General features: G+C 33.3%; 1 protein-coding gene across 1 annotated transcript; it reads right to left on the reverse strand.

Annotated features, from left to right (window-relative positions):
- Positions 1–36738: 36738 nt before the first annotated feature.
- LOC132746046 (DNA-binding protein RFX6-like) lies at positions 36739–99374 on the reverse strand. Its single transcript, XM_060735104.1, has 14 exons — positions 99351–99374; positions 91734–91838; positions 90452–90529; positions 78620–78733; positions 76010–76059; positions 69172–69272; positions 63624–63682; positions 50564–50708; positions 50229–50323; positions 42855–42972; positions 42517–42639; positions 42053–42151; positions 37595–38191; positions 36739–37437 (listed from the first exon to the last, which is right to left on the reverse strand). Exons 3-14 carry the CDS (start codon positions 90527–90529, stop codon positions 37289–37291), a joined length of 1728 nt encoding a protein of 575 aa, XP_060591087.1. The 5' UTR covers positions 91734–91838; positions 99351–99374; the 3' UTR covers positions 36739–37288.
- Positions 99375–101836: the final 2462 nt, after the last annotated feature.

Genomic DNA, 101836 nt, shown 5'->3' on the forward strand with positions numbered 1-101836 from the left:
CAAATCACATATTTTAAAATATAGTCTTTCTTATTATTTTTTAAAAAGGAAATAATCTCAAAATTTAGAAATAAACCTTTGGATTTTAAAGGTTTTAAGGAAAAAAACAAAGAGGGATTTGGTAAATAAATTTAAAAGTTTTTAAAATGTTTTTTTCCCCAACAGTAAGCTTTCGGGTTTTAATTTTTTTTGATACCATCAAAAACCCTCAGCTGAAAAATGTCTGTCGGTATTTATAAGACATGTTGGAGCATCTTCTAAACCCCAAATCGCTGGGAAAGGTTAAAAACTAACCCCTACACATAAGGTAGGAGGTCGGAAAAAATTTTTTAAAAGATTTTTGCAGGACCGTCCCTTTTCTACAAAACCGGGGATTAGCCAAATGTTTTTTTCTATTTAAAAAAAATTTTAGCCGGGGCCCTTTTATAAACTTTTTATTTTCGGCCCTTGAAGATGCCGAAAAAGAAACCCCTTTTAAAAGTTTTCATATCTCTCTGCAACACTCTGTAAATTGGTATGGGCAATGTTTGAAATGAAAACATAAAATAACCATCATTATCATCATCGTCATCGATCATCATTGAAAGAGTCATCATAATCTTTTTCAGAAAAAAACAGCAGCATATAAGCGGCAGCATTGTATTTATTAAACTGAATAATCGAAATCACAAGTGAGGTCGACCCCGAGTTTGACTGCAAAAAAATATGAAAAAGGACTTTATAGCCACGTAATTGTAGTAATTTCCACAAAGATAAATCTACTGATTAACCTTAACTAATCAAAAGCGGATATTTTAACCAAAAGCTCATTAACAAATGTTTGTTTTTTCAAATGAAGTCTTAAGACCGGTGACATAATAAACAAATATAACATGTTTAGATCAAGTTTAGTTCACAATGCATAAACACAGAACATGGTTTGGGAAATTTTTTTAAGACAAAATTAAAAAGAAATTTTTTTTGTTCATTAAAAGTTTCTTAACCTTTAAAAAAAGGAAAAGAAAATTGTGGTTTTTTTTGAATTTTTTTTCCCCTTTAACCCCCCCTTAAAATTAAAAATACACGCTAAAAAGTTGGTATTGGGGAGGGCGGAAACTTTTTACCCGCAATTAAATTTTACATGTTGCGTAAAAAATGTTGAAAAATTTAATTTTTAAAAATTTTTTTTTCCCTTAAAAAAATAAAATTTATTCACTTCACAATTCCCTTTATTCCACATAAATCGGGTTTTTTCATCAAACCCGGCAACGTGTATTAAGCTTTTGGTTTCTGAATATAAAATTTTCCCCCCCCAAAAGAAAAAACATTCGTTTTTTTCTATTTACCCCCGGGACAATTTTGTTTTTCAGTTTTTTCCAACTACAAAAACCCCGTACACCATCCCTGCTTTGACTCTTTTAAAACCCAAAGGGGAAAAAGGGAGTTTTTTTCAAATTTTTTTTTAAAAGCCGCTTTGAGTTGAAGGGTTTAAAAACCAAAAATTAAAATAGAGGGATAAATTTTAAATTTGGGAAATTTAAATGGGGGGTTTTTATTTTCAGCAAAATGCGTTTTTTGCTTGAAATTTTGTGGTAAATAATCAACATTTGTTTTGAAATGTTTTAACAAATACGCACATTTTAATTTACCAATTTAAAAAAAAGTTATTTAAATTTGCAGGCAAAAGCAAAAACTTTCTCTTAAAAAATAGAAATATTAGTTCACGAAATTGTTTGTTTGGGAAAAACATGAAATTATGATGAAGAAAAAAAAAATTTAAAAAAATTTTTTTTTTGGGTTTTATTCGTTTTTGCAGCCTTTTTTACTTTTTTTTGTTTTTGGTTTTTTAAAAGGGGGTAATATCGGGTGCCCTTTCCCAACGAAATATCGTGTGTCCCCTCGTCGCCTGAATGTCGCGTCTCGTCTGATTCTGCGAGGCCCGATATCATAATTATGGCATTACCGGATTCATTTAGGAACTCGTTGTAAGTGCTTTTTCAATGGCGGATCTGAAAGCAGCAATTCTCGGAAAATGGCGATATATTTTGATATACTTATATTCTATCGCGTGCGCACGTAATAAATTAGTAAGAAAATCATATATTTCCTTTATGTAACCGTAGATACTACCATGTTGTTGCTTAGAATATATCTTAAATCATTTATAAAACTTTAATCATCGGAAAGAAACATCGTCATTAATAACGATAAGAATGGACTTGCTGCATACGTGTTTGGGTTCTAGATACTGCACTGGTATAAACTTTTACTGTAACATGCAGAACAGGGATATTCTTTAAGTTAATATATGACACCAATGCAGAGGCAGGAAGTTTCTGATTGACCGGAATTGACATAAAAACGGTATAACAGAAAATCGGAAAACCCAGAACAATTTTTATATCCGCCTTACAATGTACTAAGCAGAAACAGTTTTCTTTTTAAGTAGATTTTTATGGAAGAATTTGAGACAAATGTGCTTCGAGTGTCCTTTCTATTGTGTGTCACACATCCGTCTCATTTCCAATTTGTCGCAAATATGAATGTTTACGAACACATCGGTCACACCTCGTGAGACAAATGTGTTCCGAGACAAATGTGCTCCTACAGAGCTGTATTGGAATATATGCTGTAACCATGCATAAAGCAAACGTTAGAATGCGTGTTAAAATATGTTGAAACAATTTCAACGAATTCAATCGTCATTTCGAAAATGACCATGATGGTTTTAGGCATAATATAATGTTTTAGGAGCAAGTTATAAATGTTATAAATATATCCTCTCGTGCGCACCACAGTTGAATTATACATTTGGTTTGCATCGTTAAGAAAATGACTTATGAAAATTTTCAAAAATCGTTTTTTTGAAATTAAAAATTTTTTTTTTTTGCTTTATTTTAAGTCACGGCGTAAAATAAATTAAAATTTTTTTTTAGTGGTATTAACTTATTTGTAAAGAAAAATGTTTAAATAAAATCATGGCGCGTAAAATTAAAATAAAAATAAGGGTATATGGTTTTAAACTTTGAAGAAAAAACATTTTGAACAACATTTAATGAAAACATTTGAATTTGTCACTACTTTTTGCATATTGACACACAGGTGGTCAGTGTCTATATCCGAAAATAAATGCTAACTATTTTGGATTTTTATAATTATTGATTTGAATACAAATTTACGAGTTTTGTTAAACATAAATATAAAATCATGAACTTTATTAATTTATAAACTTGAAAATTTATCTTCAACATGGCAAATAATTAAAGGACACATGTGCCCCGAGAACCTACCTTTTGTACAAAATTCCCTGAGTCAAATGCTATAACTATGACAACACTTATCACATTTACAAGTAAATCCCAAATGCACAACAACATATGCTGACCAACATTCTTGTAAGGTTACTTGACTCTGCTTCAAACATTTTTAGCTACTCAGCCACACAAGTGAAAATTTCAAATTTTGACATAGTACAGGACAAAAACTCTGGCATTATTATGCAAATACACATGAAAACGTCACGTGCACAACAATATATATGCTTACATACATTGATGTAAGAATTCATGATCCTAGCTCTATTTTTTTCAACAACATGCATGACCAGTTGAAAATTGCTGATTTTGACTAAGTAAAGGGCGGGAAATCGACAAGCGAAACCCAATATACACAACTTCATATGCTGACTAATACTCTGATCCTACATGCGACACAAGTATAAATTGCAAATTTGTACTAAGTGAAGAACATTTACTCTGGCATTACTGCGGGAATCGACAAGCTAAACCTCAGGTGAACAACTACATTCATGTAAGTTTCATGACCATGCCCCTAGTTCAAAAACTGTTAAAACAATTTGACACTTTCCGATTTGACTAAGTCAAGGGCAAAACCTCTGGCGTGACTGTCCGATTCGACAAGGTGCACAATAACATAATGCTGACCAACGTTCATGTAAAATGTCTTGACCCTAACTAAATTATTCATGGAACAGCACTTAAGATTCCGGGACGGACATACGCACTTAGGCAGGCACAGGCGCAGGCGCACGGACAAATAAAAAGTTTAAATCCCCTCTCAGAATATTTGCAAATATTTTCGACCAAGCTAGTCACAGATTATTGACACAGTAGTCATCTTACTGGTAAAATGATAGGTAATTCTGATTAACATTGATGGTGATGTATCATTTGTGATAATGATCCAGGTGCTCCTGCTGCTGTTGTTGTTGATGATGATGATTTCATATTAACGTTGATGAAGGTAGGTTAAAACGACGAAGATAATGTTAGTTTACTGTGTAAAATGTGTGTCATATACGGTCAATTTGCAGAAACGTATATGGCACATAAAAACAGCTGTGATTAATTCGGCCGAATATGCACCACACGTGTGACATATACGTTCCGTGACATATACGGTCCGACACAGCTATTCCGAGTGTTTCCGAATATCTCGTTCGCCATTTTGTTTATGTCTGATTTATCAAAATGGATATTAAGAAGTAACTTTAAAATATGTTAATCATCATTACTTAAGTTCTTATCAAATTGACAATGATAATAATATTTATTTACTGATATTCTACACCTTACTTTTACCGGAAGTGTAATCTAGAACAGTCTAAATTGTGTAGGCGCTTTAATATCATGTTGGTTTGTTTTCAAAAGGGTCCTGAAATCTTATAATAGCTCTGTAATACCGCACTTTGGGGTTCGACCCCAAAGTGCGTTACGTACTTTGGGGTCCGACCGCCAGAGTGCGTTACGCACTTTGGGGTTCAAAACAGGTACATATGCCTTTTTTAACATCAGACAAACTACCGCACTTTGGGGTCATAAAAATTAATTTTCATTATGTTTTAAATAATATATGTAGTCAAATCCAATGGTAAACAAAATTCAAGAATTTAATAGCTGAATTATAGTAGAATCAATAGGGATTTAAATGGTCTTGATTAGTAAGTGAAGAACTTTCATCAAAAGAAGAATTTGTATCAATTATGAAGCTCAAAATATATTTTTCTAACATTTTCCATTTATTTTAAAAGAAAGTACACCTTTCATTAACTCAATTGTTTTTAGCTTATTGCATTTATTCAAACATTTTATAGAAATATGATAAAGACAAATGTATAAATTGTGGGAAATCTTAGTATCGAAGTTTCAAAGTTTCAAAGTTTTATTCATATCAAACCAGAAGGTCAACGACCCATGTGGCAAAATGCACAGTACAAATTACAAATATGGCAATTTACATACTAGCATATAAGACCTGCATAAATAATATTAACGAACATATTTCCGTATCAGTGTACGTAACAGTAAACAAAACTTATTTAGCAAAAGGTATAGAGTTTTGCATATATAACAGTTTACATAATTACAAACATATAGAAATGAAAACTGGTGACAGATATGAATATAAACTGTCCAAAATACATAGATAACTAAGTGATATATGCAGTTTACCGAAAATAAAGCATATTACGATTTTAGTATTTCTGGTAACAATGATTCGCTGAATGAGTAAGATAATATATTATCTGAGAAGACCATATTTGTCAGCCTTGTCCGAAAAACGAAGGCAACAAGATTGACATATGGTAAAACAAATAGTTGCTTAGCAATATCGTGTATACACTAAAATAAAAGATATATTTACTAATTTCATTTTACAATTACTTAAGTTGCACAGTTGACAAAGTTTACTGCACCTTAATTACCTTAATAACGTTGAATGAAAATAGTGTTGTTCCTAACATTAAAAGCTTTTTCAATATAACATGCAAGACGTTTTATAATAGTATCATTATCAGAGTTCATAAGAGCAATAAATTTTATCATATTTGGGTGTCTCCAATAATATGGCGATATAAACTGCTTTCTTAGGTTAATATATCTATTACATCGTAAAACAAAGTGAAAGTCGTTCTCTAAAACATTACATTCAGAACATTTGCGATCATCATAAGGAATAGCCCTTGGCTGGTGCCATCTACCTGTTTCAACATATAATCTGTGTGATGACATACGTAATGGTAACAAAGATATACGAAACTTTCTAAAATTTAAAATATTTAAGTACGGTTGAAAGCAAAAATTGCTAATGTTTCTAAAAAAGATTGCTCTAGTGGAATTGTTTAGTCTATCATTCCATTTTTGAACAAACTGGTCTTTTATTCTTTGTTTGACATTTAACAAAAACAGATCAACATCACCAACTGTTTGAAATATCCATGCGTCTATGAAACCCAATTCACAAAGTAAGTTTTTAACTAACGAACACCAGTTTCTCCTATTAGGATAATAAAGAACATCATTATATAACATATTATATACTTTTTTAACATATTTGTGATCTGACATATACAAAATTTTTATCCAATATTTAATAATGTTATAAAGTCTTATGTTTTGTAACGACATGCGACCTAATTCTCCATAAACAAAATCATTTTGAGTTGATTTCTTTACACCCAATAAACGTTTACAAAATTGTGTGTGAACTCTCTCAATGGTAGCACCGGGGTGAAATCCCCAGACCTCAGAACAATAATTAAAATAATAATAGTAAGACATTTCAGTAAAAATGTGCCTGATAATATGTTGAAAGAGCCATTTATTTAGCTAAATGTGACATATAAGAAACTTGACTAGGTGTAGATGCGGCTTTAAGTAGAAGACCCTGCAGGCAGTACTAAAAACATCATAAACTATATAAGTAGTTGCACATTAAGAGCGGAGCTTCAGAAAAATGTAAAATTCTCACTGGGGGTATAGAGGGGATTGTGGGGTATCGATCCCCCCGAGGGTTAAACATAACATTTTAAAGGCTTATTGATTAGTCTACAGGTTATAGGTTTATACCCAGTGTAAGGTGGCTAATAATAGTATCTTTAATAGACACAGTGGGGTGTGGGGTGGATCACATCGTTCGTGACCCAAACAAACAAGATGGCGGATGCAGCCGAAAAGTAAGTTTTTCAGAGAAGAAAAGGAAAAACTTACTTTTCGACTTCATCCGCCATATTGTTTGTTTGAATAACGAACGGCGTTGACAGAGTTAAAGGAATATTGTAATGGGTGACTTAGCCTGGATGTTGTGGTTAATTATTTTCTGAACTTGTGAGATTTGGCAGGTTACATAATGACCTTTCAAGAATTGAGGTCTAATTAGTGTTCATTATTAGTGATGACAATTCCACCGGACGGTGCATGGCAATATAGATATATATTCCACATTCTCTGTGCTAGTAGGTCAGTACTGGTCCTTTAAGAAAAGAAAATGTCCTTAAACTTGGATCATGCAATGTAATTTATAAAGTCTCAAAAATGTCATATTCTAAATTGTTATTTTAATTTTTTGTAACTTGGGCATAGTTTGAAAAGGACAGTTCCTGTCTTATCTTGTCTAATGGAGGGATACCGGTCTCACTCTCCAGGTCTCGGGCAGAGTCAACCCGACTACAGACTTTTCATAGAGTAGATTGTTGCTTGCATTTGAATAAATTTGTGCACTAAATTTTATTGTTGGTGATTTGTGCCACATGAAAACCGACAAAGTACAAAAAATAACCGGCGCCAAAGAAAACATGAAAATACCACAAAGTGGTTCGTTTGTTGTATTTTCATGTTTTCGCCCGGTGTCTCCTGATGCAAAATACAACATGGCACAAATCAGCCTCCATAAAATTTCTTATCTAGAAAAATGTTAGTTTTTTATCTGTAAAAAGAATTACAAATTGTACATGTATTAGTACTGTAATATTCATTTTTAAATTGACCTGATATAAATAATGGCACAACCAATAAATGTCTAAGCCCTTTTTTTTAGTAAAAAAAAATATACAATATATAAATTGTTATTTTAATTAAGACTGAGTATGTAAGTTTTTCTTTTTCTTATTTGTATTAATTAAGAATTAATCTACCTGCTAATTAAAATATCTAAAAGTTACTGTCACGATTTAGAACTGTTCACTATTTAGGGGAGAAAATGTGTAAGCGGCCAGATAGCTCAATCGCTACACCCGCGGTACATTATTCTGTAGGTCACAGGTCCGAGTTCTGGTCAAGCTGTACGTTTTTCTCATCCGGTGACTGTATGTAACCCAGAGATTAATAGTAATTCCCTATGCTCTGTAAACATCAGAAATTCAAGGACAAATATCTATATAGTCGGGAAATATGTTATGGTGTAAAAAAGAGATAATATGTAGCCGGCCGGAAAGCTCACTTGGTCTTCTGACAGTCATGGGTTCAAGTCATTGTCGGGTAGTTTCAGTCTGCGTTAAAAGGTGGTTTTTCAACTGACACATGTTTAATTCATTTAACAGATTGTATTTAATTCGAAATGGACAAAGGCAGTATTGTATTCATGATACTTTAAGATCTACAAAAGGCATTTGATACAGTTGATCACACTATACTGCACATGAAGTTTCAAGCATTTGTTCTAACATGGTTCAAATCTTATCTCTGATAGACAGCAGCTGGTAGATGTTGCTGATACTCATTATACTACTGCTCCGAGTACCTATGGTGTCCCCAGGGGTTCATTTTTTAGTCCTTTTTTATGTCAAATGTATGTCAATGACATGTCTGCAACCCTAAGCATTAAGCTTTATGATATGCTGATGACTCAGGTATCCTTGTATCTGGTAAAATAAATCTGAAGAAATTCTCTCTTGACATGAGTCTTATAAGTGATTGGTTATTGACTTACAATTGCCTTTGTATCTTGACAAGAGTCTATACTTTGGGTTCAAGTTTCAACCTAAACAGGGTCCTAGCCTCCAGGTCACCTGTAAAGGTACTGATATAAAGTACACATCTTCTTTGCAAGTCTTGGTCAAATATATTTTGGCGTCGCTTTTGATGCTTTGCATCAATGCTTTTCTTGTATGGATATATATTAACGAATAATGAAAACGGAAGACATCTTGACAAAAGTTTCTGGCAAGAAAACAAAATCTAAACGCATTGACTAAATACTTTTTACGTATAACGCCTTTTTCTGTACGACTTTATAAGAACTTTTTAGTCTAAACGTCTAAAACAAGAGAAACAAATGAGAAACTTCTCGTAACAGGTAGCCGTTTAAAGCTTCCGTATGTATGAGCCTGTGTTAAAACTTTATCTTGTCATGATATTTTATTTCAAAAACACCCAAACTACAATGTGTGGGATAGTAGCTTTAAATCGAATTAAAATAAGTAGACATACACATTATGATCTGACTTATTGGAGGCCCTTTAACGCTTCCATAAGCGTCTAATTTTAATCGAACTAACACACCATGGAGGTCTTTAAACGTTTCCGTAGCCAACAGTTTACAGAAAATCCTTGACATATGTATAAAAGTATTCTTTTGCATTATTTAACTGAAAGTTAATTAATTTAAGAAGTAATACACACGATAGTTATTATCAATCACTTATCTTTTACTGAACTGTTATAGATAAAACAAAATTATAATTATGTTATTTAACTGGTAAGTGTTGTTAGTTTAAAAGCATTAAACTCGTCACTGTTTAATGCCCCGCTCCCACAGGCGCGGAGCTATTTGTATTTACTTTTTTTTTGTCCATGGACCCGTTTTTTATCAATTAATCCCTTCAATTTACAGCTAAAATATATTCGGATGCACGACTTCCTTTCGATTTCTATTACGTAAAGTCATATATTGCCCCCCCCCTTCGGTGATTCGCGGGAACAAAGCTATATTTAGATATGACCTTAACACAGGCGCGGAGATATTTGTGTTTACTATTTTTTTGTCCATGGACCCGGTTTTTATCAATTAATCCCTTCAATTTACAGCTAAAAATAAATTCGGATGCACAATTTCCTTTCGATTTCTATTATGGAAAGTCATATATTGGTCTCCTTTCGGTGATTCGCGGCATGTCATATTAATGAATGAGAACGGGAACAAAGCTATAATTAGATATGACCTTAACATTGAGATAGTCCGAAAATCTATTTATAGAAGTAGTTTAATTAACAGCATGTCATATTAATGAATGAGAACGGGAACAAAGCTATAATTAGATATGACCTTAACATTGAGAAAGTCCGAAAATCTATTTATAGAAGTAGTTTAATAAACCGCTATGGTAATTGAACGAACCGGAGACTTTTGCAGAATGAAATGCAAACATATTCAACCATAAATTGCACCCTTTATAACTTATCGAAAAAAATATAGTAAATCTAGCTCCCCTGATAATTTAAATCGACCGACCCTGGTGTCCCGAATGTTTGGTATTAGGAGTTGAATTTATTTTGTTTGAAGGCAATCGGTTTTATGGTGGTTTGAGTGGAATGTTGATTTGCCGAATACTGCGACATGTATTTTAACAACAGAAACTTTCGTCGAGGTGTTATGGGTTAAATGTAAACACACTGGTGGGTCAGACGAGGATTTTGAAGCAATTCAACAGAATAGTAGATTCATCTCCCAATAAATCAATTAACAATAGCTCTTTATTTATGACCTATGTCAAGTAGCTTTTATATCTTTGACTCGCATGAACATATTGTTAGTGAATTTCCTCATACCCTATGATACCTGTCTAAAATACAGGTAACAGTCTTCCATTGATAAATAATGTTTCAATATATCAACATGCCATGCACATTTATTCATGATTTTAAATGTACCATTATTTTTGTTAACGCATAAAACAAAAAATCCTGAATTTGGTCTTTTAGAAATTCATCACAAAATTTTTCATTTGAGTGTGTGTTCTTCTTTAAGTATTTATCTGAGTCCAAGGCATCAGAAGAAATCATTTTTCTTAATTTGATAGAAAAATGCCTGTTATATTACTATTAGTCTCTTTTGTTACTATTTTTATATGCTGTTTGTATATTTGTTACAATTATAATAAAAACATACTTTGTTCAATTTGACTACTGTGTTGTATGTTCCAAAGAAAATATATTTAATATTTTTATTTTTTAGCAAACCGACCAAAGTTCATGATAAACAATGTCTTTCGTCCGCCCATTCATCTATGATATACATGTAAAATCCAATATACATTAAAAAGTTTAAAAGAATATCTGGCCATCAGATGTCTACTAGTAAATCGTCACTTGCTGCATTTTTTGAATGGACGCCATTTGATGCTTGTCATCAATGCCTTTCCTGTTTAACATGATATACCATTTGGCGCGAAACATGTAACGAACATTTTGAAAAATAAAGTTGATTTGGTTTTTTTACATGTGGATTTTAATATTTCCTACAATGATTAGCTGTTGATATTTGTAGAAAGTGAAAAGCATTAATATTATAGGTGAAAAAGAAAATGTACATACTTTGATATTTTTTATTATCTAATATTATTGACTATAGTAGTGAAACAAACAGAACAATGTTGCACTATTGCCATGTCACATTACATTTACAAGTCTTGTAAGTCTTGTTTGTATTGGAATTACTTTCCTTACCAGGTAGGCATCAGTGAAAGCATTTTTTAAAAATTTAATATCTGGCCCCTCTGTCGTGGACAGTGCATACGATAAGTATTATTATGCAAATTCAAATGATTTACAAAACATCCGAGTCCTTAATCTAAATAGAAAATGACTTGTGCGTAAGGTATCTGTAATGAGCGCATTTTTTGCGCGGAACTTCTCAATTGCTGCAATGCAGCAACATTTGTACTTGTTATACTTTTTTAATAGTCACATATTTATTCTTCCTGAAAGGATTGTTTTCAATTATTTATTTATACAACTTTATTTATTTAAACAACTTGTTTATGATATTCTCAAATTTTATGAGAAAAGCGACGTGAAATAATGCAATAATGAATTGACGAAATCTTAATCTTTAATCATCGGAATGACACATAGTAAAAGGAATGTGTACAATTGACTTAGAGATTCTGAAGACATCAATCATGTTATAAATTGATGGAAATGGAAATTAGATTGCCTCGAATTGTTTTGTAAGAAGACTTTTATTTCTGGCAGAAGAGTTTACGACTCAATATCAACCGCATGTGAAATATAACTGGACTCTTCGTGAGTTGTTTATTTTGTGTGTATGATTGTGTGTTAAGTTTTGAAAAAAAGTTCTGTTCAACTTGCGATGGTAAAAGTGTTTCTATTGTTTTGTTGTAATTTTTTTATTTGAAATTTAGATTGTTGCAAATTATAAATTGGCAAGGTTCATTTAATGTGCGTTTGAATTTTGTGACACTATAGTAAATTGACGTTATTACAAATGTAACAGCAAACTGGCGAGGAATTGCATGTATGGCGTACTTGCATATATGAGGGCAACCTTGATAATATATCAAACTGGCGTTCATCGCAACCTCGATTACATAATAAACAGGCTTTAATGGAAACTTTGATTATATATCAAACTGGTGCTTATTGCAACTTAAATTGATTTATCAAAAAGGCAACTTTGCAACCTTGCTTATATGTCAAAATGGCGTTCATGCCAACCTTGACTGTATATCAAATTGGAATTCATGGCAACTTTGCTAGCATTTATCAAACAGGCGTTGAAGGCAACCTTGATTGCCATTCATGGCAATCTTGATTTTATATCAAACTGGCGTTCTTTGCAATCTTGTGGCGTTCTTGTCAAACTTGCTTATCTATCAAACTGCCATTCATATCTATCTTGCTTTTATATCAAACTGGCGTTATTGGCAATCTTGCTTTTATATCAAACTGGCATTCATGGTAATCTTGCTTTTATATCAATCTGCCATTCGTGGCAATCTTGCTTTTGTATCAAACTGGCGTTTTGGTAATGTTGCTTATGTACCAAACTGTCATTCATGGCAAGTTTGCTTTTATATCAAACTGCCATTCATGGCAATCTTGCTTTTATATCAAACTGTCATTTATGGCAATCTTGCTTTTATATAAAACTGACGTTCTTGGCAATCTTGCTTTCAAATCAAACTGTCATTCATGGCAATTTTGCTTTTATATCAAACTGTCATTCATGGCAATCTTGCTTTTATATCAAACTGTCATTTATGACAATCTTGCTTTTATATCAAACTGTCATTTATGACAATCTGGCTTTTATATCAAACTGTCATTTATGACAATCTTGCTTTTATATCAAACTGTCATTTATGACAATCTGGCTTTTATATCAAACTGTCATTTATGACAATCTTGCTTTTATATCAAACTGTCATTTATGACAATCTTGCTTTTATATCAAACTGTCATTTATGACAATCTTGCTTTTATATCAAACTGTCATTTATGACAATCTTGCTTTTATATCAAACTGTCATTTATGACAATCTTGCTTTTATATCAAACTGTCATTTATGACAATCTGGCTTTTATATCAAACTGTCATTATGGCAATCTTGCTTTTATATAAAACTGGCGTTCTTGGCAATCTTGCTTTCAAATCAAACTGTCATTCATGGCAATTTTGCTTTAATATCAAACTGTCATTCATCTCAATCTTGCTTATATATCCAACTGGCGTTCTTGGCAATCTTGCTTATGTTTTAAACTTGAAACGATTGCATCTATAATTATATTATATCAAACCGGCGTTTATGGCAACCTTGCTTATATATCAAACTGACGTTCATATTAACTTAATATCCAAATAACATCATTGTTTATAAATCAAATTTGAATCAACGACAATCTTATCTTTATATGCATGGATGTGAAACTGGCATTCATAGCAACCTTGCATATATGTCAAATATGTCAAACTAGTTGGCAATTGACGTAAATGGCAAAAATGAATATATAGCATATGTGCAAAAATGGTAAATTGGCGTGTATGGTAATACCGTATTGGCGGCATTCTTTCACTGATAAAAATCTGTATGGTTGACAAACAGGCTTGAATGACATACTGGAGTAATAGGTAAGTTTACATTCGTTAAAATTTGCATTGGTTACATGTAATCTTAAAAGAATACATTGTGATATTTTTGAGTAACTTAAAAATCTCAAATACATTTTATCTTCAAAGGAATATTTCTAATCATTTGCTACTTAATGTCTTAATGACAAGATAATTGATTCGATATCGATTTTGCAAATGGCTTATTATAGCTTAAAAATCTATTTATTGACATTATTATGTTAAACAACAATTTTCTTGGACATGTTTTATAAATGTTGTGTGACAACGAGTGTGAGAATCGTTTAGTTACACACTTTAATGGATACAAGTACGAGTACATGTATTAGCATTTCGAAAAATGCTTGGAATCGCCGTTGAGCCATGAATATAGAGATGATATTTCATTTCTTACCTAATACCTTATTTGTATGTGGTAAACACATAAAGCCAATAAAATACTTGATTAACTCTACCATTCCGTTCTGGTTACAATATTTTGACGTGCTAAGCTAGTAAGCTACTAGATTCTGAGATATTTATGTACTGGTTCAGAATCTGGAAGATATTGCCCATAGTGGTCCATAAGTAAATTATCACAATAACTAAACGCGTAGTACAATTAGTTGGACTACATGCGCTGCATAATTATCTACTTGCGTAATTACTTGCTACATATGTGAATGTTTTGATTCTCCGTCGACTGCTTTGCGAAGTTTTTTTTTGTTTGAAGCCTGCTATATTATAGGTATGATGCAATAATAGTATAAACTCGCCCGGAAGAAAGAACTTTTTTTTTCTTCTTTAAGTGCAAGATTTGTAAAGAAAACAAAATATACTCTGATTTAGACAACATTCCCTAATCAGAAATGGCATATAGCAAACAATATTGCAATTTGCTGTGTTTTTAAAGATTGGTACTGAGTTCGTACATTGATAATGGTATTTTTTTTGTACGAATATGAACGGCGATAATCAGAGGAATGAAATACAGATGAAATATAGGATTATAGTTACTTCAGAAACTGTATCTGTCAAGAAAAACAATCATGAATGACGGATGAAAATGTAATTTTGCCTTAAATAGTTTTGGTTCCCGTTTCCAAATGCTAACGTAATACACAGGTTAAGATCGGACCCAACATGAAAAAATAGTCCGGCACTTCCAAGCATCGTAGCGAATTTGTCGCAAAAATAATATGTTGATTCAAAATTTATTTTAGGGAGAAAATGTATAGGTATATAATAAATTCTTGTATTGAAATCCCTGTTGAGGAATCTTATTTACATGTACATTTAAAGGGGATTAATATTCTGTTATTCGTTTGTTTGTTTGTTTCATTTTACGCCTTTTCCTAGCTAGCCTTTTCCCAACAGTATTTCAGTCCTATAGGCGGGTAGTTTCCTAACCATCGTTCCTGGAGAGTTACACCAGTACTAGACTACCTTCCTCCTTGCTAAACTACCAAAGCATCTCCAGGGGATCGAACCCACGCCAGAGAGGTAACTGGATTAGAAGTCATCGACTCTAACCTCTCGACCACGGAGGCGGTTTCTGTTATATACTATACAGGATGTCAAATAGTGCAACTGGAATGGAGAATTTTTCATTCTTTACCATATGTTGAAAGGCTTATCTTAAATAAGAGGATATTATTATAAACAGATTATAAATTAACCACCTAGTATATCATACACTAGTTAATAGAAAAACTTAAGATCGTATTAATGAGTAACATCTGTTGTTAAGCATGAAGAACAACAACAAAATTGACCGGCTGTTTTAGCAAATCAACAGCATGGTTGAATTAAATCCACTATTTATTATCACATATAAGAGTAAATTGTGACACTTAAAAGAAACGTGCTTAAACAAATTAGTTTAATAAGTGATGTTAATTTTTTTAATGAGGCACTTAAAGCTGTATCTAATGTATTGTAACTAGGCCCATTAAGCCCCCCCCCCCCCTGCCAAAAAAAATATATATTATAAGTCTTTCTATTTATATTGTCCGACTTCATTTTCATGTCTACTTTGGATAAAAAATATGAATTTGAATAAAAGAATGAATAATGAAGTATGTATGCGTTCGCTATTACAGTTTAAAATCCTTCACCATAGATGGGTGTATTCTTAAAAACAACACACAAATATATACATAAAGTGCGTTAAACAAGTACATATGCATTTTTGAACATCAGACAAGCGACCGCACTTTGGGGTCATAAAAATTCAATCAATAAAACGAATTCTCATGATGTTTCAAATAATATATTGCAGTCAAAGCCAATGATAAACAAAAATCAAGGTATTGAATAGAGGCAAAACATGTGTCCTGAATTATAATAGAATCATTAGGGATTATAAATGAGTGAAGAACTTTCATCAAATAAAGAATTTGTATCAATTAATAAGCTCAAAATATATTTTTTCTCACATTTTCCATTTATTTCAAAAGAATGTACACCTTTTATTAACTCCATTATTTTTAGCTAATTGCATCATTTTCCCGTTGTTTTTTTTTATTTATACATTTTATGGAAAAATAAGTGTCTAAGTATAGACAAAGGTATAAATTCTGGGAAATCTTAATAAGACATTTCAGTAAAAATTGTGCCTGATTATATGTTGAAATGGCCATTTATTCAGCTTATCTAAATGTGACATTTAAGAAACTTGACTAGGTGTAGATCCGGCCTTAAGTAGTAGTCCGTACAGGCAGTTTTTACACAAAAATATCATAAACTATTTAAGTAGTCACACATTCATAATCAAAGGGCTGCAAGCTCTGTAGTATTTTCTGATCTTTGGAACTAAATCGTCATGTATATCTGTATGTATTTTCCTGTATAAGTTTATTTTTATATACTATATCTCATCTTGCAGGGCACCGAGATGCAGCGACTGCGTTTACTATAACAGTTTGAGTTTGATATATACGGAATTTTGCATGACCAGAGTTGCATCAAAAATCATTTATGTTATTTTTTTATGACAGTCACACTTTATCCTTTCATATCGTGGCTTAAAAAAGACACTTAAAAATAGTTGTTTCGACTGGGATTTGAACCCCAGACCTCTCGCACCTTGGACGAGCACGGTACTCCTGCACCACGGGGAAGTTATACAAAGAAAACTGAATAAGCTCAAATACTTCTACAGAATTTTATTAATTTCGAGACATTTTGTTCGCGATAAACCTGTTGTTTAACACTGATGTAAATAATTTAGCAAAAATATTCTCGCCAAAACAGTCTGGCATGTATATATTCCACTACTCGACAGTCAGATTTATCTGAAGTATTCGGTAATCGACATCGCTAAAATAGCATTTTCATTGATTAAAATGGTATTCGTCCGCGTAATATGTGATTGTGCATTTATTGACAAATCTATAAGCCAACACTACTTTAAAACTTTGAATGCGTTGTGATTTGTTGGATACTTGTAGCAAAAAAAAAAATATTTCTTATATATTTTAAGCTGTTTTGAGAATTACTTGTTGTTAGGTTTGTCGTGAAGCGCTGTGCCAGAGATTGAATGTCAGCATTGTATTTCCTGATCTGCTTTTATTTGTATTTCTTAAGCTTTTTAAAAACAATTTTCAAAGTAACCAAAAAGTTACTCATTGGCCAATTATCTGAACCATCTTTTGCATCTGTTGCTTTTTGGCAATGGGTACAGTTATAGTGAATTGGTATTTTATATGGAAGTCAAATACTACATTGTTTACATTTTGCTACTTTTATGACAATTTTTTTCACATTTATCGCTACTTTATTCAGGTAACAAGTATCTTAAATTTCTCTGATACTATTATTTAAACATTTGAATGTTCATTTCTAAAGAAGTATGTAAGATTTCCCATTAAAAAGCCTCTGGCGAACGGTTGTTACGGAGCTTACAAAAAACTTAAGTTTGTTGATAAACTTAATAATGTATTTGTAAAAATCACTATTTATAGTCTGATCTAGAAACTGGATATTTCACCAGAACATTGCAATAGAGTATTTTATAGTTTTTTAGGAAAAATATTAACTGCATTTTATTTAATCCCCATCATATTTAAAATGGGGCTGAATATGGCACAATAAGTTTTCAAGTAAATGACTGACAGAACATGATATTTTTCGCAGCATCTTTTAATTTTAGGATACATTAACAATTTATATACTAGAGTACTTTGATATATGGACACAATTTTAGATATTTCAAGTGATAAAATTAATGAAACTTTTATCACTTAAGCATCAAACTACCATCTTGAACTCCCACATCATATATTTCGAGATCGCAGATCGAAAATAAGTCAGAACTCAGTATTTAAGCAGAACTCAGTTGAAACCTTCAGAACTTTTGAACCCAAAGTGCGTTGATATGTAGCATAATTACGCACTTTGGGGTCAATTTCTCGATTTTGACCCCAAAGTGCGTTGGACCCCAAAGTGCGGTGCGAAGTGTAACGCATTTTGGGGTCGGACCCCAAAGTGCGTTTGACCCCAAAGTGCGGTGTTACAAAGCACAAACACGAATCGAAGCGCGATTTTTTACAGACAGACAGGAAAAGCGAAATTCCGTCAAAACATGAAGCGAGGCACGATATTCTACCGTGAAATCTCGTGTACAGGATACTGCGACAATGCGAGATCTCCTGTTACAAAATCGTGCCTCGCTTCGAGCTTGTCGGAATGTCAAGACCCGATATTCCATAATTTGGCATTACCCGGATTCTTTTAGGAACTCATGGACATTGTAAGTGCTTTTTCAATTGCGGATCTGAAAGCAGCAATTCTCGGAAAATGGCGATATTTTTTTTACATATTTCTGATGAAAACAAAATACATGTATGTGTGATATAATGGTCACAAAATGGCGATATATTTTTTTAAAATTCTGTTATAACTAGTAACGGATACAGAAATACACATTTAGTGACTTCTATTATTTCGTTTCATTCTAGAGTAATTTCAGTAGCTTCATCGTTCAACAGTGAATAAAAAAACATTCATCCATTCCATGAAAAGCGTTTTTTGCGTTAAAATTCAGTATGTTACTATTAAGACTCCTGTGTTGACATCAAAGTCTAAATAGAATATCCTATTGTTGCGCATGTCATTAAAGTTCCACGAATTAATGACTTTTGAAACAACAATTCACATCGCGTGGAAAGTTATTATAAAATCTCAAAAATCCCTTATTCGTCTCAGTTAATCATTGCAAAACAGAGATTTACACATATTTACTATTTTGTCTTAAATCAGTTATAAAAACTCCATGATTTTCGTTTTGTATTGGTGTAACTGGTCCAATTATTAAACCGATAAAATTTCGACTGCTTCGCACATTTTGATCATTCAAGATAACTACCTGTAGAAAAATTGATTGCTAAAACATAATAATTGTACATTTCTAGCACAAAAAATACATTGTTTTTCTAATTTTTCAATAAACAACATGAAAGTAAAAGCGGTAATATAAGTAAGATATTATGCTCAAACTGACCAATAAGTAAAATATTGATTTCCCTTCGGCGCTGCATGAAATTCAATAATTTACATATACGTAATAATTAGTTAAATTTAACTGTTAACAAATTACACATATAGTAGCTTACTTATATTGTATTTAATGATAATTGTTTATGCTGAATTCATTTTAACAAATACTACTAAAGTATGGATTGTCACTTCTCTATAAAAGCTACAACAATCGTACAGTTCATGTATTATTCAATAACTATTTGTTACTAGTCTGTGAAAAGGTCATATATTTCAATTACAGTATTCCCATTGCGCATATAACATAGAAAGTTTCAGATTAACGCATTTTATAGAATTTTTCAATAAGTGTTTATAAACTAGTATACGCGATACAGAAATACACATTTAGCTGACATTCATATCTGATTTGTTTCATTCTATGTACGTAATGTTTCAGTTAGTTCATCTTTCAAATACATGTAATAAAGAAAATTAATTCATCCATTCAATGAAAAGCGGTTATATTTGATTAAATATTCTAGTATGTTTTACTATTTCAGACTCCTGTGGTATGACATCAAATCAAAAATAAGAAATTATCATTTTGTTGCGCATCATCTAAAATTCACACTAATTAATGATTATTTGAACACAACAATTCACATCCGTGAAAGTTATTTTATAAAATCTCAAAAATCCTCCTTATTCGTCTCAGTTAATCATTCAAAATAACAGAGATTTATCACATATTTTACTCAATTTGGTAAACAGTAGGGTAAATATCTCCGATGTATTTTTGTTTTTGTTTGTTTGTTAACTGGTCATTTATTAAAACACGAAAATTTCATGCTTCGGACATTTGATCATTCAAGAAGCTACCTAGTAAGAAAAATGATTGCTAAACATTATAATTGTACATTTCTAGCACAAAAATACATTGTTTCTAATTTTTCAATAAATAACATGAAAGTAAAAGCGGTAATATAAGTAAGATATTATGCTCAAACTGACCAATAAGTAAAATATTGATTTCCCTTCGGCGCTGCATGAAATTCAATAATTTACATATACGTAATAATTAGTTAAATTTAACTGTTAACAAATTACATATAGTAGCTTACTTATATTGTATTTAATGATAATTGTTTATGCTGAATCCATTTTAACAAATTACTACTAAAGTATGGATTGTCACTTCTCTATAAAAGCAACAACAATCGTACAGTTCATGTATTATTCAATAACTATTTGTTACTAGTCTGTGAAAAGGTCATATATTTCAATTACAGTATTCCCATTGCGCATATAACATAGAAAGTTTCAGATTGTTTCTTAAATAATATTTGCATTTAATATCACTTTACCCATTATTCTTCATATTTATCTACCAATATTTGTGCGTACGTCCGTATGGACTTGTGTTTGCGATATATTTTTTTCTCCGTCTATTTTCCATTAGAGACAATGAAAATAGCATTGTACAGCTAACTGGTAGTGGAAAAGACAAAGACATACTTAACTACAATATTGCCTATAGATGACTCACTTTTTTTTTTAATTGATTGCACCTATGTAAAAGGAATATGAGTGTAGTGTATTACCTTAAAATATGGTTTCAGAATATGTTCAGCAAAACCAAACATTTAAAGATATACTATGCTCAAATTTGATGGTAATTGCTACACAGTCTCTTTGTAAATATAAAATAAACATGTTTTGACTTCACACAAACTAGATATTTCATGTTTAAAACTCTTCACACTATAGATGGTCACAATATGAATATATAGTGCCGTTATAAAACCTGGCATTTTTTTTAAAGAAAAAGACCAACTTAACTTGTCCTGTACAAGGGAATGCTACTTCCAATACATAGTTCATTCATTTTTGAATTCAAATTAAACAAATTCAGTAAGGATTTCATAGGTTTTAACAAATTTCTTTGATTAAAATATTTTACTCAAAGATGAGCATAGTATATCTTACAATGTATATATATGTAAAATGTTTGCAGAGAGAGAGAGAGAGAGAGAGAGAGAGAGAGAGAGGGAGGGGCATCTGAATAATACAATAATACTAAAAACAATTATTGACATGAAACTACTTACTTCTTTTCGATTGTTTATAAATCCAAACGTAAGAGACAAGATATCCTGATTATATTTCTAGGTTTCCAATACCAGTCCACTGTCTCTTTAATAACAACAACAGTCAATAGTGTCGTTACAGTCACAAGTATACTAACCAAATAAACGTCTTACATGACGAGAATTGATTTCTAACTGAAGATATTTATTATCACATTTACTACATATGTGAAAATATCTTGGTCAAATTAGGACTGAAGGTAAGAAGTGTCGATGTCAGTTTTATCGATTGGAAGAAACTTAGGAAAAAAAATGTCATTAAGTGATTTAGAACATTCTAACCAAAGGGATAATCTGTTTAAATATAGACTTATTTAAGACAAGCTGGAAAATAGGCTAAATCACAAATGTTGTGTTGTCCAAAATCCGGTATATTTTCTTTGCCTCATAAGCAATGCGGTCATTCCACGTGTCATTTTGGATACGGAACATACTTTGGTATGCTTTTTAGTTGGGACGTAGTCCCAACTAGTGTACTTACAAACCCGAAATTTCCAACCATACAGGGTAACGCCCACAGCAGTGACGTTTTATCACCACTATATATGCTATATTGTATTCCAACATTTTTCAAGGAAGTTGAATTCATAGTGATCACCCGACCATGACCGACGCATAACCGCCGCGAGTGAAAAATAGTGCTCTGTATTTCTGAAAACTTTGATTTATTGCAAATGGAAGAGGAGATAAGAAATTTATTTTTTGAAAATCACGTTGATTTATCTTGAATTACGGTATTAGAAATGTAGCGGATATAATTTGAAAGGCCGAGTAATTCTATGAATGGAGATATATATAGTAATTGGTTCATAGTAATTCTATGAATGGATATTAGCAATTGACGGCTCGCAATATTCAACTTACTCATCCGTACCTTATCATCACATTTTTTGTATGATATTCTAGAAATTTTTGAAAAAAGACATTTTTTATTGAATAAATTTTGTAGTTTATAATTGCAAATAGAGATAGCTAGAGATGTAGATAATCTATGTCTCTGAAATACTGTAATGTACAGTAATTAGATGAATCCGACAACTTCCGGTTTACTTTATGACCTACTTGACAAGCATATCAGCCTGTTTAGCCTATAGGGTAAGTTTTAAAGCTGACTTATATCAGCTAGAAGACAGAAAGCTGTCCCTATGGATAGCCTCTGCTATTACCATGCATGTTAAAGGAACTCCACTGAGGTTTAAAAGCCTAAAAACATAACATTTGAATTTTTTACATAAATGAGCTGGGGCACTTTAAACAGAAAATAATTATGCAAAGATAGTTAAGAAATATACTTTGAAATAAATTGAACGTATTTTTATGCTTTTTTAGCCCGATTTGAGTGAAAAGCTTTTAAACGCTTTTCATTTTGGGTTATTTTTTTACAATTTGAATAATTATTCTGGAAAACGAAGTGCGCGAATGATCTGAAAGTTTGCACAAAGATTAGTGGTCTAAACTTACATCAAATTGTACATTTATCTGGAAAAAATATTTTCAGTCCCATCATGAAAAAATACCTCAGTGGAATCCCTTTAACTTGAATTAGAATTGAATTTTATTTTAAATGTATGGGTAAATTCCATTCTCAGTGGTTGGAATTTGATTTTCCCTTTTTCTGATTTATCAAGCTATATTTTCCCCTTCAGAAAGCCACAGGTTGTTTTGAAAATTGAAAAAAAATCACTACAACCATGATAATTGTTAACCTTAAAAATCTTCAGGCACTGAAAGGGACTTGAACCCCAGACCTCTTGATTACAAGGCAGACACACAACCATGTTGCGAAAATGTCAACACAACAGGAAGGCTGTTGGAAATGATCTATACCTGTTCTCACTGCATAGTTAAAGTAATTTAATCAGTGTTAATTAGACATTTAACAATTCACTACATGCAATAAATAAATATCATAATTAAAATGATAAGAACATTTTCTATCTTAGTGGTAATATTGAGTAATATGAAGAAATATTATTATCATAAATTTTCAAATGTACACAATCATATTATGGTGTACACATATATATACATTGTATATACACACACTAAGAGAAGTAGTATTAGATAATTTTGAAGATGAAATCTCTAAATTGATATTTTCAGGGAAATAAAAGATCATTTACTCCAATATTCACTTGGAAAGGCTGGTGCATGTAGCTAGAAAAAAAGTATAAGATTAAAGAAAGACAAGAAGATTATCACAAACAAAAAGTAGTTGTATAATATTTGATGTATATTTCCCAAATCAAACTGTTTTCCAAATATTATTCATGAAAACATATGCCTTTTTACCAGTGTCACCACGGGCAAGATGACCAGACCCATTCCCAGTGGCAAATAATGCCAAATATGCTTATTTTTTCCAAGTTTAGAAAAAAAAATCATAATCGAGTCAAAATTCCGGTTATCAAAGCTGACAATTTTTCTTCATTCCATTTCAATCCAATATGGTACCAGACAGATGATGTTCAAAAACACATTTCATTGTCAATTTTTTTATGTATTTTTATGCTTTGAATAATATACAATTTGTTGGATTAACAACTTTGTACATGGAACTGAATTTTTTTCCCAATCAAAATTCCTAACCTGTGCTAGGAAATTTTTCCCAAAATGTCTAGGAAAAGGCTTGAAACTGAAATTGTTTAGTCTACATACTGAAATAGTCCAAGACTTGTTCATATATAGTACCGCCTAAAATAATAGAGTGTCAGTGCATGCTCACAGTTTATTATAGTGTTAGTTAAGAACATACTTTAAATATTTCTGTCAATTGGCATTAAGATACTGCCTATGACAGTCTTTTTCCTTTGCTGAAAATGATCAATTACATGAAATATCATAGTATGGTGTTTTAATGTGGTACAAATCAATCCTACAGGGCATTACAAGGAACTGCAAAATTTACAATACAGTTCTGTTGCCTGGAACAAGATGCAAAATTTACAATACAGTTCATCCTTAACATGAACATTGTTTTCATTTTGATTATTCAAGATTGAAACAAATGAAAATGTTCAATAGCAAAGCACAGCTTTGAAGTAATGGTTTCTCCCCCAAATGATTTAAATATGTATAAAAATATTTCCCTACCCTTTGATTGACCTTTTTTCTGCTTAGTGTGCCTCAATTGCTAAAGTTTGTTAAAGTTTGAAGTGATAATCTTTGAAACATTCATATTGGTTATTAAACTAACCATAATTTACATTTATTTGTAGACAATAAATAATTATACCTTTACACTGTATGCCGTCTAAACAAATAAATTGTATACTGTGTGAACATATGTGACAGAAAAAATATCACAAAAAGGAATTTAGTATTACTATGAGTATTTATTAAAGAAATTGTATTTCAAATATATTTAAATAGTGTTATTGAAAGTCATTTTGTATGAAAGACACACAAATCTAGTGCTCTGCATTATTGCTCCGCGCCCACAGGCGCGGAGCTATATGTGTTTACTATTTTTTTTTGTCCATGGGCCCGGATTTTATCAATTAATCCCTTCGATTTACAGTTAAAAAAATTCGGATTCAATAACTCCTTCCGATTATTATATTGGTTCCCTCTTCGGTGATTCGCAGCATGTCATATTAATGAATGAGAACCGGAAAGCAGTTCTGCTGTACATGAATTCGAAAGCTATAAATAGCCATAAATGTTCTGATTTTTGACACTTAGGTTATAAATTTGTTATTTCCCTGTTTTAGTAGTACATGAAATTATAATTTGTTACATTTTGAATTACATTTACACACACCATATCAAGTATACTATTAGTGACTGAATTTGTCAATATATAGAAGATTTCAGGCATAAGACTTTAATAATATAAGTTACATTTCATTGGCAAAAATCCGGGATCCGTTTTCGACAGCGAAAGCTGAAATTAGTACCCGTACGAGCGGGTGGACCCTCATTAAGCATAGACTATAGATAGATAGATCGCAACATTGGTAACAACAGAAACTTTGATGATATGCAGTTTGAACATGAGGTGTATTGTTTTTTTTTATAAATGGTTTTAAAGCAATTCAGCAAAAAAGAGTATTGATCTTCCAATAAATCAATTAACAATAGCTTTTAATATATGAGCAGCGTCATGACAAAACCAACATAATGGGTTTGCGACCAGCATGGACCCAGACCAGCCAGCGCATCCGCGCAGTCTGATCAGGATCCATGCTGTTCGCTTACAAACCCTCTAACAAGTAGAGAAACTTATAGCGAACAGCATGGATCCTGATCAGACTGCGCGGATGCACAGGCTGGTCTGGATCCATGCTTGTCGCAAACACATTATGTTGGTTTTGTCATGACGCGGCTCATATGTATTTTATATACCAATGTCAAGTATCTTTTATATCTTTGACTCGCACGAACAAGATGTTATCGAATTTCCTCATACCTGCCTAAAATTCAGGTAACAGTCTTTTATCAGTATTGAAAGAAACCGTTTTTTTAATTTGACATGAAAAAAATGCATGTAATATTACTATATTATAATATTAGTCCCTTTTGTTACTATTTGTATATTTGTTACAATTATAATAATAAAAAAAACGGACTTTGATATTTTATCATCTTATGTTACTGACTACAGTAGTGACATAAAAACAGAACACAGTACAGTCATGTCACATAACATTTACAAGTCTACTAAGTCTTGTTTGTATTCAATGGAATTACTTTCCTTACCAGGTAGGCATCAATGAAAGCATATTTTCAAATTAAATATCTGGGCCCTCTTTTTAATTATGGACAGTGCACAAGATAAGTATAATTATGCAAAAAATGGTTTACAAAACCTTCGGCAACAATCTACAATTGTACTTAATCTGAATATAACATGACCTGTGCGTAGGAATAATTTGGTAAGGTATCTGTAATGAGCGCATTTTTTAGCGCGGAGCTTCTCAATTGCTGCATTGCAGCAACATTTGTACTTGTAAATGTAAGAAGAGACAAATAAGATCAGCATTTATTGCAAATTAATGCACTTCATATAATTGTTACTGTATTTTTTTAAGGTGGACATGTGTCACTGTCAAGCAAATAAAGATTAGCATCATAGTCTGTGGGAATCTCCAGTTTCCAGATGTAGTGATCATAACTGTATAGGCACCATGGACACTTGGGGCTAGTTGGACTATTTTAGAGGGGTAGTCTGAGTTAGCACTTCAGTTTAATCCCCTGTCATTAGTGAAAGGCCAGTCATGAACATTGTGTTGAAGGAAAATGTTAAATCTAGTTGTTTTGCTTATTCCAAACTATCACTGAAACTACACCTAGTTGTACAGAAAGTGTCAAAGAACCACAACTGCATTCCTTAGTTTTTTAATTATCTCCCTTTTTAATACATGTTCTTAATTATGCTTGTCCAGAGAAATACTGGATCAGAGTTGATGGAATTTGATTAAGATTTTACACACCGAAAACATTCATGTGAAAGGAAGTGTATTTTCAAAGAACCATAATTTTTCCTAGCTTAATTTTACAATTATCATCTCTTATAATACATCAACATTTAAAATATTGGTTGTCTGGAGTAAATCTTTTCAATGATATCTCACTCAAACTAAATACAGTTGTAGAGACTAGTGAGCAGCAGTGCTGTGTCAAATAACCAAAATTCTACATTACTTAGTTTTTGAATTTTCTCCGTTTATATTGTTTCATGATACTTGTTCAGAGAGAGGATTAAAATATTGAAGGAATTTGATTATAACTTCATACAGTGAAAGAGATTTGCATTAGAAGTGCAGTGAACAAAAGCCATCATAAGTTCTAATGACATGGCCACATTCATATAATGTGATGCAAAAATATTGACCATTTGAGTGTTTTTTTATACTGATGCAGAAAATTTAATATATTTATATCACAATTAATTATTTTGTCATAGCTTTGTCTCCCTTTATTATGCCATGTGTTAAAATAGTCGAGCTTGCAGTTTTCTCTGGTAGCTCTTATTTCACTTGTTGATCTTGTCAAAAAGGGCCAATAACGGTTTGTGAAGGACCGTTACCTAAATATTATATTTGAACATGTGTGTCATAGAATAATTGTATCAACTACTGTTCATTTACTGAATTGTGTACTTTATATTTATCAAACCGGCAACCCCCTTCACTCATTGAATTATCTGCCCCCGAAATAGTAAAAAATGGTAATTTTGATCCTTCAAGTACGTCCCAACTGCAGTGCCTTCAGCACTTTGATATAAATTTGATACTGCTCACTGCTACTGCTAACTTCCTACCGGTTAAAGTCGTACCGATTATAAACGCATCATTTGCTGGGACGTTTTCTTACTGGTCACACCGTAAACAAACAGGTAATGTACGTTTAAAATATAATTCTGTGATGAGACAAGAAAAATAATAATTCTTTCAATACCGATTTTATACGTAGAGTTGTCCGCTTAATGTTATATATGAGAGCTTGTCTTGATGTATTTCATGAAATAATATTTTTGATACTAGTAAAGATAAACCAGATTATTCCATCTCTCAATCCGACAAAAACCTGTGTTACCGTTCGTAAGTGCCTATATTGTGTCATATAACTGATATTGAAACACGGGAAGGACGATTTTTTTATGTTTTTCACAAATAATATGATTATCAATGAACATTTATTCATTTTGTTCCGCAAAACGTTAATAAATCATTTACTTAATATAAAACAATAGAAATGACAATAATATACACAAATACTTGTAAAAGGTACAATTGAGCAAACGTTTACAAACACAAACTTCAAATTATTATCGGAACATGTCAGTTTTCTACGGAATTCCATAAACGACAGCCTACTGTTTACTGTCAACTGCTTATTGTCAACTGCTTACTGTCAACTGCCTACTGTCAACTGCTAACTTTCAACTGCTTAATGCTTACAGCGACTGTTTAATGCTTACTTGATGTTCATTGATGAATGCCAACTGTTACACCTGTCAAATACCCAAAACAGCCTGAAAGTAAATGTTGGCTTTTTACGTACTTCTTCCAATGTGTTAATATGTTACAAAACAGTATTGGTCAAGGAATTACAGTACTCTGTATCATTTATGAAGACTTTGACTGAAACCTTGGGACTCGTTACATTTATACATGTACATGTATAATTCTCGTTATACTAAGCAGAAATATAAGTGTATATCTTTGCAGGCATCTGGAACTTTTCCCAATCATAGACCTGTAAACTTTATAAAATGTTATCAAACCAAATATTACAAGTTTTTTTCTGTCATTGAATCTTGTTCGGTAATTTTGAGCTACCAAATAAAACTGCTTGCTGAATTATTTATACATGTGTATCCCTTTTCAAGCTTGTAAAAGACAGTCATTTAGATACATCTACCATATAACATATATATTATTATATTTGTTCATTAAATGATATTGACCCTACCCTATAACTATAGTGCTTAATGATATTTTTAAACGGAGGACTTGTAATTTCAAGAACGTCGTTGTTTTTACATTTAAATTACAACGGTCAGTTTTATGTTCGCATTTTGAAAATAATGCTATCATATTTTGTTCGAAAATTATCTAGATAATGGTGCTCAAAACGATTTTCAGACAAAATTATATATACCAGTCACGTCTCGGATTACCAGTAGTTCATTCTGATAACCGTTAAACGTACTGGGAGAGTATACCAAATCATACATGGAACCGTTTAGTTGTATCTAAAAAGTTAATACTTGTTCTGGTGATTGTAGACCGTACTTCTACAAAGCCCCAAGAAAATGTTACTTTAGTAGATGTTAAAAAAATATTCGACAGAAGCATGATGACTAACATGTCAATTATTGTGTTATAATTGGAAAGTCGATGCATAATAAAATCATTGAAAGATCTTTGAGTTACGTGGGCATTATTATTTAATACAAAGGAATGTTAGTAATTGTTTAACGATATGATGAACTGCGGTATCCTAAATTTGAGGCCTTCCGCATGTAATTCTTAAGTTTTTGCAGTTTTGCCTATGTTACATTCTGATTTTTATAACTTATGATAAAGGCATTAAAACCACAGGAAAGAAAACAGATCAATCAATATATTGCTGGACGGCTGTCTTTTTATTTCATTGTCTTTAGGTTAACTTGTAAAGCTGTTTTGAAGAGAAATATTGCCAGATATTGGAGCTTCAGGTGTATTTCTTATGGAACTAATAATATAACGTAATCTTCATCTTCCTAATACATACTTTTCGCGATCCTGTGAATTTAAAATTGATGGACTAAGACACTATTTAAATGTGGACAATGTTGAATATTATTTTTTCCAACTTGGTCATGTCACAACATTCAACAATCAAATTTTGCTTCATGGTTAACATATATATAACCATTTTCATTTCATTTTGTCATAATTTTGTTTTCCGGGGAGCTAAACATTAACAAAATTACAAGAAAATTATGATATTTTATTTTTAAAGAATGTTTTTTATTTACAATTAAAATGAAAAACAAAATACACTTATTGATTATAACACCACATAAAAAGTGTTTAGTCCCAATAATGAGACCAGTAAGCTAATATTTTCTTGTATACACCGTTATTTAAAAATAAAAATTATTACACGCCAGTAAAAATTCAAAATCTATATAACATATTTGTAAAGTTTCGGGGAAGTAATTAATATAAAAGCAGGATTATAATTCAAAGTTCTGTTATGAATTATATAATTGTTATGAGATTAATCATATTAATGTAAATATACTCTGCAATATTAATTGATATACATGTTGTAAGAAAAGCTCTACACTATCACGATGTCTTAGAACTGTTTACCTTAGTTGTCAAACTTCTAGAACCCTGATAGAAATAGTAATGACTTTCATTGGATGATTCTGGCAAATACGAAGGCAGATTTGCTCATTGGTTTTACTTGCGGTAATTGCAAAAAGAAGTAGAAAAAATAACCAACCTTAAAGTTCACTTTTAAGTGTGTTTGTTAACAAGATAATTATAAAAATTATATAAAAGATGGATTTTAAAACAAACACGTCAGAAAATATATTGTAACATTAACATGATCATTTTGTCTATCAGAAATTTTTAAGTAAATGTAAATAGTTAAGAATCTATTATTTTTCAGAGTTTTTCAATAGCACAATGGCTTTTCATAAAAGTAAAATAAGCTGATCCCAGCTGTAATTTATCACTTCATGTTTGCACTCCTTATGTCATTGAAATATTGAAAGTTTTTGAAACAATTTGAATACAGCCAAGTTTGTCTTTGTTTATGCTTTCAGAAGGAAGCCAGTTAAACTCGTCTATAAGCACAAAAACATTTATGTAGTCCTTTTCCTCTTCCACTGTTATTTCAATATTTTCATACAGGTGTATTGGTTCTGTTACTTGTCTGTGAAGTCAATGAAAGTATAGGCTGTTCCTCCATTGAACTGTTTCTGTCAGATTTATCATCCTCTGTACTGGAATAAAATTGATTCTATAATTAACCTTCAAAGCACATATCTTTGCAACATAAACTATCAAGAGTTGCAATCAACTTAACATAAATGCATAACATAACATCTAATAAGGAATTACACATTTATAAGCTATAACTAACAGCCAATGAAAACTGAACCAAAATGATCTCGTAAATGAACTCACACATGTTTGATTATGAGAGAATGTTTAGCCTAAATTTCACCAGTGATTTCACCAGTATATTACAGATATTCTTCTAGAAATGTTGTCAAATGAAAGTTTAATAAACTATGAAATTCTAAATAAAATAAGGGAGTGTTGACATAATGGTCCAGATCTCCGCCTCTCAACCGAGGAATAGTGGGCTCAGGCCCGTCAATGTTGATTGTTGAACACAGATTCTTTGTGAATAATTTATTATTAAGTTGATTTACCCTAAAATGAGTCCTATATAAACACCTGTGCAAGAGGCACGTGGAACCATTTCATAACATAATCAAAGCAGTGTGCAATGGTGGGACATACACAAGTCATTGCAATGAATTCGAAATTACAAATTATTAGGCTATAAAATAATCCTTTTTAATTTACTTACCATTGTTTTCCGCAAAGTTTACCTTCAACAAAATGGCGGGCGCACATGTATGTGTACATTCGGAATACTTCTATTTGATCCATACATAGACTTAGACTGTCAATAAGCAGTTAGCAGTAGGCAGTGAGCAACAGGCTGTCCAGTTAGCAGTAGGCAGTGAGCAGTAGGCTGTCGTTTATGGAATTCCGTAGTTTTCTGCATTAAGTAGCGAGGAGCCGAGATGTTAACACCTACTTCAGACAGGCAAAATAATATTCGATTTAAGGTTTAAATTAAACTGTGTGCAGGATGTTATCAGACCATCGCTTGTCAAATGAAATTGGAACCGTGACAGATTACCATAAAATATGTAGAGACCGTGATCAAGCTAAACTTTTAACACTGACCCAACAAAACAGTATAGGATTGTATTTGACACGCCCGTTTAACTCACAACGAGTGAAAAATGTCCATCGGTAAAAATGTTGTGAGCAACTTCCGTTCCTCGTTGTGAGCACCCATCTATGACGTGTGACACGATAAACAAGGTGAGTTTTTCATAATTTTTGAAGATTACAGACATTTATGTAAAAATATCGGAATGCAGTTAGCTAGCGGTGTGTTTTCCGAGTATGCAAATGTAAAGATATTGCCTGTTGGTGGACAATTTGATGGAAATACCGTGCGACGCAGTCACTCGGGGTAGCTGGAAAACTGGAGACAACTTCTCTTTGGACCTAATTTAACATTGAAAACGTCGATTCTGGTGACGTTTTGTGCATTCTAACCTAAAACAGATGCCCACAAGTCTTCAGCGTAAATTATTATCTGAAAGTCTTCGTAGAAACGAAGATATACTCTTTTTTGCTTTAATCCTCGTTGTGAGCACCATATCCTCGTTGTGAGCAAGACAAGCGCAGTGCTTGTCTGGTTTTAATATGTAATTCAAATGGCAAGAATACAATTTTCAATCTACCAAAAGCAATCAAAAAGTTTTTGTACATTAGTTTTTCTTTGCAATAGTTCTTCTTTTTCTTTTATTGAAAATTATTCTTCATATTCACAAGTCATCAGATTAACAGAAGAACTAATCAGTGGAGGTAAATCAGGTATTTTATTTCGTATACTCTAGTGTGGCACGAGTGAACAGCACGGGGTGTTTATGAATATTTCAACAATTTCACAATCTGTGTGATACACACATACATATGTCTATCCTGAGCTGAAGACTGGCCAAGTTATGTAAAACAAGAACTGTCACGGTAAGTTGACAATGCACCTGAAGTGTAGCTTTGTCCTTTGATTTATGGACCAGATAGATTATTTGTTTTTGGACAATTAGATCTTCAATGTGAAGGTAATTCAAGGTCAAGGTGAAATAAATATAGGTCAGTTGGAAGGTCTTGTCCAAAGGGGCATTGTGTCCAAATATGAATTAATTCCACTTACTTATAAAGAAGTTATGACCAAAAAATACAGATCAGTTTGAAGGTCTTTGTCTAAAGGGGTGTTGTTTCAAAATATGAGTAGAATCCGTATACTAATAAGGAAGTTATGACCAATTTTTAAGTTTTTGGACAATTTGACCTTTAAGGTGAAGGTCATTCAGGGGTCAAGGTCAAAAGAATATAGGATAGTTGAAAGGCATTGTCCAAAGATGTGTTGTGCCTAAACATTATGCCAGGACATTATGGCCCATCTTAAATGTTTTTGGACAATTTGACCTTCAAGGTAAAGGCCATTCAGGGGTCAAGGTAAAAAATGCAGGTCCGTAGGAAGGTGCTAAGGGATGTTGTGTTCAAATATGAATCAAATCCGTTTACAAATAAGGAAATTATGGCCAATGTTAAAGTTTTCGGACAGATTGACGGACTGACAGACGGATAGTTCAAAACTAATATGCCTCCCTTTGGGGTATGCACAACGTCTTGAAAAGAAATGCTGCTGTGCAAAAACGTTTTAATTGCTGTGGTAGATTGAAATTATATTTTCACCATCTGAATTACATATTAAAACCATACACGCACTGCGCTTGTCTTGCTCACAACGAGGTTATGGTGCTCACAACGAGGATTAAAGCAAAAAATGGTATATCTTCGTTTCTATGAAGACTTTCAGATAATAATTTACGCTGAAGACTTGTGGGCATCTGATTTAGGTTAGAATGCACAAAACGTCACCAGAATCGACGTTTTCAATGTAAAATTAGGTCCAAAGAGAAGTTGTCTCCAGTTTTCCAGCTACCCCGAGTGACTGCGTCGCACGGTATTTCCATCAAATTGTCCACCAACAGGCAATATCTTTACATATGCATACTCGGAAAACACATCGCTAGCTAACTGCATTTCGATATTTTTACATAAATGTCTGTAATCTTCAAAAATTATGAAAAACTCACCTTGTTTATCGTGTCACACGTCAAAGATGGGTGCTCACAACGAGGAACGGAAGTTTCTCACAACATTTTTACCGATGGACATTTTTCACTCGTTGTGAGTTAAACGGGCGTGTTTGATAAGAGAGTGAGAGATAGTTGTGTGTCTTTTCTATATGGCTATTGAAAAGTTATTGTATCATTACTGTTATCAAAATGTAATAAAATATGAATACTTTATTAGTTTGTTGCCTTTATTACTTTGTTAATTAAAATATGATTTATCATAAAAAATGACCTCTCCAGACAACCATATCATCTTAAAAATTGACTGCTCCCAAAAAGCAAAATCCAAGATGGCTGCTTTATATAGACAAAGAAGGATTAAAGTGGTCTAGAGTGACGTCCTCCACTACTCATATTTTTTCTGAATTAAATATACCATTTAGTAACCCGGATATAATTAAGCTTGTATAAACTTAAACTCTGGGAAATCAGCAGGTCCTGACTACTTATTAAATGATTTTTTTAAATACGGTTCTTGTTCAACTCATTTTTATTAATTTTGTTAATATTCTAAATAATCTTTTTAATAAAATAGTTGATTAAGGTTACTTTCCGGTACAATGGACCGAAGGCTTTATAGTCCCGCTTCATAAAACGGGTGACATTAATGACCTAAGTGACTATAGAGGAATAATTTTACTAAGTTCTTTTGGACAAAAAATTTAAATGATAATCTATTAGATTGAATACTTGGGCAGAAAAATATCAAGTCTTTATTGAAGCTCAGTCTGGTTTTAGACTGTAGATAACATTTTTGTTTTGCATGGCCTTATCTGTTGAATAACAATAAGAAACTATATGCTGCGTTTGTTGATTTTACTAAAGCTTATGACTATTAAGTAACAGATATTATATGTTTAAATTAACTAAATATGGTGTAAGAGGTAAAATGTTAGACGTTATTAAATTAATGTACGAAAGTGTAAGGTCCAGAATAAAATATCAAAATGATTTTGAGTCCACAAGGAGAGTCTTTATCACCTTTTTTGTTCGCCATGTATCTTAATGACATAGAAGAATATTTTATTATGAATGAATTTGAAGGAGTTAATTTAGGTTTCTTAAAATTGTTTTTACTTTTATATGCAGATGATATCGTTATTCTATCTGAAAAGGAAAGAGGCTTACATAAAGGTTTATTGTTATTGGAGAATTATTGTGATAAGTGGAGACTAACTGTTAATATTAAGATATTAATATTAAGATATAAAATATTCTGATTTTCATTTGTATATAAAGGAGAACATTTAGAAATTGCCGAAAAATTTACTTATTTAGAAGTCTTTACAACTGGTGGACCTTTTAATACTTGTTTTGAAACACTTTCTGGTCAGACTTTGAAGGCATAATTTAAATTACATTTGATTAAATTCCAATGTATAACTGTGAAACATTAGCTAGACTTTTTTGATAAATTGATCCCAGCAATTTTGAACTATGCTTTAGAGGTAAGCGGTATATATGACTGTTGTAAATTAGAAAAAGTGCATTTAAATTTTTGTAAAAAATGTTAGGCTCAGAACAATTTTATTTACGGAGAACTAGGTAGAACAAATTTGAAATGCAGAAGAATTGTAAGTGTAATAAAATACTGGCTTAAAATTATACAGCTTGAAGATATAAAATATGTTAAAATGGTTTATGATTTATTATACTGTGAGTTACATGTGTTAGAGATTTATTACAGTCACTTGGTTTTAATGATGTATTGTTATCTTAAGGTGTAGGCAATGAAGATGTATTTATTAGTTTAGGAAAACAAAGAGTAAATGATGTTTTTATCCAAAATTGGTTTTCAGAAATATTGAAAAATTTTAATATTGAAAAAATTAGAATTGCACTGTCCCGTCTTAGAGTTTCTTCACATAGATTCGAGATTTAAACTGGAAGGTGGAATAAACCTAGTTCTATACCTTTTAATGATACGAAATTTAAAAATTGTTTTATTTTAGAAGATGAATTTCACTTTATTTTAGAATGTTCGCAATATAATGAATTACGAAAAATATATATAAAAAAAAAACACTTTTGGAACTGAAATTTGTTGCATTGATGAATTCAGAAAATGAAATAGAAATTTGAAACTTATTATTAATGTATATATAAATAAAGCTTTCGATGTTCGAAACACTATTCTTTACAGTTCCAAACGCTGTATCACTCTTTCTTATATACACGCACTTTTGTTTTGTTTTGTGGTTTACTTCCTTATTAATAGGATGGTATCTGTCCTTTGTATTTGTTTACCAGTAATGTAATTTGAGACATGATGATACTTGTGTCACTAACTGATAGTATATTCTATTATCAGTTAACGTTTTCTGATACTTGTGTCACTAACTGATAGTATATTCTATTATCAGTTAACGTTTTCTGATACTTGTGTCACTAACTGATAGTATATTCTATTATCAGTTAACGTTTTCTGATACTTGTGTCACTAAGTGATAATATATTCTATTATCAGATAACGTTTTCTGATACTTGTGTCACTAACTGATAGTATATTTTATTATCAGTTAACGTTTTCTGATACTTGTGTCACTAACTGATAGTATATTCTATTATCAGTTAACGTTTTCTGATACTTGTGTCACTAACTGATAGTATATTCTATTATCAGTTAACGTTTTCTGATACTTGTGTCACTAACTGATAGTATATTCTATTATCAGTTAACGTTTTCTGATACTTGTGTCACTAACTGATAGTATATTCTATTATCAGTTAACGTTTTCTGATACTTGTGTCACTAACTGATAGTATATTCTATTATCAGTTAACGTTTTCTGATACTTGTGTCACTAACTGATAGTAAATTCTATTATCAGTTAACGCTTTCTGATTGCTAAAAATACTGTGTAACTTAATGATATATATTTTATAAAGTATTGACATTGACAATTTAATTGTATTGTATGCTTATTTGGTACGCATGGGCATATTGCCCGGATGTACTTTGAAATAAACTCTTGAAACTCTATAAAATCAACATATTTGTTTCCAACCTTACAAAAAATGAAAGATTATAGTCTCTCAACCTTGACATTCCCAAACAAATTCTGCGCCGTCTGTGCTTTGATTGTTCCTGGATAAGTTGAAAATATATAAATGTAAAGTGACCTTTGTGTCATTGTGTTCACTCATGTTACAAAGCCTTCAGTCAATGAATGGTAGCCTAGACGGTTTTAGGCACATAATGAATACCTATATACAATGTTATAATAAAAACCAAAATTATTCAGTTACTTTGTTGTATAAACGATTAATAAATGTTAAAATTGGTATAGTATTACGTACACATCACATTTTTATAGTCTTTCCTTTCACTTAAATCACTTGGTCATTATCTGAAGGGACCTGACAAAAATGTCTTTCCAAAAGAAGTTGCCATGCTTGCTGGAAATATTTCATCTTGGTAACAATATTGTCCTGCAGGCGGAGCTATATCCATGAAATTGGTACCGTAAGCTCCCATCTGTAATTGTGGCCCGACTGAAATACGTTGAAACTTCATTAACAAAGATTAAATAAATGAATTATGAGATTGTAGAATACATCACATTACGCTAAGCTACATTAAAGCATATTCAAAGATATAAACATTATTAGATGGAGAAAACAATGCGATAAGTATTTAATCAGATCATACCTTGAATATTTTCATGTGCACTTCTGTAGTATGACCTTGCTGAATCAAACCCTTGTCTATTTATAGTTTCCTGGTAAGCATTATTCCTAAGTAATGTTGTTTTATTCAAACTGTCATAAGTTGCGTTCAATTTATTGTAGTTATATGACTGGTAAGGATCTGATAATGTATGGTGTGATCGCCCATCTGTCCAATAATTACCACCAACTGGTGAAATATTTGATCCAAAATGTGTGGCCGGAAATCCTTGATTGTAAGTCTCAGAGTAGTTTGAAAATCTCGCATTAGTAAATGGGGGTGGGGGGTTGACTCCGACGTAATCTGTGTAGGATCCGATACCAAATTGAGGTAGGTATGTTGGTCGATCAAAAGTATTATTATAAGGCTGATAAGGTTTAACTGGGGGCACCGATATAGTTCCGGTCTGTATTCTTTGAGACGGGCTATTCTCAGACGAGGTTTCAGAATTCTGTATGTTTTTGCTGTTAGTAGGAAGTGGTCTTGTAAATGCCGTTCCGTTATTTAATTGATCATTGACAATAGTTGACAGCTCAGCAGTTGAGTGTAATCTAGTATTTGATGCTTGACTTGAATTATCTAAAATATTTGATGAACATTTATAAATTAATTATTATTGGCAATATTAAAACTCAAATTCTTATGGTTTGGTACATCTTTTAGTAGTAACTGTTATAAATGACTAGTGTTACAGCATTTAAACTTTATTTTTTCATGACCATGGATAAATTAAAAAAATAAAAACTAATAATTATGATGCTTATGATTGTTACCCTTTATGTTCATACGTTTAAAAAGTTATTATTTAATATGTCAAAACATTTAAAGAGCAGACAAGAAAATAAACGTTAACGGAAAATGTATTACTTTGTAAAAACAAATTTGTTTGAATTATAAAGTATCAGTATTTAGTTGTTTTGACATATTTCTACAGTAGTTATTAGCGGTGACATTCACCTAACAATTCTAGTTAGTTTAAGAGAGATAGAAGTATTGAGCAAAAACGTGTTTACCTTCCCATTCGATAATAATCTAATCACAAAAAATACAATGAAATTTTATAACTAAATAAACGTGAGAACTGACAGTTCGTAAGAATGAAACACCCATCTTGACAAAATAACAAGAAATATGACACCATAAAACTACCCTGATGTTCCATAGTTGAAGGTAAGTGTTGGATATGAAATTGAAAGAGAATCGAAACACCAGGCTTCCTGATTTGTACGGGGTGGGGTGGGGGGGGTGGAAGGACGTAGCCCCCTGTATAAATCAGATTGCTGAGTGTTTATCAAAGGCAAAAATAACACGAGGGCCATGATGGCCCTGAAATCCCTCACCTGAATATAGAAATTCTCCATGACAAGAAACAGGTAATATTGTAAACTTATGATAAAATCTAAATCTTAAACTGATGTCACAAAGTTCATATTTGTATCTGAAATAGTGCATGTGTAGAGCAGAACTGGTTGCTATTGCTAAGGGAAAACAATAGTTTTTTAAAGATGTACACATATAATGAAAATCAATGATCCTAGGGGGCGGGCAAATATAGACCGCAGGGCTTTTATTTGAACAAACTTGGTAGACACTCACTAGAAGATGTTTCATGCTTAATGTCTAAGCTCTAGCTCTTTGGGTTTTTTAAAAGAAGATTTTTTAAGTTTTTTACAATATTCATAAAAGGAAAATCAATACTCCCTTGGATGGGACCAATTTTGACCCCAGGGCTTCTATTTGAATAAACTTGGTGGACACCCATTAGAAGATTTTTCATGCTATATATCTAAGCTCTAGCTCTTTTTTTTAAAAGAAGAATTTTAATCTTTTACTATATATATATATAAGGAAAGTTAATAACTGCCAGGAACGGGGCTAATTTTGACCCCACAGCTTTAATTTGAAAAACTTGGTAGGCACCCATTAGAAGATTTTTCATACTTAATAACTAAGCTCTAGCCCCTTGGTTTTTTAAGAGAAGATTTTTAAGCTTTGCATTATAAATATAAAGAAAATCAATGACAGCCTCGAATGGGTCCAATTTTGACCCGACGGCTTTAATTTGAAAAACTTGGTAGACACCCATTAGAAGATTTTTCATGCTTAATAACTAAGCTCTGGCCCCTTGGTTTTCTAAGAGAAGATTTTTTAAGCTTTGCATTATAAATATAAAGAAAATCAATGACAGCCAGGAATTGGGCCAATTTTGACCCCATAGCTTTAATTTGAAAAACTTGGTAGGCACCCATTAGAAGATTTTTCATGCTTAATAACTAAGCTCTAGCCCCTTGGTTTTTTAAGAGAAGATTTTTTAAGTTTTGCATTATAAATATAATGAAAATCAATGACAGCCTGGAATGGGTCCAATTTTGACCCGACAGCTTTAATTTGAAGAACTTGGTGGACACCCATTAGAAGATTTTTCATGCTTAATAACTAAGCTCTAGCCCCTTGGTTTTTTAAGATAAGATTTTTTAAGCTTTGCATTATAAATATAAAGAAAATCAATGACAGCCAGGAATTGGTCCAATTTTGACCCGACAGCTTTAATTTGAAGAACTTGGTAGGCACCCATTAGAAGATTTTTCATGCTTAATAACTAAGCTCTAGCCCCTTGGTTTTTTAAGAGAAGATTTTTTAAGTTTTGCATTATAAATATATTGAAAATCAATGACAGCCTGCAATGGGTCCAATTTTGACCCGACAGCTTTAATTTGAAGAACTTGGTAGACACCTATTAGAAGATTTTTCATGCTTAATATCTAAGCTGTAGCTCTTTTGATTTTTCAATAGAAGATATTTCAAGATTTTAATATGTACATATAAGGAAAATCAATATACCCTCGGAGGACCAATTTTGACCCCAGGGGCTTTTATTTGAACGAACTTGGTAGGCCCCCATTAGAAGATTTTTCATACTTAATAACTAAGTTTTAGCCCCTTGGTTTTTTTTTAAAGAAGATTTTTTTAAGTTTTGCTACATAAATAATTATAAGGAAAATCAATTATCCCCGGTGCCCGTTCGTGCCTGAAATAATGCACGGAAGTGCACCTGAGGTCTTCCTCCACCAGTAAAGACCCCAGGGGCTTTTATTTGAACGAACTTGGTAGGCCCCCATTAGAAGATTTTTCATACTTAATAACTAAGTTTTAGCCCCTTGGTTTTTTTTTAAAGAAGATTTTTTTAAGTTTTGCTACATAAATAATTATAAGGAAAATCAATTATCCCCGGTGCCCGTTCGTGCCTGAAATAATGCACGGAAGTGCACCTGAGGTCTTCCTCCACCAGTAAAGCTGGAACGTCGCCATATGACCTATAATGTGTCGGTGTGACGTAAAACCCAATTCAATAAACAAAATGATACCCAGGGCGGGTCTAATTTTGACCCCAGAGTCAAAAAAAAATCTTCTTAAAAAAAACCCCAAATATTAGGAATATTAAGCATGAAAATTTTCTTGTGAGTGTCTACCAATTTTGTATAAATAATAATAATAATAAAGATATTATTATTATTATTTATACAAAATTGGTAGACACTCACATTAAAATTTTCATGCTTAATATTCCTAATATTTTGGTTTTCTTTAAGAAGATTTTTTTACTATATACATATAAGGAAAATCAATGGCCCCTTTCCCCAGGGACTTTTCTTTGAACAAACTTGGTAGACATTCACTAGGAAATGTTTCATGCCAAATATCTAAGCTCTAGCTCTTTTGTTGTTTTTTTTAAAGTATATTTTTTAAGTTTTTTTTCTTTCGGTTGCCATGACAACCAGAGTTCAGCATGGAATTAAATTCTTCGAACAATTTTAAAGGTGACTTCCAAAGGAACATTCTTGTGAAGTTTGGATGATATTGGCTTAGCGGTTTATGATGAGATGTAGTTTAAAGTAAAAACTTTCGGACGGACGACGGAAAAAAGTAACCAAATGAACGAGCATCTGAATATGATATTTCTATCGCTATTCCTTCCATTGCCGTCACAATGAGTAAACACCAGGGAAAAAAAATGAGCAAATCAATGGGCATGCTCTGGAGCGCGGGTAACTAAAACTTAAACTCCAGTTAACGCACTGTGCATGTACATGTATATGTATACTATTTAACATTTTCAACAGAAAGGTCCCCAAACTATGATACAAAGAGACAATAGTGTTTCAATAGGAGTATTTTATTTGACTCGAATGGGCTAGTAAAATTCGTAAGTGACAAATACATTTTTATAAGATTTTATGTACTCATTATGTAACCCATCCATAATTTTAGTATATGTTCTCATAAAACTACGATGTAATGATATTACGTCAGTAACGTCATTCTGGATCACATAAAGTCATATACAATATAGATTAAAATAATGTCTGGTCGTATTTGTTGGTGTAATACTTGCAGTAAATACAATGTACAATAGAAATTAACAAATAAAAACGTAAATACCCTGATCTATCTCGTCAAAACAACGTTTTTTCTTGCATTTTGGCGATTGTGTTCCCTTATTTGAAGCATTACGGACGACTGCCTTTGTCTGTATTTCCTCTATAACATAAAGTTTACATTGCATTTTATGTGAAAATACTGAAAACAAGGCCTGCTACCAAAAAAAGTCTGACACATGTATAGCTTAATCAAATGGCAATAGTTAACTTTTAAAAGCTGAAGTTGATAAAACAGTATATACATTGTAACAAAAAAGTCAATTTGTATCATTTGTTTTAGTACTAACTATAATGTATGTAATATTGATCTATCACAGGATAAATTAATTTTCAACCATGTAAATCTCGAAACAATATGAAAGATTCTTGAATAGATTTAATGAATCAGTTACCCTAAAAGATGAAAATTGTCACACTGTGATATGAAAGTAAGAAGTAGGCGACCATGTCAACTGACATACTAACCGGCGTTTTTCATATGACGTTGTACGGCAGTTTGAAGCAGTTTCTCCACTTCTGCTTCTTGCTGTGTCTCTATCACTAGGAATGCATACTCATCTAACATCAGATGTACCAAATGTATGGAGGCTATATTAATATAATACCAAAATATTATGCAATAAAAACTCAATGTGGTGTTTAACACGATTCAACTAAAAGTTCAAGCACAATTGTAAATACTATTTTGGTATTCTAACAAAGTATAACTTGTAAAGGTACATCTCTTTATACAATACAAACGTATATCTAAACAAAAAACCATCATTTTATATTCGCATAATTGTAAACAAAATAAGTCAGACCAAACGATGTAGCATTTTGTAGCGTTAGTTCCCGCATTAGTAGACCTCCAAATGCCCCCCAATGTAACAAAAACTCGGCAGCTTTGTCTTTGAATACCTCTTGATCGCTATCACTTGGCTGAAAAATACAAATTTCATTTTTAGTGAAACGACTTCTAGTTAATGTCTACTGAGTTTGTTCAAATAAAAGCACTGGGGTTAATACTGGCCCCACCTCAGGTGGTCTTTAAAAAAAACTGATTCTATTATACTACACAGGTTGCAGCTTAGATATTTGATATGAAACATTGTCTAGTAGACCTTTACCAATTTTGTTTAAATTATTTTGTTTAAGTTATAGCCCTTGGGTAAAAATTGGCTTCACCCCAGGGGTCACTTAGTTCACATAGACTTATATAGGAAATACATAAATACTAAATGCTTTGTAACAGCGCACTTTGGGGTCCAACGCATTTTGGGGTCCAATTTTGACCCCAAAGTGAGTTAAACAGGTACATATGCATTTTTTAATATCAGACAAACGACCGCACTTTGGGGTCATAAAAGTTCAATCAATAAAAATGAATTCTCATGATGTTTTAAAGTCAAAGCCAATGATAAACAAAATTCAAGGTATCAAATAGACGAATTCCATAAAATCGGATAACAACAGCAGATTATAGTTAATTTTATTCTGTTATATCTAACGGTTACAATTGATTATATCTAAATATTCAATTATGTGCCCTGAATTATAGTAGAATCAATAGGAATTTTAAATGATATTGTTCAGTAAGTGAAGAACTTTCATCAAATAAAGAATTTGTATCAAAATATTTTTTCTCACATTTTCGATTTTTTGTAAGAATGTACATATTTCATGAACTCCTTTGTTTTTAGCTCATTGCATACTTTCCCCGCTTTTTTGTTGACACATTTTATAGAAAAATGATAGTCTTAGCATAGACAAAGGTATCAATTCTGGGCGATCTTAATAAGACACTTCAGTAAAAAGTGTGCCTAATTATACTGTATGTTAAAGGGGCCATTTATTTACCTTATCTAAATGTGACATGTAAGAAATTTGTCTAGGTGTAGATGCGGCCTTAAACAGTAGTCGTACACAGCAGTACTAAAAAATATCATTTACTATTTAAGTAGTCACACATTAAAAGCGGAACTTTATAATAATGTAAAGTTCTCACTTTTTAAACGTTTTTAAGGCCCATTATGCTTTTAGTTGTATTTCTCAAAAGCTTTTTAAATTTTGGTGTACTTAGTAGTATCCAAAACGTTAATGATTGACAAATTACCTGAACCATCCTTTTCATCTGTTGCTTTTTGGCAATAAGTACAGTTATAGTGAATTAGTATTTTATATAAAAGTCAATACCTCATTGTTCACATTTTGCTACATTTATGACTAATTATTTCACATTTGTGGCTACTATTCATGTAAGAAGCATCTTACATTTCTCTGATACCATTATTTAAACATTATAAAATTCATGTTTGCCCTTTCTAAAGACGTAACTTTTTATATGTTTCTGAGGCATACAATGCCTTTAAGTGAAAATAAAAATTGACTATCACCCCTGAAAAATCAAGGCGGACACCCTCTGTAATATGATTTCCCTTTTTAAAAAAGCCTCAGGCGAACTACCGGCATTCGACCCCGGATGGAATAAAATATTTAATATTACCGGGATGATCCGGGAAGTATAGCTTTGCCGGCTTCATCCTTAGCCGGGGTTACACCGGGGAAGCACCGTAGCTCTGCCGGGGTGATCCGGGATAATCCGGGGTATGATATAGCAGGTAGAGCCTGGGTGCATGCTGGCATAGCCCCGGTGAATGCTGGCAGAGCCCCAGAGGATGCCGGCAGAGCCCCGGAGGATGACGATGGAGCTACGGTTGATCCCGGTAGAGCCCCGGCAAAGCCCGGTTCATTTCAAAAGAATCACGACAATTTGCGATGATTGCCCTTGTTTCTATTAAAACCCTTCCCATTTCCCTTCTATCCAGTCTTGCATAAGGATTTTTCAGAAAATCATCATGAATTACTATTCTGAAACAATAGATATTATATTAAACAAGATATGTTTGTAAAACATGTATGCCCCCTGTCGGCAGCCAATTAGTCATGCGATCAGGTCATTATGCATGACTTCTGACCCAGTGAACAAACAATTAATAAGGGTTATCTAGTATCTACTGGTCATGACTAGTCACAACGTAATAATTATTGTGACCCTTTAGGTTGTGTGCAGCAATTTAAGTTATTACAAATCTTACCAAATAATATATGCATAAATTTTATGAATCATGTAGGCCTCATTAATGACAGCCAAGTTGTTATATTACATAAGACCTTCAAATGTGTATACCAAAAGCATTTTTAGTTTAATATAAAAATATCAACCAAGGCAACTTTAGTAGTTGAGTGAGTAGTTGAGTTATTGGTCAGAAACTGTCATTAAGTACAAGGTCAATATTCTAGGCCTAAGCGTTCTTTAGTTATTGATCGGAAACCGTTTTTACCTACAAGGTCAATGTGACCTTGACCTTGGACCCCTTGACCCCAAAATCAATAGGGGTCATCTGCTGGCAATGACCTATCATCATACCAAGTATGAAGTTTCTAGGCCTAAGTGTTCTCTAGTTATTGATCGGAAACCGTTTTTACCTACAAGGTCAATGTGACCTTGACCTTTGACCCCTTGACCCAATATCAATAGGGGTCATCTGCTGGTCATGACCAATCACCATACCAAGTTTGAAGTTCCTAGGCCTAAGGGTTCTTTAGTTATTGATCAGAAACTGTTTTTACTTACAAGGTCAATGTGACCTTGACCTTTGACCCCTTGACCAAAAACTCAATAGGGGTCATCTGCTGGTCACGCCCAATCATCATACAAAGTTTGAAGTTCCTAGGCCTATTCGTTTTTAGTTAATTGATCGGAACCCGTTTTTATCTATAAGGTCAATGTGACCTTGACCTTTGACGCCAAAATCAATAGGGGTCATCTGCTGGTCATGACCAATCACCATACCAAGTTTTAAGTTCCTAGGCCTAAGGGTTTCTTAAGTTATTGATCGGAAACCGTTTTTTTTACCTACAAGGTCAATGTGACCTTGACCTTTTGACCCCAAAATCAATAGGGGTCATCTGCTGGTCATGACCAATCACCATACCAAGTTTGAAGTTCCTAGGCCTAAGGGTTCTTAAGTTATTGATCGGAAACCGTTTTTACCTACAAGGTCAATGTGACCTTGACCTTTGACCCCTTGACCCCAAAATCAATAGGGGTCATCTACTGATCATGACCAATCACCATACCAAGTTTGAAGTTCCTAGGCCTAAGGGTTCTTAAGTTATTGATCGGAAACCGTTTTTGCTTACAACGTCAACGTGACCTTGACCTTTGACCCCTTGACCCAAAATCAATAGGGGTCATCTACTGATCATGACCAATCACCATACCAAGTTTGAAGTTCCTAGGCCTAAGGGTTCTTTAGTTATCACTCGGAAACCATTTGGTCTACGGACCGACAAGTGCAAAGCAATATACCCCCTCTTCTTCGAAGTGGGGGCATAATAAAATTTATGTATCAATGTAATCATTTTCGCGCGTTTTGAATCCACCGGGGTTCTACCGGGGCTCTGCCTGGATCGTCTTGGGCTCTGCCGGGGCTCTACCTGGATCGACCCGGGCTCTGCCTGGGTCAACCGGGGCTCTTCCGGCGTCATCCGGAAACGACGGGGGAAGCACCGGCATGAACCGTAGCTTCACCTGGGCTCTGCCTTGATGATCCGAGCGCATCCTGGGTGGTTATTTGAAAATTACCGTAGTGATGCCTGGGTTAGTGTGATCACAACAATAATTTCACCCCGGATCGTCCCGGATCATCCCGGTAATTTATCAGGATGGTCCTGGGCTCTGCCGGGAGTAAGTGAGACCGCAGCTTAATATTGTGTTATTCTTATAGATATACATGCTTATATTCAGCTCCATGATTATTTACTTCAGTGTCACTGTCACAGGTGTACAAATTTACCTATATCATCCCTAAATCCCAAATATACTAATACTCTAAATTTTAGCAGTATGCCGTAACATTGTAAATCGACTACTCAACGTGATTTACAATAACACTATATTTCACCTTTCCCTTTACTATTCCTTTGTTATTTAAATGATTTTCTATGACGTATATAAGTTTGACCAATAGGGTCAATTAAACAATATATTTTTGAAAGAAAATAAGATTGAACTATGAACGTTTGGTTTATATAACCTTAACTTAAATCATTTAAATTAATTACATGTGTATAATAACAAGAGGGCCATGATGGTCCTAGATCGCTCACCTGACTTATCAAACTCATCCAAACAATTACCTAGACAAGCATTCTGACCAAGTCTCATGACAGGTGAGTCAAAAATGTGACCACTACAGTGTTAACAAGGATTATCCATATTTGAGCAGTGCGACCTAGTTTTTTACCCAGGTGACACATATTCAAACTTGACCTAGAAATCATCAAAACAAACTTTCAAACCAATTTCCAGGATACTTGGATCAAAACAGTAGCAACTAGAGTGTTAACAAGATTTTTCTATTTTTAGCTCCGGTGACCTAGTTTCACGTGCGATTTCGAACTCATCCAAGCAATTGCCTAGACAAGCATCCTGACCAAGTTTGATGATAATTGAGTCGAAAATGTGACCACTAGAATGTTAACAAGGTTTTTCCATATTTGGGCGGTGTGACCTAGTTTTTCATCAAAGATGACCCATGTTCGATCTTGACTTAGAAATCATCAAAACAAACTTTCAGACCAATTAACAGAATATTTGGATCACAACAGTAGCCACTAGAGTGTTAACAAGATTTTTCTATTTTTAGCTCATGTGACCTAGTTTTTCATCCGAGATGACCCATGTTCGATTTATTCCCAGCAATGACCTAGACAAGTTTCCTGACCAAGTTTGATGACAATTGAGTCAAAATTGTGACCACTAGAGTGTTAACAAGGTTTTTCTATTTTTAGCTCCGGTGACCTACTTTTTCATCCGAGATGACCCATGTTCAAACTCATCCGAGCTATCACCTAGACAAGCATCTAGATCAAGTTTGATGATGATTGATGCAAAATGTGACCGCTAGAGTGTTAACAAGGTTTTTCTATTTTTAGCTCCGGTGACCTACTTTTTCATCCGAGATGACCCATGTTCAAAATCATCCGAGCTATCAACTAGATAAGCATCCTGACCAAGTTTGATGATGATTGATGCAAAAATGTGACCGCTAGAGTGTTAACAATGTTTTTCTATTTTTAGCTCCGGTGACCTACTTTTTCATCCGAGATGACTCATGTTCGAACTCATCCGAGCTTTCACCTAGACAAGCATCTTGACCAAGTTTGATGATGACTGATGCAAAAATGTGACCGCTAGAGTGTTAACAAGGTTTTTCTATTTTTAGCTCCGGTGACCTACTTTTTCATCCGAGATGACCCATGTTCGAACTCATCCGAGCTATCACCTAGACAAGCATCTTGACCAAGTTTGATGATGATTAATGCAAAAATGTGACCGCTAGAGTGTTAACAAGGTTTTTCTATTTTTAGCTCCGGTGACCTTCTTTTTCATCCGAGATGATCCATGTTCGAACACATCCGAGCTATCACCTAGACAAGCATCTTGACCAAGTTTGATGATGGTTAATGCAAAAATGTGACCGCTAGAGTGTTAACAAGGTTTTTCTATTTTTGGCTCCGGTGACCTACTTTTTCATCCGAGATGACCCATGTTCAAATTCATCCGAGCTATCAACTAGATAAGCATCCTGACCAAGTTTGATGATGATTGATGCAAAAATGTGACCGCTAGAGTGTTAACAAGGTTTTTCTATTTTTAGCTCCGGTGACCTACTTTTTCATCCGAGATGACCCATGTTCGAACTCATCCGAGCTATCACCTAGACAAACATCCTGACCAAGTTTGATGATGATTCAGGCAAAAATATGACCGCTAGAGTGTTAACAACTAAATGTGAACGGACGACGGACGACGGACGGACGACGGACGACGGACAATCATCGATCCTAAAAGCTCACCCTGAGCATGCTCAGGTGAGCTAAAAAGAATTTATATCTCTACAGGTAATTCTCTTCATATGTTGCATTTGTAAATTGCTTACATCTAATGATAATAGACTTATATTATTTGAGTTCTAAGATCATTTCTTAGAATATATTTTTCTTTGTGTAATATGATGTCGGCCATTTTGTATATGTATGTTTACATTATTTAAATGCAATATAATAAAACAATATATTTTTGAAAGAAAATAAGATTGAACTATGTACGTTTGGTTTATATAACCTTAACTTAAATCATTTAAATTAATTACATGTGTATAATAAAGGAATATATTTTGCTACAGCCGGAAGTTGTTTATCGAATAAGGGTATTCTTCAGACTGTTATCTTATAACTCCCCGTGGTCGAGGGTATTACACGCTCGCTTAAAAAGCGAGAGGTCCGAAGTTCAAATCCCAGTTCAGGCAACTCGTGTTTTGTTGTTGTTTTTTTTTAATAGATTAAGCCAAATAAACATTGAATTGAATATCAGTGTTGCAATTAGTCTTATAGCCAATTTACTATAGTTATAACAATGGTAACAGAATTTGGTGACACTTTACAAACAAATTGGTTTATAATCTCACAACCTTCACATTTCTGACATTCTGAGACCCAAACAAATTCAGCGCCTTCTGTGCTTTGATTAGATACTGCAAGTGATAAGATTAATAAAACACTTATCACTTAAGCATCAATTATATCTTTCTTATTATTGCTACATCAGAATTTAAATTACACTTAGTAAGATTTATATATATAAGTATCAACCGTTGTCTTAAAATTCGCCACAAATATTTCAGTGCCGCAGATCGAAGATAAGTCAGTACTCAGTATTTAAGCAGAACTCAGTTGACACCTGGAACTCTGGAACCCAAAGTGCGTTAATATGTAACATATCAACGCACTTTGGGGTCAATTTCTCGATTTTGACCGCAAAGTGCGTTGGACACCAAAGTGCGATGTGAAGAGTAACGCACTTTGGGGTCATACCCCAAAGTGCGTTGGACCCAAAAGTGCGGTGTTACAATGCTTTAAATTGTTCCTTGTCATGGAGAGTATTAGATCTTATATTCTGATGAGTGATATTAAGGCCATCATGCATGGCCCCCATGTCTGTATAAAATAAGAGAAAAGTTCATGTTAATTTAAAAACAACAGAGACATTTCTGAAATGTTTGGAAGCCAGCATTATAAAATAATATTATCAATTTTAAATGTGATGATAAGCAATGTAAATAAGTTACCTTAATTACACATTTTTCGACGATGTCATCAATCCATTCAGTATAATTTTCAATACAAGATTGTTTACTCAGCAATTCTTTCAGTTCATCATAAACTACATAAAAATGAAAACGAAAATCATTTTAAAATATGTTTTTAAAATAAGTGAATGATGATTTTACACAATAATTCATCTGTGTATAATTATTTTAGAAGCAACTGATATTAGCTATAAATGTATAATTTTATTATTACTTTGTGCTCTTCGGAGTTGTTATAAATTATGTAAGAAATATGATTTCAATGAATAAAACTGAATCATTTGACGCTTAGAAAGAGGAAAACTGCTACTTACAATCTTGCATTTTCATGCAAAATTTCGGGTTTGCCGAATGTTCCATGAATCCTGCCTGGCTGCAGATATCTTCAAAATCTACACTTGAGATGTCTTTGACCATTTGTGTCACAATGTCTTGGTTCATAATAACAACTCGTGCTGTCTATAATAAATAAATTTGTGATAAATGATATGCATGTGTATTCACCTCTGTAAATCATGACAATTTTTAGTCCCCTACCGGTTTTACCGGAGGGTACTTTAGGTTTACCCTCCGTCCGTCTGTCTGTCTGTCCGTCCGTCAGTCGTCGTCCGCAAATTGGATCCGGCGATAACGCAAAAAGTACTGAAAATAGATGGCAATCTGAAAATTATGTACGTCTTTTTCTTTTCTTCCTATGTTAAAAAAGTGGTTGCTATGGCAACAAATACGCTTAAAATATGACAAATATAACCACATTTGTCATTAATCAAAAAGTAGTGAAAACATTTTTATGAAACTAAAAATATGTATCTGATTATCAAGCTCATCATATGTGACAAGGTTTACAACTCTAGCACAAAAAAATCAGAAATACTCCGATGAATCTAGAATTTTCATGAAAAAAATGATGATTTTTTTATAACTTCTTTATTTCATAATGTATCTACTATAAACTTCATATATATGTGTGTTATATTTACTCAAGTCATTTGGGAGAGGGTTCAATACTTTAGCTCGACTATTTCCAGAATTATGTCTCCCTTGAACTCAGATTTTTTTTCTAGAAATTATTATATTTTATTCAAACTTCTTCATTTCTTATAGCATTGCCTTCAAACTTCCACATCATATTAATATGACAAGGGTTATAAATCTAGCGTCCATATTTCCTGAATTATTTCCTCCAGAAACTTTGAATTTTTCTTACTCATTCTTTAACCTTTTTATTTCTACATGGATTTATTTCAAATTCAAAAAAGACATTCATTATCAAGACCTACTTCATAGATAGATAGATAAGCTTTATTCATACAAAGGCAATATGCCCAATATGACACGTCTACCTTGCTCTTTTACACATGTAAATTTACCCAGATTTTTATCAGCGCCTTTTTCCCGTTTAAAAATTTCAAAAAAGTCCCTTTAAAAAAAAATAATAAAAAGTTTGCTGTTTTTACTTTTCTTTTTAACTTGCTTATTTGTTTTCTTTTAAACAAAAATAGATTAATTTGTAAAAATTCAAAATGCCTTTGTAAAAAAAGCAATAATTTTAATTTTCAAAAAAAACATTATATTTTGGGTACTTTTTAAAAAAAGGGGTAAGAAAAAAAAGCCTTGCATTTGTATTACCAAAAACAATAAGCGTTTATGTTAAAAAAAAATTTTTACCCCTTAAATTCAAAATTTAATGGGGTAAAAGGAAGGAAAAACCAACCTAAGAACCCAAAAGGGTTTAATGACACGGGGGTCAATCTGTATGAAAATACAAAACCCTTGATTAGAAGTTTTCCCCTGCGAAAACTGAAAACAAAAAATTTCCTCCTACCATTTGACCATTAATCGTCGAAAATTTTAACTAAGTTGGCAAACAGGAAGTGGATGGGCGACAGACCTGAAAATCAAATCCCACCGGTATGGAAACCATGTGTTGATACTGTATACCAAATATCAAGAGGCTGTGATAAGTAGTTGCTGAGAAAACCGTTACGAAAATTTCCTACCATTGACCATTAATGTTGAAAATTTAACTAAATCGATAAACAGAAAGTGGATGAGCGACAGACCTGAAATTGAATCCCACGGTATGGGACCACGCGTCAATGCTGTATGCCAAATATCAAGAGGCTGTGATACGTACTTGCTATGAGAACTGTTACGAAAATTTCCTACCATTGACCATTAATGTCGAAAATTTAACTAAGTTGGCAAACAAGAAGTGGATGGGCGACAGACATGAAATCAAATCCCACGGTATGGGACCATGTGTTGATGCTGTATACCAAATATCAAGAGGCTGTGATAAGTAGTTGCTGAGAAAACTGTTACGAAAATTTCCTATCATTGACCATTAATGTTGAAAATTTAACTAAGTCGATAAACAGAAAGTGGATGAGCGACAGACCTGAAATTGAATCCCACGGTATGGGACCACGTGTCAATGCTGTATGCCAAATATCAAGGGGCTGTGATAAGTAGTTTCTGAGAAAACTGTTACAAAAGTTTTTCCCCGCCTGCCTCCCGCCGCCCGACATTCACCATACTATAACCCGGGTTTGCACTTGTGCAACCCGGCCAAAAAAAACCTCAATAATTAAAATAATAGATGGACTATCTTTTAATTCTTATGCTCTGTTGGAAAGTGGTATAATTATATTGAATTAGTATTTTGTATGGAAGTCAAAATACTACTTTGTTTACGTTTTTCCAACTTTAAGGCACATAACGGAATATTCATCGTTCCTTTCTTTACTTGCTAAACATCTAATATGCTTTAAAATTACTGAAACATTATCAAACATGTGCTTGACATTTCTTAAGAATAAAAATATGTATTTCTGAGGGATAATGTGCCTTTAATAAAAAACTCATTTCGACATAATCTGGCTTCTCTCCAACGCTTGCATTGAAACCTGCAGCAATAAGGAAATGACATTTACAGTCATAAACATTTTCAAAATGGTACAAGTCATCAGAGATTATTTCAAATATACATATAGGTAAATTGTAGCATAAACACAAAATACATCATAATCTAAATTAAACAATTTACCATCTAATTGTAACCAAATAATACACTCTCTCTACAACAAACACTGCGTTTTATCTTTTCAGAGATGTATACAATTACACCCCCACTGTCTCTCTTTGCACCTTTTTTACTTTTTCTATTTACAACTATCTACTTCATAACTATATAAATCATTTAACCAACTTTCAGTAAATAACAAAATGTCATGCTTTTTGAATAAAAGTTTCATCTTATCAGTGTCAAATTTATTATATCTTAAACCAAGCAGCCCCTGACAATTAAGTAAACACATATTTACACCCATGTTCCCATCAGTCCGATTAACCTCGGAAACAATACGGATTGAAAGTAGTTCTACCACGTGATATCAGATGTAAACAGAAACAGAGATAATGCAAAACGAATGTATAAATTTGACGGTACACTTCTGATTGAAAATATGTCTGACAACAATTTGTAATTTAAATATGCTCACTGATGTACAATTTTAAACAAATCCGACTAAATGTCAACAGGTTGGTTTCTTGTCCTTTCGGTTTCTACAACCATAATAATCAAAGTGCTGAATGCACTGAATGCGACGGCAACATGCAAAACCGGAGAGAGACATTAAGGCCTTTTCAGAAAAAAAAAAAAACTAAACAAACACATACACAAAAGATATAACAGAGACTATTTGTTCCATACAAGTTCGAGATTTTAGAACAATCTACTTTAGGTGTTGTGCCCCAATCTGATATCATTCAAATTTTCTAACTTTTTTTAAGCAGAACACGTTCCTTTTTAAAAAACAGAATGAAATTTTACCTCCAAAACTGGTCAAACTTGTTAACTCAGTGTCCCTATCGATTTATTTGTAAAAAGAAAAAAACTGTCAACGAAATATTTCTAAAATAAAAACCATGCAAATAAACTTCAAGCAGAAATACATAACGATGCGAGAATGTTAATAGAATTGCTTCGTGTTATATCATAGTTGGCATATAGACAATAAAATGTAAGTCGCATTAGTATTTTTATTTCTCTTGGATATGTCTCATTAAAACTTTTTTTTTGGTTAAAAAACCGATCAGCAATTTAAAGGGTATTTTTTTAATTTATTTCATTTTGAGGGAAAGAGTAGAGGCCAAGGGACATCGTTTTACATTTTTTAATTTTTAATGTCATTTAACACACAGTTTATGTCCTTTCAATTTTCCACTAAATTCCCCTTTTTAACTTTTTACAATTTTTAAAAATTTTTTAAAATATTTCCCTGTAAACAAAGTAAGTATCCGCGATTTATTACATGTATATTTTACTACCTAACGCTTGCGAAAGTCAGCACAGGTGATGTAAACGTGATAAAATCTATTTTGAATATTTATCCCAGACGAAGCTTTAAATCTCCAAATACATTAGCGGGGTTTCTCATATCGTGACCTAGAAAAATATGTTATTAATGCCGGATTTCTAGAATGCTGATTTTCGAAAAACTTTTTTATCTGTTAAAAAAAATATTTTGTTTAATGGAGAAAATTTTTTTCCTACTTTTTAATTTTTAGAAAATTATTTATTTTCTCCAATTATACATAATTGCTGTCCTACTTTTCGACAGCGGTAAATCTTCGGGAGTTATTTTCATATTGCCAATAATAATACGGGGGACATCGTTTTATTTTAATAAATCGTTCATATTTAACTTGATAACTAATTTGAAAAAAAAAGGCTAAAATTGGGAATTTTTAAGATATCCCCCCCAAAATTTGGGAAATTTCATGGATCAAATTCATTACTATTCTTGGGGTGTTTTTCGGGTTTAGGACACTCGTTGATGAGCCCATGAAAAACCCCTGGTAGAGACATAGCTCGAACGCGCCCAGGGGGGTCCGTCGCAATAAATATAGAAATAATGTATTGTTTGCTTTTTAGCTATAATTTACTTATTTCAGGGGGATTTTACAAAATATTTGAATAAAATTGTCAAAACTTCTACATTAAATTACATTTTTTTCATGATTTTTTCTTAGCGTAGGGTTAACCAAAACCGCATCCGTTTTTGTTATTCATACTAGGTTTCGAGTCGTCTTACCCATTTGGGGACCCCTTGAAAGTTTTTTTACCTCAGTTTCATTCGAGACCCCTTCTTTTCCCCCCATAGAAATTTGATTCGCTCCCAATTTTAACACCCAAATGAAAACTACACTAGCCACTTGGAAAAAATATTTTGACCAGTAGTTAGTGCCCCAATCCCAATAGTGGGGGCTGACCTGAACCGGAATGAGCGCAGGGCATCGCAGTTTCCTGCCCCTTTAATCTGGGCTTTTTGCAGGGGAGCATAAAGCTTTGAGATTTTTTCTGATCACAAACCATTTGTAACTACTTTGTACATTCCCATTTACCATTATAGTTTTTTAGGGCATGGCGAACTGGAGAATTTCGACAAGCAACTTCTGCGAGCCTTTTATAAGTTGCCAATAATGCCGCAAACATTATTAATTAGGGTCGGATATGTACAATGAAATGGAGAATTTTCCGCAATGCCCTTTTCCGTCAATAAAATCGGGCGCTCTTCGGGGTATTTTTGCTTATCATTTTGTAGTACACAGCTGGGTTATTATGGTATGTTATTCCGAAAGCTGTTAATAGAATGATGAGTTGATTGACCTAAATATTCCGAAAATCTATTTATAGAGGGATGTACTCCTATTGGGAGTAATTCCCGGTCTCTCCAGGGGATTTACTAATGACCGGCGAATAGTACACACCGTTTATTGTCCCGGTCTCTCCCGGTTTTTGGCAGTAGATGTTTGATATCGTTACAGAACAGAACAAATATTTTACCAGATAAATAAGCTTTTTTTTCAAAAATGAATGTTTGTCCACTTAGTTTGGTTACAATAATTGAAAAAAACACAGATCAACTCTCGAATTGATTGATTATTATTATACATAAACATACAATTCGAAAAAAAAAACCCCAACAACACAAATCGCATGTTATATTTTAATCTATATGAGATAAAAACAATAAATATGTTACAATAATTGAAAAAAATGTACATTTTTATGGCATTAATATGACACTATCAACTTTTAAAACATTTTATTTAATTTGTTATTCGTGTTTAGTAAAGATTCCGAGGAATTATTCAAAAGTTACAAATCAGATTTTTATGAAATTATTCAATTGATTGATAATTTAAAAAATGATAAAGAAAAATACAAATGTACATGTATATGGTTAAGAATAAACAAATATTATATATTGAAAGATTAACCATGATTTACTGACTTTTTCCAGTTAAGTTTTGACTTATAATCGTCGATCATTATGACAATTGAATTCTTAAAATAGTAGTAAACGTAAAAACTCAGTATTAAAATAGCGGCATAAAACACACACACAAAAAGAAAGAAAACAATATTCATAAAATCTGTATTTTTTTTTTATTAAAATAGAAATTACATTTATTGAATAATAAACAATTATGCTCAACATGATCAACATGGTAATATAACAAGTGTCATATTGTTACTTAGTGTGAACAGATACCTTAAGAGGGGGTCCTCGCTAATAGCGATAACATAATAACCCAGCAGGCACATCAACGTTGTTTCAACGTTGAATTATGGTCAGATTTCAACGTTGAAATAAGGTTGGATTTATATTCGGATTTGAAAGTTGAAACAACGTTGAAATTTCAACGTTGATACAACGTTGCAGCTTCAACGTTGGCACAACGTTGAAGTTTCAATGTCATTTCAACGTTGAAAACCCACCATACTTTAATTTTTGGATATAGAGCAAAGTAACCAAGTTTAACAAAATATCAAGACAATATTAAATACTTCAGATATTTTATTTTAAAAATACAGTTCAAGTGCAGCTTAAATTCACTTTAATAGTTTTAACAATTTAACTACAATCTGTTCCAATCTTTTCTTCTAGATCTTTCTGGGTATGTCAAGTGTTTGAGTACTTCTTTGGCTGTCTCTTACTGCTTCTGCAAATAAAAATAAGAAATTTGTAGTTAAAAGTGACTAGGTCAATCTCAAATTATACATATAATTACTCAACTTAGTGATTTGTTTTTATCTTAAAATGCTTTTCTCTAAGATTTACATCATAAAACAGCATAGAAATTGAAACATAGCTAAGTTTCATATTGACAGCAAATACTGTATATAAGACAACATAATCTTTTTAAAAGAAGCTATTTAAAAGTCTCACCTATGATTGGTAAGAAAAACTGCTCCCCCGTCAGTTCCTTGCAGCATAATTCCAAGAAATTAACATTCTAAGGCTCTTAGCTAAGACCATTTTATGCCAGCATCCTGAAATCAACAAACATGTAAATTTTATATAAATAATGTTACACGAATATTCCGAAAATAATATATTTTAAGACAAGATAAATATCCAGGAGTTGAAAAATTTATACTTTGTATTGTAAAGAAATTCAAATATATAAATTAATAAGAATAAATTTCAATTTAACAAACCTGACAGTCCTTTTCATGTTGAATGTATGGTATACAGGCTACAGCTGCAATACTCTAAACTTCAACCAGGACCAGGATCTAGAATATAAAATAATATATAATAAAATAGAAATAGATTTATTATTCCCCATAAATTTACGACTATTAAACTTTAAAGTTTTACACTCAAATTTGTTATTTAACTTAATAATAATGTTTTTTTTTTTCAAACTAATTAACACTGTATTATACCACGGATTTATGTCAATTAAAGTCCGTGATTATATACTATCACTAAAATACAAACATAGTTATATATATTGACGAATCGTCTTGGGACGTAAGTTATGTGGGCCGAACTACTTTATAGGTTTCAATTTATAATTGATTAAATTCTAATTAGGATATAGTACAGACAATTGTTTAATAATAATAAAAATAAATTAAAGAAAGACAAGATTTGTAAAATCATAAATTGCCACGGACATCAATAACTTCATGCTAACAAGGCAGGCCTACCGAATTAGGTCGCGAAAACGTGTCACATCAACTCAATCATGTGTTTTCATCTCTCATTTATTTCATAAAGTAAATTAAAGTAGAATTTTAAGAATAAATAATAATATTTTAGAAAATATTCAGTAAACTAAAGTAAAACATTACGGTAATACCTCCGAAATCCAAATAAATTGCCAATCGTGTTGTTTTCAAATTTTCCAAACAGCGCCACCATTTGCACGAACGATAATCATAGACAACAAACAAAATCATAGACCGAAACAATTACTTCCCCTGACCAGCGTTATTTTATTACCGGGATTTTGACTAATATCAATTTATTGATTAATATTATTCATAAAGAACTAAAAAATAAAGCAACAAACAACAAAACATATTAACTAATATTTAAAGCGTTAATAGAAAGTGAAAAATTATTTCCAACTTTATTTGTTTCAGCGCTAATTTTGAATATATATACGGAAAAAGATTGTAACGCAAATTTTCCTGACAAAATCACTTACAGACTAATTCAATAAAGGAATAATAACACAAAATTAGTGGTATAAAAGTTTATATAATGATTAAACTAAATGTAAAACTTCAACCATACACAACATTGAATCAACGTTGTATATACATTGGCTATATATCCGTATGGTCGTCCATAGTTGAATATTGGTTGAACAACGTCACGACCATATTTCAACGTTGTTTCAACGTTGAAACAACGTCGAGTGCCTGCTGGGAAGGGACAATTACACAAGTATGGTGTTGATCATGCGTTACACATATGGATTATAAATGATTGTATACATGTATATCCGTTGCTATTATATATAATAACCACGATCATAAAGAAATAACAAGTAATATTCTAATTTCTAGCATGCCGATCAAAGTTATAAATAATGAACAATGTCTTTCGTCCGTTCATTCAAAAGTGATATACAATTCTGGTAAAACCCAATGAACCATTGAAAAGTTTATAAGAATATCTTGTCATCATATATCTACTAGTTCATCTGCACCTGCTGTTTGGACGCCCTTTGATGCTTTGCATCAATGCTTTTCTTGTACTATAATGGTGGCAGCGTGATTTAATTCTAGCTGCGGCCTGTATTTTTGACGCTACCAGTCAGTCTCCACGTCAATTTTTTCTTGTTTGTTTTTTTGGGGGGTTTTTTTCCTCCATTTTTTTCCTCGTGGATTTTCCCCTTAAAAATTGTATACCGGTATCAATTTTTGTTCCCTAAACCTAGCAATTTATTAAATTGAATTGCAGAGGAATATTTTAAGCACGATATTTAATAATATTGTGTATTATTGGTTATAAATTGAATTTTATATCGGGAATTTTTATAAGGTATCTCGGGATACTTTCAACCGGTGTTTTTTTTCTGTGAATTATCTGTGAAGTTTTATAAATAAAGTGTTTTTTATAAACATTGTATTGCTTTATTATTTAATATGGCGATGTTCAACGAATTTCCAGATTTGACAGACATTGAGTCAACTCATGCCAAAGTTGCAATTACATTGTAATTATGCTACTAAGGATGAATTGGCTGAAATTCCAGGGGTAAGTGATAAGTTAGCTACCATTCTCTTATCGATTAGGGAAGCTGGTGGTTATATTACCCCAGACATATTGTCGGCAATATGTCGTAAACATTTTACCGGTGAAGAATTGGATAATATCGATTTTTCACTAAAAGAAAAAGTGGAAAAGTCTCCTTTCGATAAGGGAACTTCAGTCGATGAAGTTTCGGAAAAGGACAACTCGGCAGACAGATCATTTAAGTCGATTGATGATTTTTCAGGGTCTGATCATTCGGATACGCCGAAAATGAAAATTGCCGAAAGCAAAGCGGTTAAGTCTACTGGGACTTCAGGTACATTACATGATCCTGTAGTTCGGCCTAAAGAATTTAAGCCTACTGGGACTTCAGGAACAGTACATGATCCTGTAGTTCGACCTAAAGAATTTATGCCAAAGGTGCAGGGGAGTGCTTTGGGGTATTCGATGTCAGACTTTTCTACACCGAAAGTTCCCCGGGGTATTCCATCTGACTTTAGGCAATTTATGCCGTCTGCCTCAAATGTAGATATAACAACCCCTGTTAAACATAACATGCCTTATATGGCAGGGGGTTATAGGCAATTTATGCCGTCTACAACTAATGCAGGTGTTCTAAACCCTGATGTTAAACTTAACATGCCTAGTATGGAGGATGGTTATAATTATGACTATGGAACGCCGTTACGGTCAAAGTTGCCTGCAAGTGCTTTACCTAGAAATATAACGTTTGATGGTCGTGGCAGCTGGGAAGCTTTTCATTTAAAGTTTTCGCATTTCGCAGAACGCTGTCAATGGTCATCTGATGAAAATTAAATGCGTTATGTTGGGCGCTAGAGGGTAAATCGTTAGATTATTAAGTTATTTTGCATAAAAACGGCGAGGGGCGCTCGTATAGGTCACTGTGTGATAAGTTAGAGTCAAGATTTGGTGAGCAAATTTTGCCAGGTGCTGCACAGGCACAATTTCATCAGACGAATCAGAACTCGGGCGAGTCGATTGATGATTTTGTTGGACAGATTTCTTTCTTTGGCAGGTCAAGCATATAGTGACCTACGAGAGTCATTCGTGATTGACCAAGTCATGAATAGGTTTTGTTATAGCTTGTTGGATAAGGACGCGGGACATTATGTTTATATGCATAACCCCGAGTCTATTCAACAAGCTAAGTTGATCGTGCGTAAATATCAACAAAGTTATCAAGCTTTGTATGGTAAAAGTAAACACGATAAACGGCGTGAAGAGGAGAGGGTTTCTGCGGTTAGAACTGATAAACGTATCAGTCGTACACCGAAAGATAACTCTTTTAACTTACGTGTTACTGGGGGACACGGGCCAAAGGCGGGGGAAGGGGTCTAAGGTAGGGGAAAATAAACCCCGGGATCACCCAAAAAATGTGGCAGAGCTGGGAAGAAAACCAAAATGCCCTTGTTATAAAATTCTCCCCTTTTTTTTTGGAAAGGTGTCCGTATTGGTTTTTACGGAAGATAAACAACCGCCCAAAAATTTGGTTTTTCAAACTTCCGGGTGGGGTTTAACCCCCATTTATCTGGGGAAGGGGTCTCTAGAAAAATTAAAAGCCCTTTAAATCAAATTTCCAGGGGGGCTTTTTGGGGGCAAAACCCCGGGGCCAAAAGGGGATTTGGTCAAATTTGTAGAATCACTTAGTCCCCAACCTTTTGGAAAAAGAGCTGAAAGATTTATCCGACGGCTATTTAGGGATTCCCGTAATTCTAAAAGAAAACGGTTTTCCCGAGGGTTTTTGGCATTAAAACCTGTGGTAAAAAGCGAGATTTTTTTTTTACTGGAAAATTCCCTTCCCTTTTAAAGGTTTCAATGTTAGAGAAGGAGCAACAGGAGAACCTTGGACGGTTATTTGACATGTCCGAGGAAGATAAGTCCCAGCTTCCGCAATATCCAGATGGGTTTGATAGCCATTGTCATCTGGATAGAACCCTTAGGGAATTAAGGATTTCTGATGCTTCTCTAGAGGCATTAGAAAAGTATAATCCTCTGGAAACTCATGCGGTTAATCTAGTAGGAGTGGTTGGTGTGTTTTGTGACCCCGCCACGTATCCTACTAGAGAAGGGAGCCGGGCATGGGTGGATCAGGGGGTTGTACCAGTAATTGGTTACCATCCGAGATTGTCTTCCAGTGAGCCCAATCTAAGGAAGCTGGAGGAGGTCTTAAAATATCCAGGGGTAGCAGGTCTCGGGGAAATTGGCTTGGATCGTACTGAGGATCCTGAGAAGTGGGCTGACCAGATTCTGACGGTAGAGAGAATTCTCAATTATCTCTTACCCGAACACGTTCTGGTACTTCATTGCCGTAGTATTTCAAAATTGGCGGATGAAGCAATTCTATCCATGCTTCATTTGCTTACGGCACATCCCTATGTATGAAAATGTTCATAAGTCTAGCATCTTTATTTCAAGAGTTATCTCCTCTTAGTTTTTGCTTTTAAAAATGTTATATTCTGGTAACAACCAAGGGATGTTTAATAATTTATCCTCAGAGTCTCTGTCAGCTGTTCTGTCTGTCCGTTTCTAAAAACTGTTTCCTGAGATCACTTTTAAAGACATTGGAACTTTTCCAACAAATTTACTTAAAATGGAGAATAGTTGAAACATCAGTTATACATATTCATCCTGAGAAAACTGGATCTTTTGATTATATGTTCTATAAACTAAATAAGGGATATTTACTATGATACAGACAAACTAAGAACTCAAAAGATTTAAGTTTATTCATGTCATTCATTCATTCAATGACATAATTCAATGACTATTAGAGTTATTGTCCTTTGTTACTTTTCCATTGCTTTTTTTCTTATCGAGAGCATAACTTGAAAACTACTGGTTGGAATGGCATTCAATACAATTTTATACAATTGTCAAGTATATTGAGAGAAAGCACAATGCACAGAAACTATAACTCTTTCTTGACTCATTTAAGAGTTTTTGCCCTTTGTTACTTTTTATTGTCCAGTACATAACTTGAATAATTGATTGGAATTCAATGAGACTTCATACAATGGTCAAGGGCAGTGAGTTATAGCTCAGTGCACAAGAACCATAACTCTTTGGACTAATTACAGTTATTGCCCTTTGTTACTTTTTTTGTCCAGTGCATTACTTGAAAACTAGAAGTTGGAATTCTATACAACTTCATACAATGGTCAAGCGCAATTAGGGAAATACAGTGTACAATAACCATAACTCCTTCAGTATTTGTAGAGTTATTGCCCTTTGTTCCTTTTCCTTGTCCGGAGCATAACTTAAAAACTAATGTTTAGAATTCAATGCAACTTCATACAATGGTCAAGCGTAATGAGAAGAAGTGCAGTGCTTAAGAAGCGTTACTCTTTCTGGACTTATTACAGAGTAATTCTATGGTCAACCACATTGAAAGGAAATGCAACATACAAGAATCACAACTATCCTTAATTGCCCACAACCATAACTCTATTTCAATTCTTTTACAAGGTATTCTGTTACACAATCATAACTCTATTTCAATTCTTTTACAAGGTATTATGTTACTAGTAACTTCCTCATTTCCGAAGCAGTCTTGCGGGGGTTTTAATAACATTTAGTGATAGTTCTGGTTTATTTTATTATAAGTCTGATAGAATCCGATCTATTATGTCACCATTACTATGTATTCTATTGTTAAAATAAAAATGTCTATATTATATTCATCAAATTGATATTATGTTTAACTAAGTATAACCTGTTTAATGATTTATGATTATATTGCTGTTTTTACTTTAACATTAAAATGATAGGTTCGAAATGTACTAACCTGGGCAAGGAGGACAAATGATGACTGTCTCTTCAAACTTTGAATAAAACTTTTGGCAACTAAAATTTAAAAAAAGAATAAAGAAAAACAATATATATGAAATTGTTAAAGCTACCACATATACAAAATGTTAGTTTTCTGTTATCTTTTTATGGCTAGAAATGTTCCTATTATCTAGCTAGTCTTTTGAAGTATCTATTATCTTGTTAGCTCACCTGAGCACAACTTGCTCATGGTGAGCTATTGTGATCCTGCACCGTTTGCCATCGTACGTCGTCAACAATTTCTTTAAACAACATCTCCTCTTAAACCAATGACTGTACAGTAACCAAACTTTACAGGAATGATCCCTGGGTCAGGTCCCCTCCCAAAGTTGTTCAAATGGTTCCGGTCTGTTGCATAAGTAGGTCACGGGGCTAGAGGTTAGATAATTGGCATGAAGCATTTTGTAGTAGAACTGTACCAAGATTGTCCAAATTATAGCCCTGAGGTTAAAATTGACCTGGGGTCATAGGTTTTCCTTATATGTTTCTGGTAAAAAGTTTGAAATTCCTCTGAAAGAGCAAGACCTACGCTTAGATATTATGTGTGTAACATCATCTAATAAAAATATTCAGATATTAGCCCTGGGGTGAAAATTGGCCTCGCCCCAGGGTGTCATTGATCTTCCTTATATGTATATACATGTAGTAAAACCTTTAAAAACTCATCTTCTCTTAATTGACAAAGGCTAGATATAAGGCATGAAACATTTTCTGGTAAACCTCTACCAAGATTGTTTAAATTAAAGTCCTTTGGTAAAAATTGACCCCGCCTCGGCGGTCATTGATTTTCAATATGTACATTTAATAAAACAAAAAAAATAATCTTCTTTTCTGAAGATATAGGGCTTAGAGCTTTGATATTTGGTAAATGATACCATCTATATGTCCTCTAACAATATTGTTCAAAGTTTTTCTCTTGTGTCTAAATTTGTACCATCCTTGGGGCATAGGTTTCTATGATTTCCAGGACAGTTTCAAATATGGGTCATCTTGGGTCACAGCCCAAATATGGTAAAACCTCATTTACACGTAAGAAGCTAATGTTTTGATCCATATATCCTGGAAATTAGTTTGAAATGTTGTTATGATGATTTCTAGCTCAAGTTTGAATATGGGTCATCCTGGGTCAGAAAGGTTGATCTGATGATTTTTAGGGCAGTTTCAAATATGGGTCATCTTGGTCACAGCCCAAATATTAAAAAACCTCGTTAACACTTTAGAGGCTTCTGTTTTGGTCCAAATATCCTGGGAATTGGTCAGAAAGGTTGTTTGTATAATTCTAGCTGAAGTTTCAAAACTAGTTTATCTGTGGTCAAAAACTTTGTTACACAGCCCAAATATGGAAGAACCTTGCTAACAATGTAGAGGATACGGTTTAGGTCCAAATATCCTGGAAATTAGTCAGAAAGGATGTGTAGTTAGTGTATAGGTCATGTTTGAATATGGGTCATCTTGCAATCTGATTCAATTCAGGTCCTAATTTACGCTGTACATTATGATCTGACGATAACCAATAGGTTGTAACCTTCTCGTGAATTTTCAAACGAGCTTTTACAATTTTGAAAGCGATGCGTTTTCTAATTTTAACCGCTGGAAAACCAATACTTAGTTGGTAATTTTCATGATTTCGAGAGCACAAACACGGTGTTATCCATATACGCTGCAGGTTAACTGGCAAAACAATTTTGCCCATAAAAAAATGAGTCTATTATTTCAAATTAACTTGTTTCAAATTACTTCAAACAATTTTGTTTCTAATAAAAATCAAAAAATTGTTTTACTTCCATGGACAACGGTTTTTTTTCGATACTTCTTCTAATGTAACTGTAAAAACCGGTTTGATTGCAAAGCTTAAAAAAAGCTTTCTCAGGGAATCCAAATCATAATGAAGGCGAAACATATATACGGTGGTAATCAGACCTACATGAAAAAAAGTAGATCTAAACTTTAGTATGGGGTCAAAAACTAAGTCACACAACCTAAATTATGGAAAAATATTGTATACATTCTAGAGGTAATAATTCCATCCCAAATATCCTGAAACTTTTTTCACAAAGTTTTTTTTGATGATTTCTAGCTCAGCTTTGAACATGGGTCATCCGTGGTCAAAATCTAGTCACAGACCAAAAATGGATAAAAAATGTTATCACCAAATATCCCGGACATTGGTAAGAAAGATTGTTTAAATGATTTCCAGTTCAGGTCTGATTAAGGATCATCTGAGGTTAAAAAAAGTCACAGCACATAAAAAGGCATACATAGAAAAAAAAAAACCTTATTAACATTTGCACAATTTCAGATATGAATGTTATGATATTAGTTTAAGTTTATGGAATAATGTGTGCCTTTCATTAATTGCTAATAAAACTTTAAAGGATTGATTGGTAAGTCAAGTACTTGTACATATAACTTAAATAGAAGACATCACCATGGTGTGTTTGACTTTTGTAGCAAGTAATTTTAAAATCCTTCAAAGCTTGACACAGCTACACTTTGCCTTCAACCTCTATCTGTGACCTTCACCTTTTAGGTAGTGGTATGGGCCTTAGCCGCGGCACATTGTCTGTGGATACTTGTGCCAAGTTTTTTAAAAATCCTTCGATGAACAACAAAGTTACAGTCCGGACAGGAATGTGTACATCCTTCAAATAGTAAGTGTGACCTTGACCTTGGAGGTAGGGATATTGGTCTTGCACTCGACATGTCGTCTTGATGTAAAAAACATTCATGCCAAGTGATTTTAAAATCTGTTGATGCATGACAAAGTTACAGTACGGTCACAAACGCGTGTACCTTTATTCTCTTATTGTGATAGCGTGAACGTTTGGGACGAAGTAGGACAAAGTAGTGTAATTATTACGATATTTTCTCGATATTTTCTCGTATTTATGATTATCATTTGTTTTATTTACTAAACGTTCTTTGCAATGAAAATTGGAACATAAACGCTTTCAACATATTACAACATTATGTGTGTGCTATTTATGATTAAATATTGTACTATTTGTTAAGATGATATTCCGTTGGAGATACTTTTTTCGATTGTAGCCGTCAAATCCCATGTGTAGATGACATAGCCCTGAACGCACCTGGTGGCGGGTCCGTCTCAAAAATAGAAAACTTAACTTTTTTCTTATTTTAAGATTTGTTTAAAACGTTTATTTATTTGCGTTTAGAACAATAGGGCAATGATGGCCTATATATTGCTCATCTGAATATTAATACTCTCCATGGCAAGGAACAAGGAATATTGTAAACTATAAACAAAAGCAGATACAAAATCTAAACCTTAAATTAAGATCACAAAGTTCATATTGCTATCTGATAATAGAGCACATTAAAAACATTAATACTACTTGCTATTGCTAATGGAAAACAGTTACAACTTTGTTACAAATATAGAAGATTATTTTTCTTTTTACTCTATACATATAAGGAAAGATCATTGACCCCATGGGGCGTGCCAGTTTTGTCCCTAGGGCATTTATTTGAACAAACTTTGTAGACATCCACTAGAAGATGTTTCATGCCAATATCTTTCGGATTGTTGCAAGTATTTTTTTTAAGTTTGTACTATATACATAATTATAAGGAAAATAATTGACCCCCTGGGGCGGGTCCAATTTTGACCCTAGGGCTTTTATTTAATCAAACTTTGTAGACATTCACTAGATGATGTTATATGCCATATATCTAAGCTCTAGCGCTTTTGGATTTACACAAGAGATTTTTTAGGTTTTTACTATATACATGTCCATATTAGGAAAATCAATGACCCCATGGGGCGGGGCCAGTATTGACCCTAAGGCTTTTATTTGATCAAGCTTCGTAGACGTTCACTAGAAGATGTTTTATGCCAAATATCTAAGCTCTATTTCTTTTGATATTTTAAAAAGAATTTTTTTTTAAAGTTGTTTTTCTTTTGGTTGCCATTGCAACCAGAATTAAGCATGGAATGGAATTCTTTGAACAATTTGTAAAGTTGAACAACTTGTAAAGGGCTTCATGACAAGGAACATTCCTGTTTAGTTTTAACAATATTAGCTTATTGGTATAGGAGGAGTTGTTGTTTTAAGAGTTTGACGCCTTTTTAAAAGGACACACGACACACCACGTACGATGAGTGAAAGTAAAAAAGTCGAGCGTTGCCCCCACCCGGAGGTGATTCTTCTTCATTCAAGGGCTATAACTCGGCCAAAAATTATTCAACCGGAAAACCCGTTTAATATATACCAGAACTTGAGGTAACTATTAATCATGTAAAGTTTCATTTAAAATGCATTTTAGTAGTATAAGAGAAGTAGTCCGAACAAAACCATAAAAAATAAAAACAATCATTAAAGGGCCATAACTTTGACAAAAACCATTGAACATTAAAATACCAATGATTTGCACAACTAGACTAAGTACTGATCATTCCTTTAAGTTTTACAGTAGTTTCTAAGAAGTCTGGACAAGCTTCTGTGTAGCTGGCAACACAAAAAACACCTTTTTATTCAAGCGCCATAACTCGGTCAAAAACCATTCAAGTGGAAAACCCGTGTACTATGCGAAACAATTTGAACTAAGATCAATCTGTTAAAACTTAAAAAAAAATCAAAATCATTTAAGGGTCATAACTCTGAAAAAAATCATTGAACCAGAAAATGCCGACGAAATGAACAACTAGACTTAGTTCTGATCATTCCTGAAAAGTTTGGATGAATTGCACCAGTAGTTTCTGAGGCGTAGTAGTTCGGTCAATTTTTGACGGACGGACAGACAGACGACGGAGAAGTGATCCGTTGTAGTGGCGACACAAAAATGTTGTTTTTTGATCTGCCAGTTACACAGAAGGTTACCTGGACTACTCCCAGGAATATTGGTGCAATTTCATAGAAACTTTACAGGAAGATCAATACCATGTCTGATTGTGCATCTCATCGACATGTTAAGGCTCACTGATTTTTGCCTTTCATAATTTTAATCTTTAAGATTTTTGTCCGGACTCCTCCTCTTATACCACTTATGCAATGTCAGTGAAACTTTACATGATTGATCGGTACCTCAAGTACTTAATGCATAGTACACTGGTTTTTACGTTGTGACCTGTTAATGATTTTTGTGTCTCCTGCTACAAAGTAGCTGCAACATTAAATTGAATTGGTCACTGATCGCTCTTGTTCTTATACATATTAAGCTGCATGAGGAACATCAATAATATACTTGTATTTTACACTCCTCAATACATTTATTGTCAAACTACTTGATTTTAAAATATGATTTAAAATAATTTTAAGTTTTATTATTTTAAGGCCAAAACACTACCAGTATGCTAAAGATGACTTTAATGTCAATCGAATAAATTAATTCTTGCTTGTGTTACATAATTTATGTGTTCGTTTACAAAAAAAAATAGAAACGACAAATGTGATTCTACTCAACACGAAAACAAACGTCATTATGTGACCACACATTTCACAGACGTGACAAATGTGATCCGTGAGAAATATGCACGTACATACCTTCAAGTTTTCGTAGTTGGATGTGTGCAGGAACTGTTTCCATAGATGTTTCTAACCAGTAAGGTAGGAATTTTGTAAACATTCTCATGTCCCCGTACAATCTGATAAATAGATGTGGTATTTTTCATAAATTAGAATAACAGATGCGTGTCGCCACTAGATAACGAAAGAAAAAGCAGTTATTAATGATTTCGGCAACACCACTAAGGAAACGAAATGGAAAAAAATACACTAGTCTTTTCTTAAATTCCTTAAACTAAGTTCTGTTGAAATACGACTGTGTTTGAATGGTAGAAGAAACTATTTTTCCTGCTTCAAATTCAAGTAAAAATATTAAGATATGAAACCGTGTCAATAACCATATTATAAACTTGCAAAACGAATGGAAAGCCAATGTTTAACTCACCTAAGCACGAAGTGCTCAACGTGAGCTTTTGTGATTAAAATTTGGCTGGCGTCCGTCGTCCATCAGTGCGTCCGTTGTCAACGTTTTATACTCAGAAACCACTGGGCCAAATTTGATGACATTTTCCTGGGATGTTTAAATGGTTCTGCTCAATTGAACATCTGCGTAAGGAGGGCCAAAAATAGATTTAATTCATGAAGTTGAAATCCTGAATTCGTGAAGTTGAAGTCGTGAATTCATGAAACCGAAAACATTAATTCGTGAATTCCGTATGTTGAAAATGGGAATTCACGAAGTTTAGATTGTGAATTCATGAAGATGAAATCGGGAATTCATGAAGTTGGATTGGCCCTACTGGTCTTTCGTATGATGCCGACTTGATTACTGTAACCATTAAATTCATTTACAATGAATAACTATGGTGCATCATGTAGATGTGGTTACCTTTAACTTGAAACGGGCTATAACTGGCCGCACAATTAAACCTTGAAATAGACCATACGATGCTTTTTTAATGCAAGAAACAGATAGACTCGTCCAATTTAAAGGAGGGAGCACTACGTATTTAAAGAAAACGAAGACATTATATAAACACGCAAAATGACATTAATATTGTTGTTCAGATACAATGTGTGATTAGTAATGACATTTTTTGCCATTTTTCTTTTATGAACTTTGTTACTTTTGTTCAATGATCACAATTATACTGATTTGTGCCGTCTGCTACTAGTAACTGTGTTTACCTCTAAACTAAAAGAAAAACTTTCTGAAAACAAAATGGCGATGTCCATAAAACAAAATGGCGCCCTCCATATACATTCTGAATGCTTTAGATTTCTAGGTTATTTTAATATCTTCACGTCTCAGTGAGTTTCATCAATCATAGTTATTCCATTCGTGAGAAGGAAGAATAAAGTTATATTGCATAATCTTTTTCCTACTGATATTTATCTTATTTCCTGGGCAATTTATATATTACGTGCTTGGCACATATTTATATACGCAAAAGAATGTGCAATAAGTTGAATTTCGGGAAGGAAGTTCACTGTTGTATGGTCAATGAGAGGCGAAATGTGGAAAAATTCTGTTGATGTCGACAATAGAGTTCTCGCCCCTTAACCGTTCTAAATCACTTTGATTGTTGTACAATGTTATATGATTAAACCTAAACAAGTTAAATGTTGATGCTGTACATCAAAGACGCCGCCAAATGATGTGAACAAGTAATGTACAAAATCAGCCTTGAAAATCGTTCTCTATTACAGTTAATTTATCCGAAGCACTAGTCAATTTTTCCTCCATGTTCTTGGTATGTGCTCGTTGTTTAATAATTACGTTGCATATTTTTGTGAAAAAGTATAACCTAATACATAAATTCCCAAAGTAATGCCTTGTCTGAAATTCTGAAATGTTTGTCTGTTGCTTCAAAAATTGAAAGGTCTTGAAAGCAAAATAAATTGGATAACAAGTAAAATTGAAATGATTGGTATACTTAAAATAAATTCAAGACATAGACAGAGGTAAAAAAAATCTTCGTTGCGCCGAAAATATGTCCATTTAAATATTGGTGCGAATTGCATAATGTTCGAATGATTTTGAGGACGAACTATTCTGTTATTTTACAAATAACAAAATATGTCTGTAATATCAACTAATAGTTATGAATAAATTGTTAAATATAATCAATTCTTAGTTTCGTATTGTTTTCTTATTTCTAAAAGATTAAACTACTTGATTAAACACAAGTTTGCATATTTGCATCACGGGTCTATTTGAGCTAAAGGTTCATTCTTTACAATTGAGAGAGAACCACCTCTCTAATAGTAGGCGTGGTACTTGCAATTTAATGATTCGTCCTAATGTTGCAGGTACGTGATATTGATCATAGTTGTCCTGGTTCCCTTCCCTCCGTCAACGAAGGCTAAATGCTAGCATACAGAGTAATCATTTTGTGACAATTTAAGGCGGAGTCGTACTTTAATATATTAGAGGCGTAGCAAATGAAGTGATTGACACTGCCACAGTCGTTGTCTCTCTCAACTGTTAAGTTTTAAAACGATCGACTATAGACTAGCTCATTGGCATGTTAATTATTAGGTAAATAAAATTAGATTATGATAAAAAGAATATAATATTCAAACATGGCACTATCACTTCAGTTAAACGTTAATTTTAATCCCTTAAAGCTCGGTGACATGTTGTACAGCAGAAAAGCTATTTTTATTAGAAAATTTGACAACAGTGTGATCTTGTTAAAACAAAAAAAAGATACACAAAATCAAGTCTAAAATTTTCCCCATTGCTGAATATGCGAATGCATATCTACTACATGCCGCGTGCAGCGCGGCGTCGAATAACAAAGCATCAGAGACCTGGCTACATTTAGCATAAACATTAAATAATGGAAATAAGCGAAAGCAATAAGAAGTAGGGAATAATAAAGTCGATTTTGAATGACTTCTACAAAAAAGTAATATAAAAAGAACTTTACCGTAAATTAGTTTGTATAGAGCATGAAGAAAGGTAGATAATACATAAAGGTATGATCAAAAAGTTCTCAGTCCGATATATACGTCTAGCGCTTACATTTACATTTACACACGATACGTCGATACCGATATCTTATTGAAGATTACTGACCCAGTTACAGGCGGTTTTACACAGATTTAGGAACATAAAACACACTTTGATCAGTAGAGGGGTGTGTCATTTAGACCAAATGGAGAAAGTTGAAATCAGAGCCGCCGTCATTAAGTACCATTGTAAGAAAGGGATGTCCCCCAAGGAAATCCATGAAGAGATCATGGATGCACTTGGGGAGCAGTTCCCTCCCTATAGCACAGTGAAAAATGGGCTGCTGAATTTAAGAGGGGCAGGGACAGTATTGGAGATAATGAGCGGCCTGGGCGGCCAAAAGAGGCCACCAACGATGAAACTGCCGAAGCTATGCACGATCCGGTCATTTGCGACAGAAGGCGAGACCTGCGAAGCATTGCTAGGGAAGTGGGTATGAGCGTTGGTCAGTTTAGGTAATTCTGACTGATGTGTATTGCATGTCAAAGATTTCCGCTAGATTGGTCCCCATACAGTTGACTGACGACCAGAAACGGATCAGGCTTGATATTTCAAGATATCTTTTGTCTGGCTACGAGGATGAACCTGATTTAATCTACCAGATCATAACTCAGGATGAAACATGGGTCCATCACTTTGATCCAGAGTCAAAACAAAACAGAACATGCAGTGAAAGCAACCTGGCTCACCCCCTCGGAAAAAATTTAAAAGGTTGCCATCAGCAGGGAAGATGATAGCTTCAGCTTTTTTTTTGATAGACAGGGGATAATCATGTTTGACTATCTTGAGCAAGGTCGTACCATTAACGTACTATGCAGATGAATTGAGACGTCTCTGTCAAGAAATCGCGCGTAAAGGAGGGGCAAACTGACTTAATGCGTTCTGCTCCTGCACGACAATGCGCCAGCTCACACATCCCAAGTTGCGATGGCTGCTGCAACTGACTGCGGCTTTGAACTTCTTCCCCATACCCCCATTACTCTCCGGACTTGACCTCTGACTTCTACCGTGTTTTCGAAACCTGAAACAAAGTTTCGTGGTAGCGTTTTCAAAAGCAATGAAGATGTCACGGACGGGCGTGGTCAATGAGATCCTTTGAGGACCCACATGAAGAGTTTCAATTTGAAGGGTTAAGCGAGCGTGATACACAGGGGGGCAACAGTGGCATGATGTCTCGTCATATTGAAAAAGTAAGCCATTAGTCTGGTTCTCTGATACCGGAAGCAGTAATCGCGCCATTAACTTTTTGAGATGGAGAGTGCCTCGTTTGATTGACGTTAACTGTTTAATATCCAAAACAGTACGATAAATGACTTATGCATGTTCAATAGTTATCACAATGCAAGAATTACACAAGTTTGAAAATGGAATCAAACATGATACAAGTTTTAAAAATATTATAAAGCAATATGGAATCGAGCATAATTCAAGTTCCAATGTCATCAAGAAAGATAGAATTAATGCATTAATTCTGTTCCATAGCTATTTATGCCGTAAGCCTTATAAAGTGCAACAATGCAATATCCTTACGTAAACAGCAGCTGTACGAGCTGAAAACAGTGAACGGTGTTACAGTCATGTTACAGTCAACGTTTACACGACTAAGTTTTCTACATCATATTTTGAGAGCTACACTTTTATTTGCTTTGCTAAGGGTTATATGCATTTCAAGCCATTTGTATTCTAAGTGGCAATGATAGAATAACATAATTGATTTACTTGAAAAAAGCTGTAAAAGCCACGTATGTTCTCTAAACGGGCAGGAATTAATTTCCTATCCCCGACAGATTCGTCTAGATTAAATCAGCTTATCATTTAATACGTTCGAAAATTAGAAAGTAGCAAGCTTCCGTAAAGTGTTCGTTTTAATCTGCAGTAAAAATAAACTATCAATATACAATAAAGCATAACAGATAAAGCATTTTAAACACAAGCTAATAGATTCCTAAAACATGCCATCGTAACCATTGCAAAATTTCATGCTACGGTAATTACATATAGGTACCAGTGTTGCTAAGCAAGGAGATTAATTTAGTAGAGTCGTTAACAAGATTTATAACAAAGTTAAACAAAATTCATAGATTGTGCACGATTATTATTGCAACTTTGTTGATACAAGGGAACTTGGACACAATTAAAGAAAAAGAAACTGTGAGCGGCGGTATATCCCAAATAATTGTAACGTCACGTCATGTCGTCTGAAGTCATCTGTATACGTGATCAAGATACGATGTCAAGATTTATTACAGGTTATATGACAGAAACTGTAAACTGTTTATAGCTTATAGAGCTATATGATAAACTATTAAGAGTTAGGTATTGCAAAGAAAATCATATTGCGATATTTACAGACATATTGCAAAATACATTTATTCCATTATACAATTAACAAATCTTTTAAGTGTGCATGTATAAATGGTCTCATATGTGTGTGACTATGTTGATATGATCATGCTCAAATTGTCATTAAATACAGTTGAGAGACATGGTATGATATTTCATTTGTTAAATTTCATAAGAAACACAAATGTAATTAACATGATCAATAAATGTGAAAGTGCTTATAAGCCAATGTCGCAAAATAAATGTATCATTGAAAATTATTCTTATATTGTATCCCCACCCTGACTGTTGATTACAACCTGGTAGCGTTGTCTGATGGATGTGACCCAAACTTCGTAATATTGGGGTAAATTTATTCACTGTTAGACAATTTTCGTATAAAGGTAGTGGAAGGTTTGTGGCACTGCACAAGAACTTCTTTTGAGGCGGTTCATTTTACCCCGTATAGCTTCACATTTAAGTCTAGAGATTTTGGTAATATTCCATTACGTTGATGTTGTTTATAAATGTTCAGAAAAATTGTTGGCACTCGTAAGACATCCTGTAGAAACTGCACGCATATGTTATTCTTTAGACATTGATAAAACCGAAGTTTGAAGCTCGTCGAATTGGTTATGATCGGCGCTGAAATTACCATGAAAGAACACATTATAGTCTTCCTGAACTTCCATGTGGAGTGCATCAGACCATCGCTCAGTAACGAGCAAAGATTTATAAAACTAAAATTTACCCCAAAATCAACGATAAATCAAACTGCCATGTTGATATTAAAGTCAACTAGGTATACGTTGGTTTGGAACAGAGATCACAGGTGTTTAAATTTTGCGACATTTACTTTTTACACAACATCACATTTATTGGATATGTTTATTAATTAAATTAGCGTATGTTATAGAACTAAATAAATGGAATATCATGCCATGTATCTCAACAGTCTTTCTTTAAAATTCATGCACACTTATAAGATTTGTTAAGTGTAATATGAACTTTAATAAGATGCTTGAAACTTACAGAACCTTGACTTTAAGAGTTTATCATTTAATTTTAAGTCTGTGAGAGGCCCTCACAATGAAGGAGTTTCAATAAATTAATGTAAATCCATTTGAAGTCAAGCTAGTACTCTGTACAAGAAGTATACTTGTATCTTTAATATTATTTTTTGTTTCTATTAAAAGTTTATAGCTTCAGTATATTGCGATATCTGAAAACATTGCAATAAAATATTGTGATGTCCACTATATTACGAAATACTGCACAACCCTATAAACAATTGTATATACATTATACACAACCGGCCATTTAGTCGTGTCACAAAACTCATTATAACGAATTAACGCACAATTGCTTTTATTGAGGTTAAATAAAAACAATTATTGTCGTTACAAACGTACATTATAATAATAATAATAATAAAAAAATAAATATAAAAAATATACTTTGTTTATATTTCTAAAGTCAGTAGTTTGATTTAAAGAAACATTGTAAATCTGCTTAGATTATAAGACAAATACTAACGATTGTGGTATCTCTTGTATACTTGAAGGAATCAACACGTCCACCAGTACCTGAAATAATACACACAAATCTATGTATAATTATTCTTCATGTAGTCATTACGAAACATAATGGCATCATTATTTTATAATCATTCTTACGAATTAGAAGTCAACGCACAACATAAATGCTTCTGACTTGACAAATGACATAAAAGTTTGTGACAGTATACGACAAAAGAGATTAATGTACGTGATTCGACACCGATATAAATGCCTCTGACTCGGCACACAACAAAAAACTGTGACGACTCAGCACATGGCATAAACGCCTGTAACTCATGTGTATGACCCGACAAACGACATAGATGGCTGTGACTCATGTGTATGACCCGGCAAACGACATAAATGGCTGTGACTCATGTATATGACCCGACAAACGACATAGATGGCTGTGAGTCATGTATATGACCCGGCAAACGACATAAACGTCTGTGACTCATGTATATGACCCGGCAAACGACATAAACGGCTATGAGTCATGTATATGACCCGGCAAACGACATAGATGGCTGTGGCTCATGTATATGACCCGGCAAACGATATAGATGGCTGTGACTCATGTATATGACCCGGCAAACGACATAGATGGCTGTGACTCATGTATATGACCCGGCAAAACGACATAGATGGCTGTGACTCATGTATATGACCCGGCAAACGACATAGATGGCTGTGACTCATGTGTATGGCCCGACAAAACGACATAAGATGGCTGTGAGTTCATGTATATGACCCGGCAAAACGACATAGATGGCTGTGACTCATGTGTATGACCGACCCGGCAAACGATATAAATGGCTGTAACCTATGTATATGTCCCGGCAAACGACATAAATGGCTGTGGCTCATTTATATGACCCGGCAAACGACATAGATGGCTGTGGGCTCATGTGTATGACCCGGCAAACGACATAGATGGCTGTGACTCATGTATATGCCCGGCAAACGACATAGATGGCTGTGACTTATGTGTATGACCCGACAAACGACATTAGATGGCTGTGACTCATGTTGTATTGACCGACCCGGCAAACGATATAAATGGCTGTAACTTATGTATATGTCCCGGCAAACGACATTAATGGGCTGTTGACTCATTTATATGACCCCGCAAACGACATAGGATGGCTGTGACTCATGTATATGACCCGGCAAAACGACATAGATGGCTGTGACTCATGTATATGACCCGGCAAACGACATAGATGGCTTGACTCATGTATATGACCCGACAAACGACATAAATGGCTGTGGCTCATGTATATGACCCGGCAAACGACATAGATGGATGTTGACTCTGTATGACGACCCGGCAAACGACATAGATGGCTGTGACTCATGTATATGACCCGGCAAACGACATAGATGGCTGTGACTCATGTGTATGACCCGACAAACGACATAGATGGCTGTGAGTCATGAATATTTGACCCGGCAAACGACATAGATGGCTGTGACTCATGTGTATGACCGACCCGGCAAACGATATAAATGGCTGTAACTTATGTATATGTCCCGGCAAACGACATAAATGGCTGTGGCTCATTTATATGACCCGGCAAACGACAATAGATGGCTGTGGCTCATGTGTATGACCCGGAAAACGACATAGATGGCTGTGACTCATGTATATGACCCGGCAAACGACATAGATGGCTGTGACTTATGTGTATGACCCGACAAACGACATAGATGGCTGTGACTCATGTGTATGACCGACCCGGCAAACGATATAAATGGCTGTAACTTATGTATATGTCCCGGCAAACGACATTAATGGCTGTGACTCATTTATATGACCCGGCAAACGACATAGATGGCTGTGACTCATGTATATGACCCGGCAAACGACATAGATGGCTGTGACTCATGTATATGACCCGGCAAACGACATAGATGGCTGTGACTCATGTATATGACCCGACAAACGACATAGATGGCTGTGACTCATGTATATGACCCGGCAAACGACATAGATGGCTGTGACTCATGTGTATTGACCCCGACAAACGACATAGATGGCTGTGACTCATGTATATGACCCGGCAAACGACATAGATGGCTGTGAGTCATGTATATGACCCGGCAAACGACATAGATGGCTGTGAGTCATGTATATGTCCCGACAAACGACATTAATGGCTGTGACTCATTTATATGACCCGGCAAACGACATAGATGGCTGTGACTCATGTATATGACCCGGCAAACGACATAGATGTCTGTTGCTCATGTATATGACCCGGCAAACGACATAGATGGCTGTGACTCATGTATATGACCCGACAAACGACATAGATGTCTGTTGCTCATGTATATGACCCGGCAAACGACATAGATGGCTGTGACTCATGTATATGACCCGACAAACGACATAAATGGCTGTGGCTCATGTATATGACCCGGCAAACGACATAGATGGCTGTGACTCATGTATATGACCCGGCAAAGGAGATAAATGGCTGTAACTCGGAACACAACATAAATGGCTGTGACTTAACACACAATATCAATGTTTGTGACATACCTATCAATATGTAAAGCATTATTAAAATTTAAGAATACCTACCTTATAAAGAATAGAATCACATAAAGATATGATATCGGCGATAACCTCACAGTGTAATAAATCAACCAAATGCTCGGGCATACCTTGCCAGAAATGGACCAAAAAGTTTTGCACCTGTAGTAAAAAATAAAATAAACTGCTTCACATATAATTTAATCAAATACCTGTAAAACAAAATAGATCTAACAAACTTAGAAATTAGAAAAGTTTTATGTACGCGCAGAGTTCAGTTTTGATTAAAAACATACAAAAATTCAGGGGTTAAAAACTCATGTGTCAGTGATTTTAATATATAACTTATATTTAAACCGTAACATGTAGTATATGAAATAACTAATATTAACTCTTTGCATTTTTATATACTTAACCAAAACAGAAACCTGACAATATGTTATTTATTAAATTCTGAACATATGATCGGGATAAAGTCAAACCAAAGATGGGACATTATACTGCAATGTCTTCCTGAAGAATTTATTAATGTGATTTTTCTAGGGCATGCGTCAAAATGTTAAATAACGTCCAATGTAAGGTAGGGGTCAAAACTGATTTTGGCATATTAAAGTTTTTGCCATTAGGTTGCTTTTCAGAGGTGATAACTTGAAATTTCTAGCGAGTTTGTCTGATAATCGAAGTTCTAATGCACCCTAGTACCTGTTATGACCACCTCTGGCTCTAATGAGTGTTTCAATACGTCTTCTCATCGAGTTTACATATTGTTGACGCCTGACAAGGGCATTTGCTAGCTCGTTAACAGTGCGAGGTGGTGCATGACAACGACGTCGCCCCAGGTCGCCCCAAATGTGCTCCACTGGATACACGTCCGGAGAATTTGCAGGCCAATGCATGACGTTTACGTTAGCCGCTGCAAGGCGAGCTTGCGTGATCCTTGCAACATGCGGGCGTGCATTGTCCTGCTGAAACACAACTGGAGTATTCCTTTGCATGAAAGGAATCGCTTCTGCATTCAAAACTTCATTTATATACCTTTGGGCATTTAATTTGCCTCGAATGACTAAAAGTCTTGTCTTTTGTCCCCCATAATACCACCCCAAACCATAACTCCCCCGCCCCGAAACGATCATGTTCTCTGACACAAACAGGAGAAACTCTTTTACCCTGTCTACGATAGACACGTTGACGTCCATCAGCGTTACTCAAGTTGAATTTGGATTCATCTGAAAGGAAGACTCTGTTCCAGTCTCGTCTACGCTAACGACGATGTAAAAGTGCCCAGCGTAAACGTGCCTGCCGATGACGAATGTCAAAATACTGCCTGTGTATGGACGCTGCGCTCTAATAGGGCGATTTTGTTCACGTAGCCGATTTCTAATTGTTTGTGAGCACACTTTGTACGCTGGTGCCGTCAACGTCGCAGTTTGGAATCTGTGACGTAAATGCGTAAAAACCATGTACTGATCGTCCCATTGGCTAGTTGCTCTTGGTCTACATGACTGACCTAGGACGATCATGCACATCACCTGTCAGCCTAAAGCGCCTGACAAAACGGTATCCTGTTGAGGCCATTCATAATGTCGCCGTCGCGTTTGCACATACGACAACGCGAAATGACATATCGATATTACGAAGTGACACCCGACAATCACAAACGACGGCGACAATCTCAAACGACAATGTCGCGATATCCACTTTAAAATGTCGCCTATTAAAGTACGATATATCGCGATGTCGCTTCGCACTGTCGAGTGTCGTATCGCATTGTCGCTATGTCACTTTGCGTTGTCGCGATGTCACTTCGCGTTGCCGTGTGTTGCAAATGCGACGGCAACATTATCAAACGACACGCAACAATCTCAAACGACGCTCGACAATGCGAAGCGACATTTTCCTAATGTCATATCGTATGTCGCGTGTCGCGGTTTTGATATAGGGTCGACGCACGACAAGTTCAAACAACATGCAACAATCTCAAACGACGCTCGACAATGCGAAGCGACATTTTAGATACTATCGTATCGCATGTCGCCCTTCTACCGGTGAAAGGTAAAAAGTAGCCTCTTCACCGCCTGTTTCCATTGGTTTTGCCTAAAAAACGAAAGTGACTTTTTGACGAAAATATGAACTATAGCGTTTTAATAGAATTTTACAATTAAATTGCAGTTTGTAGACGTATATTATTAGAAACTAATCATATTTACTATCAAAAATAATCATTATGATGGTTTAATCGTCAGATTTTTGTATAATTTCTATACACAAGTTCAGATATCTTCCTTTCGCTCGCATTGAAAAATACGAAAGTGACTTATAAAATATCAAGTATGGCGTTGAAATAGAATCTATAATGACATTGCAGTTTGCTGGCGTCCGCGCCGAAGCGCGACGCCCCTTGTGGAATGAGAAAGGGCAATTGCAATTTCTCAGGCCTTTTAGTTGGTCATAATAGCCGATCATTCCGATTGGTATGAGGGTGTTTGATTATTAAAAATGGAATGAAATGTCGCGATATGTATAATGAACAGCGAACTGGAGAATTTCGCAATGCAAACATATTCAAATGAAATAATCTTTTCCGTCAATTAATCGCGCTCTTCGAGTTTTTTTTATTAATCATTTTGTAATACACAGTGGGTTATTATGTATGTTTTTGTTGTATATGTATCCGAAAGCTATCAATAGAATGATGACCTTAACATTGTGAAAGTCCGAATATCTCTTTTTGAATTACTACTATGACGTCATTCCTTTGTTCTGACCGTACTGTATTTTTAATACAGTACAGGTAGGTGTCCAATATTAATGTGTAAGTCCAATATTAATCGTGTAACACATTAATATTAGACAGCGTGCCGTGTCTTGAAAGAAGCTTGTATGACCACAGGATTTTGTGGAAAATTCTCCAAAGAAAAAAAAAATGGTTAAGTAAAATGTAACCTCTTATCTCAGAAGTTAACATCTTTCAATGATGCAACATCTTTCCTTTACCCATTACGCATTTTACATAATTTTACAAAAATAGCACTAATTGTTTTCTGGCTTATTTAACGAATTATTATTCCAAGCCTACTGATTTTCGATTTTCAAGTTCTTAACACCATATCACTGCTTACGCTTTCCAAGTGAAAGATAGCGGGGATCAGTTAGGATATGATTTTATGGGATTGTTTAATCTCTTGTCTATTTTCCGTTTTTTTTTCTTTCTTTTTTAAATATACGTTTAGTTGACACTCATACTTGATTTGCTTTATTGTATGTACGTTATGTTTCAGTTAAGTCAACTTTTCAAATAAGGGTAATGGTCAGCTTGTCAAATAAATACAACAGAGAAAATGAATTCATCTATTTAAACCAAAAGCGGTTATATTTGACTGCTTATATAAAGAAACGATACCAGACTTCTGTGGTATGACAAATATCAATTCAAAAATAAGAAAATATCATTTTTGTTGCGTTAATATCCAAAATTTATACTAATGGCACAACATTTTACATCCGTGATAGTTGTAGTAAAGTAAAAATATCATTTTAACACTAAATGGTCAGTATAAATTCTTCTTAAAAGTCATAGATTGTTTCAGTCAATCATTTAGAATATCCGAGATTCAACAAAAATTTGAAAACATTTCATTTTTATTATTTCTTGTAAAAGTCCCAAATGTAAATTGATGTATACTGTATGTGTGTAAGTCAAACATTTTGTGTAACTGGTATATTTTGTGTTTATCATTGTGTTCATGTACATAATTGGTCATATTTCAAAACACGAAAATTTCATGCAATGGACATTTTGTCATTCAAGAGGCTACCTATAGGGTTTTGCAAGTAAGAAAAAGATAATTGCTAAAACATTAATATTGTACATTTCTAGCACAAAAATACATTTTTTCTACTTTTTCGATCGATAACATGATATTTGATAGTAAAAGAAGTAATTTAAGTAAGATATAAGCCTCAAACTGACCAATAAGTAAAATATTGAATTCCCTTTGGCGCTACGCGCCTCATGAAATTCAATATTTTACATATTGGACAGTTTTCGGCTTATATCTACTACTTAAATAGATGAATTCATTTTCTCTGTTGTATTTATTTGACAAGCTGACCATTACCTTTATTTGAAAAGTCGACTTAACTGAAACATAACGTACATACAATAAAGCAAATCAAGTATGAGTGTCAACTAAACGTATATTTAAAAAAGAAAGAAAAAAAACGGAAAATAGACAAGAGATTAAACAATCCCATAAAATCATATCCTAACTGACCCCCGCTATCTTTCACTTGGAAAGCGTAAGCAGTGATATGGTGTTAAGAGCTTGAAAATCGAAAATCAGTAGGCTTGGAATAATAATTCGTTAAATAAGCCAGAAAACAATTAGTGTTATTTTTGTAAAATTATGGCATATGAATATGTCATGAGAAAATACAGGTCAAGTTCGAATTTGGTCATGGTTCGATGATTTTTGGCAGAGTTATGCCCCTTTACTTTTGAAAAAAAGGAAATTTTCAGTTCCCATTCATTATCTCCCCAACAGTTGTACATATTCAACTCAAATTTGGCATATGGATATGTCATCAGAATGCATTGGTCAATTCGAATTTAGTCATGGTTTGATGATAGCTGACAGAGTTATCCCTCTTGAACTTTGAAAAAAAAAATCAGAAATTTTAAATTTCCGTTCATTATCCCACCAATGGTTGTACACATTTAACTCAAATTTGACATATAGATACATCTTAGGAATAAGCCGTTCAAATTTGAATTTGGTCGTGGTTCAATGACTTTGGACAAAGTTATCTTTCTTGAATGTTGGTAAAAATTTGAATTTTCAGTTTTAGCAGAATGTATGTAGCCATTATTTTGGCTACAAATTTGCAATATGCAATTTACAAAAGGTTAACACTAAAAAGTTTCAGTGCCTTGAACTTAGTTTAAAAATGGTTTGTGTTAACATTGAATAGTTTTAAGGGCTTTGAACTTAAAATGAAAAAAATAATTTATGCAAACAAATTTGGAACTAAATATTATAACATCTGAAAATTTGGCTGCATGCGGGGGCATCCGTGACGTGACGACACATTTCTAGTTTACGAATTGTTATATCATTTTGTAAAAGTATTTTCCGTAGGTTCTTTCCGGTTTTCTTTTTTCGGCTCTGATTGCAATTATGACATTTCTACCGTGAATATTTAAATCGACCAAGTTTATTTTTACGTTGTGTAACAGTTAAGAGGTCTAGCAGTAGTAAACTATAAAACCTATTCGCTGTTCAAGTCTCTTTGATTTCCCTATTGATTTTGACTACTATTTTGTATGTTCCACATGAACTTGAAATTCTATCAAATTACCAATATTAATGATAATATCCAAAATACCCATATATAGTATAAATAAACTTATACCATATGGGAAGTATATTTTTGATATCTTATCATTGACCTGTATATTTTGAAAATTTATCGTTAAAGCTGCACGCCTCCAGATGAATCATTATATTTCAAGAAAATCAAACTTGAGAAAAAGTACTTTGATTTATAAGAAAAATAAAAAGATTCAAGTAAAAGTAATATTTTCTATGTAATCGGCAATTTATGACCGATTTTGCAGTATTTTTCACCCTATTTCTACTGCGTTACTAACGCAGTAAGGGCTATTTTCGCATATTTTACCCCTTTTTGCTGATATACATTGGTTGTAAATGCTGTTTCCAACGTGAAAATTATTTTCTTTGTTCACTTGACAATATTTTACTTTTTAAAACATTTTCAAAAATTTCATGAAAATTTGCATGAATCTTGAGGCATGCTGCTTTAAATAGACGCAAAAATGTGCCCTGAATTATAGTAGAATCAATGGGGGTTTTAAATGATCTTGATCAGTAAGTGAAGAACTTTCATATTTAAAATTGGGCTCAATATGGCACCTAAAGTTATCAAGTAAATGACTGACAAAACATGATATTTTTCGCAGCATCTATTAATTTTAGAAATACATTCACAATTTATGTACTAGAGTACTTTTTATATGGACACTATTTTTAGATATTTCAAGTGGTAAAATTAATGAAACTTTTATCACTTAAGCATCAAACATAGTATCGACCGTCATCTTGAACTCCACCTCAAATATTTCAATGTCGCAAATCGAAAATAAGTCAGTACTCAGTATTAAAGCAGAACTCAGATGACACCTTCAGACCTCTGGAGCCCAAAGTGCTTTAATATGTAGCATATTTACGCACTTTGGGGTCAATTTCTCGATTTTGACCCCAAAGTGCGTTGAACCCCAAAGTGCGATGCGAAGTGTAACGCACTTTGGGGTCGGACCCCAAAGTGCGTTGGACCCCAAAGTGCGGTGTTACAGGGCAATCTTTTTATAAGTTATGATTTTTTTTGTTGTTGATATTTTGTGCTTGTAATTTTCATCATCAATTATAGGTCAATCACCATTATAAAAAATTAATTCATAAATAAATTAAACATAAATTGGAAGAAATAAAATGAAAGTAATGTCACTTTAAGATATTTATGATCATTTTAAAAGGCTGCTAAATAAAAACATGAATAACAATGAAAATGACACATTTATTTATTTGTTTTAAAAACATTAATATCATGAATATTGACGTTCACTTTCGTCCGAATAAGTCACTTTCGTATTGTGCATTGTAAGCGAAAGTAAGATATCTGAACAGGTATATAGAAATTATGAAAATACATTGATATTAAATCATCATAATGATTTTTTTCTAAAATACATTTTTTTTTCATTTTTGAAAACATGCGTCTTTAAACGGTATATTTGATATTTTATAAGTCATTTTCGTATTTTTCAATGTGAGCGAAAGGAAGATCTCTGAACTTGTGTATATAAATTATGCAAATAAACGGCGATTGAATCATCATAATGATTATATTTGAAAATAAATATTATTGATTTCTGATAATATACGTCTACAAATTGCAATTTTAGTCAAATATTCAATTTAAACAATATATCTAATATTTTATAAGTCACTTTCGTATTTTTCAATGTAAGCGAAATGAAGATCTCAGAACTTGTGTAAAGAGGGTGAAAGTGGTTTCGTCGAACTACCGGTTCGGCGAACTTATTCTAGTTGAAAGAATCTGTCTTATATAATAAAATAGGTTGTGGTTTCAGTAATCTTAATTTATAGTGTTTAATTTTAAAATATCTAAAATATTATCAATTTCTGAAACTTTGCGTCTACAAACTGTTATATTAATATAAATTCAAACTAAACGCTATATTTGATATTTTTGAATTCACTTTCGTATTTTTCAATGTGAGCGAAGGGAAGATCTCTGAACTTGTGTAAAGAGATTATGCAAATAAATGGCGATTAAATCATCATAATGATTATTTTTGCAAATAGATATTATCAATTTCTGATAATTGCAATTTTAGTAAAAAATTCAATTTAAACGGTATATTTAATATCTTAAAAGTCACTTTCGTATTTTTCAATAAGTGAAGATAGTGCGAAAGGAAGATCTCAGAACTTGTGTATAGAAATTATGCAAATAAATAGCGATTAATTCATCATTATGATTATTTTTGATAATAAATATAATAAATTTCTAATAATATACGTCTATAAACTGCAATTTTTATTGTAAAATTCTATTAAACGCTATATAATTCATATTTTTAAAGTCACTTTCGTTTTTTAGGCAAACCCGAGGGAAACAGGCGGTGAAGAGGCTACTTTTTACCTTTCACCGGTAGACGGGCGACATGCGATACGATATTATCTAAAATGTCGCTTCGCATTGTCGAGCGTCGTTTGAGATTGTCGCATGTCGTTTGAAATTGTCGCGCGTCGACCCTCAAACAAAACCGCGACACGCGACATACGGTGTGACAATAGGAAAATGTCGCTTCGCTTTGTCTAGCATCGTTTGAGATTGTCGCGTGCCGTTTGATAATGTCGCCGTCGCATTTGCAGGGTCGACACACGACAACGCAAAGTGACATCGCGACAACGCGAAGTGACATAGCGACAATGCGATACGAAACTCGACAATGCGAAGCGACATCGCGAGATATCGTGCTTTTATAGGCGACATTTTAAAGGGGGTATCGCGACATTGTTGTTTGAGTTGGTCGCCGTCGTTTGCGATTGTCGGGTGTCACTTCGTAATATCGCTATGTCATTTCGCGTTGTCGTGTGTCGACCATGCAAACGCGACTCTGATATTATGAATGGCCCCAACAGGATTCCGTATTACAAGCTCACGCACTGTGTTGCGACTGCAGTTAAACGTCCTGCTTACGTCAACGGCAGACACGCCAGTTTGAAGCATACCGATAGCCCGATTTCTTTCGGCCTCTTATTAACGTGGCATTTTGTAACCATCAAATTTCAATGGTGATTTATACTGTGTAATCACTTGGTGAATGTATAGCGCTTTTGTTCACATTCTATTGCGTTCCATTCATTGAGCACGGGCGTCACGTGCGAAAGCGGCTATTTGAAGATTACCCAATTTCGGTTAGTATCAAGCTAGCTAGAGTTTACACACATATTGTGTATCGAAAATCTACGGATATGAGATAAATATGGTTTTATTAGATGCCCATGTTAAAAAGATATTGCAACATTAAAAATGTCAGGTTTCTTTTTTGGTTGAGTATGTTTTATAAATTTGATTTAATTCATGAAGCTTTTTGTTTAAAATCACTAAAACATGGTAAAAATACTGATCAAAGCACAACAGTTTCTGATGTCATAAAACATCCTCAGGTAATATTCTGTTATGATATGCTAGTATTCATCTGTTTACGTTATATTCAGCCATGATGCTTACCTCTTCACGTTCATGTCATAACACCTCTTACGCAATAGTCAGTCATAACACTTACCTCTTAAGGAAAAGTCAGTCATAACACTTTTACCTCTTACGAAATACTCAGTCATAACATATATCTTTTCATGTAATATTCAGTAATTACACTAACCTCTTCATGTAATATTTAGTCATTTCACTCATCTCTTCATGTAATATTCAGTCATTTCACTTATCTCTTCATGTAATATTCAGTCATTACACTTATCTCTTCATGTAATATTCAGTCATAACACTTATCACTTCATGTAATATTCAGTCATTACACTTATCTCTTCATGTAATAGTCTGTCATAACACTTACCTCTTCATGTAATATTCAGTCATAACACTTATCTCTTCATGTAACATTCAGTCATAACACTTATCTCTTCATGTAATATTAAGTCACTACACTTACCTCTTCATGTAATATTCTGTCATAACACTTATCTCTTCATGTAATATTCAGTCATTACACTTATCTCTTCATGTAATATTTAGTCATTACACTTACCTCTTCATGTAACATTCAGTCATAACACTTATCTTTTCATGTAATATTAAGTCACTACACTTACCTCTTCATGTAATATTCTGTCATAACACTTATCTCTTCATGTAATATTCTGTCATAACACTTATCTCTTCATGTAATATTCAGTCATTACACTTATCTCTTTATGTAATATTCAGTCATAACACTTATCTCTTTATGTAATATTCAGTCATTACACTTATCACTTCATGTAATATTCAGTCATTTCACTTATCACTTCATGTAATATTCTGTCATAACACTTATCTCTTCATGTAATATTCAGTCATTACACTTATCTCTTCATGTAATATTTAGTCATTACACTTACCTCTTCATGTAACATTCAGTCATAACACTTATCTTTTCATGTAATATTAAGTCACTACACTTACCTCTTCATGTAATATTCTGTCATAACACTTATCTCTTCATGTAATATTCTGTCATAACACTTATCTCTTCATGTAATATTCAGTCATTACACTTATTTCTTTATGTAATATTCAGTCATTACACTTATCTCTTTATGTAATATTCAGTCATTACACTTATCACTTCATGTAATATTCAGTCATTTCACTTATCACTTCATGTAATATTCTGTCATAACACTTATCTCTTCATGTAATATTCAGTCATTACACTTATCTCTTCATGTAATATTTAGTCATTACACTTACCTCTTCATGTAACATTCAGTCATAACACTTATCTTTTCATGTAATATTAAGTCACTACACTTACCTTTTCATGTAATATTCAGTCATAACACTTATCTCTTTATGTAATATTAAGTCACTACACTTACCTCTTCATGTAATATTCAGTCATAACACTTACCTCTTCATGTAATATTCAGTCATAACACTTATCTCTTTATGTAATATTCAGTCATTACACTTATCACTTCATGTAATATTCAGTCATTTCACTTATCACTTCATGTAATATTCTGTCATAACACTTATCTCTTCATGTAATATTCAGTCATTACACTTATCTCTTCATGTAATATTTAGTCATTACACTTACCTCTTCATGTAACATTCAGTCATAACACTTATCTTTTCATGTAATATTAAGTCACTACACTTACCTCTTCATGTAATATTCTGTCATAACACTTATCTCTTCATGTAATATTCTGTCATAACACTTATCTCTTCATGTAATATTCAGTCATTACACTTACCTCTTCATGTAATATTCAGTCATAACACTTATCTCTTTATGTAATATTCAGTCATTACACTTATCACTTCATGTAATATTCAGTCATTTCACTTATCACTTCATGTAATATTCTGTCATAACACTTATCTCTTCATGTAATATTCAGTCATTACACTTATCTCTTCATGTAATATTTAGTCATTACACTTACCTCTTCATGTAACATTCAGTCATAACACTTATCTTTTCATGTAATATTAAGTCACTACACTTACCTCTTCATGTAATATTCTGTCATAACACTTACCTCTTCATGTAATATTCTGTCATAACACTTATCTCTTCATGTAATATTCAGTCACTACACTTACCTCTTCATGTAATATTCTGTCATAACACTTATCTCTTTATGTAATATTCAGTCATTACACTTATCACTTCATGTAATATTCAGTCATTACACTTACTTCTTCATGTTATATTCATTAGTTACACTAACCTCTTCATGTCACATTCATGAATGGGTATTCTCTCTGTTTAGAAATTATTTTTGATTACTTTAAATCTTATTATTTAAAACAAATTTGCATTCGGGCGTATATTGCCACGCCTATGTGGTGCTCTTGTTACATTTTATCAAGTCATAATACTTATCTCTTCCTGTTATATCAAGCCACGACATATACTTCTTTACGTTATATTCCGTTATGATATAACTTCTTTGTGTGATATCCAATCATGACATTTACCACTTCATGTGATATTCTACGTAAAGCCTGTCACGACACTTATTTTCTACCTCCTCGCGTGATATTCTTATAGTTTAACTTACATGACACATAAAACTTTTACATCACGTTATATCCCTCTTGACACCTGCATTACATTATGTAAAATTCCCTTTGACATTTAAATGCCCATTATGCCTTGGATGAAACCCTTTAAATTCATTTTTTATGTCTTAAAAGCTTTTTTAATTGTGGTGTACTTTTATAGTGTCGGAAAAGTAACTCGCTGAACCGTCTTTTTATCTGTTGCTTTTTGGCAGTCAGTACAGTTGTAGTGAATTAGTATTTTGTATGGAAGACAAATACTACTTTGTTTACATTTTGCTACTTTTATGACAAATTATTTCACATAATTATATATATTTTCTTCTGGTAACAAGCATAATAACATTCTCTAAAACCATTATTTAATCATTATAAAATTCATGTTTGTCCTTTTATGAGAAGTAAAGCATTTTGTTTCTGAGGCATAATGTGCCTTTAAATTATATCACGTTATGTTTATTACTTTATTCCTACCTCATCAAAATTAGCGCTTATGATCGTGTCAAGAATTCTCTGGCAGTGGGTCCTATACATCATAATAAATGTTCGCATCTGTAAAATAGAAAGAAAGATAATAGCAAACAGAGCAGTGCAAAACATGTTTTCATACAATATTTTTACTTCGTAAATCATGGTAATGTTGAACATTATTGAATAAGATAATTCAGATACATTGAAGAAAAATAAATACCAAGTACAGGCAAATGTCAAATTTTCTCCATCGATGATTATTTAAGAAATAGTACATACATGTAGTACCGAGGGTCTCATAGTGTTATAGTGACTGATCATTCAGCCTGCAAATATTCAACGGACTGCGTTCAGTGTTGAGGGGTGACTGGGAGGTCACTATAATGCTTTGAGCTCCGAAGTACTGTGCGTTATTTATTATTATAATACCGCAATTTCTCATAACATAATGGTAAAAGTTGGAAATTAGATGTGTATGATAACAATGACAGAGGGGGTATTATTTAGGAAATTTGTATCGTTGATTTGTGTTGATTTAAAGTATAGATAATGATTGCGTTTGGAGAAAAAAATAGATTTTTAGTACAAACAAATTTATAAGTCATCATGATACTTCGACAATTTAACATGTCATTTGCACAAATCATCACGATCCTTTGACAAGTGAACATGCTGTCTGCACATGTCATCATGATAATTTGACATGTTAGCATGGTGTTTGCACAAGTTATTATACTACTTTGACAAGTTTACAGTACGTTTAGACATGTCAGCATGAAACAACAGAACATGTCGTTTGCACAAGTCATCATGATTCTTTTACAAGTTAACATGTTGTTAGCACATGTCATCATGATAATTTGACAAAATAAACATGCTGTTTGCACATGTCATCACGATAACTCGGCAATTTTTAACATGCCGCTTGGCCATCTCATCATGAAATTTTGACAAGTTGACGTATCTTTTGCATATGCCATCACGATACTTTGACAATTTAACATGTCATTGCACAAGTCATCACGATACTTTGACATGTTAACATGTTGTCTGTACATGTCATCGTCATAATTGCTGTTTGAACAAGTCAGCATGATCCTTTGACAAGACATGGTGTAAATTGCACATGTTAACATGCTCAAACGACAAAATAATATCATCGTTTCAAAAGATAGCAAAAACATTGATCACATAAGACAGTCCCGGCGCTCCATACCTATAATAATAAAGAAGGAACATACTCATGTTAGGTATAATAAATAATAATATAGCAATAATGACTTGCCTTCTCAAGGTCCGTCCCTGCCGGCAGTATAAGGTTTTTAGCGTTAGGGAAGTCTGGTAGAAGCGTGCCAGTCTTTGAACTTAGTGAATATTTTCTACTCGATCCCTGTATGCAAAATATATAAAACATTCGGAAATAAATTTATCATAGATAATCTCTCTCTTGTGTGTGCGTGCGTGCGTGCGTGTGTGTCATTATTATAAGCACGTTTTGATATTTTACAGATCAGAATTTGCAGAGCGGTCTAAAGCCCTCCGACATTGAATATCTGTAATCTATGTAAAATTACAAATGAATGAACTGTATATAGGTGAAACTTTCATAGTGTTTCCAAATTCATCTAAAAGGTTAAGCGACCTTAGGAAAAGTCTGCATGTCAATCAATCAAAAAAAGTATAAATGGAAAAAATATATTACGTAAAACAAAAAACTTGGGTCCATTTTGTAAATGTGTTGAGCATTTTTACATAAACTCTTACAAAAATGTTATTGCTATATGCAATGTTTCTTTTTAGTTGTTGTTGCGATTTTCATGCTCTTCGAACAGAGCAAATAGTCTTCGCTTTGTTCGTCCGTCCGTCCGCTTTTCTTTCCCGGTACATAACTCTGACAATGAATTTTGTAGATAGATAGATCGATCTCATTAAGTAGAAGAGCAATGCATAAGAACTGGAACTCTTCCTTGCCTGATTTGGAAATAATTACCCTTTTTCATTTTTAAACTGTGAACTCTGTCCGGGACATTACTCTGAAACTTCTAGAGGTATCAACAAGAAACGTATCAATAATAGATAGAAATGAATAGAATCTTGAAATGATTGTCCTTTGTTTATTTTTATACTTTGATCTTTGTCTGAGACATAACTCTGAAACCGCAAGAGGTATTAACAAGAAACTCGAAGGGTGGCATATTAAAATTGAACCGTCCGTCTGTCTGTCTGTCTGTCTGTCTGTCTGTCCGTCCGTCAGTCAGTCCGTCCGTCAGTCCGTCCCGCTTTATACATATAGACAGTGGTGGTCGTGTCCGCTCTCAAACTTCAGTATGCATGAAAGGATTTTGATTTCTTCTTTCATATATGAAATAACCATAGATGTGTGGTGTGTCGCGAACAAGACTCTGGTTTCTACCACTAAGGTCAAGGTCACTGTTGGGGTTCAAACTTTGTCATGTTTTATGTTATATGAATATAGAAGGTGGTGGTCGTGTCCGCTGTGAAACTTCAGTATGCATAGAAGGATTGTAATTTTACTTTCACATATGAAATAGCCATAGATGTGTGGTGTGTCGCGAACAAGTCTCGGGTTTCTACCACTAAGGTCAAGGTCACTTTGGGGGTTCAAACTTTGTCATTTTTATGTTATATAAATATATAAGGTGGTGGTTGTGTCCGCTTTAAAACTTCAGTATGCATGGAAGGATTTTAATTTTTCTTTCATATATGAAATAACCATAGATGTATGGTGTGTTGCTAACAATACTCCGGTATCTACCACTAAGGTCAAGGTCACTGTGGGGGTTCAAACATTGTCATTTTTTATGTTATATAAATATAGAAGGTGGTGTTTGTGTCCGCTCTGAAACTTCAGTATGCACGAAAGGATTGTGATTTTTCTTTCACATATGAAATAACCATTGATGTATGGTGTGTCGCGAACAAGACTCGGGTTTCTACCACTTACGTCAAGGTCACTGTGGGGGTTCAAACCTTGTCATTTTTTTATGTTATATAAATATAAAAAGTGGTGGTTGGGTCCGCTCTGAAACTTCAGTATGCATGGAAGGATTGTAATTTTTCTTTACTATAGATTATGGTGTGTCGGGAACAAGACTCGGGTTTCTATTACTAAGGTCAAGGTCACTGCGGGGGTTCAAACTTTGTCATTTTTAATGTTATATAAATAATTAAATATAGAAGGTGGTGGTCGTGTCCGCTCTGAAACTTCAGTATCATGGAATGATTGTATTTTTTCTTTCCTATATGAAATAACCATAGATGTATGGTGTGTCTACCAAGGTTGTTCAAATAAAGGCCATTTGGTTAAAATTGGCCCTGCCCCGGGGGTCATTGATTTCCCTCTTATGTGTAAATTAAAACCTTAAAAAATCTTCTTTCAAAAAACCTAAAGAGCTAGAGTGTAGATAATAAGCATGAAATATCTTCTTATGAGTGTCTACCAAATTTGTTCGGGTTAAAATTGGCCCCGCCAGGGGGGGGGGGGGGGCGGGTGGTCATTGTATAGTAAAAACTTAAAAAATCTTCTTTTAAAAACCCTAAAGAGCTAGCCCTTTCAGTATTTATCATGAAACATCTTCTATTGGATGTCTACCAAATTTGTTCAAATGAATTCCCTGGTGTTAAAATTCAGTAATTCACTGAATGATACTAAATATGTATGCAAGTCGATTTCTGTGATGATACAATTTCGATGCACGGGAGGCCAATGAGACCATTATATGCATCATGGAGAAAAATGAATGATGAGCTTGACTGATCGATATGATTATGCCTCTTGCACTTAACGAGGTAAATGCGCAGTTATTCTGTATAAGTAGAACTGTTGGAATTATGTTTCCGACAAATTGCCTAGAAAAGACTGCACAACATGGTTTACTCTCTGGCCTTGCAATCTATAGATTTGATAGGCGGAAAATCTCGTCCGTCCTGTAAAACGGAGTTATTTTTTATAAAGGGCAATAGCCAAAAATGAGTTCGAAGCGGGAAACTGAGAGCTTAAATACCACAACCGCCATTTTAATCATCATCATCATCGTTATCATCATCTTCAGCAGCAACAGCATCATCATTATCCCCATCACAAGCTGCAGTAGCAGCTACAGCAAGAAATACATTGTAGTACTATAAGTAGTAGGGGTAGAGGTTACATACTCAGGTGTGCATACGATAAGTTTTTGTCATATCCAATACTAAGAATCTGATGTTCGCGACTTGCTCGTTGTTCCCAGTTCTGTACGAACGGAGTAAAAACTGAGGATGTGGTAAGGATGCACTGGGACTTGGTAGGACAAAGTCTGATGATGATCATCAAGGTGATCATGATGATCACAGTGATGCGGATGCTGCTGCTGATGATGATGGTATTGATGATATTGTGGCGGAGGTGATAACATAGATATTAAAAGTGTATGATAAACAAATATACCACCGACATTTTTTAGAAATTTATAAAAAACAAAACAAAAACAAACAAATTTTTCACAGAATTTTTTAAAAGTTTATAATAAAGAAATATTTCGCCGATTTGTTAAGAAAATATACCGGTAATAGAAAATAAATCACCTAATGTTTTTAAAGCGTATAATAGAAAAATATTTCAGCGATTTTTTTCTTTTTTACCAAATAAGCGCAAAACATATATCGTGAGTATTGTACTGCAATATCCCTGTAAACAATAATATATTTTCGTCTTGCACTGAAACATGTTTTGTTTATTTCTTGCTGTTTGAACAAAATGATTCCAGGACCCACACAATTACAAACTATTAGTTTAAACATATTTATTTATGCTCGATAGCGAAACACGTTCTTTCAACTTATATTAATCACTTTAGAATCCGCTTCCAGGAACTAACCAGTACGGATGTCAAATGAAAACATAGTCGTGACCAGACTTGGGCTCGAACTCACAACCCTGGGGTTGACATGCAAACATCATAGCCATTAGGCCATCACTGACCCTATAGCATTGTGTCATCCACACTTTGTGATTCATCAGGAAAAATCACATTTCGCTAGAGCTTTAATGGCAAACGTTAGAATGTTACATGTCAAACAGCTTGTTTGAAACATTTTTATTGCGTTCAATCGTCATTTCGAAAAAGACCATGATGTTTTTAGGCATTACATATGGTTTAAGGGGCAAGTTATAAATGTGGTGAACAGAACGCCATTCATACATTCTCCTCTTGTGCGCATCTGCACTGTAAAATTATACATCTGGTTTGCATGGAGAATAAATTTTTTATTAAAATGTAAAAAAAATCGGACAGACGCACATATGCAGGCACAGGCGCACGAACAAAAAAATGTTTAACCCCCCCGCCCTCAGAGTGGGACATGAAAAGTCGATATTTTATCTTCTAATCAATACATATTAATGTTCAAAATATTTACCACATATTTTCGACAAAGCCAGTCATTGTTAATTGACACATTAGTCATCTAACTAGTAAAATGATAAGCATGGCGGCGTGAACTAAACAAATATATGCTGATTCACGATGATGATGTATGATGATGATAATGATAATGATGCTGCTGCTGTTGTTGTTGTTGTTAATGATGATGATGCATTATTAAAGTTGGTGAAGGTAGGTTAAACCACGATGATTATGCTACTTTACTGTGGAAAATGTGTGACATATACGGTCAGGCATTTGCTACCAAATTGCAGAAACGTATATGGCACACACGACAGCTGTGATTAATTCGGCCGAATATGTCCCACACGTGTGGTTTGGTTATGATTGTTCACAATCTGTATATAAACGAATCAAATAATTAATTTTAAATTACATAATAGCGCTGTAAATAGGGAGCTGTTGTGTTTTTATAAAGCTTATTACATCTATAAGAATTTGTTAAGAAAAAGAGACATTGGTTTAAATTGAAAAAAGGTTGAACAATTTGAGATCATCTTACGATTTTCTAAATTATTTAAATGTAATAATAAAGTAAATCATGACATTTCATTAGATACATTTCAAGGGATTTAGGCCAAACTTTCACAGAAGCTTTGTCATCAAGTACCCTAGTCCATATTGTTTGGGTTTTGTGATTTGTTCATGTTTACCTTATTATTGCTCTTTGTTTTATTTCCTTATATGGAATGTTTTCTCCAGGGATTTTGACCAAACAGTCACAGAAGCTCCGTCATCAAGTGCCTGGCACATGTTGTCGGGGTTTTGTGATTTGTAATTATGGCCCTTTGTTATTTGTCCATTCGTGCAATATAAAGTATAGTGTAGTATCATTTTAATCATAACTGCTTCTTTTAACCAAACTTCATATAGTTATTAAACGGAAACCATCTAGCTTGATGAACACCTGCCAGCTCATTTACCTGCTTTTGGGTCTCAAAGAGTCAATGTCAATGTCTCTGTAACTAAAAATAGAAAATCTGTTTCAAGTCAATAACTATAGTAAAGAATGAGATATTTCAATTAAACTAGGGTGTATTCCATGCTTATGTACATAAATACCTTGCTTTGTATTGCTTTTGGGCATCCTGGAATCAAGGTGAAGGTCATTATTACTTAAAATACAAAATTGGTTTCCGGTCAATAATTAGAGTTATGAATGAGATATTTCAATGAAAGTTAGTGTATAGCAAGGTTATGTACAGAACTTGCTTACGATTGTTTTTGGCTCCTGGGTCAAGGTCACTGTTACTAAAAATAGAAAATCGGTTTCCGGTAAATAACATGAGTTTGGAATGAGATAATTCAATGAAACTTTGTATTTAGTAAGCTTATGTAATATATAACTCGCTTGATTGCTTTTGGATCCCCTAAGGTCAAGGTCACTATTACTGAAAATAAAAATAGGTGTCTGGCCAATAATTAGAGTTTGGAATGAGATATTTCAATGAAACTTTGTGTATATAACGCTTATGTAAATATTTTGCTTGGGATTGCTTTTTGGTACCTTAGGGTCAAGAGAAGGACACTGTTACTTAAAATAGAAAATTGGTTTCCGGTCTATAACTAGATTTAGGAATGAGATTTTAAATAAACATGTATATTATTTGTACAGTAAATTGTATTTGAAAGACTAAATTTGGATTGCTTTTGAGCTCCATAAGGTCATTGTTATTGTTTCAATAATAGATATATTGTAATTTCCTTGTATTCATATTCCAATGACAACCAAACAATGGTGATAATTGAAAACATGGTTTCGTGGCAAATAGCACAGCCAAATCCCAAAAATTGTAATAAATGTGTTATCATTTATAATTAAGAGTGTAAACTTTTTTTTGTTTAATGTCTTTAATTTGTAATTTAGTCAATAGCAAAACATTTTAAATATGTAAAAAGTATCAAAGAACAATCTACAGTTTAAGTATTTGTACTTACTTATGTTCTATTGATGTTTTCAAATGAATTAAAAAATTGTACACTTTAAAAAAGTAATAGCATGTATGAGCCCGTTGTTTACATTCAGATTTAAAATATTTTATAAAATGTTTCTGATCTTTTAATTTATCAATAGTTTTCGTTAACATCGTAGATATGCGCGGTCATAATAGAGTTATCGTAATGACGTGTTTATTTTACGAGACCGTCTCGAGATAAAGGTTAATCAAAACATTATTGACGATATTTGTCAATCATACTGTATAACAAATAAACTGTACATGAGTACAATAAATTTGAAAATAAAAGGTAACACAAATGCAAAACATGATTCACTAAAAAGTTTTCCTTTATCTTACAACTTTTTAACGGTATAAAAAAGTGCAAAGAAAATTCATTTTCCGGTGGAAGTTTATAATTAGGACAAAACCCCACACATCAAAATTCTATAGAGTGGACAAAACACCACACACGAATTTTATAGAGTGAATATAACCCCACACTTTTATAACTAATTTGTGTAGACTTAATTGACGATAAAATAACTCAAAATAACTAATGAAATTGAAGAAGCTGTTATAATGGATAATTATAACTCAATTAAAGGCCATAAATGATTGTCACACAGCTAATAAAATTTGAGTCAAATGAATTATTACCCTTTGATGTTGATTTAACAGTTTATAATGTGTGTACATGTATAGTCTGTTATTATTCACTCATATTGTATTGCATATTGAAATGCTACTATTAATTATCATGATTGAATGAACTATCTGAAATACTTAATTTAAGTTAGACAATCTGTTTTGTTCTATTATTTAGGGAGTTTGATACAACTTTTTGCATATTGTGTATTCTCCAATTTTAAAGAAATAAATTAAAAGATGTATAGCTGAACATCAGAGCTTATATACACGCTTATTTATATATATATATACTCTTTTATTCCACTTTTCAGTGACTGATATAACAATTAATTAACACATTTACATGAGAACATAATATAATAGCACATGTCGACTGATTATATACACGAAAAACATAGACAATGTCATACATTAAACATACAATTACATTATACACAATTATAACAATATGCATACACAATGTTAACTTATGAAATGCTGTCAGTTTTCAACATAACGGTTTTTCTTGAAAATTCTTTATGCACTATAATATATAGATGGTGTATTTTATTTGACATGCATATGTAATAACAAAAAAATAAAATAACATGTTTTCAAATTATAAATAGTGTGGGGTTATGTCCACTCTGTAAGATAAAGGGTGCGGGGTTTTATCCACTCTATAAAATTCATGTGTGGTGTTTTGTCCACTCTATTAAATTTCAAAATGTGTGTCTATGTGTATGTTGTGTTCATATAATCAATATAAATTTGCTATGATACGATATTAAATAGACCTTGATGTAAATTATTTTGAAAAGCAGTATAGTTTAAGTCGATGAGAGATATGATGTCTCTATTAAAGCTTACAAAATGTCAAAAACCTGATACCTCTGTCTTTAACTTGATTCCAGAAAATCTGAAATAAACAAATAAACTGATAAGTTAAATCATAAAATTGTTGAAGTTAGGATCTGTGTTATATATCAAACATATAGAACTCTATGCAACTACTGATGAGCAGTAATATAATCACGAAGGCCGTGGCAAACATTACTCAAAATCAAGATTTTTGGTGGTGAAATTTGTTTTCGCCTCACAGTTTTTAATAGCAACATTTTGTAAAAAGGTAACGGTTGAAAAAAGCAACAGAAAATTGTCTACAGAGCCGTTTGCACAATCATTATGAGAATAACAAATTTTGAAAACGTTGATGAAGTTTTTTTATGTTTATTTAATTTCATTTTATGTTTTCTCAAGCGAAATACAGAGTAATTATAGTGAAATAAAAGTGATATTCAACTGTTTTGCATCATTGAAATAACATTCTTTTAACGGCCTTTGCATTAAAACGTCTGTACAGCGTTAATGACTGAATAAAAGATATTGGTGTTCAGATTTATTTTCTAAGACCATTCTCTATCATTCTAGATAGTTTTCAGAGCAAAATTTAAAAAAAATGTTTTTTATTCATCCGATTTTTCAAACAAAATGGAACTGTCAATGTGTCAAAGTTGGTTGCCTAGTGGTGTGAAGTAAGCAATTATTGGGGAGTGAAGATTTTGCGGAGTGGTGGCAATGAAGTTGACGGTCTTGGCTATCTTACGAGACAGATGATATGATCAAGTGGGTTTTGTATGACGACATAACGATATATAACTCTTCAAATCGCTTTAAGATAGGAATACAAGTTGTGAAAATATGACAATGAATCTACAAAAACACTACTTGCACACATAAAGATTCTTGGAACAATGGTGGGCTTTCACTTTCACACGCAAAGAATCGTGGAACAATAGTGGGGTTTCACATTCACACACAAAGAATCTTGGAACAATTTCACATAATTTTATAGAGCTCTAATAAGTTCCACTATAACCTAAAGTACAATCCTGAAAAAACTAGTGGATTCCATTTCATCACATAAATAATTTGGGTACATTAGTGGTTTATGCTGTTACATTTAAGGAATTAGAGACATTTATTTCTTACACTTGTGAATTCACTTTCAATAAAATAAGCCGGGGACACTGATGGGTTTTACTGTCTCATTTAAAGAATCTTGTTACATACACGGACTTCAAGGTAACTAACTTCACAGAATTCAAGGCGACTAAAAGGTTTTTGTTATTCATATAGAAATTAAAATTCGGGAATACTAGTGGATTTTTATTATCGTCATTTTAAAAATTCAAACAAAGAAAACTGGATACACTGACAATGAAGAATATCTTTACTGCTACCCGAAAATAATTTGGAAAACAAATTTTCAAATAGCATGTAAAGTAAGCAAGTGAGATAAAGATGGTTACTTATACAAAGAGCTCATATGGTAACGATCTAATTCTCTAAATCTTTCAGAACAATACTTACAAATTGTTGTATTCCATCCCCATGCATTCCATTCATGTGAAAACTCGTAACATCAAATGAAATACAATATGTTTTACACATTGTAAATCTAGCATTTTTGTTTCAAAAAGTAATCGTACTTGCTTTTTAATCCTTTTTTCCGGAAAAACAGAGTGATAGTATAATTGACGTCTCCCTTGAGCCAATACCGTAATAGTGATATCTGTATGCAAAGACGAAAAAAATACATTATCATAAAAGTAATAGAAAAGATTGACATGATTCTTAGACACAGTATTAGAAAATATATTATAAAATTGTGATTAACGATACATAGACCCAGCATTAGAAAATATATTAAATTTCGTGATAGCAATACTTAGACATAGAGAAAATGATAGCAAAAACATAACCTCATGAATGTGTTACTAGTCCCGTGTACATTTTTGTATGTGTTCCAATCCCTTTTACATTATTGAACATGTTACTAGTCCCGTGTACATTATTGTATAATTATGTTACTATCCATATTTACATTATTGTGTATATTACTATCCCCGCTTACATTATTGTATAATAGTATGTTACTATACCGGCTTACATTATTGTATTTGTTACAAGTCCCGTGTACATTATTGTATATGTTACTTTCTCCGCTTACATTATTTATGTGGTACAAGTCCCGTGTACATTTTGTATTATGTTACTGTCAACGCGTACATCATTGTATATGTTATTATTCCTGCTTACATTATTGTACATGTAACTTGTCCCGTGTACATTATTGTACATGTTACTATCCCCACTAACATTATTGCATCTGTTACTAGTCCCGTGTACATTATTGTATATGTTTAATGTCCCCCTACCATTGTATATGTTATTTTCCCTTTTTAATTATTTTATGTACTAGCCCCCCTTAATTTTGTATGTGTTTCTAGTCCCGTGTACATTTAGTATATGTTTTCTCTTTCCCCCGCTTAATCTTGTTTTCGTTACTACCGGCTTACATTATTTTAAATTTT

The sequence above is a fragment of the Ruditapes philippinarum genome, unplaced genomic scaffold (genome assembly GCF_026571515.1).
Source record: "Ruditapes philippinarum isolate M1 unplaced genomic scaffold, ASM2657151v2 ctg6560_1_1_1_1, whole genome shotgun sequence".
Taxonomy (NCBI): Eukaryota; Metazoa; Mollusca; class Bivalvia; order Venerida; family Veneridae; genus Ruditapes; species Ruditapes philippinarum.

Excerpts from the sequence above, each read along its gene's own strand:
- LOC132746046 (XM_060735104.1), bottom strand. The coding sequence starts at position 90,529 with ATGCGAACATTTATTATGATGTATAGGACCCACTGCCAGAGAATTCTT. Across the intron at positions 69,273-76,009 it reads ATACAAGAGATACCACAATC|ATTGTACGGGGACATGAGAA; the intron begins GTTAGTATTTGT and ends TCTATTTATCAG. Across the intron at positions 50,324-50,563 it reads TTGCATGAAAATGCAAGATT|TTTATGATGAACTGAAAGAA; the intron begins GTAAGTAGCAGT and ends ATTTTTATGTAG.